Below are 140263 nucleotides of genomic sequence, written 5' to 3'. Positions count from 1 at the left end.
ACTCTCAAATAAAATTGGACAAAGAAAGAAATAGAGAAAGGAGGGAAGCAACAAGCTTTGGCAAAACACTTGGACTTTGATATATGAAAAAAGGTTTACAAACTATTGGAATAAGAAAGCTTACAAGTTTCTTCACAATTGGAAGTGGGATTTGGATGGGATGATTTACAATGCTTGAGAGCTTGGGTATTTATAGCAAACCAAATGATTAAACTAAGATTATTTATTACCACACAAAACACATTAATTGCACCTAATAATTTTTATTCAACCATACCTAATATTGCCTAACTTTCCATGCCTAACTTTGACATTGTTTTTCAACAATGGCTAGCACCAACTTGTTTTGAGTTGAATTTCCAACACACCTCCTCAAATCAAAACGCCTTCATTCCTAGCATTTCACGCAGTAGCCGGAATGTTTCAATTGGCAATGGCTTTGTGAAGATGTCTGCCACTTGTTCCTTGGTGTGACAGTAGACAAGTTCAATTGTCTTTTGCTTCACATGGTCCCTTAGAAAATGGAACCTGGTATCAATGTGCTTGCTCCTTCCATGTTGAACAGGATTCTTTGCAAGTTTGATTGCAGACACGTTATCTACGTGAATCACAGTCGATTCCACTTGTGGATGACACACTGACTTCAACAGATTTCTTAACCAAATTGCCTCACACACGGTTGAGGCTACAGCAACATACTCGGCTTCACATGATGACAAAGCAACAATTGATTGCTTCTTTGAAGTCCATGAGAAAGCTGTTGATCCTAGAAAAAACACATAGCCAGTTGTGCTTTTCCTTTCATCTTGGTCACATCCCCAATCACTATCTGAATAACCAAATAATTTTGCATCTTCACCAAAATTATAAAATAGACCATAGTTTAGAGTACCTCTTATGTACCTCAAAATTCTCTTGGCGGCCAGCCAATGAGACTCCCTTGGTGTTTCCATGTATCGACTCACGAGTCCAACACCATAAACTATATCAGGTCTTGTGATTGTAAGGTACCTTAGGCTTCCAACGAGGCTTTTGTACACTGTTGAGTTTACAAACTCACCCTTTCCTCCTTTGGACAGCTTCAATCCAGTTGCGACTGGGGTATTGCACTTGTCCATATTGAACTTCTTCAATATGTCTCTCATGTACCTTTGTTGAGAGATGTAGATACCATCACTTTCTTGCTTCACTTCTATGCCAAGAAAGTATGACATTAATCCATTGTCAGTCATCTCGAATTCACTGAACATGGATTGCTTGAACTCATGGAACATTGCCTCATTGTTTCCTGTAAACAATAAATCATCTACATAGAGACAAATAATTAAGAACTCCCCTTTTTCACCATTCTTCATGTAAACTGAATGCTCGTATGGACATTTCTGAAATCCATTTTGGTGAAGGTAGTTGTCGATCCTTGAGTTCCAAGCTCGTGGTGCTTGCTTGAGGCCGTACAAAGCCTTCTTCAAACGATACACCTTATCTTCTTCTCCTTGTACTTGGAAGCCTTCCGGTTGTTCCACGTACACTTCTTCCTCAAGTACTCCATTAAGGAAGGCTGACTTGACATCTAGTTGATAAATTTTCCATTTATGATGTGCGGCAAGAGAGATTAGCAATCTTACCGTGTCAAGTCTCGCAACTGGAGCATAGACTTCATCATAGTCCACTTCATACTTCTGTTTGTAGCCCTTTGCTACAAGCCTTGATTTGTATCGATCCACACTCCCATCTGCAGTGCGTTTGATCTTGTAAACCCACTTGACACCAATAGCCTTCTGATTTGGTGGGAGCTTTGTCAGCTCCCAAGTGTCATTCTTCTCGATGGCATGGATCTCTTCTTCCATGGCTTTCTTCCAACAATCTTCTTCCACAGCTTCATTGAATGAGAAAGGCTCGTGGTCTGCATACAAGCAGAAAAGGTTGGTTTCTTCTTCTTCTTCTTGTCCATAAATCTCTGTGAGACTCCTTAACCTCACTGGAGTTGAGGAGCTGCTTTCCTCACTAGATGTAGGACCACTCCTTGCAATTCTGTGCACTGGAGTTGTTGTGATTGTTTGAGCAGGCTGTTGCTCAATCGGTGGTACAACTTCTGGTTCTTCAAAATCAGTGGAGACGATCTTCTCTTTACTGACTTCTTTGTTGTTCCACGTCCATGTCTCTTCCTCACTGAAGATGACATCTCTACTAACCACTAGTTTGCCAGTTAGTGGGTTGTAGAGCTTGTATGCCTTGGACTCTTCACTATAGCCCACAAACACACACTTCTCACCTCTATCATCAAGTTTCCTCCTCTTGGCTTCTGGAACTTGAGCATATGCAACACACCCAAAAATTCTTAGGTGTGTAACATTCGGCTTGTATCCACTCCAAGCCTCTTGTGGTGTCATCCTCTTGACACTCTTTGTTGGACATCGATTCAACAAATAAATCGAACAAGCTACAGCTTCTGCCCATAACTCTTTTGGCAAATTCTTCTCCTTAAGCATGGACCTTGTCATGTCAAGGATGGTTCGATTCTTTCTTTCGGCTATCCCATTTTGCTGTGGGGTATAGGCAGCAGTAAGTTGATGCCTAATTCCTTGCTCCTTGCAGTATGCTTGGAAAGCATTGGAGGTGTACTCTCCACCTCTATCTGATCTCACAGCCACAAGCTTGTGGTTACTTTCTGCCTCTGTGAGTGCCTTGAACTCCTTGAAAATTTTTAGGGCAGTTGACTTCTCCTTGAGAAAATAGACCCAAGTCTTTCTACTGAAATCATCAATGAAGGTAATAAAATACCTATTACCTCCATAAGACATGGGATCCAATGGACCACATATATCTGTGTGCACCAACTGCAGTGGTGCCTTTGCTCTCCATGTATCACCAACAGGGAACGATAGTCGTGCTTGCTTGCCAAGCACACAACCTTCACATACTTGGCGTGTGGCTTCAATCTGGGGTAGACCACGAACCATTCCTCCACTTGACAGCAACTTTAGGCCATTGAAATTAAGATGGCCAAATCGAAGATGCCATTTCCATGACTCATCTTCCATTACACCGATGTTGCAGCTTCCAATCTTTGTGTTCAAATTCAACGGAAACATCCGGTTCTTTGACATTCGAACACGTGCAATAAGCTTTCTCCTTGCATTCCTGAGAGTGAGAAGCATGTTCTCCATATGTATAATGTACCTTTTCTGGAGCAGTTAACCAATGCTCAGAATGTTGCTCTTCATACCTGGTATGTAGTAGGTATCGGAGATGTATTCTTCTCTTCCATCCTTCTGGATGATCTTGATCTTCCCTTTGCCTTCAACTGGCAACTTTGAGGAGTCACCAAGACTTACAGATCCATAGGCCCCTTTTTTGAGTTCGGCAAAAAACTCCTTCTTTCCACACATGTGATTGCTTGCACCAGAGTCCAAATACCAAACATCTTGTTGGCTACTGGAATCATGGTGTGCTAGTAAGACTGTAAGATCTTCATCAGTATTTCCACTTGATTCTGCCATGTTGACATGCTCACCAATTTTATGTGAACATTCATTGGCATAATGTCCATATTGCTTACAGTTGTGACACTGGATATGCGCCTTTCCTCGAGTAGATCTCCACTCCTGAGACTGACCTTGATTTTGTGCATAGCCTCGACCTCTTCCTCGGGCTCGTCCTCGGCTACGGTTGGATGAGCTCCCACGACGTGAGTTCCACTGCCCACGACCTTTATTTGGTTTGTCAATATTCAACTTTGACTCCAAAGCTTGCTCTAGCGTTGTGGGGCTTGCATTCTTCTGAATGCGTTGCTCGTGAACTAGGAGGGATCCTAGTAGCTCTTCTGCGCTCATCACCTCCAAATCCTTGGATTCCTCAATGGCAGTCACCACATGCTCAAACTTAGATGTGAGTGACCGGAGTATCTTCTCCACAACTCGTACTTCATCGAGTCTCTCGCCATTTCTCCTCATCTGATTTACTATCACAATGAGCCTTGAGTGATAGTCGGAGATGCTTTCCCCTTCATTCATATGAGCAGTTTCAAAATCTGCTCGAAGTGATTGTAACCTCACTTTCTTGACTCGATCTACTCCTTTGTAGATTGTACTGAGTGTATCCCATACTTGCTTGCTCGTTGTTGCTTCTGCAACCTTCTCGAACGTTGAATCTTCCAAACCCTGGTATAGAAGATACAGCGCCTTTTGGTCATTCTTTCGTAAGTCCTTGAGAGTGTTCCTTTGATCCGCAGTATATACGGCTTCTTGCTCGGCAGTGGGTACAACATACCCACTACTGACAACTTCCCATAGCTCCTGTGATCCAAACAATGCTTTGAATTGGATGCACCATCTTTCATAATTTTCTTTCTTCAATGTGGGAACTTGGAGTTGCACTAAGTTGGACGCCATAACTGCTGCACCTGCCAGAATGGTATTCAGGCTCTGATACCAATTGTTGGTATTTGACAGTTTACTAACTCAATACCAAAATATGTGGGTGATAAGTTTACAAACTCTATCACACCTCTTGCACTTTGCACTCTCAAATAAAATTGGACAAAGAAAGAAATAGAGAAAGAAGGGAAGCAACAAGCTTTGGCAAAACACTTGGACTTTGATATATGAAAAAAGGTTTACAAACTATTGGAATAAGAAAGCTTACAAGTTTCTTCACAATTGGAAGTGGGATTTGGATGGGATGATTTACAATGCTTGAGAGCTTGGGTATTTATAGCAAACCAAATGATTAAACTAAGATTATTTATTACCACACAAAACACATTAATTGCACCTAATAATTTTTATTCAACCATACCTAATATTGCCTAACTTTCCATGCCTAACTTTGACATTGTTTTTCAACAATGGCTAGCACCAACTTGTTTTGAGTTGAATTTCCAACATTCAGAACTGTATCCTGTAACATGTTTCTCATTTGCCAAAAAATTCTGAACCAGGCTACTAATTGGCAAGGACGTAGATTTAATCGTTAAGAAAAACTATAGTCTTTGTCTTTTGGTTATGAAGTAGAAATTTGCAGCCTGATGAACGATTTTTCACAACAGGCACTGCCACTTCTAGAAAATGGTGAGTCTGGCAAACTGATGGATTGCAGATTGACGGAATCTGCTGGTGATGCTACGATGGTCCGGCATATGGCTCACGCTGCGCTGCGCTGCCTAAAAGTTGATTCAGATCACAAACTGTCTATAAGTGAGGTAATTAAGTGTTTTCTTAATTAAGTGAATCAAATGCTGTCCTAATTTTATTATCAAATGCAGTTCCATTTCTATACACTGCTGATGCAGAATTTGTGGGATTTTTCACAGGCCTTAGCCATTGTTCGAGGTGATGAACTTGCGATTTTCAACAACTGAAAAATGAAATAAGTGAGATTAAGAATTTGTCTTGTCCGAAGTTAGACAATGCGTCTATGATGTATGATAACATGGCTAATTAAACGCTTTCTACTAATTGCTTAGCTAGCAACTTGTAATGATCTTTTAAATAATGGCACTGTTCTTCAATATTTGTTTTTAACTGCTTCTTTTTTAGTTTTCGAAGGTTTTTATCTGTTAATTTAGAAAAAAGCTTGTCCTCGACATTGACCTGTGTTGGTACTTCCCTAGCAAAAAATTCGGTGTCGGATCATCTAGCTTCCAATCACAAACGCTTGTCGCAAACACTCACCAACACAAACCTTTAAACAACTTTTGTGTACTTCTCTCGAATGTTGGCTACTACAGTCACCCCAACAACAATTTCGCCAGTTACAAGGCAATGTGACTAGAGATTGGTTCTGATGGTTTAACTAGCAGGTCATGTTCAACCATAAATGTCTTACAGAAACGAAAATGCTTGCACCCTCAAACTACTATATGGCCTTGTTTCTACTACTGACAAAATAAAAGAGCATCAAATACAGCACAGGGCTTAGCCTCACAATGGGTTAGCAATAATTTGGTTCAAATTCGTCTTTGGCGATAATCGAACCCAAGACCTATCACTTATAAATAAAGAGAAATATTATTAGATGATAGTAGTGGCATGCTTAAACATTTAATTAATAGAAATGGCTAAATAAGTATTAAACTAGTAAAATCTTAGTGACTGAATTTGATTCATCGGCAGATAGTAGATTTCTTATTTTTAATCTAAGTGAAGTTGAAAGGCCTTCAAAAACGAGATCAGACCCCCTACATTTAAGAAACTGAAATACCCTAAAATAAAAGGAAACCCATCGAATTTTAAGAAAGATACAGAATTAACCCTAAAACTTTTTTTTTTTTTTTTTTTTGGGGAAAACAATGCCTGTGAGTCTGTTAGGTTTGGTGATTGGCGCAAGAGGGAGATTGCAGAGGCCGGCGGAGTGGGTTCTGGTCTCTTCTGGGTACATTTGAGGAACTAACATACAGATTACAGAGTGGTGAGCTGGTGGAGGAGAGAGCCGTGGAGAGAGTTGCAGATGGAGCGCTCTCTCTCTCTCTCTCAAGTTTTGGGCGGTAGAGAGATGATGACAATTACTATGGTAGATCGCCAAAAAAAATATACAGACACACACATTATTATTTGGTTTTAAGGTTATCATGTTTTAATTAATGTTTTACATGGAAACTTTCTAGACAACCTTTATCAGTATGGTGTCATGTTATCATTGGGACTGGGAGGTGAGTTTTAGGAAAAATTAATATTCGGTTTCTATTGTTTATTAGCTAAGACCTTAAGTTTTTAGATTTTGATTAAAGTCCCTATCACACTCTTATTAAACTCCTAATTAATTTTCAATTCAAACATTTTCAAAATATAAAAAAAAATTAAAATAAGTTTGTACCCATTAAATTATATATTCCCATTCTTAAAAATATATTAATTTGTTATATGAAAAATGTACCTTTTTTAATATAAAATGTACCCATTTTTTATATAAAATTCATTCAATCTTTTCTCTAATTCATTTTTTAAACTTATATGGGTACATTATATTTCATTGGTTTGAGAAAGTATTCATGTCCAGTTTAATAGAAGAAATTTAATAATGTTATTAAGCCTAATATCTTTTTTTTATTTTTTTTTTATTTTTTTGAAAAATGTACTCATGTTTTGGTAAAGAATAATTTTTTGGTTAGTTTTGATGAACGTACCCATGTGTATATATACAAAAATATTGGAAAGTATAATTCATAACTACAAATTTCATTTTTAATTTTAAAATATAATAAACCTACATAAAAATATAGTATTACATTTATGTTAGGGATTTCGATCAAGAACTAAAACCACAAATATTTTAGTCAAAGAACATTAGTAGTTAGTATTAAAGTATCTATTATTATTGGTGGTAGGGTTTGTCTAGTTGTCATTGTTTAGTTGGTGATGGATAACAACTCATTGTCATCTTACTTTCGGCTAGGGTTAGCTGCTTGTTTGTTTACTTTAGGCTTATTTAAGAGCAATATTCCCTCATCATGTAAAGCTAGGTATTAGTTTAAGTTAGAGATAGTGGAGGTCAGGTCTTCACTCATGCTTGCTGAGCTGCCATCCCTGTCCGCACCATTCCTCCACTTTCTTTCTTGTATTCCTCTCCTATTTATGGTTGATCTTGTAAACTATTTTATACATGATATATACATAAAATTGTCCACATGGTATCAGAGCAGTGATTCCTCTTGGACCTGCTTCTGTGTTCTTCCGAAAAACCCACCAAATCTAAACCAGTTGAGCCATTATGGCCATACCAGCAGAAAAAACTTCAAAAAACGAAACCATGGATACCAATCCAATTCAACGTTTGAGCTCTGTGCTTCTAAATGAATTCAACTACCTGTCCTGGTCACGAGCTATTTCTCTCGCTCTTGGAGGACGTGGAAAGCTCCCATTCATTCAAAAGGATGACATCATCCCCGAAACAACTGCACCGGATTATGCAGCATGGGTATCCCAAGATCAACTTATCATGTCTTGGCTGTTAAACTCTATGGAACCAAAGATGGCTGAGATTTTCAGCTACTCAGTATCATCTCACCAACTTTGGAATTCCGTACGAGACATGTATGGAGATCTAAACAATGATGCACGAGTCTTTCAGCTGAAGAAAGATCTTACGGAATTACAACAGGGAAATCTCTCTTTTGTTCAACATCTTGGCAACTTGAAGGCCAAATGGAATGAATTGGATCTCTACAGACCTCATACCATGAACACAACCATTCTTTTAAAGCGTGCTGAAGAAGACAAAGTGTTCCAGTTGCTTGTCAGCATTGGACCAGATTATGAAGACCTTATAAGCCATCTCTTAATGACACCTGAACTTCCCACTTTACAGATGGTCTGCAACGTTATTCAACGTGAAGAAGTAAGAAAGAAGGTCATGAACGCAGACATGGTCGTTGGAGAATCAAATTTTAGGCCATCAGAAGCAAGAGCCTTCACCTTCTCCAGACCATACAAGGGAAAACGACCAGACTTAAAGTGTTCTCACTGTGTGAAGATAGGTCGTACAGGTATTGGACACATAAAAGAGAAGTGCTGGATTCTTTATCCAGAACTTAAACCTAAGTTCAATGACGATGGAAGAGCACCAAGAAACCAAATGAAGCCTGCCTACACTCCTAGAGGAAATCTTGTTTGCGACAATGTCTCCAATAATGTGATAAACTCTTCCTCTAGTCCCATTGCTCTCATAAATGAATTCGCTAACTTCTTGCAACAGAAACAAGGAGCAACAAATCATGAAACTCCTTCAGCCATGCTCGACAAGTTTGCTGGCTTCCTCGAACAATCAAACTCAGTGTCACAAAATGACATGCCAGGTATTATTGCAACTATCTCCACTGCTTTGGATCTTAGTAGTAGTTGTGATTTTTGGATAGTTGACTCAAGAGCTTCAGATCACATGACTAACGATGCATCTTTACTAAATGATTTTCAAAACTTTTCCACTCCTTCTTTTGTCTCCGTAGCTAATGGCACCAAAGTTCGTATAGTAGGCAGAGGGAAACTCAAAATCTTCTCGAGTCAAAAAGAATCCCTTGTCATGCATGTCCCTTCTTTTCCTTTCAAACTATTGTCAGTAGGAAAAATAACACATTTGCTAAATTGTCTTGCAATTTTTTCAACTCACTATGTGATTTTCCAGGACCAAGTTTCGAAGGAAACGATTGGTAAAGGGTTCTTCCTCAATGGACTGTACTATGTCAAATTCTCTTCAAGTTTCCCAAAAAGTTTCTACGTAAACTCAAGCACTGTAAACAAGGAGCAGTTGTGGCACATGAGATTAGCTCACCCTTCTTCACATGTTATGTCTTTTCTTTTTCCTAGTTTCTGTAAAGTGATTCCAGATTGTGAAGTTTGTCAAAAATCTAAGTTCACCAGGTTACCCTTTCCCCACTCTCTCTCTAGAGCTACCAAAGCCTTTGAAATAGTCCATTCTGACATTTGGGGATCTGCCACCTTAGAGTCCTTTGATGGTTACATATTTTACATATCGTTCATTGATGATTTCTCTAGAACTACTTTTGTGTATTTACTTAAATTCAAGCATGAAGCTTTCCAGTGTTTCAAAAATTTTCATAAATTAATTCAAAATCATTTTAACTCTAAAATTGGCATCTTAAGGTCTGATAATGGGTCTGAGTACACTTCCAAAAATCATGACAACTTACTTAAGTGAGCATGGAATTTTGCAACAAACAAGTTGTGTAGGAACGCCACAACAAAATGGCATTTCAGAAAGAAAGAACCGAGATTTGCTTGAAAAAACACGATCACTAATGTTACAAGCAAAAGTTCCAAAGAAGTTCTGGTCTCAAGCTATACAAACCGCTGCATACATCATCAATCGCCTTCCTAGTAGAATCTTGAAGTTCAAATCTCCTTACCAAATTCTCAAGGGGAAAGAAATTGACATAAGTCATCTCCGTGTGTTTGGATGTGTATGCTATGTGCACATTCAAACTATTCACCGAGATAAACTTGATCCAAGGGCTATCAAATGTGCATTCGTAGGTTACTCAACTTCCCAAAAGGGATACAAATGCTACGACTCTAAGACCAGAAAGGTATGTGTATCCAGGGATGTGCGTTTTGATGAAACTCACTCCTTCTTTCAAATGCATGATGATGAACCTCAGGGGGAGCTCTCATATGAAGTGTTTCCTACCCCTCTCTTCCTTGATGATACAAGGCTGTCAACACCGCAAAATGAAGTTGTTGAGATAGAGCCAGCTCCTGAAAGTATGGAAGCAGATAATGAAGAAGTCATTCTCGAAAGGAGAGAGCCTCAACTTGAACAACCTCATCCTCCACAAAGGAATCCTTCTCGAAACAGACAACCTCCAGCCAGGCTTGATGATTTTGAAATCTACACGCCTAGACATCCTATTGGACAAATGGTTTTTCATAGCAAAAGCTCTCCATCTCATGCTGTCTTTGTGACCAAGTTATCCCAAAATTCTGAGCCTCGATCCTTCGAAGAGGCACACCAATCTCCTGTATGGAGGCAAGCCATGCTTGAAGAACTGAAGGCACTTGATGAAAATCAAACTTGGAGCATTGTTTCTCTGCCAAAAGGTCAACGTGTGGTTGGGGCAAGATGGATTTATAAGACCAAATTTCACTCAGATGGAAACATAGAGCGGCACAAGGCAAGGTTAGTTGCAAGGGGCTTCACACAAACCTTCGGAGTAGATTACAAAGAAACCTTTGCCCCTGTGGCAAAGATGAACACAGTTAGAGTGCTTCTTTCGGTGGCTATCAATTCAAACTGGTCTCTACATCAAATGGATGTAAAAAATGCCTTCCTACATGGAGAGTTAGAAGAAGAGGTATACATGCGACTACCACCTGGTCATGAACGAGAGAAGGAACAAGGAATAGCCTGCAAGCTTCACAAGGCTATTTACGGTCTCAAGCAATCTCCAAGGGCTTGGTACTCAAAACTTAGTTCTGTCCTTATGTCATCCGGCTTTAAACGAAGCAATGCAGATTCTTCAATGTTCACTAGGATTGGTACGCATGGAAGATTGGTGGTACTTGTTTATGTTGATGATCTTATTGTCACGGGAGATAATCCAGAAGAAATAACTGCTCTCAAAGCCACATTACATTCAACCTTCAAAATCAAAGATCTTGGCAGACTTCGATACTTTCTTGGAATCGAAATGGATCAATCTCCAACTGGTTTGTTTCTAAATCAACAAAAGTACGTTCTAGATCTTTTAGAAGAAGCAAATATGATGCATTGCAAGCCTGCCAAAACACCACTACCAACAAATTTCAAGGATGAAACCTCAGGCATCCAGCTTGAAAATGCATCGGAGTATCAAAGGTTGGTAGGAAAACTTATCTATTTGACTATAACCCGACCTGACATTGCTTATGCTGTTAGCTTTGTCAGCCAGTTCATGCATTCTCCCTCATCTCATCATTTGCAACTAGTTAAAAGGATCCTTCGATACTTGAAAAGCTCAATATCTACTGGGATTTTCATGCAAAACAACGGACACTTCACCATTGAAGGATACACAGACTCTGATTGGGCAGGCAATGTCCTTGATCGCAAATCCACAACTGGTTACTACACTCTTGTTGGTGGTAACCTCGTTACGTGGAAGAGCAAAAAGCAATCTGTTGTAGCTCGGTCAAGCGCAGAAGCTGAGTACCGTGCAATGGCATCGACTGCATGCGAACTAATTTGGCTAAAGAGGTTGCTACGTGATCTTGAAATCATCTCCTCCAAACCAATTCTTCTTCACTGTGACAATCAAGCAGCAATGCATATTGCTGCCAACCCCGTCTTCCATGAACGCACAAAGCACATCGAGGTTGACTGTCATTTCGTTCGCAACCAAGTTCAGTCCAAGCTATTACAAACTGTATTTGTTCGTTCCAGTGATCAACTTGCCGATGTGTTCACCAAGCTTCTGCCTTCTGCACAACTTGATCGTCTTCTCTTCAAGCTTGGATCCAGAAGAACTCTCGATCTAGCTTGAGGGGGAGTATTGAAGTATCTATTATTATTGGTGGTAGGGTTTGTCTAGTTGTCATTGTTTAGTTGGTGATGGATAACAACTCATTGTCATCTTACTTTCGGCTAGGGTTAGCTGCTTGTTTGTTTACTTTAGGCTTATTTAAGAGCAATATTCCCTCATCATGTAAAGCTAGGTATTAGTTTAAGTTAGAGATAGTGGAGGTCAGGTCTTCACTCATGCTTGCTGAGCTGCCATCCCTGTCCGCACCATTCCTCCACTTTCTTTCTTGTATTCCTCTCCTATTTATGGTTGATCTTGTAAACTATTTTATACATGATATATACATAAAATTGTCCACAGTTAGGGACCGCAACCAAAGTGTCCATTTCTTATATGTACTAAACAATGTATTTGTAATGAAAGTGAGGGGGTATCATACAAAGATTTTAGCAGAGCTAGCACTGAGATCAGTTCCAAACAAAACTCACGACAAGAAAAAACAAGGAGAGCCAGCCAGCCTTATTATAAGAAGAAAATAGCTAGGGCCAAGAAAAATATTCCTTTCTTTCGAAAATGAAAAAAAATTATAAGTTGATGCTGATAACCTCATTGCCAACGATCGATAATAACTAACGAATAACTGACGTCAACCAATTCCTTGGTCGGCTTGGTCTTCTTGTCAATGACGGAATCGTCCAAGTCCGGAACAAACAAATCCCATATATCAGACGACAAAACAGATTTAGAGCAACACCAAAAGCCCCTCTGCCGATCACAAGCAAAACCTCTCCCTAAACAGTGACTAAACACAATGAAAAAAGAGACGGAGATGACCGGTTTGCAGTTGCAGTCATCCCAAAGAGAGGCCGTGATAGTGGCTGTCGACGCAAATAGGACTAAAGGAAGCGTGGAAGCCGTCGAATGGGCTCTCAAGCATGTCGTTAAACCTGCTGACATCTTCCTTGTTTTAGGAGTTTTCACTACTGATCACCATGCCAAGAAGAACTCTTGCTTTCCGTTTAAGTTGCGAATGGGTTTCGGCGTCTCTGGAATATGTAAGTTTCTTTTTTTTTCGACCAACATTTTAATTAATCTAAGCACAATTACGGTGAAGGGGATTTGAAACTTGGCTACGACCAGGTGTGCTACATATATACATCTTATTTATGTTCGTTTATTTGTTTCTCACTACCATATATATGCCTAATATATACCAGCTTATGCTCCGCAGGGAAGAGATTAGAATCCATTGACCACGAGGAAGTGGATCCTGCCGAGCTTGAAGAAGAACTAAAGCGAAAAATAGGACAATACCAGAGTAGCCTCCAGCCTTTATATCGTCAGTGCTCAAAGAATGAGGTTGCTTTGTTTTCTTCTTATTTATCTTTTTATATGTCAGTTTTGGCAAGTGTTATGAATATGTTACCATGCTAATTAAAAACTATGGTGTAATATATATAAGCAGGTGAGGTTGGTGCTGAAATTTGCAGCCGGGTTTTGTCCGGCGAGACTGACAATTAATGAATCACATAACCTTAATACACGTTGGATCGTATTAGACAGGTATGCCATAGGATTCTATATAGTACCCCGGTATTCTTCTCTTCTCCCTCTATTTTTCTTCTAAATATTTTGTGTTCGGTTGTCAGTCACTTTAAGAAACGGAAAGTTTATCTACGTGGACATGTGACGTGCAACGTTGCAGTAGTAAAGGAAAAAGATTTTGCTAGCTTGATGCTATCGAATGATACACAGCCTGCTGAGATTTGTCAAAGCAAGCCAAATTATTATTCAGCAGCTTCTAAAGAGCATCTTGGGGAAGAACACAGTAAAGGTTTCAATGCTTACGAGTTGAGAAATAGATCTGCACCCACGCCATATCCTCAGAATCCTTGTTGCTATCCTCTATCTTGGAGAAGTGGTTTTCCTCGAGTGTTTTCTTACAACGAACTTGAAATGATAACGAATGGCTTTGCTGATTATAACATTTTAGCAGTAGTGGATGGCATAACAGTTCATCAGGGAATATTACAAGAAACACCTGTCTTAGTAAACTCTTTAAAGATAACAAACAAAGGCTTCTGGTCAGTCCTAGAGATCCTTTCCTGGGTGCGCCACCGCAACATCTTGAATCTTGTTGGGTACTGCAGCACAGGCGCTTCTGCATTCTTGCTTTTCGACTTACCTTGTTTGGGTACCGTTGGAATAAACTTGCAATGTAAGAACGACTACTTCTCTAACTGATGCATCCTAGTTACCCAAAGTCTTGGTTTACAAGAACTTTAGTAGCTAGTTTTGACATCAAGGAACTCAAAACACGCACGCACACGCGCACACATGTATTCCTTACCGATTATTCATCTTATCATAGTTGATTGGTAAATCGATATCCCTTCTATTATCATGAGCTGCATGATGTTCTTCTTCTTTGTTTTTCTTTTTTTTTTTTTTTTATTGACTTCCAAAACTGACTACATTGTTTTCAGTTTTGTTCTTGCACAGAATAGAATTCAAACTGAGCTCTATTAGTTTGTAGGGGATGAGTTGGCCGAGAAACTGGATTGGAGAGTGAGGTGGTCTATCGCTCTAGAAATAGGAGGAAGCTTGCGCTATCTCCATGAGGAGTGTGTTGATGGGCCTATTGTTCACAAAAATGTTCATGCTTCCAGCGTTGCTCTTTCTCATGGTTACTCCGCAATGGTAAGTACATCCTGATACTTCATATGCATAAGGGAACAGAAACATGGTCAAAAGTTATGAGCCAATACAACAAATTCAACTTTGTTGATCTCTTAAATATGGTTTTACAATAATTACAAAATTGGATGAGTTAGTATAGCACACAACTGAGTTTCTTACTACTCATCATGCTCTTCGACTTATTGCCTAGAACTGAATACTTGGTTTTGACTGATGTTCTTCAAGCTCTGCAACTTCGTATATGCTGAGTGGCTTAAGGGTGATATTCCCCCAACTAGAGATTTGATATCCAAGTAAGAGAACTTCGTAATTCTCTTATATATATCTTGCATAAGCATTTAATTTAATAGGAAAGAACTGTAAAGAATATGTTTTAAACCATATTCTTATATACTGCTGATTGATACTTTAAATTAGATACGACAAGCTCCATTTTGGCGACGTACATGATTATGGGAAATTCCTACTGGAGCTTATTACTGGAAAGTGTGTAAGTCCCGTTCACGACCAAGGGAAGGACCAGTCCATGATTGACGGGGTAAGATCTCTCGTATGTCACCAAAATCCGGTGATTCTAGCTCAAATGTGAGTGGAAAGCTTCAAGGACAATTGCTTCTTTTAACTGGAATTGGATCTTCAGAACTGTATTATGTAACATGTATCTCATTTGACAGTAAACTCTGAAGCAGGCTATTAATTGGCAAGGACGTAGATTTTTTATTTTTTATCTTTTTGAACAAACGATATTATCTACACTAAAAGGAAAGGAGTGGGCTTAACCTCACAATAGGCTAGCAATAATGTGGTTCAAACTCACCTTTAGCTAGAATTGAACCTAAGACCTCTCACTTACAAGTGAAGAGGAATACCACTAGACCGCAGTACTAAGTGGCCACAACGACGTAGATTTAATCGTTAAGAAAAATGATAATCTTTTTCTTCTGGTTATGAAGTGGAAATTTGCAAGCATGATGAATGATTTTTCACAACAGGCACTGCCACTTCTAGAAAACGGTGAGTTTGGCAAACTGAAGGACTGCAGACTGACGGAAACTGCTGGTGATGCTAGGATGGTCCGGAATATGGCTCACGCAGCGTTGCGCTGCCTAAAAGTTGATTCAGATCACAAACTTTCTATAAGTGAGGTAATTAAGTGTCTTCTTAATTAACTGAATCAAATGCTGTCCTAATTTTATTATCAAATGCTGTTCTATTTCTATACACCGCTAGTGCATAATTTGTGGAATTTTTCACAGGCCATAGCCATTGTTCGAGGTGATGAACATCCGATTTTCAACCACTGAAAATTGAAATAAGTCAACGAGATTAATAATTTATCTCGTACAAAGTTAAACAATAATGAGTCTATGATGTATGATAACATGGCTAGTTAAACGCATTCTATTAATTGCTTAGCTAGCAACTTGTAATGATTTTTTAAATAATAGCACTGTTCTTCAATATTGTTTTTAACTGTTTCTTTTTAGTTTTTGAAAAGTTTTTATCTGATATTTTAAAAATGCTTGTTCTCGACATTAACCTGTGTTGGTACTTACCTAGCAAAAAAATTCGTTGTAGGATCATCTAGCTTGCAATCACGAACGGTTCTTGCAAACACTCACTGATACAAACCTTAAGACAACTTTTGTGTACTTCTCTCGAACGTTAGCTAGTTAAGTCGCCCCTGCAACAAAGATTTCGCCAGTTACAAGGTCATGGGACTAGATATAGGTTCTGATGGTTTAACTAGAAGGTCATGTTCAACAATTAATAAATGTCTTGCGCAAAATAAGCTTGCACCCTCAAACTACTATGGCCTTTTCCTACTCCATTGACCAAAAAAAGAGCATCAATATATAGCCCCAGGCTCTACGCATGCTTAAACATTTAATAGAAATGGCTAAAAAAAAAGTACTAAACTAGCAAAATCTTAATATGGTAACTGAATTTGATACATCAGCAGATTGTAGAATTCTTATTTTTAATCTAGAAGAAGTTGAAAGGCCTTCAAACCAAATCAGAAGTCAGAACCCCTAAATTTATGAAAACTCGAAAACCCTAAAATAAAAGGAAACCTGTCGAGTGTTAAGGAAGATACAGAAACCCTAAAACAGATTAGTTATATCAAACCAAAAGGATGGAAAACAAGGTATACCTGTTGAGGAAAAACTTAGAGTACAAAACTCTAACACAAATGTTGAAGAGACAACACAAGTAAACAAATTACTTGTATTAACTCACAAAATATTACAACACAAATTCTTAAGGATACTCTTAAAAGCTATGACACTCACTCTTTCTAGAGACACACTCTAGACCACTCACACTCCTACTTAGCTCTCTCTTGATTCTTACTTCTCCTTGGTTACACTAATTTCACAACATCACACACCTATTTATAGGTGGTGTTTTGCCGACTCCAATTGCCCACCGACATGGGCATTACATAATAGTCACACATTTGTGATGGTTCTAGGCTTTTCTACAATCAGCCCACCGACATGGGCTTTGCAATATTCATACACTACCTTCTAGTATATTCTTTAGCTTAGATATTTAGGTGGATAACCAACTTAGATTGCTGGAATTTTCCAGCTACTTTTGCCGACAGAGATTGCTAGATTTTTCTTGCATTTGCATGCATTGGTTTTGGGTTGGATCTCTTGTCTTGGGCCAAGACAAGAATACCATTCAACACCAATTGGGCTGATGTTGATCTTCAACATTCCCCCTCAACACCAGCTCATTTTTTCCTCCATGCCGAGTTGACGAAGCTTTTTCTTGCACACCCATTTGCATGATATAGGTTTCACATCTCTTCGCTTTGGCACTGGATTTTGAGCTTGATTTCGCTGCAATGACCTCTTCTCCCAACTTTGAACCACTCAGGTTTAACTGCTTTTTCTTCTATGGCTGCGTTGACATATTTGGGATTTGGCTTTGATATTTTCGTTGACCTCCTTAGTTGTGATCGTGGAGTTGATACTTCCACTTCACTAGGTCTTTCTTCTTCTAGTTGTTGATACACACCAGTTTGCTAAGGACTCTTAGGCACTTCTTGCTCGACATTGTCTTTAGCAAGCAAATCTTCAGGCTCATATTGACTTGATTGGACTTGGGCATATTGGTCTTCTATTTTCTCCTGCAACGTATCTTCAATCCCTCTCGAGTCAGGCAACACTTCATTTTCTAAGCACCAGCAAGACGATGCTTCAACGTTCCATTCTTACTTCATAGCTAGATATGCTATGGTGTCCCAATCATCTTCATTTTTCTTCTTTGAATTGGCGACGTTACTTTCTGCGGGCTTTTTGAACCAGCAATCCTTCGCCATATGGCCTTTCTTTCCACAATTGTGGCACTTGCCCTCAAACCTTTTATTATTCTGGGACTAACCACGGTTGTCGTGATACTTTGGAGCTTCCCCTGGCCAAGAACTCCCTCCTCCTTGATGACTTTTTCCCTTGTCACCATTTCTTTTCGATCCACCACTAGCACACTGTTTAAAGCTGTGTTTACTTTTGGTGTAAAGCGCTTCATCTTCACCTTTTAGCGAGACCCCTCCCATTTGCTTTGCCAAAGCTTCTTGATCAGCAAGCAAATTCTCAAACTCAACAAGTGATGGTTGGGTTGGCCATCCTTGTACAATGGCAACGAAGCCTCGATATTCGGGTCTCAATCCATGGATAATTATTCTTTTTATCCTGGATTCTACAATAGCAGCACTAGGATCTAATTCATAAAGTTCACGGCAAATAGACTTTACCTTGTGGAAATACTGGGTAATCGTCATGTCCCTTTGGGTCATTGATAATAGCTCATTCTCGAGAAGCTACAGTCTTGTATCATTCCTCTTTAAAAAGAGTGTGGCGAAGGTGTCTCACACTTTTTTTGGTGTCTTGACCTTCCGTATGTGCTCCAACATGTCATCTTCAACTTTGGTTTTCAAGGCAAACATTGTCTTACCTGCCTTGATCTTCCACTTCTGCAAAGTGTCGCTAGTGTCTTCATCTAGCTGCGTAACTTCATTACCACCGACGACATCCCAAAGATCTTGCCCTTGTAGGTAAGATTCCATACACATCGCCCATGTGTTGTAATTTTTGTTGTCCAACTTCTTGATTCCTCCAACAACTTGAAGGTCTCCCATCATGTCGGCAAAGCTTCGATAAGTCAAACAAGATTAACCAATAATCTTGCGAAGTACTAAACTTCTCATGATTCTCAAAAGCTTCACTAGAGACGGTCCCTGATCGTACAACTCTGATACCAATTGTTGAGGAAAAACTTAGAGTACACAAATCTAACACAAGTGTTGGAGAGACAACACAAGTAAACAAATTACTTCTATTAACTCGCAAAATATTACAACATAAATTCTTAAGGACACTCTTAGAAGCTATGACACTCACTCTTTCTAGAGACATACTCTAGACCACTCACACTCCAACTTAGCTCTCTCTTGATTCTTACTTCTCCTTGGTTACACTAATTTCACAACATCACACACCTATTTATAAGTGGTGTTTTGCCGACTCCAATTGCCCACCGACATGGGCATTACATAATAGTCACACATTTGTGATGGTTATAGGTTTTTCTACAATCAGCCTACTGACATGGGCTTTGCAATATTCATACACTACCTTATAGTATATTTTTTAGCTTAGATATTTAGGTGGATAACCAACTTAGATTGCTGGAATTTTCCAACTAATTTTGCCGACAAAGATTGCTAGAATTGTCTAGCATTTGCATGCATTGGTTTTGGGTTGGATCACTTGTCTTGGGCCAAGACAAGATTACCATTCAACACCAATTGGGCTGGTGTTGATCTTCAACAATACCTTTGAGTCTGTTAGGTTGGGTGATTGGCACAAAAGGGAGGCTGCACTTTCAGAAGCCGGCAGAGGAGGTTCGGGGCCTTGGGTTTTGTCCCTTCTGGGTATATTTGAGGAACCAGCATATAGCGTGGTGAAGTTAGTCAATGGAGGATAACAGTGGAGAGCGTGGTGAAGTTAGTCAGTGGAGGATAGCAGTGGAGAGAGTGGTGGAGGGAGTTTTTTCCCGACGAAGAAACGGGCAAGATGGAGACTTTCTCAAGTTTTGTGCGGGAGAGAGAGAGTGACAATTACTATGGAAGATCACCCAAAAAAAAAAACACCTACACACACATTAATGAGGAATTAAACTATTAACTTATTACATAGGGTCCAGAAAGTAGACAGTCACATTGTAAATAATATTTACCATAATAATTTTATTATTGCCACTCAATACTACGGTTTGGTGGTATTTATCTTCACTTGGAAGTGACAGATATTAGGTTTGAATCTCGTGGATGGCGAATTCGATACCAAATTAGGCTGCTCATTGTGTGGCTTAGTCGAACTCTCCCTCCCCTTAGTGTAAAAATATCGATGTACTAAAAAAAAACCTTTATTATTCATGGATGTCAAACATAAAATCTATTACTTACAAATGAAAATCCCAAATACTGAGTAACACTAAAAAAAAAAAAAAAAAAAAAAAAAAACCAAATTAGAGAAACCAAAAAACCAACAGCTGGACCGGCCAATCTAATTTACTGAATTTTTTTTTATTATCAATCAATTTCAATTCGGCTAACTTGGCTATAAAAATGAAATTGAAACATTGAGACTTTGCCATACCTAAATAACAATGGGAAAATCACTAAATACAAGCGCAATAGACTCGCAGACTCCAATCACGAAGGATCAACAACCAACGCCCTCTTCAAGCATTGATTATTAGTGAGGAGTTCATCCAATAACAAAAGCCACAAGAATTGATCCAAACAGTTAAGATGGATACTAACTCTATGTTACTACTGGATGAAATACTGTTTTTCTTTTTACCAAAGCCTGAGGTATCCCATGTTGGGTTTTTAGGTATATTATTGGGATAAATATAATTCGAATAATTAAATACATAACGGTAAATATAATAGATAACATACAATTTATTATCCCAATTTTATATCTGGTTGCTTATAATCGATAAAGCAACAAAGAAACATGACGAAAAATATTACTTACAAGATTCTTTAGCCATGCGTGTGCCACTTTGTAAGATCATCATTGTGTTTGTGTTCTTTCTCTTCATAGTTGATCATATTAAGCTTCTCAAGTATTGAGCCTCTTAGAGTTTCTACATTAATACACCATTGACGAATGATGGAGTGAGAGATTCAATTGTACTAGCAGAATCACTCACTTGGAACAATTAGGTTAAGCGGTAGACCATAGGGACTTTTCGGCTGGGGTTCCTTTTCTCTTTTCTCTAAGGGAAAAATCTTGGGAGTTTTAACGAAACACTCATGATACTGTTCACTTTTAACGAAAATCCATATTTTTATCTTTACTGGTACTATTCACTACACCTTTATTTATCTTTTTTTCATTAAAACTAAGTTTTTTTTTTTAACTTTTTGTTAGTTTTCCTAAAAATCTTTGCATTAGGGCTTATGAGACAACACATGGGACTTGTCATTGCCGCACCCTATTAGGGTTTTGACGCGAAGGGCCGTTCCTTGCGTCACACACAATTTCATTTGGTCACTTGGGTTTATGACTTGGACCCTTAGCTTAAAGCCCTTTTAATTAAAACATTGTCCGATAGGCCCAAATAATTGATACAATATAATTAACAATTAATTATATCTTATGATCATCCATATAACGTCGTTAGTACTATCATGGGTGTGTGACCTCTTAGGTTCTAACCGAAGTTGGCATTGAAATAAATAAATAACAAGCCATGAATGGCACCTAACAACATGTCATAGGTAGCCAGATCAGCTAGAAGTATTCCTAATATAATCATGACACCATTCGAACCTTAATTGTAGTTACAATCCAATTCGGTTCTTCTATCATCCATATCCCTATCAAGATTTATATGAGGATTTACATTCAATCATATATGGATATCTATGATCATCACTATGATGCATCTCATGTTGAAACAATTTTTACAAATATAGCTTGATCAACAAGTACTTCGGTCGAAAATTTTTGATATGGATCTTCAAGTGGCTTCGAGGGATATCTCCTTCTATTGAACAACAACCAAAAGGAAATAGATTCCTTATTTCGCATTCATGCATCTCATAGTCATACATATGAATTCAAGTATCACACTATCGAGCCCTGCGAAGTAGTGACGACTTTAAGGTGAAATCAAAGTTCATAGCCATAAGCACAAGATACTAAGATACTTCAGGTCCGAGAACTATTTGCATTATATAGTATGAAGTTTTGTAACGTTTGACATGTGGTAAGCATCCATACGTTTATGCTTTTTGGGTAATTAGTATTCAGTGAACTTGTTCAGCAGACAAACACCTATATATCCACCACGTGTCCAACACGCGTAGCACAAGATCATGCTAACCTTAATGTGATGTACACCAACCTTTTAGGATAGTCAACGACCAGTTAACTCTCCAAACGGCTAGTAACTTTATTTAAGGACTAAGAGAGAATGGAATACAAGTCTTTTTGCCCTAACCGTCGTTTAGAACATTGCTTCCATATCTTAAACCCGATAGACTCATTCATAGTATATTGTCACCACAATATAAAACCTAAAATCATGAACGAATAAAACTTACCCTATTATTAATTAATTAATTAATATGAAGTTGTTACATAATATTTAATATTGCGAAATTGGATTTTAGGGCACACAACTCCAACACCTCACACCCTGAAGAGTAGGACTAATCCCCAGTGTGATTTGAAAAGGCTAAAGAATTTCAGCTCACTTTGGCCACAATAAAAAAATTATTTTCCTTGCTAATTGGTTTTCAAGTTTGACATAATAATTCTTGAGAAATTAAAATTATTATTCAATACAATAAGATAAAAGGAAAATTAACAAAAAGGGCTTGAAAACTTTAAGTTTTAATTATAAGGACAAAATAAGGTTAAAGTGAATAGTACCATTATTGACTTTTTAGTGTAAAAATATGGTTTTTCGTTAAAGTGAACAGTACCGAAAGCTTTTCGTTAAAGTTCCCTAAGATAAAACCAAGTTTTAAAATTAACCTTCTGATTTTATTGAACGGCTCTTAAGCAACCCCACATATTGAGAGAGGATCCTTGCCAGATCCTCTTTGTGAGGATCTCGGGAATCCTCCAATCACATCTGTTCATCGTACATCATGCAGTCAGTTTTTGTCATGTACTGTTTATATTTAATTTTAGGTAAAAAATTATTTTACCATATGATGTACGATGAACAAATGTGATTGAAGAATCCTAGCATCGTATGAGAATCCTCCTGACCACATATTATCCCAAAAAAAAATAATTTAAGCATCCTAATGCTCAGATTTTTGGTCCGTAGCCATACCAGATGCTGGCCGAAGAAAATAAGTTTTGGGCCAAAGAAAAGAGTAAATTTAGCGCGAGAGAAGCCCATTGCCTAAGTTTGTCGGTTTATTAAAAGCTGCCTTGCGGGGTTACTCCAATATATATACACAGCTCCTCGCAGCTCAGACGAATCTCCGATTGTTATATACACTTGACAGATTGATTTTCTAGGGTTTAAGCATCCCTCCCCCGATCGCATCGAAGTAATAAGAGGCATTCTTCTCCGCAATCAAACAATGGTATCGTATCTTCAATTTCTCTTTCTCTTTCGCTTCGATTGTGTATAAATTTGTGGATTCATCTACTCACATGGGTTTCCTTCAATTTTTCTGGTTTTCTTGTGTTTGGATTCATCTACTCAAACAATTTGTTGTATGTTAACTGGGTTTTTCTGTTGGTTCCTTCGTTTTAATTTAAATATTAATAAAGTTGTTGATCCTAATCGAGCCAACGAACCCCATATGCAGAAACCATGATTTGTTTGTGAAATCTGTAAGAAGGGTATAATCTGATGGTGATGATTGTGCATTCCCTGCCTGATGCTATTTTGTTCGGTTGATTCATTTTTTGTGTGGTTATGTCTTGTATTTTGACTGAAGAGATTATTCGGGATACGGATTCTTTGTTCTTGTTGTAGGTTCTTTTACAGCCGGATCCGTTTCTTAACGAACTTACTAGCATGTTCGAGAAAAGCACCGAGAAAGGTTCCGTTTGGGTTACCTTTAAACGATGTATGTGCACAAGTTTCCTTTTTCTTTTTAGTGGGATTTGTGGATATTTGGGTTGTTTTATTACAATGTGTTAAGTATTTTTCAATCTTGTGTGTATTCAGCATCCATGAAGTCTAAGGTGCAGAGGAATAAAATGAAAACTGCCGGTGAAGAAATTGATTACCGATGCCTTATTCGTGCAACACTTGGGAATAAGACAATTTCTACTTCGGTATGTATTTTTGCCCCTTGGTCATACGTTTTCCACGTATTTCATGAAACATGAACCACAATTTGATTTAAAACTGAGACAAATTGCCTTTAGATTCCCATTGCGTGTGTGTGCGTGTGTCTAAGCCCTTGGGGGGTTTTGGTTTTGTTTTATTACCATAGTAAAACATCCTATATTTACTTTTTCACAGCACTAAGCCTTAAACACACAAGTCCTCTAAAATCAGTGTGATAGGTTCTTCAGCATTGGCAGGGAAGTTACTTTTATTAGCTAATGGTGGAAACGACTGTGAGCTATATGTTCTGAGTTGTGAAGCATTTTGCGTGCGCTTGTTCTTTGCTGTTATAGCTTTTGATGTATCGTTGTTGTCTTGCTGATTTTGCTTATTTTCCACTAAAGCAATAGTTGAGTCCTGATGCTAAGAGTAAAACAAATGGTAAAAGCCATTCTAAACATGCAATACCATACCAATAGTGGTATACTTTTTTGTTAATTGCCTGAAGTGTCAGCTGTTAATTGCCTCCTTTAAGTGTTAATTACTCTTCCTACTACACATAAATCTCTATATCCTTAAAGCGGTGACCGTTAATTGCTGTATTTTTCTAATTATAAGCTGGGTTCTTCTTCATTTGGTGAGAAACATGATTTTGCTAAAATTAATAAAACATACAGTGGTACGAAACTAAACACACATGCTAACTAAAGCATAAATCCAGAAGACGATGGTTCTTGATTTTGGGTTTATATGTTAGTGTAATTGGCTAACGTTTTTTAATTGGAATTCAATTGAGAAGGTTGGCCCGAAGGAACACCAGCGCTTCCAATCGTCATATGCAACTGTCCTAAAGGCTCACATGACAGCTTTAAAGAAGCGGGAGAGGAAGGAAAAGAAGAAGGCTGCAGAATCAGATAAGAAAGGAGGTGTAAAGAAACCCAAGAGAGTTTGAAGGAGTCTTTTTCTGTACAGCCCCGTGCGAAACTGGAATTAATTTTTTGCTTATGTTTCGATTTCAACTTTTTTTTCGAGGATTTAGAATCGGAAAAAAAGGAAAAAGAAAATTTCCCAATTTTTTGTGCTTATAGGAATTGAGCGCAAACTGTAATCTGCTGAATATGGTTCTCATGATTTTGGATGAATCAGAAGGAAGATTTTTGCAGATATATAATCTTTTGTTTTAATCTTGTTGGATGGTAGAGCAGATTGTGGCATGAAATTTCTACAATTTAGCCGAAAAATGCACACATGATGGTTATAGCAGCTTATTTCGGTTTTTAGTTTTTAATTTTCATTTTGTACGACTTCTTTTAAACGTGTCTTCCTCATATCTCTTATCCATCCTGGTGTGTTTGGAAGTGTTTAAAAATATGAAAAGTGCTTTTGATGGAAGTGCTTTTGGTAGTAGCTGAAGCAGTGGACCACAATGTGGTGTTGCAGAGCTCGTCACTCAAGGACGAGAGAATCTGGAAGGCTTCCTCTTCCATTCTTTCGGACTCTGGTCGGTGACAAATGATTCAGAACAATGTTGTTACTTCAAACAAAATAGACAGCCAAATTTCATCTTCTTATTTCCTTACTGGCACCCAAACAGCAATGTGTTCAAATGGGAAGTCGTTAGTGTTCATGGAGGAAACAGCTTTTTTCGTGCCGGTGATTGAAAGATGCAAGTTTTTGCGTTGAAATTGAAACATCTTGTGGGTTATTGGCAATAACCTGTACCGCTGCAATAACTTGCGTAAATCAAACAGTCCGAGCTGATTTTCAAGCTTGATTGAATGACGACGGAGGAGAGTATGTTCAAAATCTTGCTGCATTGTATTAGGAATGCTTGGTAAATGCAGGTTTTGCAGTAAAAGCTACAACTTTATTATTTTAGGATCTCAACTGTCAAAAGCTATAAACAGGAACATGATACAATCCTCCGAAATAAACAGGAAATGAAACAACGTCGAAGGAAAGGGTTTATACAATGTGAATTGGATTATTCATCGTCATCATCATCTGAATCTGGCTCTAAATTAGATCTAAGAAGATTACGGTACTTTTCAGGCGTATCATATGCAGTTGGAGTAGTGAGAATGGCCTTCTCCAACCAGAACTTATCATATTCCTTCTTCTCAGTCAACGTGCGGAAGAAACTTCCCCACTTTTGCATTGCACGCGTCAAACGGATACTCTTGGACCCTGAAAACACAAACTTGATGTAGTCCTTTGCTAGCCGAGTAATCTCCTCACCACTGATGATGTAAACATACTGCAAGAAAACCGTTCGAGTTTGAAATGTAAACACATATTGGGCAAAAGAATTATCTCAGCTTTTGTTGCATATATTAGAATTAATAGGCTTTGCACAGAAGCACTCCAGTCGGAAGAATAAAATAGCCTGACAAGAATTATCTTTGAACGCTGAAGACACCGACACTCTAAATCTAACCCTATCCCACAAGTGATCCACCTCCTCACCCGCTAGCTCCCGCAAAAAATCATCACATTCGTTTCCATCCACAATGCCAAAAAATTTCCATCACAGCATCATCCCTGCACCATACCATTCTGTCTCCCTCCGAAGAACTTATACCACCCACACAGTAAGGCCTTGCATGAAACTGGAATATCCAAGCTCATTAGACTCCCTAAATGATCTCTACCACAAGGACAGAGTGATGACCAATAAAGCAGCAAACGATTACACATACACCTATGGAATCAAAGGCGCCAAGACAACCATCTCCTCTAAACCATATTACAAGTATTCATCCTCCAACGAACAATAATGGAACCTAAGACTAGTATTTTAAAAGGTACTAAAAACTTCGAAATGCATGAGAGGGAACCAGTAAAACATTTTCTAAACAAACCAACAACTTTATGAAAACAATCCAACAATTCTGTTAACAGTCAGAGGATTAGACGGACGGACTTAGACACAACGTTGCATCGAAAGCAGTATCAAAATCAGATAATTTGTACGAGTGAAAAAAAACGGTTACAGAAGCTGTTTCCCCCACCCAGCACTCTCCCTAAAGCTTCATTGTTTTCCCATCTCCCACCCTAAATGAACAAAAAGAGGTGAAAGTGTAAAGGCCTTGAGAAATGTCTTTCCATGGGCATCAACTTGAACCTCTTAAGTCTTAACTAAAGCACATTATTCAAACCATCGCGTTGAAGAAATTAAAACAGAAATCATAACTGTTATACTCGAATATTCAATGACATCATTGCTTCTTGAAAATCCTATATCATCCTTTGCTAAAAAAACAGTTAGAAGAAGATAATTTATTGATGAGGGTAAAATGGTAAAACACAAGACATAAACACAACGCCTGATCAAGAAACAGCAAAAGTGCGGGATTATTACCAGAAAAATAAAACCAACAGTTGCTAGAACCACTTGCAGTGTTTCATCCATAATTCCAGAAAAGCCTTCACCCTCTGATCCACCAGAGCCACCTAAACCATCACCACCACCGCCACCGCCACTTCCTTTGCCACCTCTGCCACCTCTGCCCCCACCTTTCTCTTCAAAGAATTCATTCTTTTCAATCTGAAGACGTAGCACATCCTCTATTGACCCTTCCTTTTTGAAATTACCCATTGCTTTCTCAAGAGCCTTCCAGGGGGAACCCTGTTTGCATTAAGAAGTGCAGTGAGAGAAAAGTATCACCGGGATGCATTTGCATACTTGCAGAAGTTAATGAGCATGGCTTCTCAACTCTTCTTCTTTTATAATTATGGCCCATATTTTCATATATATTCCACAAAATAAATAATAATTCATCCCCTCAATGCCCACGCACCAGTTACTCTATAAACTTGACTTTGACTAGGAAAAAAACGAAAAAATCATGATAAATTCAATAAAAATGCATATAAAGCATAATCTCAAACCCAAGGAAGAAACGTCACAACGACAACCAGGATACATGAGAGGAAAATGTAGGAATTTTCTTTTTACTCATAGCCATAAAAGAGCAAGTAGCAGACAAAAATTTGTGTCTCTGAAACTGCTTGCATTCAATAAGGCATCTGAAAGGCACAAAATTGACCCCAAGCAGAACAATACATCAATCTCTATGAAAAAGCACCGGAATCATAAAAAATTTAGGTGGGGCAGATCAGAAGGTTCCTAGGGGACATGTGAATCAATATCAATATGGAAAGGCAGAAACCTTAAGACAGTTAGTCAATCACATGAAATTTCCATAGCATAAATAACTCAAGTATTTTATAGCAACCTGCGGAAAGGTCTCCTACCTCATCACCACTTTCATTCTTTCCCTTGCCACCCAATAAGCAGACAGGTGCAGATCGGTGGTACTTAGATACGACCCCGCATTGCTGGTTCTTCAGCACGGCCATGCATTGTTGCTGAATTCGTGCATTAAGTTTTGGTTTCCATGAAGCTCCAACGAGACATTTAGCACGGTTTGGAAGAAAATACAGATTAGAAGAGAGACGGAGAGATTGAGATGGGTTCCTGAAATAGTTGCTAGGTTGGCAGGATGTTATCTGAACGGTGTTCATCCTCTGAAAATAACCTCCGGGTGCCTTGTAACTCTCACATGAAGCTTCAAACACCTAAACTAACATTCTTCAAGTTTCATCGAACAATTAGCTTATATGAATTTATCGAAAAATTCGAATACTAATTTAAGAACCGGATAGCATGACATGCCCAATTACATAATAACCAGAAACAATGCAACAAAACCAAGTAAAATTCAAAATAACCACTGCATTGTCCAATGCCCATTCTAGCAACACAACCATATATATGAGAAATAAATCCCAAATTATGACAGAAAACCGCAAAGGGTCCTAAAAATTCAGGGAAAGAAACGGGTTTTATGGGTTCTGAAAATCCAAGCAAAAAAATTTGGAAACACATGAATTCACCAAAAAATAAACGAATTTATTTGAAAATTTTGAAGACTTTCAACTTACATTCGAAAACAGGAAAAATCAGAGAGCAAAATTTATGACATTAATCGCCATGAACACAAAAAGCTGAGAGGAAGATATCGTACCTTGCGGCGTAGAGTTGTAAATTGTGATAGAGGAGGAACACAAAGGAGGAGAGGTCACTGCCTCCTTCCCTCTCAACCCTTCTTCTTCTCCTGATGAAGCTTTTCGGGTCGCAGTTTGGATAATACGCGCGTTTAAGGGTTTTAGGATCTACGGTCGGTTGCGATGTAATTTCCACAGTCCGGCCCATTTTAAAGAATTAAAATATTTGTCTACTATCTCATCAATTTTTTTTTTTTTTGGTATTTAATTATAGGACCTATCCCAAATTAATGACATTCTTTGACAAAAAAAAAAAAATAATAATAATAATCATGACATACTGATCTTTTTTTTTTTAAGCCGTTTTGGATCACATGAGGTGGTAACATATTTTTGAACCCGAATCAAATGGTACGTAAAAATTGAGTCAAAAGCCCCATGAAATGTGTATGTAAAAAGAGAATATTTTTGCTCCTATGCTCAAAGTCTTGATAACACTCACCGCTTAAAAATATGCTTAAATTGATGCTTTGTTCAATTCACTTAAGTACTATGCGATTTAGGACATGTCAATTTTAACTGTCTTTTAACGAAATGTATTGAATTAGCTAATAAATGTAAACATAGAGACCAATTTGATCAAATTGAAAATACGAGAACTAAATTAACCGAGTAAAACACAAAGACTATTTTAACATTTAACACGCCTACTAAGTAATAGTTTATGAGGCCCAAATAAAATTTGAAAGCCTAAAAGGAAAAGCCCAAATGCTTGCCACCCCACCCCAAAAATGTAAGCTCTGTGTATCTGTACGACTGTTTAACTGTGTGTTTGCTGGGGTTGCTGGGTTTAGATGTTTGGAATTGGTGGCTTCTCCTCTAGTCTCTTCCCAGCAGCAATAGCAGGTGAATTTCTGTTGTTCTATTTTCTTATTTTGTTTTCGTTAATGGAATATAAATACATATATAAATCGATGTATAAACCCTATATATATATATATATATCGATGTATAAACCCTAGATGTTGAAGATGAATTAGGCGCCGTTTGGTTGCAGAGAAATGATGTAATAGTAGCGCTTTCGGTTTCCTAGCGTTTGGTTGATTTCTTAAGAAGTTTTCGTTTTTGTTTTTGATAGACTGAGCTAAATTAGAGGACAAGAACAATGTAGAGAGTAGCATCACATTTAGAAAGGAGATTTAATTCGAGATTTGGAATTTATCCGTTTGGTTTTTATTCATTTGGAACAGATATATAATTTTCGCTATTACTAGTGATGTTACTACTTTAAGCTACGCTAAAGGGTTGTGGGGTTTTGGGGTGGGGTAGTGTTTGAATCCGCGACGCACTAGGTTGAAGAGGAAGACCCTAATCACCAAGGCAATCCATTGCTAGCAGAATTATATTATTTAAGCAGGATTCTTCCATTGGCCTAAAAAGCCAAGATTGTTCTGTATATATCTAACCCGTAAACCACTTGTTTGAAACTTTCATCAACAGGGTAATCTCTCTTTGACATATACATCTGTCAGCTTCATATGGCAACTGCAGAACCTGCCCCGCTTTTGGATATCTTAGGTACTGAAATCATATGTTTCGTTTAGTACTAGGTAGCTGGCTGTGTCCTGTATGTCTTATTTTCCTTTCACCTCTATCACAGTTCGAGGACCAGAAGGATTCTCACTCTGGAATGGGCCCCCGTTTAGCAATGGGCAACCCGGTGTCAAGCTTGAAAATGTTTCTTGCACAAGTACCAAATTCACTGAAGATGGATCGACGCTCATGGTGATAAAATCTGATTCAGTGATTAGCATATATGACTGTACCAGCTACAGGGAGATCAAATCTTTCCAAATCCCAAATGTTCTTGCAGCTGCCTTGTCCCCACGTGGAACTTATCTTCAAACGTTCCAAAAATTCTCAACCCCGCAGGACAAGAATGTCACCTTATGGAGGACGGACACTGGTGATTCCATTTATCATCAACACCAAAAGAACATGACAAAAGCTACATGGTGTGGTGCTCATTGTTTTACATTGTCTGATAATTCATGTTATAGAATTAGGTATATATGTCTTTTTGCTGTCATGTGAAATGTGTGTTAATTGTAAAAGTCTATGCTCTTCAGGCCCTCAATTAAATTCAGCTCTGATGAAGCAGTTGCTTGTCGACTGGCAACAAATGAGATACAATTTTTTGATGTTGGGGATTTCTCTAAAGCATTTATAAATCGGCTAAGAGTTCCTGGAGTGGCTGCTCTTGAGCTTTCCAAGGCACCCGGCTCCCATGTGGCAGCTTTTGTTCCAGAATCCAAGGTAGAAACTCGTGCCCTTTGGTCGATAACTTCATTGTAGAGACTACTTTCAATTCAGAGTATTTAACTTTTTGGCATATCAAACATGGAAGGGTGCAGTATCAAGAAACTGTGAAACTGTGCGGTGTCTTCGATTTGTGACATTTGTCATATCAATGGACGCAATATCATTCATTTAGCAGCAGATATAGTCTCAAGTCTCAACTTTTGTATACATAGCAATATGGCTGATATCTTACATTAATATCCTATACTTTTTCATTCTTCGTTTTTTGGTTCAGCTTTTAAGTTCAGCTTTCTTTATGTAGGGGAGTCCTGCCAGTATCCAGATATTTGCTTGTGGAAAAGATCCACAGAGTCAACCTGTTGCTCGACGGAGTTTCTTCCGATGTTCAACAGTACAACTGAACTGGAACAATGGCTCAACTGGGCTTTTAGTTTTGGTGCAGTCGGATGTTGATAAAACCAATCAGAGTTACTATGGGGAATCAAAGCTCAATTACTTAACAACAGATGGGAGCCATGAAGGACTTGTACCTCTTCGTATGTTCCAACTTCAATTGTAAATTAAAATTAGTATTTAACTGCCTGCAGCGTAATTATCCTTAAATATTTGGCAGGTAAAGAAGGGCCTGTTCATGATGTTCAGTGGTCACATTCTGGATCAGAATTTGCCGTAGTTTATGGCTGTATCCTTTTATTTCCCTTTTCGTTGTCTTGAAGAGACAACTTAACAGGAATATATTGAAGACTCAAAATGTTTAATACATATTGTTTGTGATGAAACTAAGCATCAGAATATTGAGGTGAATTTCACTCTAGGTTTTAAATTATTCTTGATGGATCAACATTATCTGGACATGTTAGCTGATATTTTGAGTAGGGGCTCTACTTGTGCATCCCGTTTTCTGAAAAACTTTTCATTCAACCTATACTGGTTATTTAGAATTATTGCAATAGCAAGAAGGTTTAGTGCCATATTTCCTTTTGTTCGGGTTTGAATGCTAATTTCTGTGTGCATTTTTATTGTAATTTTGTTTATTATTTTCAGCTTACCAGTACTGTAATCTTCTTTTAAATGCTCGGAGTTTGTTTGTTCCTTCAACGGTATTAGTCATGCCTGCAAAAGCTACCGTGTTTGACAAGAAGTGCAATCCTCTTCTTGAGCTTGGAACAGGCCCATACAATACTATCCGATGGAATCCAAGGGGAAAATGTATCCTCGACAATTGTGACTTACTTCTTGAGAACATTAGTAATATGCTAGTTGTGAGTAAGTTCAGTAACTTGTAGACACATGGAAAATAACTAGCGAATGAAAGAGTGGAAAAGGTGACCAAGAACCTGGGAGCATATCATAACTTAAGAGAATATAATAAGTAATGCAGTATAACGTAAGATAATTATATTTCTTTCTCAGAGGAGACAAAACTGAGAGTCTATATTTGTGGCCTTAATTATCTGGTTTGCAGTTCTGTGTTTGGCAGGCTTTGGTAACTTACCTGGTGATATGGTATGTTATTGATTTAGTACTGTTTGCTGTTTTGAACTTTTGAGATAGCAGTCCTCCTCACCATATTTACATTTTATGCAAGAAATTCATCGTATGTTATTTTTACTGGTTTTTCATCTTTTTATGGCCTGCCAAAGATGATAAAGACATCATATGTTGATTATGATTTCTCAAGTCGATTTGTCTTTTGTTTACCTCACAGGCATTTTGGGACTATATAGAGAAAAAACAGCTTGGGACAACTAGAGCTGAACTGTCTGTGACAAGCGAATGGTCTCCAGATGGACGTTATTTCATGACTGCAACAACAGCTCCCAGACTACAAGTTGACAATGGGTATGTTTACTGTTACGTGGATTTTTGGGGTTTGAAAGAGGGCCAAGTATACAGTACTGCACTTCATTGAACTGCACTAAAACAGTTCTACCATTTGCCTATCTAGAATTTCGCTCGTGTTTTAACGGATTATCAATTTCCAAGTTGTGATTATCTACCATACTCTTCTATGTATGGGCACAAAATTTGTTCATCATTATGTTATAGACTACCATCAGCTTCCCGACCGAAAAAAAGAAGTCTATTCTCACTTTTGTATCAATTTGAAATGTTTCATTTGAGAAAGCGGCGACGGCAGACTGAGCATATTTACTCATCTCTTGCATATTACGTTGGTGGTGTGCGCACATTCTTTCATGCCTGTTTGATTGCATACTTAGTCTGCTGTTTCTACTTCAAAGAATCTTATTTACCAGTTAACCACTTCATATTCTTTTTCTCTGCATTGAAGGATTAAGATTTTCCACTACAACGGATCATTATTCTTCAAGAAGATGTTTGACAAGTTGTACCAGGTGAGTTTTGCACCCCCATTGGGGATGAATTTTCCTACTTGGTCTATAAATTTGGTAGCCTCAAGGAGGATCTAGCCTCCATTGGGGGTGCTCTTATAATACAACTCTCTTATTTTGCTCACACCTGACTGACCTTTTCCTTTCTTTGGTGGCGCCAACTATTTGTTCAGGCTGATTGGAAACCAGAGTCACCAGACAGATTCGGTGACATTGGCGAACTTGTTAAGTCCATTGAGTCATTAAAAGTCGTAGAAACGAAACCTCAAGGTTGCTCTCGTGTAGAATTCTCAAACTTAGTTGATTGTGGATTTGAATTTTACCTGTATGTTTTGTAGTTCGCTGAAAAACTTGGATAAATTTTTTCAGGAGAAAGGTCAAAAAATTCTCAAACTTCTGTAAAAGCTAGCACTAGCAACCCTCCTGCACAAAAGCCAGCTGCATATCGGCCCCCACACGCTAAGGTTGCCGCTGCTGTTCAGGCTCAGGTATACATGACTTGTATTGGTTTCTATCTGTCTAAGTTGGTTTCAATTTGTATTGGTCTATTAATTTTTGTCGTAATGAACGATTTGCTTGATGTGATGCTGATGACTTCGATGATTCTTTACCGGCAGCTGTTTGGAGAGAGCCCTACGGAGTAAGTACCCACATAATTTTTCTTGTTTCCTCTTCCCTTAACGAATTGGATTTTCATATTCTTATGAAATGCTTGTTCGTGCTAATTTAATGAAGGACGTTGAGCAAGAATGCATTGCGAAACAAGAAGAAAAGGGAGAAGAAAAAGGCTGGTGAGGCTACCAGTGGCGCTTGATTGAACACAGGATATCTGATATAGCGATTCCTATTAAGCGTCCAACAGGATCAGTATACATAGAACTGGAGTTCTAGGCTTGCAGATCTGAGTGTGGATTCGTTCCTTAAGAGGGATTTTTCGTTTGTTGCCCAAAAAAATTCTGAGCTCGTGATAGAACATCTGCAAGTATGAGCATATGTGCTCATATCATGTATTTTTGCTCAAATTAGATGAAAGAAAGATGATTTTTATGACATGTTCTGTTTTACCAAGTTTGTAACATTATGTTTCGCCACCTCCCATGTAGAATAAAACTTAGCATTTCGGGTCCGCCTTCAATATACGTGGTAATCAGGTGCTACAACTATTTTAGTCGTTAGATTTTATTTTTATAATTGTTAAATTTTCTATTTTTAGTCTTATTAGCTGTTCATTTTTCCTATCGCTCAGTACCTAACATTGAAGAAAAATGTTACACCTTAATATGGTAAATAAGTTTGGTTTTATGAACTGATAGAAAAGGAAACTAGTTTTTATATGGTTTAGCTTAAAAAATAAAATATATATTAAAAAAAAAAAAAAAAAAAAAAAAAAAAAAAAAAAAAAAACTAGGTTTTATATGGTTTAGCTTTGAAAAAAGAAAAAGAAAGAGAAGGCTATTAGTTTCAAAAAACCAAAATTGGTCGTTGACGAACACAAGTTCCGCACCCATGAGGAGATTGTATAGTCAAATTCCACTCATCATTCTAGCTGTAAGGAGTGGCAGACACACAAACACACACTTGTACATTGCAGAATAGGCCTAGGCCTAGTGGTCCCACGTGGCTCCGTCCCTGTCTCTCTCTACTACCGTTTCTCTCTTCTCTCTCTACTACCATTACACTCTCTGTGTCTCCATTACTATTCCCAGACATCTACCATTGAACAAGACTTCGCTTCTGGGCACATATTTTAATTTTAATTTTTTTAATTAAAACTCGGATATATGTCTACGTGTGATAGACTATATGGATTCAAATAAATCTATTATATTTTGTGTAAATAAGTATCTGTTTATACTTAAAATCTATATAATTTCATCATAAATTACAAAATAGAATTACATAGAAGTATTAAAATATAATGAAAACATTAAGAACAAGGATATAATGTGTATTCATTTAAGTATGCAACAAGTCTCTTACAATTTATTGTACAAAATAAAATAAAAAATGAAAGTTATTTATTTTCTGTCTAAGAGAGTTGCGAACTAGGAGGGTCTGGGCAGGCTAGACGGGTGCCTAGGCGGTCTATGCAAACGCCTCAGTAGGTCTAAGAACCCCTTCTTAATTTTCAAATGCCTAGGCATTAATCGGGGCGTGGCTAGCCGCCTAAAATCTAGACGAGGCCTAAGAGGCCTAGGCGGGAATTTTTACCCCGTACACTCCATTCCATTGTGTCTCATTATCATCTACACTCTTGTTTTGTGTCCCACTTTACCTTATTCCGACAAATCTGTATACAAAATGGGTATGTACTAACGTGCCATGGACATTATAGTAAAAATAAATCACAATTAAAAGATCAAAACTAACCAAAGATAAAAACTTAAAAGAATACAACCCACACATCTTTAAATTTTAACTTCACAATAATGCCCATGTCACGTCAGCTATTTAACGATTTTGTTGACTGAAATGCCAGAATAGGGTAAACAATGACACGAAACAATGGCATTAGGGTAAAATCAAGACGCAATACATTGCAGAGCGTAAATTAAGGCAATACGATTTTAAACTTTCTGTGTGTTAAGTAGTCACTTTCATGTAAGCATCCAATTGAGAATATCATAATCTCATAGAGCATCTTCTGGGGTTTAAGAGCTCGTTTGGATGTGCTTTTAAAATGACTGAATACGTTTTTGGTGAAAATATTTTTAGAACTACTTCTTAGTAAAAATGCAAGTAAATTTGGAGCACTTAAAGTGCATGTGCTTCTTCTAGGAAGCACTTTAAGTACTTTGGAAACCAAAAAACATTTTCTCTAAAAGCACTGTCAGTAATTTTAAAAGCACATCTAAACAAGTCCTAAGTTATTTGACGAGAAACATAATACCCTATTCATAGTAAACAAACTGCTAAGGTAAACAATCGACTCGACCGCCAATTCGGAACTATAGCCCACAAACTAGAAGCTACATTACATCACAAATCAGTAACCTGAAAAGCTGTATTTTTGGCATGCTAAATTAAACTGCTCAAAAACACACCGGAACAAACTGCTTGCAGTGCAAATTGTTTATTGTGCCTCAAAACTTGACGTTTGTTGTCCACTTACCTTGCACGCTAGGATGTTTGGTTACATGTCTAGTCTTCAGTTTCACCACTTTTCTCCCCAGTTGGTTTCTTAGTCTCTTTGCATACTGAAGAACCTCTTCTGGATCCATATTCTTCACGCATACCACCTTTTCATTTTTGTTCTCTGTGCATTGACAAAGAAAACCCTCAAGAAAATTTAAGGTATTATGCAGTGACCATGAATGGAAGTGACTGTGCGTTCGGTTGCTAGAGAGAGGTAATGAGATAGAGAGAGATTTACTGTATAAGCCCTTCAAATGCGGATGCTGACCACGGACGAGTTCAGTAATCACCTCCAGCTGAGGATTCTCCTCCTTAAATGTTGGTAGATATGTCTCCATAAATGATCTACCATGTAAACAACTAAATTCATCAAAACTTGGAAAGGAAAGCCGTAAAGTTTAACATTCCAATATTATCCATCAATATAATAAAATGAAATGGATGTTGAAAACATTAGCAGTTGAAACCGTTGGCAGTTTAATGAATGCCCACATAAGTTTTTTCAATACCCACACAAAGTGATGTAGACTTTGAAAATAAAGGTAATCATATTTTCAAAGTCATGTGCTATAAATTTCAAAATGTAAGAAAATGTTCGTATGGAGTTACTTTATAAATAGAGCATTCGGACTGCTATCAAAAGATACAAAGTAAGAAATGAAAGATCAATAACATCAGTATCTATTCCTACCTCTTTTATTTGTCATCCTCTTGTACTATAATTACAGTGTAATATTTTACACATGCTTCACTCCTGTCACTAGTAAATGTTATCTCTCTAACTTTGACCTATTTATAACACGTTATCAGCACGACTCTCTAAATATAACCATTTCTCATTTCACTTCGCCAAAGAAATCATTCATTTTCGCTGAACAAAAAATGTTTCCTCTAAGGATTTTATTGTTTATCTTCTTCCTCTGCTTCAACTGCTGGGTATACCCTCGTGAAGAACTGTTTGCACCATACATGTTTTTAGTTCTTAACCTAACAATTACATGTATCTTTGATTTTTTGTTTGGTGTAGATCTTGATTACTAACCCAGTGTTTATTTATGTTAATTTTACTACAATTCAAAACGGTGCGGTACAATCGCCCATCTTCAACTACAAATTTAATCTTACTGCAATCCAAAATGGTGCGGTATCATTGCCTATCTTGGATCGTATATCTAATTTTACTGCAAATTTTAAGTGGTGCGGTATAATAGTCTAACCTGCTCTGCGTATTTCAATTTTCCTGCTACTAGACTAGTGCAGAATAATCACTCATTCTATGTTATGAGAATGGTGCAGTACAATCGTCCTCCTTATTTATCATGTAAATTTCGAGCCAGAAGTTTTCAGTGCTTATCATTTTGACCTGAAGATCAAAATGAAGAATTTGTAAAAACCAGAAGTTCTAACACTATATCTCTCATATTACATATTATTACAAGTTCTTACACATCTCAGTTTTCTTTCAGAAAAGAAAATGGCGAACTTGGCGAAACTTGATTTTGTTGCCCTGAACATTATTGGGAAAAACTACCTTACCTGGGTAGTGGATGTCAAGATCCATCTGGAGGCAGGGAATCTTGCAGAAACAGTGCATTTTCTCAAGATCGGACAAATGCCATGATCTTTATCCGTCGTCACCTTGATGAAGGATTAAAAAGCGAGTACGTAACAGTTGAAGATTCGTTAACTCTCTGGAATGCATTAAGAAACAAACACGATCATCAGAAAACAGTGATCATTCCAAGAGCTCATTATGAGTGGACTCACCTAAGGATCCAGGATTTCAAGTTAGTGGCTGAGTACAATTCTGTGATGTTCAGAATTAGCTCCCATATGAAACTCTGTGGGGAAACCATCACTAAGGAAGATATGCTAGAAAAGACTTTCAGCACCTTTCATACCTTCAACGTGCTCCTGCAGCAGCAGTATAGAGCGTGAGGTTTCACTGAATATAACAAACTGATATCTGTGCTCCTGGTTGCTGAACAAAATAATGAGGTCATGTTGAAAAATCATCATTCCCGACCTACTGAATCTGCATCATTCCCAAAAGTGAATGATGCTTCCCTCGAAGTGAACGCCACTTCCTCTGGTGGCAATAATAATAAATGAGGACGTGGCCATAGGCGAGGACGGTGGAATGAGAAATAAAAATATCATGTTGTCCGGTTTCACAACCAGATTGCAAGGCATAATTTAAGCCAAAACTTAAAAAATGTAAATCGCTACAAAGGCAGAGCTCATATGAACAATGCTCCCAGAAACTCTGAAGGAGCCTGCCATAAGTGTGGTGGCAATGGGTACCGCGTACTTGTCATACCCCAAAACATCTTGTGGATCTGTATCAAACCTCCCTCAAGGATAAGGGTGTCGAGATCAATTTTCTCGACCAAGCTAAATCAATGGATATACCTGATCCCGTATGTGACTTATCAGGGCAAATGAACACAACCCACCTAGATGTCTCGGACTTCATTGTGGACAGGGGAAATGAAGTTTACCGGTCTGACTAAATCGTTTATATTTGATGTACTGAACTTGTAGTTTAAAACTAGCATTTCAGATTTAATAAAAGTGACATTTCAATTTCCTGTTATAACTTGCTTTTAATTGTGATTCCCTTACTTAGAGAGTATGGATAAAAACTATAGTCTTTCTCAAAACATGAGAGAGTATGGATAAAAACTATAGTCTTTCTCAAAACATGAGAAATAGCGAAAATATTTATCTTGCAGACAACACAACCACGCATACAATACTTCGAGATCGAAAGTATTTATTAAGATTGATGCTTACAAAAATAAGGGTAACAACAATATCAGGGCAATCATATATAATTGAAGGCTCAGGGAAAGTCCAGATTATGTTACCAAATGGAATAATATTGTCCATACAGAATGCGTTATACGCTACTCGATCTACTCGAAATTTGTTAAGTTTTAAAGACATACATTTAAATGGATACCACATTGAAATGAAAAGTTCATAAAATGTGGAATATCTATACATTACCTCCAATAATACCCAAAAACGTATATTGGAGACGTTGCGTGATTTGTCGAATGGATTGTATTATGCATACATAAAGACAATTAAATCACATATTGTCATGAACCAGAAGTTCATTGATTCAACATTAGTTGCCCAGATAATCGTGCCAAAGCATGTAAACTTTTGAATCAATGAACTTCTGTTTCATGACAGTATGTGATTCAACTGTCTTTATGTATGTATAATACAATCCACTCAACAAACCACGCAACGTCTCCAATATACCCTTCTGGGTATCATTGAAGGTAATACATATATACTCCACATTTCTATACTTTTCGTTTCAATGTGGTATCCATTTAAACGTATATATTTAAAACTTAACAAATTCCAAGTAGATCGAATAACGTACAACGCATTCTGTATGGATAATATTATTTCATTTGGTAACATAATTTGGGCTTTCCCTGAGCCTTCAATCACATTTGATTGCCTTGATATTGTTTTTATCCTTACTTTTTTAAGCATCATCTTGAGAAATACTTTCGATCTCGAAATATTATATGTGTGGTTGCGCTGTCTGCAGGACAAATATCTCCCATATTTCTTATGTTTTGAGAATGACCATAGTTTTTATCCAAACTATCTAAGTAAAGGAATCACAGTTAAAAGCAAATTATAACAAGAAATTTAAATGTCACTTTTATTGAATCTGAAATGCTAGTTTTAAACTACAAGTTCAATACATCAAACATAAACGATTCAGTTGGACCGATAAACTTCATTTCCCCTTTCCACAATGAAGTCCGAGACATCTAGGTAGGTTGTGTTCAATTGCCCTAATAAGTCACATACTAGATCATGTGTATCCATTGGTTTAGCCTGATCGAGAAAATTGGTCTCGACATCCTAATCCTTAAGGGAGGCTTGATACAGATCCACCAGATGTTTTGGGGTACGACAAGTATGCGCCCAGTACCCATTACCACCACACCTATGACAGGCTCCTTTAGAATTTCTGGGAGCATTGTTCATATGAGCTCTGCCTTTGTGGCGATTTACATTTTTGAAGCTTGGGTCTAAATTATGCCTTGCAACTTGGTTGTGAAACTGGACACCATGACTCTTGCATTTTCCGTTCCACCGTTCTCACCTGAAGTCACGTCCTCGTTTATGATTATTGTCACTAGAGGATGTGGCGTTCACTTCGAGGGAATCAGAATTCACTTCTAGGAATGGTGCAGATTCAGTAGGTCGGGAATGATGATTTTTAAGCAGGAGCTCATTGGTTTGTTCAACAACCAGGAGCACAGAGATCAACTAATTATATTCAGTGAAACCTCGCGCTCTATACTGCTACTCCAAGAGCACGTTGGAGGCATGAAAGATGCTGAAAGTCTTTTCCAGCATATCTTCATCGATGATGGTTTACCCACAGAATTTCATCTGGGAACTAATTCTGAACATCGCATAATTGTACTCAGCCACTAACTTGAATTATGGAACCTTAGGTGAATCTACTCATAATGAGCTCTTAGAAGAATCACCGTTTTCTTGTGATTTTATCTATTTCTTAATGTCTTCTAGAGAGCTAACGAATCTTCAACCGTTATGTACTCGTTTTTCAGTCCTTCATCAAAGTGACGACAGATAAATATCATGACATTCACCCGATTTTAAGAAGATGCATTGTTTTTCTCCTTAATTGTTTCTGCAAGATTCCATGTCTCTAGATGGATCTTGACATCCACTACCCAGGTAAGGTAGTTTTTCCCAGTAATGTCCAGGGCAACAAAATCAAATTTTACCAAGTTCACCATTTCCTTTTCTGAGAGAAAACTGAGATGTTTAAGAACTTGCAATAATATGTAATATGAAGATGTAGTGTTAGAACTTTTGGCTTTTACAAATTCTTTATTTTGATCTTCAGGCCAAAATGATAAACACTCGAAATTTCTGGTTCTAGATTTACATGATAAACAAGGACGGCGATTGTACCACACCATTCTCATAACATAGGATTGACGATTATTCCGCACCACTCTAGTAGCAGGAAAATTAAAATACGCAGAGTAGGGTGAGCGATTATACCGCACCACTTAAAATTTGCAATAAAATTAGATCTGCAGTTCAAGATAGATGATGATAACGCACCATCTTAGATTACAGTACAATTAAATTTGCAGTTCAAGATGGGCGATTGTACCGCACCATCTTGGAATGCAGTAAAATTAACATAAATAAATACTGGGTTAGTATTCAAGATCTACATCAAACAAGAAATCAAATATATAGATAACTGTTAGGTTGAGAACTAAAAGCAGGCATGGTGCAAACAGTTCTTCGTGAGAGTATACCTAGCAGTTGAGGCAGAGGAAGAAGATAAACAGTAAAATCTTTAGAGGAAACATTTTTCGTTCGGAGAAAAGGAATGATTTCTTTTGGCGAAAAGAAATGAGAAATGGTTATATTTAGAAAGTCAGGCTGATAATGTGTTATAAATAGGTGAAAGTTAGAGAGAAGCTTTACTAGTTACAGGAGCGAACCATATGTAAAATATTACACTGTAAATATTGCACAAGAGGATGACAAATAAAAGAGGTATGAATAGATATTGATGTTATTGATCTTTCCTTTCTTATTATGTATTTTTTTATAGCAGTCAGAGTGCTCGTCAGAGTGCTCTATTTATGGAGCAACTCTATACGAACATATTCTGACATTTTGAAATTTACAGCACATGACTTTGAAAATATTATCACTTTTATTTCCAAAGTCTACATCACTTTGTGTGGGTATTGAAAAAATTTATTTGGGCATTCGTTAAACTGCCAACGGTTTCAACATTGACAATGTTTTCAACAACCTGGTTGTAAAACTGGATATCATGATTCTTACCTTTCCTGTTACACCATCATGTGGCCACATCCTCGTTTATGATTATTGCCCCCAGAAGATAGCATTCACTTCAAGGGAAACAACATTTACTTCTGGGAATGGTGCTAATTTTTTCAACAATCCCCTTTGGATGCTTTTTAATACCCACACAAAGTGATAAAGACTTTGGAAATAAACGTGATCATATTTTCAAAGTTATGTGCTATAAATTTCAAATATAAGAATATGTTCATATGTAGTTACTCTATAAATAGAGCACTCCGACTGCTATCAAAAGATACAAAGTAAGAAATAAAAGATCAATAACATCAATATATATTCCTACATCTTTTATTTGTCATTCTTTTGTACTATAATTACAGTGTAATATTTTACACCTGCTTTACTCATGTCACTAGTAAATGTTATCTCTTTAACTTTGACCTATTTATAATATAGGAGTCATTTTCCTTCTTGAGCACCAGGAAAGAATTACAGCCTCACTAAGTAGAATTTTTAAAAGGGGACACAATATTGAGAACCACCGATAAACCTGAGATTATGTTCTAAAGTCACATTATTTATATAGTCTGTCCTAAGCATAGTGATTAATTATAAAATGAAGTTGTGTTCCTGTAATTGAATCACTGATTCATGACGAACTTCACTTCAGTTCAACTCTTGGTTTATTAAGCTCCAAACCTAACATTGTAATGCAACCAAAGCAACTCCAAACACCCAACCCATTCCCCAGCCACGACCCAAAAATTATCATGTAAAAGTGTAGAGAATGACACAAAGTCAAGAAGCCTAAGCCTTAACGTCCAATTTCAAATTGCGTGTAGAGAGACATATTCCTTATCTATACTTGAAAACAATGAATAGGTAATTACATAATTATATTGTTCGAAAAACAAAAGGAAAAAAAATCTCCTTTCGAAATGATCTTGTAGTAAATTATAATTTGCAACTTTCAAACTGCATTTGCACCAAAAAAGTGCCACTCAATACTTTACTACGAGAGCTACGAGGTTTTAAGTAAATTTGAAAAAAAAAAAAAAAAAACACCATGAGGACTACAAGTTTTATAAAAACACACTTCAAGAACTCAACTGGAGGAAGAAAAACCACTTTTTAGAGCAAGTCCAGCATATCAAGATCTCCTTGGGCAACTTCCTATTGAATAGCCTCCAGTGAACAGTAACTGCCTTTAATGAACATTAATTGTCTTTTACATTTCCATCTCTAACTGAATAGTCATGGTAATAGCTAATAAAATATTAGTATTTTATACTAATATTTTATAAAATAATACAAAATAATTTTATTTGTAATTTCAGATAAGATTTTTAATCGTTCCCGTTGCGTCACGTGTCATTATCCGAAAAGATAATTTTTTGTGACAGATTTCCGATAAGATTTTTAGCCAATCACGTCGCACCATATATCACAATCTGTTTACAATCTTTGATGATAGATTTTGATCAGATTTTTAATGAATAACGGCATGTCACGTGACATTATCTACAACCTAATCTTTTCTTTTTTCTCTATGTAACCCAACATCGATCCTAAGAAATCACACACCAAAATCAAAATCTCTATCATTATTCATAGTTTATGCTTCTTTCTTACAATGTCTTCTTCAAGGATGTTGTGGGAAATTGATGAGTAAGAGAAAGAATTGTTTAAGCAAGGGGAAGAAATGTTCAATCTCTAGGTGGGCGAAAATGAAATGGAAGAGGAAAAGGATGTAGAACGTAGAAGGAGAGATGATGAAACAAGAAGCTAAATAGCCTCACATTCCTATCGAGTCATCTAAACTATGGCTCAGATCTCCAGGCCCACCAGTTCCACAAACATTGATAAAAGTAAGCAACGACAAGGTACGGATCTCTTGGACAATTATTTTGTTCGTAATAGTGTTTTCCCTGATACGTACTTTAAACGTCGTTTTAGAATGGAATTACATTTATTCAACAAAATCATGATTGTTATTTGTAACCATGATTCTTATTTTGTGCAAAATAATGATGTTTTTGGTGTTATGGGTCTCCTTCTTGAGCAAAAAATTACTGCTACCTTGCAGATGCTTGCATATGGAACATCTGCAGACCAAGTGTATAAGATAGCGAGGATGGGGAAATCAACCATTCTTGAGTCCCTGATGAGGTTTTGCTCCACAATCGAATCTATCTACACCACAAAGTACCTCTGGAGACCTACTGAGATGGACTTGCAAAGGTTTCTGAAGAAGGGCGGGATGCGAGGTTTTCCTGGGATGATTAGAAGCATCGACTGTATACACTAGATTTGAAAAAATTATCCAAATGCATGGCAATGAGCTTATAGGGATAGAAAATAAGTAAAAAGTATCATTTTGGAGGCAGTGACATCATTTGATACATGGATTTGACATGGTTTTTTAGGTGTTCTGGGAGCTCAAAATGATCTCAATGTCTAATCCCCAGTGTTCAAAGATATCCTGCAAGAAAAAGTATCAAAAGTCACGTATTAGGTCAACTGACATAAGTACGACGGGACATACTACTTAGCAGACGACATTTACCCAAAGTGGTCATCGTTTGTCAAAATAGTGTCATGTCCGCGAAGTGCAAAGGAAAAACACTTTTTAAGCTATCAAAAAGGGTGTAGGAAACATGTGGAGCGTTGTTTTCGTATCCTCCAAGCTCGTTGGACGATTGTCAAGAATGCTGCCAAAATGTTTGATTTAGAATTGATTCGATCCATCATGATGACTTGCATCATTCTTCACAACATTATTGTAGAATATGAGCATGATTATGATGTCATTGATGAATATGAGTCAGACACAATGAACACTTCCAGAACACAAATATATTGTGTTCATCACGCCACCGAAGAACCCATGCAACACGAGTCATTAAAAAGGAATGAACGTTACAATGAAAGACTTATTTAACAATATACTTCACTTCAAGACACATATATTCACAATGCCCGACAAATTGACTTAATAAATCACCAGTGAGAATTAAAATAAGCTCAAAAAACTTCAGTTCATTTAGTGTGTTTGTTTTTATTTGGTGTGTTTGTAATTTTATTTGGTATGTTTATGTAATTTATTTAGTATGTTTATATAATTTTATTTTATGTGTTTATGTCCCTTGAATAAAGATTATCTTATTTTAAATAAATTACCGAATTAAATAAATATACTCTTAGTTTAAATAAAGTACTAAATTCAATAAATTGGAAACAACATAAAATACTCTATTCAATAAATAAGAAATTACAACCCAATGTAATAGGAAAATTATGGACTCTGATTAAAAACAAATTCTCTAGTCTCTCGTGAATGGAAAATCATTACCTAACCAATTTGTGGTGCTAGGACCATCTTTTCTTGCTCTAGTTTCTCTTGCACGCCTCCTTCACACCATGTCCGCTTTTTCCGAATTTCAAAAATATTTAAAATTCGGAGATATCGTCTCTACAGGCTCCTTCATAATGTCACGATCTTGTTGAACCCTTCTTTCTTTTTTAAGTTTTTCCCTTTCTTGCCTAAGTAACTCTCTTTCTCTGTTATTAGCGTGAAATAATCTCTCAGCAGCTATAGCTTTTGCCTCTTCTCTAGGCTCATCAACGTCAAATTTAGTCATTTCCCATGCTAAAGTCAATTCACCTTAGTGAGCAAGTTCTTCAATATATTTTTCATAATCATTCTCAGAAGCACTTCATTTTCTCGTTGAAGCCTTCTTACCTTAATGTCAAAACCAAAAACAAAAACAAATCATTCACTCGGTGAAAATGTTGGAATATTGTCAAAGATTGTCCTAAATTCAGAGTTGTGCCTGTCGGTCCAAAAGTTGTCATGAACAGCACCCATCTATACTTCATGTTCGATCATTACTCGCATGTTCATGAAAGCAACACATAACAAGTGCGAAGCAACCCCTGAACAAAGGTCGGGGTTGACCCGTTATCCAATTAGACCTCAAGGTAAGAAGGTCTCAAAGAGAAAAATGAGTGTGCTTCCAAGAATGATTATGCAAAATATATAGAAGAACTTGATCGCCAAGGTGAATTAACTTTAGCACAGGAAATGGCTAAATTTGAGGCACCTAGAGAGGAGGCAAAAACTGCAATTGCTGAGAGATTATTTCAAGCTAATAACAGAGAAAAAGAGTTACTTAGGCAAGAAAGGAAAAAGCTTAAAGAAGAAAGAAGGGCTCAACAAGATCGTGACATTATGAAGGTGCCTGTAGAGGCGATGTCTCCAAATTCTAAATATTTTTGGAATTCAGAGAAAGCGGACGTGGTGCGAAGGAGGCGTGCAAGAAAAGCGAGAGCAAGAGGAGATGGTCCTAGCACCACAAATTGGTTAGGTGATGATTTTCCATTCACGAGGGACTAGAGAATTTGTTTTTAATCGAAACCCATAATTTTCCAATTATTTTGGGTTGTAATTTCTTATTTATTGAATAGACTATTTTATGTTGTTTCCAATTTATTAAATTTAGTACTTTATTTAAACTAAAAGTATATTTATTTAATTTGGTAATTTATTTAAACTAAGAGAATCTTTATTCAAATGACATAAACACACTAAATAAAATTACATAAACATACCAAATAAAATTACAAACACACAAAATAAAAAAACTAACTAACTAAATGAACTTAAAAAACACACCAAATAAAAAAAAAAAACACACACACACACTAAATGAACTTAAGTTTCTTGAGTTTGTTTCAATTATCACTGTGCTCTATTTGCACAGGTTCTTCAATGGTGTCATGAGCACAATATATTTGTGTTCTGGAATTATTTACTATGTCCGACTCATATTTATCAACGACATCATAATTATACTCATATTCCACAATCATGATGTGAAGAAGGATGCACGTCATCATAATAGATCGAAGCGACTCTAAATCAAACATTCTGGCAACACCCTTGACAATCACCCAACGAGCTTGGAGGATACCAAAATAATGCTCCACATCCTTCCTACACCCCTCTTAACAACTTGTAAAGTGTTTTTCCTTTGCAGTTCGCGGACGTGACATTGTTTTGATAAACGATGATCATCTTGGGTAAATAGAGTTTGATAGGTAGTATGGCTCGTAGTACTTATGTCTGTTAACCCAGTACGTGACTCTTGGTGCTTTTCCTTGCAGGACATCGTTGAACACTGGGGATTGGGCAAGGACATTAAGGCAATTTTGAGCTCCCGGAACATCAAAAAAAGTGTGCCAAATTCATGTATCAAATGATGTCACCACCTCTAAAATGATACTTTTTGCTCATTTTATGTCCCTATAAGCTCCTTGTCATGCACTTGGACAGTTTTTTCAGGTTTAGTGCATACAATCGATGCTTTCAATCATCCCAGAAAAACCTCACATCTCGTCATTCTTCAGAAACCTTTGCAAATCCATCTCAGTAGGTCTTCAGAGGTACTCTGTGGTGTAGATAGATTCGATTGCGAAGCAAAACCTCATTAGGGGCTCAAGATTAGTTGATTTCCCCATCCTTTCTATCTCATCAAGAAGGAGACTCATAACACCAAAAGTATCAGTCTTTTGTACAAAGTAAGAATCATGGTTGCAAACAACAATCATAATTTTGTTGAACAAATGTCGTTCTATTCTAAAATGACGTCTAAAGTACGTATCAGGGAATGCACTATTACGCACAAAATAATCGTCCAAGAGATCAATATCTCGTCATTATATGCTTCTATCAATGTTTGTGGAACGACTAGCCTGGAGATCTGAGTCACAGCTTGGATGACTCGACGGGAATGTGAAGCTCTTTGACTGCTTGCTTCGTCATCTTTTATTCTACGCTCCTTATCATCTTCCTTTTCCATCTCATTTTCGTCCACCTGGAGATTGAACATTTCTTCCCCTTGCTTAAACAATTATTTCTCTTGCTCACTGATTTCCCACAACATTGTTGAAGAAGACATTGTAAGACTTGGTTTGGTACTGAGGTGATTCTGAAAAAAGCTGGTATCAAAAAAAGCTGGGAGCTGTTTTTGTGTTTGGTAAACATTCAGCTTCAGCTTTTTTTCATAGTTTTGGGTGAAAAAAAAGCTAAAAACAAGAAGCTGCAAAACCCAGCTTTGAAAAACTGGCTTTTTTTCACATCTGTTCTACATAAAAGTTTACCAAACACTATAATACTGCCTTTTTTTTTTCAAAAGCACTTTTACAAAAAAGTTTACCAAACACTCTGCTGCTTTATTTCACAGCTGCTTATTCTCACAACACAACAAAAGCAGCTTTTTTTCGAAGCACAGCAATACCAAACCAGCCCTAAGAAAAAAATATAAACTATGAATAATGATAGAGATTTTGATTTTGGTGTGTGATTTCTTAGGATTGATGGTGGGTTATATAGAGGAAAAAGAAAAGATTATGTTGTAGATAATGTCACGTGGCATGCCGTTATTCGTTAAAAATCTGATCGAAATCTATCTTTAAAGATTGTAAACAGATTGTGACACGTAACACAACGTGATTGGTTAAAAAAATTTATCGGAAATCTATCCTCAACGATTCTGAAAAGGTAACGACATATGACACAATTGTATTGGATAAAAATCGTATTGAAATCTATTACCAAAAATTGTTTTTTCAGATAATGATACGTGGCGCAACAAGAACGATTAAAAATCTTATCTGAAATTACAAATAAAATTATTTTGTATTATTTTATAAAATAAAAAATACTAATATTTATTGCCTATTAACATGGCTATTCATATAAGGATGGAGATACAAAAAACAATTACTGTTCATTAAAGGCAATTACTACTCATTGAAGGCTATTCAATAGGAAGTTGCCCTGGAGGTCTTGATATGCTGGACTTGCTCTTATAAGAATGGTGCTTGACTAAAATATTGGGTTCGAACTTCTAAGTATTTTTCTATGAAGTGTAATTATATCTAGGGTTCTTATGTGAAAATCCCATAAATTTGGATCTTCACATTTTTTTTTGTTTTTTTGTTTTTTTGGTTTTTTTTTTTTTTTGAGAATGGAAGATAATAAGAAGTGTGGATGCAATACAAGAACTTCCCATAAGATCATCCATCCAGTGCTACTCTCGTCCAAACTCGCTTAATATCGAAGTCAGAGTTCTGATGAGATTCAATGAATATGATTTTCACATAGAAAATCAGATAAACTAACTTGATAAAAATACGAAGCGAATTGCAAGTAGTGGTTGCGTTTGAGGAACAAACCTGATGCCCCCTGCTGCTTCCTCCCCACTCAGAATGGCTCACAACCAGTTTTTGCAATTGCCACACTCCTCTCAGAGCCATCTGCCACGCGTTCATAAATCATTTCAATCAGAAATTTATACCAAAAATTGAAACAAATAATGAGTCGAAATTTTGTTAAATACATACAAAAATTTCTAATCACAACAACCCTAACATTATATCATTTCAGAAAAAAATTAATAAAAAAAAAAAATTAGTTGTCTACTAACCTTTTTCTCGAAGCTCTGTTACGATGAAGCTTGGAAACCGCGTCGATAATGAGAGAGGAAGTAGGTGGGGGTGAGATTGTGGAGGCGGATATGGCGTCGTGCTTTGGGGTGGTGGTGGACCGGTCGCGGCAGCGCAACGAACAGAGAGAGAAAATGGACCGAGAGCGAGAGAAAGAATCGGAGGAGGAAGACTTGTGTGCGGTGGGCTTCTTACTTTTTTATTTTTATTTTTTTTATTTTATAAGTAAAACGATATATTTTACACTAGACGGAATGAGAGAGTTTGACTAAACCACATAATGAGTAACTTAATTTGTTATTGAATTCGTCATCTATAAGATTCAAATCTAAAACTTCTCTTACATATGGAGAGGAATACCACCAAATTATAATACTGAGTGACGAACTTCTTACTTAATTGAAATAATGGGCTTTTTGGTTTCTGGTTTCTTAGTTTTGGGCCTTTAAGCCTGCAAAGATTGAGCCCACTTAAAATAAACCCCGCCCATTTTATCACTCTGAATTCCCCATCTTTGCCCCGAAGTGTGAATTCTTATGGAAAGTTATGAGCAATGTCATTTGCAATTTATTTATCAAAATGACTTGCAACTTTACCATGAAGATCCTCATCTGTTAAACTGCACACATTTGAAATAAACAATATACGTCGGGTTTTAGGTAAAGATAATTGAGTTTCAGAGAGTAAAATCATATTTCTATTAAAATTGTAACTAGTTTATTTGAGATAATTGTCGCATTTAACTGACATACAATAGGAAGCAGGACAAGAAAATAGCGGAGTACAAGCTCCAGCATCTTTTCCGAACACACATTTGTTCGAATGACGAAGCATACCAATCTGTCTTCCAGCAACCAGAAGAAGCTGGACTTGCAGAGGTTTCAAATTGTTAAGGGCTCTTGTACATGCGGCCACCAAAGTTTTAAGAACTAACACATCCAACTTGGGGCCATTTGTCCTACCATATTCCGAGCAGCTGCGATATGGTCCATATGGATGGTCAGTGATCCGCAAGAAACTATTGTTTTTACCAAGGCAGAAGAGAACTTATGCGCCGAATTTCAATAGGGCTCTTCAGCGTTTCTGTATAGATGCTGGTGGAAGGCCAGTGGTTGACGGCATAGTAGATAGTCAAAGCTTTACTACTAGGGAAAATTGGTTAGTTCTGACTCTCCATAGTTCATATTCAGCAGTCAAAGCCTTACTAATTGCCGCTAAGAAAAATAGATTGCGTAAATTTATACAGCCAAAGAATTATGATTGAATTACAGAATCCAATTACATGCATGAAAGGTTATATGGTAAACCTAATTCAATTCTCTCACTGTACAAGGGGTCAGCCAAACCAGTCAAAGAAGCCGGGGCTCACATATGTGAAGACAACTTATACTAGCAACCAAGCTTCGACCTCAACCAGACATCAACCAGCATATTGCACTTCACAAAGTGTTGAGCTAGGATGGAATATACCTGGTATTTCCACAGATTTCAAACTCTTTTCTCCTTCTCGCGAGATTTTGAAGCTTTTGAAATCATATGCTGCTTTGAGAGTATCTCCGCAATCTGTTGGCGACCAAACAAGTGAGAGCTTTTCAGTATCAGGTTTCTTGTAGCTGAATCAGCAACATAACCTTGTCCTGGCATCCACTGTAGCATTTGAAAAAGCATGTCCTTCTTCTCAGGAAGTGAAACATAGCGAGATATGGCCATCTGAAATAGTCCCTGTGCAATGAAGGAATGAAACTGAGCAGTGACTTCAAAAGGTAAAATCTGCAACAGAAGAGGTGTAAAGCTTCCGTTGAGGATTTTATATCCATTGCAGATTTCATTGCTTATGTACATTTTCCCCACAACTTGGTATATCCATTGTTACCCCGCCCATCTAGTGGGTGTTCACTGTTTCTCTCTTTAAGGAATATTGTCCTCACTTATTATATACTAAAAAAAAAAAAATTAGGTAGATCCAAAACAGTAGATGGAATAAAATCCACCATAAAATCACTCCCTTCCCGAAGGGAAAGATACAGGGCTTGATGGCTCCCACATACAACCATAAATTTCTCCATGACCGCCTAGTATCTGATAGTCTGAAGCAAGTTGCTTATATAAAAGTATAAAATTTCTGAAGAAACTTATTGACACCCATGAAAGTTTACCTGATCTATCTTGCAGCCAGAAGCATCAACTGCCTTCAAAACATCATTTATCAAGTTGATGTTTCCCAACTTCATAAAGGCAGTTGCAAACTTTTTAATAGCAGGCTTAGAAATTAACCCTGCATTGTCCTGACCAGAAAAGAAAAAAGTAATTACAAGAGTCGTAAGATACACATTGAAGAAACGTATCTTTCAAATTACATTGCTCACCTTGACTACTACATACGCATCTCTGAGAAGCTGTCCTGCTACTAGAATGTGCAGAATCTTCTCATGAAGGGCCTTGCACATTGTCCGCTTGCTATATCTCAGCATATTGTAAACAGAGTATGCTTCTGAATATGCTCTTATCTTACCAAGAAGAAACATTAAGGAGGAACACAACTCCTGAAATATAAGAAACCACCTATATTTCAAAACTCAAGGTTCTTGCATAATCTTTGCTCCACAGAGCATTCTGATGTTATACTTTCGAAGAAAACAAAAACAATGTTTCAGAATCTCCTTGTATGTATTTGTGCATGTATTTTGTGCATCATGTATGTGTGTAAATACAAAGAAAACACTTATGGACAAGGATCAGAATCGTGATAAACCCTCACTAGCCATTGGATCAGAATTGCGATAAACCCTCACTAGCCATTGGATCAGAATTGCGATAAACCCTCACTAGCCATTGGATCAAATCTAGAAGATCATATCCAATCTCCATAAAGTAGTAATTTGTTAGTTTTGGATCCAACAGTCTGTTAGCATGTAAGCCATATGCCAATATACCATATATGCTAGCTTAAAGGCTAAAATAGTGTTGCCTTATGATTGTAGGGGCATTGCACAATACAGTTAGTGATGTGTGGTGGTAATAATGATGAAAAATGATACAAAATTTTCTTAACAACTTCAATACTAGTAAATAATTATATATTCCTAAAAGGATTAATTTATTGCAACTTCAAATTTTTATGACTAATTTTAAATATAAAACAACAGTATCATATAGGGAGCAAGAAATAAGCTAAAAAGGTAATAAATATTTGAAACACCAATCCTCAAGCTCCTTGTTTAAGGAACTCTATTCGGTGCAAATTTACAAACTACAAATATGAGAAGCATAAAAAGAATATAATAGACTAGAAGTCTACTATAAGGAAAGAACCCTATTAAATTAAGCTTGAAACTCTTTAAGGCAAACATTTACCGGGTGTCTTTTAGGCAAACTCTTTTAGGCAAATATTAGTGTTCACACAAAATAACAAATACTAAGCCCCAAAGCCCTGCAGCCTATGCATAATGATAGTTCCAACACTAAGCCTTCCCTACTTGTTTTTAGTTATTTCGAGAGCATTTTTTTCTTCAATCTATGAGAGGCCCACCAGGCCTATTCAATAGACAATATAATAATTGCATAAGTGACAACATGTACCATATATTTCCATTGACTCATACATTTTAGAGGCAAGTAAATTGACAAAGGATAGTCTGCAAAGAATTCCTACAGTTGCGGAAACTAAATTCGCTTAGTTCAACAAGTATAATCAAGAAGATGCATCTTGGAAGAATACCTCATCTGGTTGGTGGCCCTTCTTGTGCATGTCCTCCATGGTCTGATAAGCAAGCAGGTATAACTTCTCCTTACAGAAGTATTTTATGAGGATATGGAAGGTATTATAATCAGGAGTGATTTTTAATTCATCCATTTTTCTCATCATTTCCATTACACTATCCATATCGCCTGCTCTGCAATAGGCACAGATCATTGTATTCAACATAACTAAATCATATCTATCATGGGTTCCTTCAAAATCCTTAGCCAGCTGCTTTGCATCTTCCAGAAGCCCACCTCGGCAGAAAGCTGAAATCATGATACTGTAAGAATAGCCATCTGCAAGTGGGAAGAAAAGAAAATCCAAAAAATTTCAGTTGTAAAGATAGAAACTTAAACTTCTGTTAGTAAGAAAAATCCTACAAGAAATACAGAGTTCAGTGCAAGTATCTACCAAAACTCCAAAAACATCCATACTTTTTTCAGACTGTCACTTATTTTTTTGGAAAAACGATTCATGCACAACTTTTATGTTACTTAAGGTAATTTAAGAGCTCCTATCTTGTTTTACATGACATTTGTGAAGACCCTTGCCACTAATAGCTTGGTTGAGAACATATACGTATGCTTTTGAAGACACAAAATGCATAATTACGCTTCCAGTAGGCTTTTAGTGCCTCATGTGTGCAATACAATACTATGCATATCTTGAGTACAGAAAAGTTTGAGAATTTGTCTCTCTAAAACTTACCTGATCGAACGGCCTTCTCCTTCATTTCATGAAAAACCAACTTAGCTTCATGTATACGCCCAGCCTTAGCAAGGGAATCCATCAATAAACAGTACGGCATCTATAAATAAGTCATAGCCGCAAATGTAAGAAGACAACAAAATAAATAAATCAAGTTCCTAGAATTAACACATAATAGCTGGAGTGTCAGATTGTGGTGGTCAGTGGTCCACAATGTGGCACGCAAACAACACATTAGTGTAAACAAAATAATCATTACAAGGTATTTTTACTAATTCAGCAAACACAAGATGTTAGGATTAAGACACAGAAAGATCATTCCAAGAGAATACCACAAAGCATTTTACTCAATGTGTTTCATGGCATACTTAAGGGAATGACTCAAGGGATAAAAATCAATCAGATAAAAGTTAATACCATCTGTGCAAGCAAGCAAACAAAGGTTTCAGATGATAACTACAAAATCAAACCCCTATAAATTGTATCTATGGTATCAAAACCTTACAAATGGTATCTACAAGGATTCATGGTATTTCATTGTCAAACCACATTGTTGCCCTGAATTTGTTTTTGTGACTTTCTTATTTAATTTATTAGATTGTCTGGTGCAAATTATATAATTTTGACAATCTATAAGCTACTCTATTTGGCTCTGAAGCACTTCTTCCATAGAGAAAACCATTGCAGGGCAAAGTCACAACATCATATCCTTTTAAACTAATGAAGTTAGATGAAAAGTCCTCGTGTACCTCATCTTCAGCATAACCCAAAGCTTCCAGTTCACCTAATAGCTCTCTTGATTTTTCGAACAGCCCCCCTCTGACATAAACCTTCAATAAAGTTGTCAAAATAACCTGCAAGCGTTTGCAGTAGGAGCAGAAGATATAATCACTAAATTCTCTGAAGTACACAAAAATTAGCAGAAAATAAGTTCTAAGCTTGCACCTTTGCATAAAATAAGTACTACTCTTATTTTATCTTTACCAACCAAGCATTTACAGATCTGCAAGCTAATACTAAATAACCAATATGTTGAGAAGCATGAAGACCAAATGAAGAGTACGTAGGTGAAGACAAAATTGTAGACTGATGAGTGATTAATCAAAATTTTCATGTATAATTTTTTTATAGGAGGAATTTTTACATAAAACTGTGAAGTTGCAATACAAAGTAACAGAGTGAATGAGTTACTATAATCTACTATGCACGCTCATTTCCAGCTAGAACCAAAAAGATTAAGACCTGTAACACTGTCAATCAGGGTACTGCTTTTTCAGGGTTTAAGTAATACTTTTAGTGATCAAGATTGGACCTGATTCTGTATTTGGTGCAACCAAAATGTAGCCATCTCCAACCATGCGTATGTGTTATATGACCTAGTCTTACATCCTTTAGTGTAGAACTCTTACAACTAGAGATATCAGTGACAGAAGTAACTACTAATGAACTTCAGAATGAGGTAATCATGTATAGCAGTTAAACATGAACAAACCTTATTTGGTACTAACCCTACAGATTTCATATCTTGAACCAAAGCATCAGCCTCCTTGTAGTTCCCTCTCATAGAGTACGCATTAAGCAAAGAGCTGTAGTGGTAGACATTTGGTGAATGACCCTCATCCTTCATCTTCTTAAAATAACCTTCTGCTTCCTCCAATTTATTATTAGATGCACAGACAGCTAAAAGTGTACCATAAATTACACTGTCCATCTGCAGCTCATTACACTGCAATTCTTGAACAAATTCTAATGCCTTATTATAACCATTTTTGAGTTTGCTGCAACCTGCAAGCAGCTAATATAATAGTAGATTAATAGTAATGCAGGTCAAATATATGAATAAGCAATTTAGTATTGAACAGGTTTTACTTATCAGAAAAACAAACGGATGATCAGAAAATTAACATGTATTGTTGCTAGCTGGCATTAGACGTTTCTTATTTTGTTTATGAAATTAATGTAGTCATATGTTAATCATGACAGCTCACAATCTTTCAAGTTTCTCTTAGAAAATTTATTAATAAGTGTACTTCATATAAAGTAAGAATTAGGAAATGTCACTGGGAAAGCTTTTATACTTTTGTCTTACACAATATACTAGTAAATCGTATAACAATTTCACTTGAAGAAACAAAGAGCTATTCCGAAAATTAACTTGTATTGTATAAGTTATTAAGCTGTTGATTTTTTATATTTCATTCATTTACGATAACTGCTAGTTTATATTTTGAGTTTTAATGATACTTTTTTTTGTCAGGAACAGACCTATTCATTAACGATAAAAGTAAAAAAAAGACAGTACAAAAGTGGCGAACAACAAATCCACTTCAGGGAAAAAATAAATAAGGAATCTACATCAACAATTCTACCCTAAAGAAGTTGCATCAAGACAACCACATCATTTCTAGAAAACTACCTAATAAATGTTGTCAAATCTGATACAATAAAGGATAGCTCTCTAAACCTTGAAGCTACATCTGCCCACAGAAAAAAACCCAAAAACACACCCTATCCCATAAATGCTCCATCTCTTTCCCAAGCACATTCTCAAAGAACCCCTGTATTGCTTCCAATTCATTAAACCCAGAAAATTTCCATCTCAACACATCTCTCCAGACCTCTCCACCAATAGAAATTCGTTGCGTAATGTACTGCAGTCTGCAGGACTCTGGAATAGCACAACATAAGCATTTCTCTTTAAGTAAGCAAGGCCACAAAGAACAAGCCACTGGGAAATTAGTTAAAATGAATCATAACCACAATCACCATGTGTTAATGTTATTCTTACTCAATGCAATTTTGGATGAGAACTCCTTATCCACAAATAGTTCTCTTGTTTTAATAATTTTCATTTTTACGTAGAGTCGTCAGCCAAGGACAATTATGATTTCCCAGTAAAACAGTATTTTAATTTTCAATTCTTATCATTGAATTCACTCCTTGATCAAAGATTCAGCCCATATCCTCTGTATGTTATCATTTTTTAAGAAAAAAACTTTTGTTTTGAAATGCCAAGGAAAGCAACATTGCATGATACATTGAAATGCATACCGTACTATATGTGACAGCATCTGGCGTTAAACCATTCTGCTTCATCTGGTCAAATAACTTAAAGCTGACATCAAACTTGCCACTCCTGATCAGACTACCAAGAACAGAATTGCATATGTGAACATTCTTTTTGGTTGATTCATCTTGAATGTTATTGTATATTTCTAATGCTTTCACAGGATTGAGGCTCTTTCCCATGAACTTTATATAGCTGCTATAGGATGATGCACTGACTTTTTCATTCTGTAGCATCCATTCAAAGAGCTGTAACAATTGCAAATTTATTCTAATATCAAAAACTGGAAAGAGAAACTCAATAATTTTAGGTACAACATTCAAAGACAAAAAGGACGACAACATATATGTTTTGTTAACAGTAGCATGTACACACGACTGGAGAGAGGGAGTAAGAGAGGAAAACCACCCACATGCTTTTTCTTAGCACACTACTTTCTTAGCACACTATTGGAGACATAAGGAATGAAAACTGAATATAAACTGCACGATCGAAAAGCTTAGCAACACACACAAGTACACTAAAACAGCATACATTACTTGCAAGAAATCATGAAACCAAAAAGAAGTCCGGAAGGCTTTTGCAATCTGATATTGGTGTTAAATAAATATTAAATGTTAAACAGAAATAAATAAATAAATAAAACAGATTGAACCAAATATAAAATATTCACTTACAAAATATAATAATTATACTAGTAACATTTAGATTCTCAAAGTCATAGCACCTGGGAAAGATCATGCCATCTTTTCTTCGTCCCCAAATGGCGTATAATGGCATTCAAGTCTTGAACCGTCAAACTCCCACCTAATCTGAGGGGGGAAATTAATGTCAGTAACACTGCATAACCAGAATAGATGATTCACGGTTCAAAAAGATTACTTCATGATCGAAGGAATCAAGTTACAGAATCACAAAAAAAGATATTTTGGTATTGTGAACGAATCTAAAATAAAAATAAATCAAAGAATTGCAGATAATCCCGGTAGCATTATTAAGAAACAAAATGAAACGGTAAAGATGAAAAATGAAAATTGGATGACATGAACATGAAAATTAACAGATCATTTGGGGAAAATTAACTATCTCCTAAAATAATGACTGCCTAATAATGACTGCCTATTATTTTCGGCAAAGTATACGGTCTCCATAACACCAGCTAAGTATAATCTGAATGATGTCAGATGAAAAATGAAAAAATAAATTATTTTCGAGAAAACAAAAAGATAAACACTTCATTCCATACAGCACAAGCATCAAAGACAACCAAAAGAAAGATAATGGAACAGCACAATGCAGGCCCTTTTTACAAAACCCATTTCGAGTTTCAATTGAAAAAACTTAGCTCATGAAACAAATACTGTAAACATATAAAAAAAAGACAAGGATGAAACAAAATACAGGATATTATAACACCCAACTCACTCCATTACTTGCAATTCAAACAAAACAATGTAACAGTCAAATTTCGCTACGGAATCAAAACCAATATACATGTAACAGTCATCATTCACTTGGAAAAACAAAAGAATTCAAGAAAAAAAATGTGCAGAAATGGGGCAAACAATGAACTTATCCAAAAGAAAATTGCAGAGAAGGACCTTGTGAGAGCGGAGCCCAAGTCGGAGGAGTCTTGGACTTGAACAATTGCAGACTGTCTGGCTAAGTAGTGCTTGGAGTGACGCTTCGGGGCCCTGTTACTGCCATTGTTGGGAACCTCCGCGACACGAGTTGTGGCACAACAGAGATGAGAATTCTTGGCTCTTGCGCTCCTCCATAGAGTCGGAGAGAGAATGGAAAGAGAAGAAATGGGCGATGAGGGGCCGCAGAGGACGTGCTGGACACCGCCGGCGACGCCCTGTACCGACGTCACCTCCATTTTTCACTTTTTGAGGAACTGATGGAAATGGAAATTGAATTGAAGGGACGAGTGTAGAGTTTGTCTGGGTTGGTATTTTTCCAAGGGAAGATAATATTTTTTGGAAAATCTTTAAGGAAAGGAATTCTATTTTTTTATAAAAATGGGAATTCCTTGTGGGCACTACATCGAATTTTAACGATTCGAACTATTTATTTTTTAAGTTGTACTTTATAGATCATTTTTATAAAATATTAGCTAAATTGGAAATGTTTAAGATAATTAGGTACAAAGAAATTAACAAATACTTCGTTATATAAGAAACAATGAGATTTTATTTGATAATTAAATATGCAAATGGTTTCGGATTGAATTGAATTTTTGCAAGGATCTATGAATCGAGACTTACAAAATAAAGGTTTGGATCATTGAAATTTAATGTAGAGTGAGTCCTACACCTAATCCCTATTTTTTGAAAAAAAAAAAAAAAAAAAGGAGGATCCCTCTGCAATGGCCTGAATATTTTTTAGTAATGGGACTAAATTTGTAAATAAATTTGTTTAATTAAATGACATGTAAATCTATGAATGAATTATTATTTTAAGTGTTAACGTATTTATTTTTTATTAATGTCATATTATTTAATTTACAAATATAATCTACCTAACATTACTTATATTTTTTACTTATTTTTTTCTATCCCTTGAAGCTCAATTGTTTTCCCATTTTATTGCTGAAATTCAAAAACTGTTATTTTGCCAATAGAACTCGATTCTCGTTCTACTTTGTCCTTTCATGCTATTTTATTTAAAATTTTTTGTTAATGTACGGATATTACATCAGTCTCAAAGTACGAATGAGACATACTTATTGAATTTCTAGAGTTTGAAGAAGGTACTATTGATTTCATTAATATCAAGCAGGACTTTCTTAATGGGCATTCGAGAAGAAGCTGAGGAATTCGATCTTCAGCTAATGGTGGTGATGCATGAGCATCTAGAAGGTTCCTAAAATGTTTAGGTGTGCTAGCTGGTTGGCATAAGGTCTGGGGTGTTTTGATTTAGGTCGAAAAAATTTGAGTTGTTATTAGATATAGCCCGGTGTGATATTTTTCTACTTTAATTAAATTTATTTAAATAAATTTCTTGATTTAGACATTTTTATTCACATTTTTAATTTAAATATTTAAATATAAAGATCTAACCACTTTTCTAAAAAATTGTTAAAAAAATTTATATGACATCATATATGATACCTACATCATAGATTGATTAAATACATATAACATGAAAGTAGAAGTACGAAAATAAATAAAACTTAAGCTACCTATCATCCATGAAAATTTGTTTGGAGAAATCTAATCATCATATATTTATAAACTCATACTAATCTAGAGCCAACAACATAAATCAATTAGCACACTTAACATGTGATGGAGGTAGAAGACAACTTGAGATTCGAATTGGGGTAGGAAAAGCAATATATAATTCTTATATTTAACCCTAAATTAAGTAAATTAATCCTATAAATAAGAGATAACATTTATCATAATTTAATAAACAGAAAATAAAAGTAAGATGATGTGGATAATCAATGAACATACATAATCCAACAAAGTGACTAAACTTAATATAGATTAAAGACTTACAAAATTGAACTTATATCAAGTTTACTCAAGTCATAATAAGAAATATTATTAGCACTTAAAAATTTTCATTCCGCACTCCTCACAAAACTTATTTTTGCTTCTAAATATAGAATGTTTGGAGTGCAAAATGAGAATGTTAGGGTACCAATAACAATTCCCAGTCATAGTTATAGTTGGAATGAGATTTCTTATGAGTGAATGGAGTTATACGCATTATATTGTCTTATTTCCACACTCACCTAATATTCTCACTCTCTACAAAAAAAAAAGTCAAAAAAATATATAAACTCTTCCTCCACCCGCCAGTTTTCCCAAAGTAAACCTAGTTTTTTTTTTCTTTAATTTTCCTTGCTTTAAAAAGGTTATTATAATTTTAAAAACAATTATCATCAAACAAAATTACCCTAGCAGCCCCCTCCCGAAAAAACCAAAATCAAATTACGATCGTAGCACCACCACGTCACCAAAACTACTCAGGTATACAATCTTTTTCGTTACTAATTTAAATTCAGACAACACAAGAGAGACGACGTCGCCGTCCTAGTAGCTAGGTCTTCCTCCTCAACCCTTTGTTTTTCGGGTTCAAGCCTTCGTCCTCCCATTTGAGTAGATTAATATAGAATATCCAATAAGATCTATACAATATTATCTATGTACAATTGTATTACTCTTTTTTTTAACAGATCTACACTATTAGGGTGGGAGAGTGGGTTAATCCTCACAATGGCTTAAAAATAATGTGGTTCAAATTCACCTTTGGGAATGACCAAATCTAAGACCTCCACTTATAAATGAAGAGGAATACCACCAGTTAGCACTATCATTTAGTGGTATTCCTCTTCACTGGGAAGTGAGAGGTCTTAGGTTCGATTCTCGCCAAAAGCAAATTTGAACTATATTATTGCTAGCCCATTATGAGGCTAAGACCACCCTCTCCCTTTAGTGTAGATAATATCAATTGTTCAAAAAAAAAAAATGAATAGGAATACCACTACAGTATAGTACTAAATGGCTACAATTATATTACTTGAAGGCAAGTATTGTTGGTTTTTGTGCGCACAATTGGAATTAATTTAACTTGTATAATTAAATACAAAACAAAAAAATAATAAATAAATGTACAATATGTTATTAATGTAGTCAATTCATGTCTCCACAATCACCCTGATGCATCTCATGTTGAGTTCTTACAAACATAGCTTGATCAATAAGTACTTCACCCCAAGATTTATGAGATAGATCTTCAAGTGGCTTTGAGAGATATCTTCTTTTATTAACAATTCTCAGAAGGTGATAAAATCATTATTGCTCATTCATATATCTCCACTATTTGGCAAGTATAACCCTATTGGGTACAGAGAAGCAGTGAGGGCTTTTGAGGTGAAATCAAAGTTCATATTTATAAGCACAAGGGATCGATGATGCCTTAGTTCAGAGAACATACAAACTACAATCTAAAGCTTTATAATTTTTTGACATGTGGTAAACATCTATACGTTTAACGTAGTCAATGTTCAATGAACTTGTTCAACAGATATGCACTTGTATATCCACCGTGCGTCTATCACACATAGCACAAGACCATGTTAACCTTAATGCAATATACAACGGCCTTTTCAGATAATCACTTTCAAACGGCTAGGAACTTTGTTTAAGGACTAAGTGACTATGAAATACAAGTCTTACTGCTCTAACCTTGTTTACAACATTGCTTCCATAACTTAAATTTCATGGACTCTTTTATTTGTATATTATCTCTATAATATACAGCCAAACTCATAAATGAATTAATCTTACCTTCTTTATTCATTATTTGTTACCCGTTTTGGCCGAGAAGTCTTTTAAAATATCTCATAAGCAACTGAACTACCCAACGAGTAGCCAAAACAAAAGAGGTTTTAGGGCGCAACTCTAACAATCTCCCGGTTGCACGAAAGCCAATAGTCGCCATGACGCACTCCAAAACTATTCAAGTGATGATCAAGCTACTTATGTGTTATCTCGTTAGTAATGGGTTCGTTACGTTCTTCTGCAATGTTAACTCTTTAAACTTGAACCTTCTTTTTCTTCTTCACAGATTCTCTAATCTTGTGACAATGCTTTTTGATTTTTGTTTGAACGATTCATAAAACTGTAGTTCCTTGACTTGAGCTAATACCCCGTTGTAATCACCTAATAACGACATTATTGATCTAATTATAGAAACATATACAAGTTTAATGATAAACTTCTTTATTCAAAATAGCCTATCAATTAGCATTTGAAGCAAAATCATATTATGTTACTCAGGTGGAGAGCATAATGCACTTCTCCATATCGTTTATCCAACTCACAACTCTTTCATTCAAAATGAAGACACGTATTTATGTGAATCTACACTTTGCAGATTCCATGTGGTCGAAATCAATATAGCTTTCCACAAGCAATTTCTGTTCAACGCTTCCTCCATATATAAACATCATATCCTTAGATCTTCCCAAATACGTAAGTATCATGTGTTTTATCGGTTAGATTTAATTTTCACAACTATTGTATCCTTTATTTTCAGTCTTAACTAAAGAAATATTACTTTGTACGTGTAATAAGGAAATGAAAAGGTGACGTCCGCGACAAAACGTGGTTCATGTAGTGGTGGAGGGTCCTTAAAACTTTAACGCGGCATGGCCTACAAGGGCGATTTTTCTTGGATACCAATTATTTTTGGCCGTCCGACGCGATCCAGCGGCTCAAATTCATCACCGGTTGACCGGTTAATTTAACCGGTTTAAGAGAGAGAGAGAGTAGCCGAGTAGAAGAAGAGAGCAAGTTTCACGTACACTTATTTATTTTAAATCTCTCTCAAAACGACCATGACAAGCTTGACCTCGACTTTTTCGAAGTCGTCGTGTTTGTGTTTTTAACTACTTTAGTTCAGTCAGTCTTCTATCTTTTTGTGTTTTATTTATTTTTGCGTACATCTCTCTCTCTAAAATTCTCTCTCTGTCTCTCTCTCTCTCTCCTCTGAGGAGTTTGAGTGATGGCGATGATGATGGAGGATGGCCATGGCCAAGATTTGAGGAGCTTGGCGAGGACTTTAGAACGCGACCAAATTCTGGAAGTTTTGTCAGGCGGGTTTTGCTGCAGCTGCCAACTCCTTTTGGAGAGTCGAATTCGCACCCTCCTCAACAGTAAGAAATATAGATTACAGACACCTTTTACTTCTGTTTTTTTTTTTTTTTCTTCCTTTTGAATTTTGGAAATTTATTGTGTTTGATATTGTCGAATCCTTGGTGTTTCATGAGTAGGGTTTAATTGATTGTGTATTATTATTATTATTATTTTTTTTTACTGACGATAGCGTTAATGGGTTAAATAATTAAATGTTATCGGAAATATGCATTATTACTTTTTGCCGCAGTAAAGCACCATCTACGTGTATTATCATACTTTATCTCTTAGAATTGCTTAAGCTCATGATCAGGTTTCTATTTTTAATTAATATGTTTTGCTTTAAGTTTATTATTCCTTGCCTTCACACTCTAACAAGCAGATGCCTTTTACTATCTTTTTGCTTTTTGTTTAATTCCTGAATAATTTTACCAAAAACTAATAAGTGCTATACAACAATAAAAGTATTTTGTCACCAGTTGGGGGCATGCTAATTAATCCATGTGGGATCGTATATGATTGCACAGATATGTTATTATTAACCAATTAACCCTTAAAGGAAAACCAATTAATCATTTCCTGTTTTTTTTTTTAAAATTTTACGTACGCAGAAAAAGTTGGTGAGGAGGTATCTTTTTCCAGTGATGATGATAATAGTTCTGCACAATTGAAGTCCATGGATGCACAAACCCCTTCACCATGCCAGTGTGTGGACGAACCAATTGTGCCGTCCTCAGAGAATGCTACGGAGTCATTCGATAAAATGCTTGACCAGCAAGAGTGCACTCCAATCCAAACACCTTATCATACAACTCCTGTCCACTCATCAATCCAAATAGAGTGCACGTCTAATTCATCTTCTCCGATGTTATTCGCTGGTGCAAAAAGTGGAGATTCCTCGGAGGATCCAAACGAGCATAACCGAGTATTACAAGTTCGGAGACAGAACTTCGTCCACATTGAGTATATACATGGCAAACGAATAAATGTCTTACAGGGCCTAGAGCTACATCCTCGGGTTTTTGATGCCGAGGAGCAGAAGCAAATTATCGAGTGTGTCTACAATTTACAACGTATGGGGAAAAGTGGACAACTTAAAGGTATAGGAGAATAAACTCTCTTTCTCATTCTTCTTTGCTTAAGCTACCCTCAGAAAAGATACCAAAGCATGTTGCTGAGATTGGTTAAGATACATGTGAAATAGAATGAGTAAGATGTTTGCAACTAATTATCGTTTTATATCTCACAGAGCGAACATATAGCGAACCTAGAAAGTGGATGCGTGGTAAAGGACGTGTGACAATACAATTTGGTTGTTGTTACAATTATGCAGTGGTACTTCTACTTTCCTTTTCCCTGACTTAATTGAAAAGGCAAGGTACGTCGATAACCTTACTCTGTGTAAAATTACAGGATAAGAAAGGGAACGCGCCAGGTATTGTTAGAGATGAAGATGTTGATCCTTTACCTCCTTTGTTCAAGCAAATGATAAACAGGATGGTTCGTTGGCATATATTACCTTCATCATGCATCCCGGACAGCTGCATTGTGAATATTTATGACGAAGGGGACTGCATTCCTCCTCATATTGACCACCATGATTTTGTTAGACCGTTTTGCACGGTTTCACTTTTGGCCGAATGCAACATACTTTTCGGTTCAAATCTAAAGGTTGTAGGACCAGGAGAATTTTCAGGACCTTATTCTATACGTTTGCCTGTCGGGTATGCTTTCTGTACCGCTTCTTTGTTCAGTTGATCACTTATGTTTTGATTGTTTAGTTTCGTTGTTACTCTCTCAAATGCCCCTTATTGTTGAAATTGATCCTCAGTTATCAGTCAAATAATATATTCATGTTAGAGCTAGAGAAAAATTGTATGGTGATAAACAGGTTTGGAGAAGTGTATAGTTGTCGCTCAATCTTCTTAGTATTTGATAAGATATAAGCTAAAAAAGAAGATACAAGACACATTAGTAATAAGAAATGGGAGCTTTTTGACCGCCCAACATTCCGTGCCATAAAGCATCGCTGGCCTTATTCCCGTCCTATAAAATGTAGGGAAGTTGAAGTAGTAAATTTATATTTATCTAAGTTAATAAACAGACAATGATGAAACGATAAAGAGATATAACACTTTGTTAATGAATAACACGATTTTAAGCAGAAGACATGATGTCGAGTGAAAATCAAAGCTATTTACTAAGAATGAAACACGAAGAAATGGGGTTTTGTGAAGACTTAAATTCACAATGCCGGCCAAAATCTGATTCTTTCACACAAAGACCTTCCCTATAAGTTATAACTGCAGAATATCCTTCGATCTCTCTTGCTCTGAACCAAATCAAAAGTGTCAGCCCTACTGCGAGCAATAATTATGCAAGGATACATATATGCATCAGAAGAGATGAACTTTAGCGGAATTTTGATTTATGTTTTTTGGTTCCAAAACGAAGTGTTGTTAAAGGTTTTTAAATTTTGATAGACTATCGCTTTGTATGAGTACTATCTGAGACTGTTTTACGTAGTTTGTTGTATTACTGATATAGAATGGCCTTGTAATGTTAAGCATTGCTGATGCCTTGTTTTCTAAGTAATTATTAAATTTAACGCGTAATGATCTGCAGATCGGTGCTTCTTCTAGATGGTAATGCAGCTAATGTTGCTAAGCATTGCATACCTGGTGTTCCAGCAAGAAGGTAACCTACCGCATTCCCCATTCGGTACAACCATTTTCTAACGTGTATGTCCCGATTGTTCACACTCTGTTATGTTGCAGGATTTCGATTACTTTCAGAAAAATGGATAGTAGCAAGCTACCGCACAATTTTTTCCATGATCCCGAGCTTCAGGGAAGTAAACCTTACGCTGTTTCTCCATTTGTCAAATCAAAAACCCAGCAAGATCAACGAGAGAAGCATTATTCCTATCTTCCTAGACGCAACCGTGGTGAATTCGAGAACGCTAAGAAGCGGAACCGCAACTCTTTTCTTCTTGAGAAAGATGAGTTTTCTCCACCTGGTAGATTCAGTTCTGGGAAGAGACGGATATTCAACAGACGGTGAGTTATAGTTTTGATTACTCGTTTCTTTTTTTAGATGCATGTAATTGTAGGGCTTGATTTATTGTATCGGTTAGAATAATTAAATCGTGTGTTTTCGAGTCATCGTTGTGTATCCTTCAATAAACTCTCTGTATTTTTCAGTAAACTCTTTGTATCCCTTATTCTAGCTTCATAAAAGTTTGACAATTGAGGTTTACACTGTTGTGAGAAGTAGTACGACAACAACAATAAAGTTTTATCTCACTAAGTTGGTCGGTTGTATCAATTTTAGAATGTCAGTGCATCTTGCGTTAAGTCTAGCTCTAAGTATTTATGTCCTTTCTTAGGTTTTCTTTTCAAATCTTCTGTTAGCTTCAAATACGTTATATATTTCTGCTGGAAAGAATTAGAGAGTATGTTATTGACTGCTTGTGGTGCATTGACTCGTCCGCCTTGCATTTGGGTCTCAGGCGACCCGAATTTGGGGCTCAATAACAAAAAATACTTACTGCCGCCTATACCACGTCGCTCTTCGACAAAGAGATTTAGATTTTGTAGATGGACGAGTGATCTTACATGGGCGGTATAATTTTGCAATTGAGAAACGCCACAAATTGAAGAAATTTTTACGTGTGTCGAGAACACGGTTCAGTACATCAAGTATCATAATATTGGTTGAATAAATTTTTTTTTAAAGTTTTCAACCAACTGTATTACTACACTTGATGTGTCAGACTATGTTTCGACGGAGTGAAAAATCTCTTCATAAATTGAAGAAATTTTTTATTGTGACCGGGACACAGATGATACATTACGTGTTTTTATATAAGTGGTGAAAAATTATATTTTTTAAGTTATTAACTTTTTAACGCACATCTCTTACCAATTGTATAATGACATATGATGTACCACTCCGTGTTCCGATCGCATTAAAAAATCTCTCCACAAATAAATGTACAACCAAGGGCGGATCGACATAGGGACCTAGGAGGTTCCAGGACTCGTCAGCGATCCTAAATCGCTACTATAAATTTTTCGGAGACCCCTCATACTCGAGCATGAGGTCTGTGCAGGTTGTAGATTGCAGTGGTTGTCTTCTTCTCGGAGAAGAAAGAAAATAGGGACCCTTCCTGCCTCTTTTCTCCTTGCTTCTGCCTTGATCTCATCCGTCGATGTCACCCACTTCTCCTCCAACCTTTCTCTATCGTCTGGCGGGGCAAGCCCAAATTCCCCCAAATTATTTCAACAATCTTAATCATTTTTCTTATGGGTGAAATTTCCTTCATAAGGTTAGTAAGATGGATATGATCTGTCATGGGTTGGTGAAATTTGGGGGTGGAGCTGCCATGGCTTTGGGAGAATGGAGAGAGAGGCGGTTGGTGGAGGTATGACAATTTTGTTCTTAGTGAGAGAGAATGTAAATGTTTGGAAACTAGTAAAAGAGAAATATGGTGTGTTTGGTTAGAAAGATAGTGGGAGGTTGGGGAGAGTTTTATTTGATCAGTGTTTTAAATTTAGTGGTTCATATTAGATAATCAATAACTTAGGTACTGCCAACTAACTTATGAAACCTCGTAATAAACACTTGAATTATGATTTTATAATTTGTAATATTGTTTTGAATATAATTTTTGAATGAAATGTATTATATTTAAATTTTCAATATTATTTTTATCTATAAATTTTTTTATCTTTATAATTGAGATCTCCAGAGTTTAAAATCTTGGATCTACCACTATGTACAACTGTGAGAGAATCTGGTCGGCTGCAAATTGCACAGTAGCAGCTATATACCACATGGCTTTTAGGCTTATTAGCGGAAGACTGAAGCGGACCAACCGACGGAATCCAATTCCCAAGTGAATAACGTGTCGTTTGCTGCGCCGAGACACCCGATAGGTCAGAAATTTTTCATTGTAACCCGAACACGAATTATTACGTATTTTTATATAAATGATAAAATTTTTTATTTTTTAACTTATTAATTTTTTGACACATATATTTTATTATTTATATAATGATCATGACGTACCACTGTCTATTTCAAACATACTGAAAATTCTCCCCTCAGAATACTATTTCGTGGCAATGGACTTGGTCCGAGTCAGCGAGACATACTGCTTTCCTGCTTTTAGAAATCGGGATCGGGTACCGCGCTGGCACACGGTTTCCCCCGACTCCCTCTGTCTGTCCGCCTGCCTGTTATCCCGTCAAAGTCCACGTGGGTCCCATCTCCCATGTGATGATGCCATGAAGTAGGAGAAGGAAGAACAAAGCTTGTGGGACCCAAGCCACGGTTGCAACACACGTGGCAAGATTCCTGAAATACGGAATCGAATCGGAGGCTCTTTGTATTTCGGATGGTTTTTCCCTTTCCCCTTAGCTTTTCCTTAATTCTGCATTTTATGCATTCTCCAGAAGGTGAAAAAAAAAATCAGCAGCTTCAAACCGAATGATCGCGAAAATTTCGGTTCTCGAAAGCCGAAATCCGGTTCGGTGAGCTGAGAGTTCGTCTCCGTTTTCGATTCGAGTTTTTCATGTGTAGTTCGGAACCCAGGTGAGCTGGTGCTGTTCTTCCTCGTTTAACTCACTAATTATTTACTTGTTTGTTTGTTTATGCTTTCATATGTGTTGACGTTTGTCACATCGAAAACGCCGTGAAGTTAAATATCTATTTTTACTATTAATTACTATTAATTACGCATGCGCGTTTTGTATAAAACTCTGCATCTGTTGGATTGTCACGGGTGGCGGTAAAGTTGAGATTAATATATCGATGTTGATTATTAGTGGGTCACTGGACCGTTCCTGGAACTTTGCCAATAAATAATTTGTTGGATCATTTTTTCTGAAAATTTTATAAAAATTTCATTAGTGTTTGAAAGGAAGAGAACTTTATTTTCCTGTTGTAAGATTACTGTGAAGGAGACGATGGTTAGCCGTATAATTCGTTGTGTGGGAAATTAGTAGTTTATATAATTAAAATTATTTGAAATTTACGTTTTATATATTAGTGTGGGATTTGTTGTCAAAGTTTCAGATTTGTTAATGGAAGACATGGCGCAAAACCGAGTGCAATGGTGTTCTAAGATTCATACAGCCGCCTGGGATAAGGCTAAGGCTTGGTTGTTGTCGGTGTATTTATTGTCAAAGTTTCGGAGATGGTGTAGTGGACTACTTGTGGTGTGTGGGGTTTTATACAAAAGACCTTGTTGCAATCAGTAGGGGAGCCATTCACTATAAGGGGAATTTAATTTCATTAGGTTTCCGATGTTGGACTTTACATGCTTCCGCAGTCTATACACTTAGTACGTGCTGCTACTAGTGTTCGTTAGTAAGAAGCTGCGCTCTGTTGGTAGCTTGTTGCAGTTCGTTTCAGTCCAAAAAATTGTAGTCATATAGTGATGTTGAGAAAGATATAAGATCTATGGTTTTTAGCTTGGAAGTAGATGATTAGGACAGTGAACCAGTGTTGTGCTTTTTACGTTAAATCCTCAGGGCTTGTTGCTTAAAATGGTTTGGAATTCGATGTATGGTAGCTTAATCGTGTTTTCTTTAGACTTGTTTGAGACTCCTTTCTGAAAGCTACGAGCTATCAAAGTTTCTATAAATCAGCATTTTACGCTTTTAAAATGTACCTCATAATTTAAGACAAAGAATGAATTTATCCGCAACCAGAAGTCAGAACAAATGTGAGGATCCTGCATCTTTTTCTTAGTGCACAAGTGATCAGAATCCTGAAACCATTAGCTTTTCCCTATTTGGCAACACGAAATGTGAATTATGATGTTTGTGCCTATTTATTTGATGTATATACTGAGTCCTGAAACCCGCTTGCTGCTTCTGTTGTAGATAGTGAAGCTGATTGAAGAGTATTTGTTATACTACTTGATGATCTGTCTGTCTATGGTTAGAAAGGCTGTACGAGATGAAGTTTGTGAATGATATCCTGGAGAGCTAAGTTGATTTTTATATGCTGTCATGGATTACTCTGTAAGGTAATAATTCTCAGGTTATATCTATGTCTTCTCTCCTTTCATTTATAACCAGGTTCTGTCAATAACATCTTTCATTGTTTATCTGTTGTGTAGCGAGAAAGCCTTCTCAAATAGAGATGTCTATGTTGGGAACTTTAAGGGAATTCTGCCGCATGGTGACGGTAAATACACTTGGTCTGATGGAACAGTATACGAGGGTGATTGGGAAGAAGGGAAAATGACAGGTAAAGGGAAGCTAATTTGGACATCAGGAGGACAATATGTCGGTGATTTCTCTGGCGGTTACCTTCATGGTTATGGCATTTTTAATGGACTTGATGGTTCTTTCTACCACGGTTCCTGGAGGATGAATATTCAGCACGGGATGGGAAAAAAACAGTATTGTAATTCAGATATCTATGAAGGATCTTGGAAGGAAGGAGTACAGGAAGGTAGTGGTAGGTATCTGTGGAGTAGTGGGAATACTTATATTGGGAGTTGGAAAGGCGGGAAAATGTGTGGAAGAGGGGTCATGAAATGGGAAAATGGTGATCTGTACAATGGCTCTTGGTTAAATGGGTTAAGAAATGGGTCTGGAGTTTACAGGTTTGCTGATGGAGGATATTATTTTGGAACATGGTGTCGGGGCCTAAAGGATGGAAAGGGAACATTTTATCCAGTAGGAACTAAACATCCATCCCTAAAGAAGTGGTGCAGCTCTGTAGGATATAGCAGTGATGGATCAAGCTCGTTGTCGGGACATTTGCTAAATTCAATGGAAGGCAAGGCTAGACCAACTGTCAAGCGCAGTTTTTCAGAGAAAATATCTATTGGTGGAATTTTAAGAAATTCGAGGCGTATATCACACAAGGCTATGTCATTAGATAAAAATTGGACCCATAATGATCCTTCCAGAGAGTTCATACGTTATGACTCCTTATGTTCATTGTCCCAAGCCTCTGAGGATATTCAACATGAGACACGAGATAATAACACTTCAGTTTATGAGAGAGAATACATGCAAGGGGTGCTGATTAAAGAGAGAGAGCGGAATCATACAGAGATATCCCGGAAAGTTAAACAACGAAATAAAATTTCAGTGAAGCCAAAGAGGTCATGCATTGACATGTTTGGAGCCCACAGAAGCTATTATCTAATGCTTAATTTGCAACTCGGTATCAGGTAAATCGGTTGACCACATCTTCGTAGTCTTAAATTCTAATACTACTATGTTCACAATAGTGACGGTTTGATATTCAACATCTGGTTTGTATGTGTGTTCAATGTTTTTTATTTCATGCATATTCATTGGCACTAAGCTGTCAATATTTTCTCTCAATACTTTACCTGACGTCTGCAAGTATCGAAATTAAAAATATTGACGTGGTAGAACATTGGATTGCATAAACCCTTGGCTTCCAGTAATATGTTATATGTCAACTGAAAATTACTCCACAGGTAGCTCAAATATGTCATACCTTTTCCTCTTTGGTTATAAATTGTTGCCGTCAGTAAGTTTTGGTCATTGTCATCATGGTGCAACATAACTCTAGTTGATCACCCTCAAAAAAGAAGAATAAAAAAGGTCCTTTAAGTTTTATGAAATTTAGTTTTTGCCTTTTGTTAGTGTCATTTTTATGCCTATATGAAATATACATTGTCACTTCGAGCTATTTTTTTGCAAAGCATTGGAGGGATAAGTTTTGATTTGACTTCTTTGGATGCATGTGGATATATATATATATGAAAATTCTATATGTCTGAACTCCTGAATCAAATCTCGGTTTAATTGGGTAGATCTATTTTCTGCCGAAGTCATTATTATTGTGATAGGAGTTTTCACACTTACTAGATTGTGTTTGAAGCTTACAGGTACACTGTTGGGAAGATCACACCAGTTCCTGTACGTGAAGTTCGATCTTCTGATTTTGGGGAACGAGCCAGAATAAGGATGTATTTTCCCAGAAGAGGTTCTCAGTTTACACCTCCGCATTATTCAGTTGATTTCTATTGGAAAGATTATTGCCCGATGGTCTTCAGGTAATAGTTGTCTTATCCACGTTCCCTAACCTCTGAAAGTGAGTGACATAATGAGCACCATGCATTTGGATTGTTTGGTTTCTAATGAGTGCATATTTTTCTGCATATGTCTCAATGAATGGAAAATCTTAAACTCTGATTCGTTATCTTTCATCCATCGCAGCAGATAGAGTAAGCTCTCAGTTTTTGTTTTGGTTTGATCCTCCCAACTTTGTGCTTTTGCCTTTTGGAAAAGAACCTAACATATGAACTTGAGATTTGAACATTTTGGCGATATAGATAAATAGTGTAAATTTGGTAAATTACGCATCTGTCGACTGCAACAGTTGTTCTCTTGGCATTTCTCTCTTTTTGAATGTCATATAACTACGTTCTGTGCTGCTCCTACTTTTTTTCTCGAGTGTCCGTCAGCCACAGTTGATCACTTTTAAATTTATTTGAGTAAATTACTTTGATTTCTGGGGCTTATGAAAAGAAAAAAGAAACTTCACACTATTTGTAAAATAACACTGGCCTTCTCCATCACAGTGGATTTTAGCAGAGCTTTTAATACTGGATTTATGCGCTTAAATAAGGTAAGTATGGGATGCTACCTCTACTTAATGATTCCCTGGCCTCTAAGGTACCAAGTAGCCCTTATATCCGATTCCGATCTTGCTTGCAGACTTCCAGAATATAATAATTGTTGGGTGTTGGCTCAAGCTCTAATGGGTTAAGCGTTTCGTAATGTGCTTGTTCTACCAGCATATTACATGGTGGGCCTCCATAATTGTGATAGTTCTGGAGAATCTGGAGATATGGAATTTCAAAAAATGACGCTGTTAAATGTATCAATTTGATTCATTTGTATGTTCAACTTAATATCTTGTTGAATTGGAGTCATATTCAAATATGTTCAAGTTTAATTGGAGTCATACATGTCTTAATCATATAGACATTGTATCCTTGCAAGTTTATGTTTCGGCTGTATCCTATGCAAATAAGCATATGGATCTCTTTCTGCCTAATCAAACTTTCGCATTTCAGGAATTTAAGGGAGATGTTTAAATTAGATGCTGCCGAGTACATGATGTCCATTTGTGGCGATGATGGTTTAAGAGAGCTTTCTTCTCCGGGGAAAAGTGGCAGTATCTTCTATCTTTCTCATGATGACAGATTTGTCATCAAGACTTTAAGAAAATCAGAACTGAAGGTTTGAACGCATGCAAACTTCTATGCTACACGCACAGACACACCATTTACTTATCTTATTAAATAAACTAAGTAGTTGGCTAATTCTCATTCACGCGCTCCATCTTTCTTTCGAAGGTAGTTTCTTAATTTCTTGGTTAATTTATGTTTACCAATTTTATAGGGCTTGTGTTGTAGAATCCTAGCTGAGTGATGGTTTTATCAGTGTTGCATTCATATGATATTTAATTACCCTTTATATTCCTTTTGCTTCTTACTTGAACAGAACGATCAATCAACTCCGAATGAGGACTTAGATTTTGCTTTTCCCTGTTTGTTTTATTTTTAGCTTCATGTTCAGCAACTAGCGCATTTAGTCCAAGTTTGAGAAGGATGTTAAAATGAATTATGAATCATTTTCTTTTTCCCAATTCACATGCAGGTTCTGCTCAAGATGCTGCCTAGCTATTATTGCCATGTAGGAGAACATGAAAACACTCTCATCACAAAATTTTTTGGGCTCCATCGGATAACATTAAAAGGTGGAAAAAAGGTATCGAGCTACTTATCACTCTTCCAGATTGCAGTTCTGCATTGGATTTCACCTTGGTTGGTGTGACTTATTTTAAATGCATTGTTTTTAGGTACGGTTTATGGTCATGGGGAATATGTTTTGCACTGAATTAAGAATTCATCGCCGTTATGATTTGAAGGGTTCATCTATTGGAAGATGCACAGACAAAAATAAAATTAAAGAGAATACCACATTGAAAGATCTCGATCTGTCATTTGAATTTCATATGGACAAACTGTTGCGAGAAGCCCTTTTCAAGTAAGTCCTGAGTTTTTATTGGTAGCGGGCTTTTGAATTTCAAAATAATGTTTTCAGAAAGGTATTTGTGATTACCTGTGAAATGTGCTTTTCATTGCTTAAGCATCCTTATGGAATAACTTATTTTTTTCGGTTACAACTTCTGGAATAACTTCATTGTTTGTAAGATTAATAAACATTTGCAATATAACATACTGGGTCCGAGGTGTAATCGTTAAAAACCACCTGCAAGAGTACCTATCAACCTTACACACTCTAATTCTCCAAAATCTCCTGAGATATCTGATCTTAAATCTAGCTAAAGTTTTGCTATGGATACTTAAGATATTCTGGGGGGCTGGTGAGGGTTCCTCTATGTGGTACACTAAGATATATGTCCTGCATTAGTTTCTCCTTCCAGTCCTCTGCATCTGGTCTTTGGATTCTGACCTGTAAAGCTTGCCTTGAGGAAGAGCCAAGCCGGTTGAAGAGATACTTCAACCTCACCCCTAAATTTGTATCATGCTTCTTTCCCTTGTTGATTTGTAAGATAACAATGCCTGAAATCTTCTGTGGTTGATTAGTTTATTTAATTTCGATGTTGTATAGTGGGAGGGGTTCTTGGTCACTAGTTTGACTGAAGACCGGAAATGTAAAAAATGTTCCGAATGCTTTTGGTCAATTTAATAAGGATCAAGTCGATTTTAGATTTCCAATCAAAATGGATTTGAGATAAGAATTCACTTTTTTTTTTTTGTGTTTCTGCAATATACGCTGTTGTTTTCCTTACCGATTATGCATGCGTCCCAAAAAGATAATATTAATAAGAACTGGTTGAGTAAGCTCTTCCACATTTTAACGTCTTTAGGAATCTTTCCTCCTCTTTGTTTTGCAGGCAAATATCACTAGACTGCATGTTTCTACAATCTCAGCAGATTATCGATTATAGCCTTCTGTTGGGTCTACATTTTAGAGCTCCCGAGAATCTGAAGGGATTTTCACAAGCTCCTGCTACAATGCACAATGATGAGAGTTTACCTACTAATGATGGTAGGCATCTCTTTCTGATTAAAAATACTTTTAAAGTGAACTTGTAACTGTTTTACGTATGTTCTGATATCTTTTCTATTTGGTGATGTGAATAGTTTTCCGATTAATGATTTCTTCCCCGTAAATAGTAATATCTAGTACAGTAAAATCCGTACGCAGAATAAATGCAAAAAAAAGGACTGTAGGAAAAGAAAATCTGACCAATTAATGACAACTCACCAAGTAGCCTAGTTCTTATTGCAATTTAAAATTCGGGCCAACAGACTAGTACCAGTAGTCATTTAGGGATTTGGAACATCCTCAAACCACTAAGGGGGTGGAATGTGTATCGTTACCATGTTATTGCCATCTGGCCGATTGTTGCCATTATTTTGTTGTTTTTAAGCCAGAAACCCGGTGTGAGATAGCTTTCGGTGGATGCAGTTACGGAACTTTCATAACTTCGAAATGACACACACTTGAACAACGAAGAAATGGAAAAGAAACATGATGAAAATGACATAGAATGGAGCAATATTGTCTTTCCTTCTTGCCATGATTCTAAGACCAACGATTTCCTATATCTCGCATTTTTAAGTATTGAATATTTCAACTTATATTCAAATTTGAATAGGTGTGACTTCCCAAGGGGAGCTTTTGATTCCTCCTAAAGGTCTTCTGCTGGTAACCCATGAGCCTGGCTCTGTCAGTACCGCACCAGGTCCTCACATCAGAGGAAGTACATTGAAAGCTTATTCTCTCGGTGACAAAGAAGTCGATCTTCTAGTCCCCGGTACAGGAAGGTACTTCATACTTTTGCACTCTGATATATTTTGAAGTTTGACGCCATAAGCATTTGTATCTTCTGTTACCTTCTAATCAACTTTCATCTGATTTGGATGGTTATGCTTATGTGAGTAACTTAGGGCTCAAGTGCTTTTAAAATGACTGAAGTACTTCAAGTGCTTTTCCAAGATTCACTTGCATTTTTGCTAAGGATTGGTACCAAGAACATTTTCACCAAAAGCGCTTTCAGCCATTTTAAAAGCACTTCCAAACGAGCCCTTAGTAGCACATCAGCCCTGCAACGCTAATTAGACTGCCAAAAACAGAGAAATTCATAGCTTGAAAACTGTTCTTGGATTCAGCATTTCATTTATTTTCTGCGAGTCTTGCCAATTTATTGTTGGAGCACCACATCGTTACTGTCATTTGATTTTTTTCTCAGGTTAAGAGTGCAATTAGGTGTAAACATGCCAGCCCAGGCCTATCATAAGCTTGCGCAGGACGAGGTCGATTCAACAGAAGTAGAACTTTTTGAATTTTACGACGTGGTTCTTTATATGGGGATAATCGATATACTGCAGGAATACAACGCGAAGAAGAAACTTGAGCATGCTTACAAATCATTGCGGTTTGATCCTCAATGCATTTCTGCTGTGGAGCCAAAGCTGTATGCTAAGCGTTTCATCAATTTCTTGGAGAAGGTTTTTCCGGACCTGCCATAACGTGTTCTTGCCTTCTTTCGTGTTCATGCTCATTTCTCCGAGCAACACGCGATTCTTGTGTGATCATTTGTAAAGTGTTGTGATCTAAGATTTCATTGTATGATATCTAGTTGTTTTAAGAATTAAAGTATACATCCGTTGTTGGCACAAGGTGGATAATGAGGCCAGTTGGGCATTTTCTTCTTATATGTGGTGTAAAGCTTTGTATTTCGGGTACGTTGAAATTTCTCCTCAACCCCTCCAGACCCCAATTACTGAATGCTGATTAGCATTTTCATCTGGTTCATTTTGTGGAGATATTTTTAATGTGCCCAGAACGCAAGATTCTACGCCATATATGGTGTATGTGCCCTGTTCCGAACGTCCTCTCTCCACTTGTATAATGAAATATGACGTATGTACTCGTATTCCGAACGCATTGAAAAATCGCTCCATTTTGTAAATGTTCCACCAAATTCAACTCTCAGATATTAATTTTTTTTTAATTGTGGTATTAATTGCTTAGCAATGGGGAGAAATGGGAGGAATATATCAACATCAGTGACAACAACTCACTAATCAAGTTGATAAATAACACACAAAGATCCCTCCATCAGGATTTAATTTATGGATAAAATATTTCGACTAATTTGGTTTCAAAATGCTGGATTCCTCAATACTTGGTCAATCTACCAGCTTTTTTGTTATTAAAAAGAAAGGATGGTAAACTTTATTGATATCACTGATCAATATAAATTAGAACTTTGGTCATGGAGTAGGACATCCCCTACGAAATAGGGGATTGGTAAGCTTACCCGCTAGTGCTACAATCAACATCTTTTGGAGACAAACTACATTATGACACGTGGTGCTCCGAGCAGTGATGTATCTCTCCCCACTTAGAATTGAGAGGGGAAGTGGTCAAATGTTTAAAAACCAGAGACACTAACATAGGGGAATGCATTTCGACGAAACCATGAAAGGGAGATTGAAACCGCTCGTGTTCGAAAACAAAAACTCCACAACAAACAACATTGCAACTGGTTGCAGCAACTTTGACAATTGGGGAATTGATCACATTATAACACCAAAAACTGTATTGACCAAAAATATTTTTAGATTACAAGTACAGGCGCAGCAATCAAGTCCATGGACGGCCATAGTCAAAAGGAACCAAGCGGAGTTCCATAAAAAATAAACTATTTGGACCCGAATGCAAATGACAATTTTGGCCGGGATTTGTTCTTACCCAACAGTTTCATTTGATTCAACCGTGCTTCCTCCTCCTCTTGTTTCTTCCTTCGCAATGCCTCTTCTTTTTGTCTCTGGAGCTCTTCCAGTTCCCTGTATCGCTCCTCCTCCCTCCGCTGCTGCTCCAAAGCCTCCCTTCTTTGAGCTTCTTCCACTCTCCTCCGGTTCTCTTCAAGCATCCCTTCCAGCTCTTCTTTCTCTTTTCGAGCTTGTTCCTGTAGGACACACAAACACACATAACTTATTTTGATTTGTTCCAATAATATAGAGGGAGGAAAAGCAGGTGCAGACTAAAATAACATCCCATCTGGAATTGTGATTGTTTAAAATAATTACAAAGCCGAGTAATGCAATGTCTAGGTCTTAGATGCTCCCCGCCCCTATGTCTAGGTCTTCCAGCACCAGCACCCATTGCAGATGAAAAATACATACTCACGGTAATGATTTTCCATTATCTTAAAAACACCTATCCTGTGTACTTATACCATATCTGCTATTTTACTCTTTTTTTGCGTAAGCTGTGAACCATGTCACTTCCCCGAAGAACAAAGTAATAACTCAAAAGACGAATGGTAACAATAACGAAAAATATTTTCAAGAACACAGAAGATGCGCATCCAACAACCCCAAATGGTGAAAACACACGATGACTGATACGTGTGCCTCTGAAACAAGAGAAAATGAGAATGCCGGAGGCAACATGTTAGACTAAATATTACCTCCTTATGCCTAGCCTCAACCAGAGCTGCTTCCTTTTCTTTCTCAAGTTGCGCTGCCACTTCAGTAAGAAGCTTCTTCCGTCCTTCCTCCAACTGCCTCTGTATTTCCACTTTAATCTCATCGGAGTTTAAGCTCTCCTCAACTTTCCTACGAATTGCTTCTTCCACCCTTCTTGAAGTCTCTTCTTCTAGCAGTTTCAATTCTGCTTCTTGTTGCCGCCTGAGAGTCCAAGCAAAAAAGTTAAGTAATAAAGTGGTCTCTCATATAAAGAGGGGAACTGCCGCCTGAGTACAAATAAAATTCCAATTCACATATACTGCTTCCCCTTTTTTACCCCTCCCCTTCTCTCTCGTCATTATCTGACTGAATAAATGGCAAACTAACCTTCATGAGGACAAAGGCACTATAGATACGCTTATGCTTTTAAGGCATACCTCTAATGTATCCTGATCCAAACAAATGAGTTTCAAAACTGGTGAACAGTAGATAAACGATGCACCCATTTTGATCATCAAATATAACAAGTTGAACTAAAGCAGTATCATCCTTCAGAAAAGCCTTTGGAGGAGAATGTCAAGTATACCTGCTGCATTTTTAAAACTAATTATCGTGTCACTTCAAATTTAAACTAAATGCATTCTTGACATGATACAACTACAGTTCTATATATATGGCCTAACCGCAGTGTGTCTTGAGTGTGATAAACACTAAGTGACGAGACATTGAAAAACATTCACATGTCAGAAACGGCAGTTCAACACTGATGGAGACATATGGTTGCCACATGGCAGAATGGAGTACAATCAGAAGCCAACAAAGTCCAAATCTTAAGGAACAAGTTTACTAAGGCCTCGTTTGATAGAGAGGATTAGCGTGGATAGGACCAGACACTATATTGAAGGCATTTTGAAGGGAGAAATGGATGACAACTTCCCTATTTTGTCCAAGTTGAAGATAACTCACGAAGAAAAATGTCCCTTATAATCCTACCATTTTTGGGGGGATTGGTAGGGATAGTAACCTTCAACTTGGACAATATATGAAAGTTCTCATCCATTTTTTCCTTCAAAATGCCTTCAATGTAGTGAACTGTCCTATCCACGCTAGTCCTCCCTAACGAGGCCTAAATGATTTGGTAAACAAAAGTTAACGAGAACTTTTCAGTCTACCCAACTGTTGCATGGCTCAGCTTCTTAGGTTAGGCACAACAGGTACTTCTAAAGAATCTCCAAACACTTAGGTCTATCATATGGTTGGTCTCGTACACCAAATGGACTCACTAGGTATCTCTGAATACTCCAAATATGAACTTATGCAGGAAGATGATAGTGTCCTGTAGAAGCATATGTCTGAACGAGTAACTGAAAGTAAATCAGCTGTGACCAATGATTTGTGGATGTGACGAGAGCCAGTGATTTATGAATGTGAAGAAAAGTATCATGTGTTGACAGGACACTGTGCTTTAAAATTTACAAAAGAGGAACTAAATCATATATATATTTAGAGTGCATTTATTCTTAATAAACCACTAAATTCTGTACATATCTTATTGATTAGTTTTCACATAACCAGACCCCCTCAGCCCCATTGTAACCCCCATCTGCCTACAATTGTGTAGGGGAGCATGTACTCAACCCACCCCCGATGATCCTTAAAAGGCCCTTGACTGAATTACTTACCGTCATAAGAAGATTAACAATACTTAGAATCAGAATAGATGCATCTGGGATCAGCTGCGTACAATCTGGAGTCTAACTAAATTTCGTATTAATGACTTCTGAAATAAACAAATAATTAGTGCATCTCAATTATGAATAAGTAAACAGCAGCCATCCTTAATTTAATTTTCAGAGAAAGTACCATATAAAACTGAAATGTTAACAAACACGTATGTGCCCCAAAGTTAGGCTAGGCTAATTCAAACATGAACAGGAGGTTCTTTCCCTAAAACTAATTACGCTACGGTTTTAATGAACAAAACACAACAGTAAGCATCCAAAAATACTATATTAACTTTCAGAGAGCTACTATACATGTAGAAATCAAAACTCTTAAATTTGAGGGTAGCAATGAAAACAATCCCACATTACATCTTAGCGCATAACTCAGGCAAAGAGTTAAAAACTGTCAGTCTACTCTAAAGATGAGCTTAGAAAAAGGTTATAAAGAAAAATTATATCATAAAAGAACTGATGTTCCATAATTGTTATACCTTTTCTTCTCTTCTTCTTCTTCCTTTCTCAATTTCTCAGTGGCGTTTTTCTGGTCCAACAATCCAAGACTTGAACTAGAAGATTTACGAATAGGAGACAAGGAGGAGCTCCTACTTCTTTGCCTCTTATAGCGCCTCAATACTGGAGAACGACTTTTACGGCGTCTTGGGGTTGGAGAACGACTTTTACGACGTCTTGGGGTAGGAGAACGACTTTTACGTCGTCTTGAAGTCGGAGAACGACTTCTTCGACGCTTAGGGGTAATTGAACGACTTTTCCGTCTGTATAGTAAAAACATACCAATTATCAACGACAATTGAAATTGCACATGACTACACATAATCAATAACTATCAAGTCAGTCCACCATGTAGCACAAAGTATATAGAAACATGTACGGTTACCTCATACATTGTTAAGTATAACCTTTGTGTGCTCCATCTTTTATCACATGAAGAAGCAAAGGTCACAATCGAGCAACAAAAGAACAGCCAACGACAACCATCACCTGCTCACTTCCCTTTTGACGGGAAGAATCTGAATTCTTTTAAATTCTTAGGAAGAGCATGCAACCTTATATCACTCTGGAAACTCTATATTTTAATCCATATATTCATACTAGACTCTTATCCAATTATTTAGAAAGATCAAAAATTTTCCCTTTTTTTTTTTCCCCAAAGGTCACATGTCCATCGATGTTATATCAAAACTAAGCCAATCATCAGATTTTATAACAACATCAGCAATTCTTTGGCATTGGCTTGACAGCAACAAAGCCTAAGGTTTACAAACCACAACTGTAGTTGAAGATCGGAAAAGAAAACTCAGAACATCAAATGTCAAAGCATACCAAATTTAGGCAATGGAACTACCAATTCCTGTCAACTTGAAGGTTTGAAGCAAAAAAGTCAAATATTAGCAATTAGCATACAAAATTTCAACTCAAAGCGATATTTCATGAGAATGCCCCATTTAGCTGTGACACCAACATCAACATAGTAGGTACCAGGTAAACTTCAAAGCACATATTCATTTTCCATAAGAAAAAGATTTACAAGACTTCACGATTGGAAAATGTACCACCAGATCTAAAATGAAGGATAAGAAGATGCGTACAGAAACTCGAACATTATGTAAATCCAAATCCCATGAGCGATATGTAATGCCTCAATCTTTCCAACAATTGATTGAGAATCAGTTAAATTAGCACAAGAAAGGGGGAATATTAACGGGATCACCTGCTATGAGAATACGAGGAATATGGAGACCGGCTTCTGTCTCTGCGGCTTCTCCTGCTAGACCGATGCCCCACTGGAGATGGCGAATGCTTTCGCCTATAAGAAGGTGATCGTGATTGTGACCGTGCCAAGTCACGAGGCATCCTTCCGCCTCAACTTTAAGCCTACTAGGAATATTTCTTAGAATGGAACTTGAACACTAACAACAATTTGTGCTACTGTGCCCTATAAAACCAAAATAAATCAATCATTAACGGTTCGTTTGCAGCTGGGAAACTGTCAAAGATCAATTAAGCAATACCAAAAACAACAACAATGATCCTTAACGGGTTTGTATTCAGCTGAGAAACTGTCACAAAAGACAATAAAATGAATATACAAAATTTGTCATGTAAACAATTACGCAGAATATTGAAAATACAACAAATTAAAATAATAAAACACAAAAAAAAAAAAATCCAAATGAATAAGCATAAAATAAAACAACGGTGTCTGATTTGAGGCCTAATTAGGAACTGATTAATCAGCGGAGAACAATCTATATACAAATTCATAAATAAAAATTGAAGAATTTACTGACAATTTAATCGCCGAGAAACTGCAAAGATAATCAAAATTTAGCATCAATCGCGCAATAAGCATCCCCAAAATAAAATAAAAAATAAAAAATTGAAAAATATACCTGTGAAGCACAGAGCAGAGCAGATGGGGTACCTACGGCAAGTGAACAATCAGGGAGATCGGAAACCGCCCAACGCCGCCTTGACCAAAACCCTAATTCCTAACAGAGAGTAATTTGGTGCGACAGACAGACAGAGATTATGATTAATTTGCGTATTTTGATAAGACATATGGGCTTCGGATGAAAATACGAAAGACGAAGAGGGCCTTTTTCGTATTTTCACAAATGAAAAATAAAATCAAATAAAATAATAAAACATGACAAACCCAAAACCCCTGCGCACCAACACCTCCTAAATACAACCCCGCCGCACCACTGACACCCCAAAAATTCCAACCCAGCCCCGCCGCAGCAACACCCAGGGTCCCACTCCGGTCGCCAACCATCGCACCACCACCACCACCCGAAACCGCCCCACTTCCACCACCCCTCTAACCTTCCCTCTACACGGTCTCTCTCTATATCCGAAAGCTCGAAAGTTTTCAGTGATGGGGAAGCCAGGTTCACGGTAAGACCTTACCTCCATGGCGCACAACACAAGCCTCTCTCTCTCTCTCTCTCTTCTGAGTTTTTAATATTTGCGTGCAGCTCAGAATCTTCGACGAAAGCAGACCGCAAGTTCGAAAAGAAGCTCGAATTTTATGCCAGTAAGTTTGGATTTTCGCTTCACTTTTACCTTAATTGTACTCTGTGTCTCTTGGAAAGGAATCATATGAGTAATCTCGATACTGGTTTTCATCTCCGATTAGTTTCTCCCCGAAAAATGACTGCTTTTCGATGTATAGCTTTTCCGAAAATTAATTTTCTGAATGAACAATGCAGAGGTTAGAGATGCAGTTTCTTCCTTGGGTGCTCAGAAGGCTATTGTTAAGGTGAGGATCTCTAATTCATCGACTTTCCTTCTGTTATTCAATACCAGTACTTTACCGGCATTCTGTGTAGCGGAATTTTTTGTGTTGCATAACCTTTCTTGGTAGTATAGGGTATGTCGTTTGACGAGGCGATATTGGAGGAGGTCTGTAATCTCTCTTGGTATATGATGTCTTGGAGTTTTTAGACTTCAGAACCATTAATTGAGGGTGACCGTGATATAACATTTTGTATTCATGGTTTTCCGGTTGGTTGTTTGGAGCTCATTTTTAGGTATTGATGGCTTGCCTGTCGTATTCTGAGTCGGACTTTGAGGCCATGTTTGATGTGGAGGATTAGACTAGACTCGCTAAATGACTGGATTTTATGTGCAATCAAGGAAGACTATGAATGTTGGAGGATTAAAATGAAGTAATCGTAAGAGGTTGATGTATTTCCTTGATTGCACATGAAAAATCTAGTCATTTGGCTACTCAAGTGTAGTCCCCCATATCAAACGTGGTCCTAGAAGTACATGTTTTGTTGTAGTTATTGTTATTGTTTGTGAGAGGAAGAGAAGATGTGAGCTATAAACACTTCAGGATTTTAGAGTGGAGCAGAAATTGTTATAAGCGGTTGACGACGACTCTGGGTGGGGGTGTGGGGTGATCAAGGTCATTGAATGAAACAGAATAAATAGCTACACCATGAAAATAGACATAGGATTGTTTATTAAGCAAATGCCTCATGGAAGATTGGCACAAATTTTCAGGAGTTACTTAAGTTCCTTACAGTTTTGGAGGGAGAGAGACGGTAATCACAGAGGCATCATATATCAAAACCTGGGTTCTGGGAAGTTTAAAACTGCCTAATCTGTTAGATTGAGCTACTGTTGGCCTCCCAACTCATGGAACCTATGCGATTTACATCCCTATTTGTAGTGGATGGAAAAAATATAGTTATAACATTTTTGAACAATCAAGGATTTACGAGAGGGGACTAGTGCCAGTGACCCTTCCGAGCTCTCTTTGGATGGAAAGGGTGACCACCCATTTGGTGACAATACATGGCAAGTTGTGAGAGAGCATCCTTACACCATCTATTGAAACCCTAACCTAGGTTGTTTCATAAGAACGGACAAGTCTTGTGCTTGGAGGAATAGAGATCGCTGATTACGAGAAAGGGGAGGCATTGTTGTTTGGGATGAAAAACAATTAGCGTTGGAGGTTGGGGATGAAATAGTAGATTCAACAATAAAGAAGAAACCAGAAGAAACATGAATTAGAGAAATGGGGTCTTCGATTTAGTTTCCTGGGATATTTAAAGTTAAGTACGGACTGCGAAATGTGGCTAGGCAAGGAATAATAGGATGTTAGTGTTGCCTTCTTTTAGCATACAAAGATGTTGAGCTCATTGGCTTCAAATTGGATCCGACATGGAAGGCCAATATCGAGTCCATTCTTAGGGCTTATTAAGAGATGAAACTTGTCCAAACCTTCAACTTGTGTAAACCAACGAGAGACTGCCCCACTTTCCACTTAAGATTATTTCTAACCTCTCAGCAGGGTTTCTAGTTTCTACCACTAGAAAAAGAGCCCTATACAAGGAATTAAATACATCTTCGAGAAAGATGTAGACATTTTATGCAGTTATTTGCTCTACATGAAATCGGGGTCGCATTAGGAAGGAAAAATGCAGGACCAGGAAAAATTTATCACTACAGTGAAGTTCTTGAAATTCTGGATTTTTTTTTCTTCAAATACTTCCCCAGCCCGGACAAAATGCTATATCAAGCCTTCCACTTGACATTCTGTCCACTGCGATACCATTAACTTTTGGATTTTATTATTCATCATGTTACTGATATTACTTGAACAAATCATTACGTTTTAGTGTTTTTTTACTGTCCGTTGTATGTTAATGAGTTAACTTTATCTTCTACCAGAAGAAGAAACTACGTAGCCGACAGAAGAAATTGAAAGCGTATGATCTCTCTTCTTTCTCAGAATTCCTTCCTGAGCTGAAAGAGAAGCGATCCACTGCTGCTTCGGAGTTCAAGATAAATTGTAAATCCAAGAAAAAGCTAGTGTAAGTCATCCAGTTCTGCGATTCTGAACACGGTTGCAATCTTTACCTTTCATTTTCACATTGTCCTATGGAATTTCAGTAAAGTAATAGTGGATTTCATTTTCATCAGATTGAAGGAAGGAAAGCAGTTGACTACAGTTCTTAATCATCCCACTTTCAAGTCGAATCCCCTGGCTGCCATTCATCAACACTTACAGAGTACTCAGCCAGTCGAAGATGTCAAACCAGAGAAAAGGAAAAACAAAAGTGGAAGCAAGAAGAGGAAAGAAAAGAAATCTAAGGCATCAGCCGGACCCCAAGCTATGGATATGTGAGTCGATATACAGACCCTCATCTATCTACCTTGCTGACTCGGTTTTGTTCATATATCATCGTGAATGTTCCAATGCTCAGACTTTAAATTTGCAATTTCGTTAGTCTCACTGGAACTTGTAACAGATTATATTTCAACAAAACAATCTGAATGCAGTATGTCAGGAAATTTTGAGCTCAAAAGAATGTTAATTGTGACCATGCATTTATCGGCGTATACTGTTTTACTCACGGACGAGTCAATAAAACTGTCTTTGGACGCGCCGGGAGAGATCGTCGTGTGACATAAGATATACTGTCAGGTTTCAAGTACCATCTTGAAATTGGTTTATGGAAATGGTGTGCTAAATTTTGCCTAGCTGTTTGTTTACCAGCCAATGAGATTATTGTATATCTTGTGTGTTTAGAAAAAAAACAAACAAACAAACAAAACAAAAAAAAGAAAGTGCTTCTTTTTCCCCAGCTGGCCAATTCAGGATTCAGGCTGATTATTTTAAACTGAGGGTGGTGCTATCCACATAATCGAGATCAGTTTTGGATTTCGCAATCTGGAGTCGACATACAAAGAAATCGGACCGCTCATTTAGATCCTACGGTCTCCATTAGCCTATTTACCGGTTCATCTTACACAAATCAAGTGTTCATATTTCTTTCTCTCTCTCTCTTGATCAGTCGGTATTTCTTGATTTGTCAACTTTGGACTACGAGATCTAAATTCGTACCCACATTTTACGTTTTACGCACTTCTTTCGATTTTCTTTAAAATTAATTGAATGCTGAAATGAAAGCAATTGGTGTGGGCAAAAAAGAAATAAAGTAATTTAGGCTAACGGTACAATTTTTCTTCAGCCCTACTCAATTATTGATGTCCAAAGTAGTCAACAATGAACAACAATCCACCATCAACCGGCTACCCACTTTTGTTTTCTTCTCCTTCTCCAAATAAGAAATAAAATAAGTGCCACAAATAAACGAGAACAATTTACACGAATGGTTTACCATAACTATGGCATTCCGATTCAATAATGTCATGTTATGGGTAAGTCTTTTTTCACATGACATAATACTATACAATTAAAACACCACATAAACAGTGAACTCGTTTCATGCAAATTGCTCTAGAACAAAAACTTCCGTGTTCGAAAGGTTAGTTCCTTTATGCCATGATCTTTTTCTCACCGTCTGCTCAAGTTAGAATCAGCCTCCCCGCAAAATAAATTACAGCAGTTTTAGATATCGTTTCGCAAAAAAATAAAAATAAATAATACAGGAATTTATATGTGGTGGATCTGATTCATGCATCCTGAACAAAAATAAAATTCCAGAAGGTAATTTATTCTCAAATGTATTTTGTTTTGTAGAAGATTAAGCAAATACAAGGGCAGTAATTATACTTAGAATCTAATTAATACATGATTAATCAAGAAGGGTGAACCTTCTTGGTAGAAATGCCCTTCCAAGCCGATTTCATGGAAGCAGTAGCGGAGTTGAGTGCAGCCTCAATGTACCTCTTGGAAGCAACAGTTGCTGCATTTTCCATCAACTTCCCCATCCTCCTAGCCCCCTCCGCCGTCGCAACCAGGCTGTCCATTTCCTCTTTCGACATGCGTTCCATCTCCTCCTCGAAGCGTCGGAACTCGTCCATGGCGCTCTCCATCACCGAGTCCATGTAGTCCTCGGCTTCCTGCATGGCAGTCTCGGCTTCTTCCACCTCCTGTTGCTGTTCGAGCTCGACCGCGGCCCACGATCTGTAGGCTTCGATCTCGAACAGCTTCATGAGGTCCTCGATCGTGGCGGGGTCGAAGGACTCGTCTTGCAAGGCTTGGTTGGAGAGGAAGCTGAATTGAACAATGAGATCTTCCATGTTGTTGGATAACTTGTTGTTGGTGATTTGGTGTTGTGGGGGAAAGAATAGATCTAGCTTTAAGATTATGCTAAACCTAAACTGTGGGTAAAAAGTAGATGGGGTACGAAGGAACCTTCAACTTTATGTAATGGATTCATGGACTCATGGTGGGGATAGAATTTTGCCAAATGGTCACGTGCATGATGACACAAGCATGGCCAAAATAGTCCGTTGAAGAAGGACGAGGATTGTCTGTTCTCCCATTTTTGATTCCCTCCCGTACTCTCTTGTTTTGTGTGGTCACGGTTAAGCCACGTCAACATTTTATATTGTTTTTTTTAGAGATAATAAGACAAAAATGAATAGTAATATAAAATGTTAACGTGGTTTAACCGTGACCACACAAACATGAGGGCATGGGAGGGCACCGGAAGTGGGAGGGCAGACAATCCTTGTCTGTTGAAGAAAAGGTGAAGGATGGGAGATCGAATCTTCAACACTCATTTTGTGTGTGGTTTCTGATATTGATTGATACGTATTAAGTTTATAACAATAAAGTTAAAAAAGATTAAATTTATTAACACGTGTTAATGAATGATAGAGATCACATAAATGCTACAAGCAAAATGAATGCAAAAGATTTGAACTCAAAAGATATAGGAGGGGATTATCACACACTCTGATTGTAATCAAACAAAAATAACGGTCAAGACTAAATAAGAGTGTGTATTTATTATTTTTGTAAAGAATACTAATGTGCCCTTTAGAGCGTATCTAATGTGTTGGGCAAGAGTTGGAGGCTAGGGGCCGCTCAAAAATGATGATATAGCCTATCGATATCGAGTGGTGAAGGGCTAGTGGCTAGGATTCTATATGTTAAGTGGGTTTGAGGGTGCTCAAGGCTTGGGCTGAGCCTAATTTGAGCTCGTAAGGTGCCTAGGCTTCAATTTGAATTGGCAAATTTTACTCAGCTAGAAGTTATTTTTCCAATTTGAGGCTAGGTTATCAATTTGCCTAGGCCATAAGGCTTCCATTAAATATGCTCTTACATGAAGTCATTCTTGTGCATGTTACAATTTGGCATAAATATAAATTAAATATATTAAATTATGATTTGTCTTCCTCATTGAAAATTCTCCATCCAAATTCGTCAAGTGATGAATTTCTTATCGGATAATAGTGATCTAAAATATCTTAATTTTATACATCTTATTTTTCATTTATGTGAGTTGAATCTAACACTTTCTTAGTTACAAATTTGCCTTCTCTCTTTATATATATAGATACTAGTGGTATTCCTCTTCACAAGAAAGTGAGAGGTCTTAGGTTTGATTCTCGTAAAAGGTGAATTTGAACCACATTATTGCTAACCTATTGTGAGGCTAAGCCCACCCCTCTCTTTTGTGTAGAAAATATCGATTGTTAAAAATAAAAAATAAAAATAAAAAGAGTAAATTGTAGTAATGGTCCCTTAACTTTAACTCAATTGGAGCAATGATCCCTCAACTAAAAATCTATTACCATTTGTCCCTCAACTTTAATCCAACTGGGTTTTTAGTATTAACAGAATTTATGGAATTATGCTACGTTCTATGGGATGCACAGGTACGTGTATTATTATTGATGCCTTAATTGGATTTACGGTCATGAATAGTATTGCATTGACTAGAATTATCGAATTATCGATTTACCATTATATGATTGTAATTACGTTATCTGCTCATCGTGTGCTACATTGGTGTTTGTACCCATCCGGGTTAGAGCCAAGCTTCACATGTATGTTCACATCACATCGTACCCTCACTTTGGATCCATTGTAGGTGCCAGTCATGTCCTAGACTGCTATGGGCAATTAGGACTCGTATGTAACGCGCATAACGCCAGTCTTCACGTGATTGTAGTACTAAAGCGTAAATCATTATTACACCCAGTCCTATTCATGTCAGAATACCTCTGCATGAACTCGTGTGTCAGCATATGTCCATGAGTACCCGATATTATATGTTTGTTCATTCAAGTTATATTGATTACCGATGGTCATGTGTTTTATATGATAAATATCGTGAATTGTTGCATTATGGTAATATTATTGTTTATGATAAACGTTTTCATAGTATATGTAGTATATATATTTGGAAACCATACTTATTTTACAACAAAGGTTTATTACATTTTCGAAAAGGTTTTACAAGCTTTATTTTTAGGCCCACTTACTCTTGTTTTTCGCCCCTCTAGGTTTTTAGTGGCTGAGCTTTCGTGTCGACGAGGATTCTTGACAAATCTTGGTTTAGGAGTTTACCTTCGATGGTAGAATTCTCATTCTACTTTACTATACTTTACTTATGCTCTGACGTCACGTGTGAAAATGGTTCATTCCCGCTCACATGCGCACTCTTGCATTTAGGCACTTTTAGGTTTAAATTTATTTATATTTTCCACATCACAACACTATATGGCTTCGTCACCTTTTTGGTGTCGGCCAGCACAGCTCGATTCAGAGTCCAAGTGGACATTTCGGGTTAGGGTTGTCACCCAAAACATTGTTAAAATTGGGTTCCACCCTCAAGAATATCAATGGAATGTCTAACCTTAGTTTTCAAAACTTCACAATGAGGCAAAAGTGAAAATGAATAGATTGGATGTACGAATTTGCAAAACGGACTAAAAACGTGAGTGTGAACTCACGTTTTCTGTCAAAAATACAAATTTTTTCTTTTCGCGAAACAGTTTCCATGAGCATAATGGAAAACTTCGTAAGGCATGTGGAAGTGGATTTATGAAGTATTGAGCAACAAATGTATATCTAGTAGAATATTTAAGCTCAAAACTAAAAAAATAAGTGAAAAATATAGTAGTGAGACCCAAAAATAGGGTTCTACCCTCAAGAATCTTAACGGAAAGTCTTACCTTAATTTTCAAAACTTCACGTGAGGCAAAGGTGAAAATAAATAGATTGAACGATGATTTAAATACGACTGGACGAGGATCGGTAGCGTGGTACCGATCTTTCCCAATTCCATTTTTTTTATTTATTTTCTGCCTTTTTGTTTATTCCTTTGAGTTTTTTCTTCGTACATTACTTTATCTAAGTAACCACCATTAAATTCAAATATCTTTAAATTTAGGTTTTCAATCGTTGATTACAAGTGTTTAAATATGTATGATAATAGATTTTGCATGAAAAAATATATTTTGAAGAATATGAGTTTGATAGTTTGTTGTTATGGTAAGAGAATTAAATCAAACATAAGCAAAAAACAATCGGTATCTAAGTACTGATCGTATCCTTTTCTATTTCATTTATTTATTTGGAAGCAAGTTTACGATTTATTAAGTAACAAATGTATATTTAGTAGACTATTTAAGTCAAAAACTAAAAAGATAAGTTAAAAATATAGTAGGGAGGCCCAAAACATTGTTAAAATGACGTTCTACCCTCAAGAATATAACAAAAAGTATTACTATAATCTTCAAACTTCATGGTGAGGTGAAGGTGAAAAATTAACAATGATTTATGTACGAAGTTGTAGAAACTGACTAAAAACCGTTTTGTCAAAATTGCAATATTTTTATTTTCACAAAATATTTTCAATGACCATTAAGGAAAATTTTATAAGGCATTTGGAAGCGGATTTACGATTTATTGAGTAACAAATGTATATTCAATAGAGTATCTATGTAGAAAACTAAAAAATAAGTGAAAATTATAGTAGTGAGGCCGAAAACATTGTTAAAATACGGTTCCACCCTTAAGAATATTAACGGAAAGTATTAATTTAATTTTCAAATTTCACGGTGAGGTGAAGGTGAAAATAAATAGTTCGAATGGCGATTTATATACGAATTTGTAAAAACCGACTAAAAACCGTCAGTGTTAACCCTCGTTTTTTTGTAACATCCCACATTATCCAGGGGAGTGAATCATGTAAACCTTATATGTATATTCTCATCTCTACCTAGCAGGAGACCTTTTGGGAGCTCACTGGCTTCGGGTTCCGTAGGAACTCCGAAGTTAAGTGAGTTCGCGCGAGAGCAATCCCAGGATAGATGACCCACTGGGAAGTTCTCATGTGAGTTCCCAGAAACAAAACCGTGAGGGCGTGGTCGGGGCCTAAAGCGGACAATATCATGCCACGGTGGAGTCAAGCCTAGGATGTGGTGGGGGCCCGGGGCTGGATGTGACATTTTTTGTCAAAAATGCAAATTTTTTATTTTTGCAAAATATTTTTTGCGAGCATTAAGCAAAATTTATAAGGCATTTGGAAGAGAATTTACGATTTATTAAGCAACAAATGTATATTTAGTACACTATTTAAATCGAAAACAAAAAAAATAAAGGAAAAATATAGTAGTGAGGCCCAAAACATTGTTAAAATTGCGTTCCACCCACAAGAATATAACGTAAAGTATTACTATAATTTTCGAACTTCACGGTGAGGTGAAGGTAAAAATAAATAGTTTGTACGACGATTTATGTACGAATTTGTAAAAACTGACTAAAACCAATCAATACACCCACATTTTTTGTTAAAAATGCAAATTTTTTATTTTTGTTAAATATTTTTTTGTGAGCATTAAGGAAAATTTGATAAGGCATTTGGAAGCGGATTTACGATTTATTGAGCAACAAATGTATATTTAGTAGAGTATTTAAGTCAAAACCCTAAAAAATAAGTGAAAAATATAATTGTGAGGCCCAAAACATTGTTAAAATAAGGTTCCACCCTCAAGAATGTTAACAGAACGAATTACTTTAATTTTCAAACTTAACGGTGAGGCGAAGGTGAAAATAAATAGTTTGAACAACGATTTATGTACGAATTTGTAAAAATTGACAAAAAACCGTGAGTGTAACACCCATGTTTTTTGTCAAAAAGGCAAATTTTTTTTTTCTTTCCATGAGCATTAGGGAAAATTTATAAGGCATTCGGAAGCAGATTTACGATTATTGATAAACAAATGTATATTTAGTAGATTACTTTTGTCAAAAACTAAAAAAATGAGTGAAAAATATAGTTGTGAGGCCCACAATGTCACATCCCAGGCAGAGGCGGATCACCTCCCGGGCCCACTCCACCACTGTAGCACAATATTGTCCGCTTTGGGCTTACCATTCCCTCACGGTTTTGTTTTTGGGAACTCATGAGCAACTTCCCAATGGGTCGCCCATCATGGGATTGCTCTAGCCCCCTTTTCACTTAACTTCGGAGTTTCCACGGAACCCGAAACCAGTGAGCTCCCAAAAGGCCTCGTGTTAGGTAGGAATGGGAATATACATTTAAGGATCACTCCCCTGGGCAATGTGGGATGTCACAATCCACCCTCCTTAGGGGCCCGACGTCCTCGTCGGCACACACGCGACCAGGGTTAGGCTCTGATACAAAATTGTCACATCCCGGTCAGGGGTGGATCAGTTCCCAATGCTAATGTGACATAACATGGTATTGGAACATCCCACATCACCCAGGGGAGTGGATCTTGTAAGCCTGATATGTATATTCCCATCTCTACCTAGTACGAGGCATTTTGGGAGCTCACTGGCTTCGAGTTCCATAGGAACTCCGAAGTTAAGTGAGAAGGGGGCCAGAGCACTCCTATGATGGGTGACCTACCGGGAAGTTCTCGTGTGAGTTCCCAAAAACAAAACCGTGAGGGTGTGCTGGGGGCCCAAAACGGACAATATCGTGCTACGGTGGAGTCGGGCCCGAAAAGTAGTCCCGCTCGGGTTGGGATGTGACAATTTGGTATCAGAGCCAATCCCTGGCCGGATTTGTGCCAACGAGGACGTCGGGCCCCTAAGGGGGTGGATTGTAATATCCCACATCACCCAGGGGAGTGGATCTTGTAAGCCTAATATGTATATTCTCATCTCTACCTAGTACGAGGCCTTTTGGGAGCTCACTGGCTTCGGGTTCCGTAGGAACTCCGAAGTTAAGCGAGAAGGGGGCTAGAGCACTCCCATGATGGGTGACCCACCGGGAAGTTCTCGTGTGAGTTCCCAAAAACAAAACCGTGAGGGTGTGCTGGGGGCCCAAAACGGACAATATCGTGGTACGGTGGAGTCGGGCCCGAAAAGTAGTCCCGCTCGGGTTGGGATGTGACAATTTGGTATCAGATCCAATCCCTAGCCGGATGTGTGCCGACGAGGACGTCGGGCCCCTAAGGGGGGTGGATTGTAATATCCCACATCACCCAGGGGAGTGGATCTTGTAAGCCTGATATGTATATTCTCATCTCTACCTAGTACGAGGCCTTTTGGGAGCTCACTGGCTTTGGGTTCCGTAGGAACTCCGAAGTTAAGCGAGAAGGGGGCTAGAGCACTCCCATGATGGGTGACCCACTAGGAAGTTCTCGTGTGAGTTCCCGAAAACAAAACCGTAAGGGTGTGCTGGGTGCCCAAAGCGGACAATATCGTGCTACGGTGGAGTCGGGCCCGAGAAGTAGTCCCGCTCGGGTTGGGATGTGACAATTGGACCACTTCCCGGGCCCGCTTCACCACCGTAGCACGATATTGTCCGCTTTGGGCCCCGATCACGCACTCACACGAGAACTTCCCGATGGGTCATCCGTCCTGGGAATGCTCTCGCGTGCTACTCGCTTAACTTCGGAGTTCCTACGGAACCCAAAGCCAGTGAGCTCCCAAAAGGCCTCGTGCTAAGTAGGGATGGAAATATACATTTAAGGATCACTCCCCTGGGCGATGTGGGATGTCACATCCCGACCCGGGGCGGATCACTTCCCAGGTCCGCTCCACCACCGTAGCACGATATTGTCTACTTTGGGCTTACCATTCCCTCATGGTTTTGTTTTTGGGAACTCACGAACAACTTCCGAGTGGGTCACCCATCATGGGATTGTTGTAGCCCTCTTCTCGCTTAACTTTGGAATTCCTACAGAACCCGAAGCCAGTGAGCTCCCAAAAGGCCTCGTACTAGGTAGGGATGGGAATATACATTTTAGGATCACACCCATGGGTGATGTAGGATGTCACAATCCACCCCCCTTAGGGGCCCGACGTCCTCGTCGGCACACCACGGCCAGGGTTAGGCTCTGATACCAAATGTCACCCATTATGGGATTGCTCTAGCCCTCTTCTCGCTTAACTTCGGAGTTCCTACGGAACCCAAAGCCAGTGAGCTCCCAAAAGGCCTCGTACTAGGTAGGGATGTGAATATACATTTTAGGATCACACCTATGGGTGATGTGGGATGTCACACACAACATTGTTAAAATTGGGTTCCACCCTCAAGAATACAACAAAAAGAATTACTATAATTTTTAAACATCACGGTGAGGTGAATGTAAAAATAAATAGTTTGAATGACGATTTATGTACGAATTTGTAAAAACTGACAAAAAACAATGAATGTTAACACATTTTTTTGTCAAAATTCAAATTTTTTATTTTCTTAAAAAAAATTCCGGGAGCATTAAGGAAAATTTTATAAGGCATTTGAAAGCGTATTTACAATTTATTGAGAAACAAATGGATATTTAGTAGACTATTTAAGTCGAAAACTAAAAAAATAAGTGAAAATATAGTAGCAAGTCCTAAAACATTGTTAAAATGGGGTTCCACCCTCAAGAATATAACAAGAAGTACTACTATAACTTTCAAACTTCACAATTAGGTGAAGGTGAAAATAAATAGTTTGAACGATGATTTATATACGAATTTGTAAAAAGCGACTAAAAACTGTGAGTGTTAACCCACGTTTTTTGTAAAAAAATGCAAATATTTTATTTTTGTGAAATATTTTCCGTGAGTATTAAGGAAAATTTTATAAGGTAGTTGGTAGTGGATTTACAATTTATTGAGCAACAAATGGATATTTAGTAGACTATTTAAGGCGAAAACTAAAAAAATAAGTGAAAAATATAGTAGTGAGGCCTAAAACATTGTAAAAATTAGATTCCTACCTCTAGAATATTAACAGAAAGTATTACTTTATTTTTCAAACTTCATAGTGGGGCGAACGTGAAAATAAATAGTTTGAACGACGACTTATGTACGAATTTGTAAAAATCGACTAAAAACTATGAGTGTTAATCCACGTTTTTTTGTCAAGAACACAAATTTTTTATTTTCACAAAATATTTTCTATGAGCATTAAGCAAAATTTGTAAGGCATTTGGAAGTGGTTTTACGACTTATTGAGTAATAACTGTATATTTAGTAGACTATTTAAATCGAAAACAAACAAAAAAAATGAGTGAAAAATATAGTAGTAAGGCCCAAAACATTGTTAAAATGGGGTTCCACCATCAAGAATATAACAAAAAGTATTACTATAATGTTCAAATTTCACGTACATTGCTTTGAGTGTTTTCTGCTTTTTTGTTTATTCCTTTGAGTGTTTTCTTCGTACATCACTTTATCTAAGTAACAACTATTAAATTCAAATATCTTCAAATTTAGGTTTTAATTCGTTAAGTACAAGTGTTTAAATATGTACGATAATAGATTTTGCATGAAAAAATATATTTTGAAGAATATGAGTTTGATAGTTTGTTGTTATGGTAAAAGAACAAAAACAAACATAAGCAAAAAACAAAAACTTAAAAACTAAAAAGAAAAAATGGAAAAGAGGGGTTCGGTATTAATCTAGCGATTCAAACGTAGAACCAGTTGCTAACAAGATAGCGACAATAACTTGATACAATCGGTAGGTAAGTACCGATCGTATCCTTTTCTATTTCATTCAAATTTACGATTTATTGAGCAAGAAATGTATATTTAGTAGACTATTTAAGTCGAAAACTAAAAAAATAAGTGAAAAATATAGTAGGGATGCCCAAAACAATGTTAAAATGGGGTTCCACCATCAAGAATATAACAAAAAGTATTACTATAATGTTCAAATTTCACGTACATTACTTTGAGTGTTTTCTGCTTTTTTGTTTATTCCTTTGAGTGTTTTCTTCGTACATCACTTTATCTAAGTAACCACTATTAAATTCAAATATCTTCAAATTTAGGTTTTAATTCGTTAAGTACAAGTGTTTAAATATGTACGATAATAGATTTTGCATGAAAAAATATATTTTGAAGAATATGAGTTTGATAGTTTGTTGTTATGGTAAAAGAACAAAAACAAACATAAGAAAAAACAAAAACTTAAAAACTAAAAAGAAAAAATGGAAAAGAGGGGTTCGGTATGAATCTAGCAATTCGAACGTAGGACATGTTGCTAACAAGCTAGCGACAGTAGCTTCATACAATCGGTACGTAAGTACCGATCGTATCCTTTTCTATTTCATTCAAGTTTACGATTTATTGAGCAAGAAATGTATATTTAGTAGACTATTTAAGTCGAAAACTAAAAAAATAAGTGAAAAATATAGTAGGGATGCCCAAAACAATGTTAAAATGGGATTCCACCATCAAGAATAGAACAAAAAGTATTACTATAATGTTCAAATTTCACGTACATTGCTTTGAGTGTTTTCTGCTTTTTTGTTTATTCCTTTGAGTGTTTTCTTCGTACATCACTTTATCTAAGTAACCACTATTAAATTCAAATATCTTCAAATTTAGGTTTTAATTCGTTAAGTACAAGTGTTTAAATATGTACGATAATAGATTTTGCATGAAAAAATATATTTTGAAGAATATGAGTTTGATAGTTTGTTGTTATGGTAAAAGAACAAAAACAAACATAAGCAAAAAACAAAAACTTAAAAACTAAAAAGAAAAAATGGAAAAGAGGGGTTCGGTATTAATCTAGCGATTCGAACGTAGAACCAGTTGCTAACAAGATAGCGACAATAACTTGATACAATCGGTAGGTAAGTACCGATCGTATCCTTTTCTATTTCATTCAAATTTACGATTTATTGAGCAAGAAATGTATATTTAGTAGACTATTTAAGTCGAAAACTAAAAAAATAAGTGAAAAATATAGTAGGGATGCCCAAAACAATGTTAAAATGGGGTTCCACCATCAAGAATATAACAAAAAGTATTACTATAATGTTCAAATTTCACGTACATTGCTTTGAGTGTTTTCTGCTTTTTTGTTTATTCCTTTGAATGTTTTCTTCGTACATCACTTTATCTAAGTAACAACTATTAAATTCAAATATCTTCAAATTTAGGTTTTAATTCGTTAAGTACAAGTGTTTAAATATGTACGATAATAGATTTTGCATGAAAAAATATATTTTGAAGAATATGAGTTTGATAGTTTGTTGTTATGGTAAAAGAACAAAAACAAACATAAGCAAAAAACAAAAACTTAAAAACTAAAAAGAAAAAATGGAAAAGAGGGGTTCGGTATGAATCTAGCGATTCGGATGTAGTATCAGTTGCTAACAAATTAGCAACAGTAGCTTTATACAATCGGTAGGTAAGTACCGATCGTATCCTTTTCTATTTCATTCAAATTTACGATTTATTGAGCAAGAAATGTATATTTAGTAGACTATTTAAGTCGAAAACTAAAAAAATAAGTGAAAAATATAGTAGGGATGCCCAAAACAATGTTAAAATGGGGTTCCACCATCAAGAATATAACAAAAAGTATTACTATAATGTTCAAATTTCACGTACATTACTTTGAGTGTTTTCTGCTTTTTTGTTTATTCCTTTGAGTGTTTTCTTCGTACATCACTTTATCTAAGTAACCACTATTAAATTCAAATATCTTCAAATTTAGGTTTTAATTCGTTAAGTACAAGTGTTTAAATATGTACGATAATAGATATTGCATGAAAAAATATATTTTGAAGAATATGAGTTTGATAGTTTGTTGTTATGGTAAAAGAACAAAAACAAACATAAGCAAAAAACAAAAACTTAAAAACTAAAAAGAAAAAATGGAAAAGAGGGGTTCGGTATGAATATAGCAATTCAAACGTAGAACAGTTGCTAACAAGATAGCGATAGTCGCTTTATCAAATCGGTACGTAAGTACCGATCGTATCCTTTTCTATTTCATTCAAGTTTACGATTTATTGAGCAAGAAATGTATATTTAGTAGACTATTTAAGTCGAAAACTAAAAAAATAAGTGAAAAATATAGTAGGGATGCCCAAAACAATGTTAAAATGGGGTTCCACCATCAAGAATAGAACAAAAAGTATTACTATAATGTTCAAATTTCACGTACATTGCTTTGAGTGTTTTCTGCTTTTTTGTTTATTCCTTTGAGTGTTTTCTTCGTACATCACTTTATCTAAGTAACCACTATTAAATTCAAATATCTTCAAATTTAGGTTTTAATTCGTTAAGTACAAGTGTTTAAATATGTACGATAATAGATTTTGCATGAAAAAATATATTTTGAAGAATATGAGTTTGATAGTTTGTTGTTATGGTAAAAGAACAAAAACAAACATAAGCAAAAAACAAAAACTTAAAAACTAAAAAGAAAAAATGGAAAAGAGGGGTTCGGTATGAATCTAGCGATTGGAACGTAAGACTGTTGCTAACAAGCTAGCGAAATTACCTGTAAACAATCGGTACGTAAGTACCGATCGTATCATTTTCTATTTCATTCAAGTTTACGATTTATTGAGCAAGAAATGTATATTTAGTAGACTATTTAAGTCGAAAACTAAAAAAATAAGTGAAAAATATAGTAGGGATGCCCAAAACAATGTTAAAATGGGGTTCCACCATCAAGAATATAACAAAAAGTATTACTATAATGTTCAAATTTCACGTACATTGCTTTGAGTGTTTTCTGCTTTTTTGTTTATTCCTTTGAGTGTTTTCTTCGTACATCACTTTATCTAAGTAACAACTATTAAATTCAAATATCTTCAAATTTAGGTTTTAATTCGTTAAGTACAAGTGTTTAAATATGTACGATAATAGATTTTGCATGAAAAAATATATTTTGAAGAATATGAGTTTGATAGTTTGTTGTTATGGTAAAAGAACAAAAACAAACATAAGCAAAAAACAAAAACTTAAAAACTAAAAAGAAAAAATGGAAAAGAGGGGTTCGGTATGAGTCTATCGATTCGAACGTAGGACTGTTGCTAACAAGCTAGCGATAGTACTTTATACAATCGGTACGTAAGTACTGATCGTATCCTTTTCTATTTCATTCAAGTTTACGATTTATTGAGCAAGAAATGTATATTTAGTAGACTATTTAAGTCGAAAACTAAAAAAATAAGTGAAAAATATAGTAGGGATACCCAAAACAATGTTAAAATGGTGTTCCACCCTCAAGAATATAACAAAAAGTATTGCTATAATCTTCAAACTTCATGGTGAGGTGAAGGTGAACAATTAACAACGATATATGTACGAAGCTGTAGAAACTGACTAAAAACCCTTTTTTGTCAAAATTGCAATATTTTTATTTTCGCGAAATATTTTCAATGACCATTAAGGAAAAATTTTATAAGGCATATGGAAGCGGATTTACGATTTATTGAGTAACAAATGTATATTTAGTAGAGTATTTATGTCGAAAACTAAAAAAATAAGTGAAAATTATAGTAGTGAGGCCGAAAACATTATTAAAATACGGTTCCACCCTCAAGAATATTAACAGAAAGTATTAATTTAATTTTCAAATTTCACGGTGAGATGAAGGTGAAAATAAATAGTTCGAACGGCGATTTATATACGAATTTGTAAAAACCGTCAGCGTTAACCCACGTTTTTTGTCAAAAATGCAAAATTTTTATTTTCCCGAAATATTTTTTGTAAGCATTATGCAAAATTTATAAGGCATTTAGAAGCAGATTTACGATTTATTGTGCAACAAATGTATATTTAGTACACTATTTAAATCGAAAATAAAAAAAATAAAGGAAAAATATAGCAGTGAGGCCCAAAACATTGTTAAAATTGCGTTCCACCCACAAGAGTATATCGTAAAGTATTACTAGAATTTTCAAACTTCACAGTGAGGTGAAGGTAAAAATAAATAGATTGTACGATGATTTATGTACGAATTTGTGAAAACTGACTACAACGCATCAATGTTTACCCATGTTTTTTGTTAAAAATGCAAATTTTTTATTTTCACTAAATATTTTCTGTGAGTATGAAGGAAAATTTTATAAGGCATTTGGAATTGGATTTACGATTTATTGAGCAACAAAATGTATATTTAGTTGAGTATTTAAGTCAAAAACTTAAAAAATAAGTGAAAAATATAGTTGTGAGGCCCAAAACATTGTTAAAATAAGGTTACAACCTCAAGAATGTTAACAGAAAGTATTAGTTTAATTTTCAAACTTAACGGTGAGGCGAAGGTGAAAATAAATAGTTTGAACAACGATTTATGTACGAATTTGTAAAAACTGACAAAAAACAGTGGGTGTAACACCCATGTTTTTTTGTCAAAAATGCAAATTAAACATTTTCCATGAGCATTAAGGAAAATTTATAAGGCATTTGGAAGCGGATTTACGATTTATTGAGCAACAAATGTATATTTAGTAGATTATTTGTGTTGAAAACAAAAAAAATAAGTGAAAAATATAGTTGTGAGGCCCACAACATTGTTAAAATTGGGTTCCACCCTCAAGAATACAACAAAAAGAATTACTATAATTTTTAAACATCACGGTGAGGTGAATGTAAAAATAAATAGTTTGAATGACGATTTATATACGAATTTGTAGAAACTGACAAAAAACAATGAATATTAACACACGTTTTTTGTCAAAAATGCAAATTTATTATTTTCTCGAAAAAATTTCCGGGAGCATTAAGTAAAATTTTATAAGGCATTTGAAAGCATATTTACAATTTATTGAGCAACAAATGGATATTTAATATACCAGTTAAGTCGAAAACTAAAAATATAAGTGAAAAATATAGTAGCGAGTACTAAAACATTGTTAAAATGGGGTTCCACCCTCAAGAATATAACAAGAAGTACTACTATAATTTTCAAACTTTAAGATTAGGTGAAGGTGAAAATTAATAGTTTGAATGACGATTTATGTACGAATTTGTAAAGATCGACTAAAAACTATGAGTGTTAATCAACATTTTTTGTAAAATATTGTAAATATTTTATTTTTGGGAAATATTTTGCATGAGTATTAAGGAAAATTTTATAAGGTAGTTGGCAGCGCATTTACAATTTATTGAGCAACAAATGGATATTTAGTAGACTATTTAAGGTGAAAACTAAAAAAATATGTGAAAAATATAGTAGTGAGGCCTAAAACATCGTTAAAATTAGGTTCCTCCCTCCAGAATATTAACGGAAAGTATTACTTTATTTTTCAAACTTCATAGTGGGGCGAAGGTGAAAATAAATAGTTTGAACGACGATTTATGTACGAATTTGTAAAAATCGACTAAAAATTATGGGGGTTAACCCACGTTTTTTTGTCAAAAATGCAAATTTTTTTATTTTCGCAAAATATTTTCTTTGAGCATTAAGCAAAATTTATAAGGCATTTGGAAGTGGTTTTATGTCACATCCCGGCCCGGGCCCCCACCACATCACGGGCTCGACTCCATCGTAGCACAATATTGTCCGTTTTGGCCTTGACCATGCCCTCACGGTTTTGTTTTTGGGAACTCACACGAGAACTTCCCAGTGGGTCACCCATCCTGGGAATGTTCTCGCCCGAACTCGCTTAACTTCGAAGTTCCAATGGAACCCGAAGCCAGTGAGTTCCCAAAAGGCCTCATGCTAGGTAGAGATGAGAATATACATATAAGGCTTACAAGATCGTCACCCCTGGGCAATGTGGGATCTTACAATCCACCCCCCTTAGGGGCCCGACGTCCTCGTCGGCACACTTAAGGCCGGGGATTAGCTATGATACCAAATTGTCACATCCTGGCCCAGGCCCCTACCACATCTCGGGCTCGATTCCACCGTAGCACGATATTGTCCGCTTTGGGCCCCGACCACGCCCTCACGGTTTTGTTTTTGGGAACTCACACGAGAACTTCCCAGTAGGTCACCTATCCTGGGAATGTTCTCGCTCGAACTCGCTTAACTTCGGAGTTCCGATGGAACTCGAAGCCAATGAGCTCCCAAAAGGCCTCGTGCTAGGTAGAGATAGGAATATACATATAAGGCTCGTCACCCCTGGGCGATGCGGGATCTTACATTTTACGACTTATTGAGCAACAACTGTATATTTAGTAGACTATTTAAATCGAAAACAAAAAAAATTAGTGAAAAATATAGTAGTAAGGCCCAAAACATTGTTAAAATGAGGTTCCACCATCAAGAATATAACAAAAAAGTATTACTATAATTTTCAAATTTCACGATAAGGCAAAGGTGAAAATAAATAGTTTTAAGGACAATTTATGTACGAATTTGTAGAAACTAACTAAAAACCATGAGTATTTAGCCCACGTTTTTTTGTCAAAAGTGCAAATTTTTTATTTTTGCGAAATATTTTCCGTGAACATTAAGGAAAATTTTATAAGGCATTTGGACGCGGATTTACGATTTTTTGAGCAACAAATGTATATTTAGTAGACTATTTACCTCGAAAACTAAAAAAATAAGTGAAAAATATAGTAGTGAGCCCAAAATATTGTTAAAATGGGGTTCCGCCCTCAACAATATTAACGGAAAGTATTACTTTAATTTTCAAACTTCACAATGAGGCGAAGGTGAAAATAAAGAGTTGGAACAATGATTTATGTACGAATTTGTAAAAACTAACAAAAAAGCGTGAGTGTTAACCCACTTTTTTGTCAAAAATGTAAATTTTTTATTTTCGCTAAATATTTTCCATGAGCATTAAGAAAACCCGACAAAAAACCGTGAGTGTTAACCCTTTTTTTATGCAAATATTATATTTTCGTGAAACATTTTCCGTGAGCATTAAGAAAAATTTATAAGGCAGCTGGAAGTGGACTTAAGATTTTTTGAGTAACAAATGTATATTTAGTAGACTATTTAAGTCGAAAGCCCAAATGTATATTTAGTGACAACCAAAACATTGTCAAATGGGTTCCACTATCAAGAATCTCAATGGAAAGTCTTACTTAATTTTCAAAATTTCATGGTGAGGTGAAGGTGAAAACATATAGATTGAACGATGATTTATGTGCGAATTTATAAAACCAACTAAAAATCGTGAGTGTTAACCCACGTTTTTTGGGTAAAAAATGCAAATTTTTATTTTTGCGAAATATTTTATGCGAGCATTAAGGAAAACTTTATAACTTGTTTGGAAGCGGCTTTATGATTTATTGTGCAACAAATGTATACTTAGTAGAATATTTAAGCCGAAAACTGAAAAAATAAGTGAAAAATACAATAGTAAGGACCAAAACATTGTCAAATGGGTTCCACCATCAAGAATCTCAACAGAAAGTCCTACCTTATTTTTCAAAATTTCATGGCGACACGAAGGTGAAAACGTATAGATTTTACGATGATTTATGTGCGAATTTATAAAACCGACTAAAACTCGTGAGTGTTAACCCACGTTTTTTTGGTCAAAAATGCAAATTTTATTTTTGCTTAATATTTTTTGCAAGCATTAAGGAAAACTTTGTAAGGTGTTTGGAAGCAGTTTGATGATTTATTGAGCAACAAATGTATACTTAGTAAAATATGTAAACCAAAAATTGAAAAATACAATAGTGAAGACCAAAACATTGTCACATGGGGTTCCACCATCAAGAATCTCAACGGAAAGTCTTACCTTAATTTTCAAAATTTCATGATGAGGCGAAGGTGAAAGCAAATAGCTTGAATGATGATTTATGTACGAATTTGTAAAACCGACTAAAAATCGTGAGTGTTAAGCCACGTTTTTTGGTCAAAAATGAAAATTTTTATTTTTGTAAATATTTTCTGCAAGCATTAAGGAGAACTTTTTAATGTGTTTGGAAGTTGTTTTATGATTTATTGAGCAACAAATGTATTCTTAGTAGAATATTTAAGTTGAAAACTGAAAAAATAAGTTAAAAATACAATAGTGAGGACCAAAACATTGTCCAATGGAGTTCTACCCTCAAGAATCTCAATGAAAGGTCTCACCTTAATTTTCAAAACTTCACATTGAGGCGAATGTGAAAATAAATAGATTGAACAGTGATTTATGTACGAATTTGCAAAACCGACTAAAAGTCGTGAGTGTTAACCCACGTTTTTTTGGTCAAAAATGAAAAAATTTACTTTTGCGAAATATTTTTTGAGAGCATTAAGGAAAACTTTATAAGGTGTTTGGAAGTGGTTTTATGATTTATTGAGCAACAAATGTATACTTAGTAGAATATTTAAGCCAAAAACTAAAAAAATAAGTGAAAAATAGAATTGTGGGGACCACAAAATTGTCAAACGGGGTTCCACCCTCAAGAATCTCAACGGAAAGTCTTACCTGAATTTTCAAAATTTCACGGTGAGACGAAGGTGAAAACAACATTTTTTTTATTTATTTTCTGCTTTTTTGTTTATTCATTTGTGTTTTTTCTTCGTACATTACTTTATCTGAGTAACCCCTATTAAATTCAAATATCTTTAAATTTAGGTTTTAATGTAGTATCCCACATCGCCCGTGAGGGCGTGGTCTTTGGGCCTTATATATCCATTGCCAACCTTAAGTTTCAACTAGGCCTTTTGTGGACTCCCTGAGGGGAGAGCAGGCGCTGGCTACGGCTGAGTACCGGTCCACAGAAACAAAACCGTGCGGTAGCTCTGTCTTCGGGCAGGGAATGCCAAAGCGGACAATATAGTTGGAGCTGAGGGTTGGGATGTGACAATTTGGTATCAGAGCCAGACTCACGGTCGTGGTGTGCCGACGAGGACGTCGGGCTCCCTAAGGGGGGTGGATTGTAGTATCCCACATCGCCCGTGAGGGCGTGGTCTTTGGGCCTTATATATCCATTGCCAACCTTAAGTTTCAACTAGGCCTTTTGTGGACTCCCTGAGGGGAGAGCAGGCGCTGGCTACGGCTGAGTACCGGTCCACAGAAACAAAACCGTGCGGTAGCTCTGTCTTCGGGCAGGGAATGCCAAAGCGGACAATATAGTTGGAGCTGAGGGTTGGGATGTGACATTTAAATCGTTGAATACAAGTGTGTAAATATGTATGATAATAGATTTTTCATGAAAAAATATATTTTGAAAGAATATGAGTTTGATAGTTTGTTGTTATGTTAAGAGAACTAAAACAAACATAAGCAAAAACAAACACTAAAAGGAAAAAATTGAAAAGAGGAGTTCGGTATGAATTTAGCGATTCTTTCTCAGAACTGTTGCTAACATGTTACCGACAGATCCTATAACAATCGGTAGCTAAGTACTGATCGTATCCTTTATATTCATTTATTTATTTGAAAGCAAGTTTACGATTGGCTAAATAGCCTAAAAGATCCCTGAAATTTGCATAACACATCACTTTGGTCCCTAAGATTTCAAATCAATAGAAGTGGTCTCTGAGATTGTCCACCATCCATCATTTTGGTCATTCCGTTAAAAACTCCGTTTAGTGTCCCAGAGCTCTTGGCCGGAAGTTTGGGTAATTTTCAAAGCTTCGTAACTCAATCGTTTCTTAACCAAATTCGACCTATAATATATCAAAATGAATATAGGAAAGTGTAGAATAAGATTATACCTATTTGGAAGCCCAATAGTTGCCGGATATGACTGGAAAGTAGCCTCAAAGTTGACTGGTCCGAGGGAAAACTGGAAAACTCGCCGGAAACTGGGTAAACTTTAAACGTTCATAATCTCTTCAATACTCAACAAAATTAAGTGATTCACAAACTAAAATCATACTTCTCAATGAGATGAAGAGAATGGTACCTTTTTTTACGGCGAACTCACCGTGGTTTGGTAGGAAAACTGCTCGAATGTGGCTAACTCGAGACCAAGACAGCCACTTTCGAGTCGTTTTCCGGCCAAACCATGGTGACTTAGCCGTCAAAAAAGGTACCATTCTCTTCATCTCGCCAAGAAGTATGATTTTCATTTTTGAATCACTTGATTTCGTTGAGTATTGAAGAAGTTATGAACGTTTCATGTTTACCTAGTTTCCGGCGAGTTTTCCAATTTTCCCTCGGAACAGTCAACTTTTACGCTATTTTCTGGCCATCTTCGACAACCATTGGGCTTCCAAATAGGTATAATCTTATTCTACAATTTCCTATCTTCATTTTGATATATTATGGGTCAAATTGGTTAAGAAATGATTGAGTTACGAAGCTTTGAAAATTACCCAAACTTCCGACCAAGAGCTCCGGGACACTTAACGAAGTTTTTAACGGAATGACCAAAATGATGGATGGTGGACAATCTCAAAGACCACTTCTATTGATTTGAAACCTCAGGGACCATTTTGGTGATTTAGCCTTTACGATATTGAGCAACAAATGTATATTTAGTAGACTATTTAAGTTGAAAACTAAAAAAATAAGTGAAAAATAAAATAGGGAGGCCCAAAACATTGTTAAAATGGCGTTCTACCCTCAAGAATATAACAAAAAGTATTACTATAATCTTCAAACTTCATGGTGAGGTGAAGGTGAAAAATTAACAACGATTTATGTACGAAGTTGTCGAAACTGACTAAAAACTGTTTTTTGTCAAAATTGCAATATTTTTATTAAGTGAAAATTATAGTAGTGAGGCCGAAAACATTGTTAAAATATGGTTCCACCCTCAAGAATACTAACGGAAAGTATTAATTTAATTTTCAAATTTCACAGTGAGGTGAAGGTGAAAATAAATAGTTCGAACGGCGATTTATATACGAATTTGTAAAAACCGTCAGTGTTAACCCACGTTTTTTGTCAAAAATGCAAATTTTTTATTTTTGCGAAATTTTTTTTGCGAGCATTAAGAAAAAATTATAAGGCATTTGGAAGCGAATTTACGATTTATTGAGCAAAAAATGTATATTTAGTAGACTATTTAAATCGAAAACAAAAAAAAATAAAGGAAAAATATAGTAGTGAGGTCCAAAATATTGTTAAAATTGCGTTCCATGTGACATCCCACATCGCCCAAGGGAGTGATCCTTATATGTATATTCCCATCCCTACCTAGCACGAGGCATTTTGGGAGCTCACTGGCTTTGGGTTCCGTAGGAACTCCGAAGTTAAGCGAGTAGCGCGCGAGAGCATTCCCATGATGGGTGACCCATCGGGAAGTTCTCGTGTGAGTTCCCAGAAACAAAACCGTGAGGGCATGGTCAGGGCCCAAAGCAGACAATATCGTGCTACGGTAGTGGAACGGGCTCGGGAAGTGATCCGCCCCGGGCCGGGATGTGACAATTTGGTATCAGAGCCTAACCCTGGTGGTGGTGTGCCGACGAGGATGTCGGGCCCCTAAGGGGGGTGGATCGTGACATCCCACATCGCCCAGGAGAGTGATCCTTATATGTATATTCCCATCCCTACCTAGTACGAGGCCTTTTGGGAGCTCACTGGCTTCGAGTTCCGTAGGAACTCCAAAGTTAAGCGAGTAGCGCGCGAGAGCATTCCCATGATAGGTAACCCATCGGGAAGTTCTCGTGTGAGTTCCCAGAAACAAAACTGTGAGGGCGTGGTCGGGGCCCAAAGCGGACAATATCGTGCTACGGTAGTGGAGCGGGCCCGGGAAGTGATCCGTCCCGGGCCGGGATGTGACAATTTGTCACCCATCATGGGAATGCTCGCGCGCTACTCGCTTAACTTCGGAGTTCCTACGGAACCCGAAGCCAGTGAGCTCCCAAAAGGCATCGTGCTAGGTAGGGATGAGAATATACATATAAGGATCACTCCCCTGGGCGATGTGGGATGTCACATTCCACCCACAAGAATATAACGTAAAGTATTACTATAATTTTCAAACTTCACGGTGAGGTGAAGGTAAAAATAAATAGTTTGTACGACGATTTATGCAAAAATTTGTAAAAACTGACTAAAACCAATCAGTGTTTACCCACATTTTTTGTTAAAAATGCAAATTTTTTATTTTCGCTAAATATTTTCTATGAGCATTAAGGAAAATTTTATAAGGCATTTGGAAGCAGATTTAATATTTATTGAGTAACAAATGTATATTTAGTAGAGTATTTAAGTCAAAAACTTAAAAAATAAGTGAAAAATATAGTTGTGAGACCCAAAACATTGTTAAAATAAGGTTCCACCCTCAAGAATGTTAACAGAAAGTATTACTTTAATTTTCAAACTTAACGGTGAGGCGAATGTGAAAATAAATAGTTTGAACAACGATTTATGTACGAATTTGTAAAAACTGACAAAAAACTGTGAGTGTAACACCCATGTTTTTTGTCAAAAAGGCAAATTTTTTATTTTCCCAAAACATTTTCCATGAGCATGAAGGAAAATTTATAAGGCATTTGGAAGCGGTTCCTCAACTTTGACCAAATTATAGCAGTTATTCTTCCAACATAACTCATCTTGACAAAATTCTGACGAATTTGATGAAAAAAACCATAGCTACATATTTTGATGAGTTGAGGGACCCCAATTGTAGCAATGGTTCTTCCAACATAACTCATGTTGACAAAATTCTAATAAAGTTGACGAAAATGATCATAGCTACACATTTTGATGAGTTAAGAGACGAATGGTAATGAATTTTTAGTTGAGAGACCATTGCTCCAATTTGATCAAAATTGAGAAATCACTGCTACAATTTCCTAAAAAAATATCACTAGAAGGTAATTGGCCGGCTCATATCAATCCATCTTTAAGTTTCCAGTTCCAAAAAGGCTCAGTCTACCTCGCTTAATAAAAAATAGGGTTAATTACAAAAAACTACCTCAACTATTTGCGTAATGACACTTTCATACCTCATCTTTTAAAATTGACAATGTCATACCTCATCTTTATAATTTGGTCCAATGTTATACCTCTGTTAGCTTGTCCGTGAATTGGTCTGTTAAATGCTGACATGGCATGATCCGGGGCCCAGTTCCTTGCCTAGATGGATTCCACGTGGCACCACACCCAATGTTTTCCCGCCAAATGTCATCCACGTCAGAAAATATATTTGGTTTTTTTTTTTTTTTGGTATTTTGAATTTTGAATTTTCCCGCCAAAAAAAAAACTACGATATATACCATTTTAAGCACAGATTATCATCCTTAAGCACATATTATATCATCCTTGACCTCAAATTAAAAAAATATCTCCCAAAAATAATGGATATAACCACAAGAACAGCAAAACAAGTGTATGCAAGCACAAATTACTCATCATTTGCAAGAAAAATATGAAATAGACCAAATTAAGCATAAAACCTGCTTAATTATCCATAAATAGTTAAACCTGTTCAAAAAACTAACAGAATTCATCTAGCATCTCCAACCAACATTACAAAACCTACTGAATTCATAAAACCTGCTACATCATCCATTCAATTCACAAAAGACCTATTGGATGCATAAAACCTGTTCAAACTTTACAATTCCTTTACAAAAAAAACCATCTGTGCAAAAAACAACCATCTGTGCAAAAAACGTAGTTGTGGCTGGGTTGGTTGGTATTTCTGTGCTTGGTGCCTTTGGATGATTCAGTTAGTGGATTGCTTGGTCTTTCTCTGCTTGGTGCTTCTAGGTGATTCAGCTACCGATTGTAATGCCTAAATCCAAAGTTCATTTAGAGACCAAGCAAGCTTTTTAACTAAATCCAAATGTTTTACAACTAAAGAAATGGTTAAGTTTTTACCTTTGTTTTCCTTGTCCTCTTTTTAGGTGCAGTTTGTCCTTGAGCAGATGTGGATGCCTACAAAGTAGAAAATGATGTTAAAGGATTAAGAGTGTAATATGATGTTAAGTGATTTAAAAAAAATCATATAAAGTAGAAAATGTTACCTGTTTGTCCCTTGGAGGAAGATGTCTATGATGGGTTCTTGCATTATGACCTTCCTTTTTGCATACGGTACATTTCAAAGTGCCTTGGCCTTTCCTTCCTAGCTTAAGTGGTTGAGGATGACCTTGAGGATTATTGGTTGGGTTTGTGGGAGTTTGTTCACCCTCATTGTCCCTCTCAGCAGCTTCCTTGTTCCTCTTCTTCCTCGGCCTTCCAGGTTGCCTTGTATATGTAGGAGGCAATATTGGTGGTTTATCAGTTTCCTCCCACATAGACATCTCATTCATCGGCATTACTAAATGAGAATACAGCTCCAAGTACCGCGCCATCGAATAATAAGCATTGACATAGTCCTCCAGTTTTTCCCTCTTGAAATTTATGGCCGATATTGCATGGTTGCATGGGATTCCTGTCAAGGCATACTTTCTGCAAGAACAGGTATTCTCAACCAAGTCAACCAATATTGCTCCCCCCATCTAGCATCAACTTGAAATTTAGAGCCCCCTGACCACTGTGTAATGCACCTGCCACTCTGAATTTTGGCTTGCTCCAACTTTTTCTTGATTTTAGGACAGAGATCTCCAACTTTGTTCGCCATTATATCCCTTCTCATCTGAATTCTCTTCATCAAGAGTGTATGAATAAGGAGCAACATGGTGACAATAGGTTTTTGCCTCGGTACAAGTATGACAACATTGAAACTTTCACAGAGATTGTTCAGCAACATGTCACACTTCGGATGTGTTTCAAAATGGGACTTGCTCCAATAATGTGCAGGCAACTTCACCAACCAATCGTAGGCCTTTTCATCGAGTTTCTTCAGATCCTCCATTGCTTTTTTGAAGTAGGGAACTGTTGTTGTTCTGGCTACTGACCACAAAGCATCCTTCAATGTTTTCCCTTTGAACAGATTTCTGAAGTTGGTATACAGATGTCTCATACAAAATCTGTGGTGGGAATTAGGGAGGACTTTTTTAAGAGCCGGAATTAACCCTTTTTGCTGATCACTGATAAATGTCCATCCCCCTTGATTGACAATCCCAACATCAACGGCTAATAACTCTAAGAACCAAATCCAACTGGACTTATTCTCCATTTCTACAACTGCATACGCTATAACCCATGTTTCATCATTTGGGTCAATGCCAACAGCACAAAGTAGCTGACCTCCATATAGACTCTTTAAATGACACCCATCTAATCCTATCAATGGTCTACACCCTGACTTAAACCCCTTTTTACAAGCCCCTAAGCACACATATATCCTTTGGAACCTCCCCCTATCCAACTTCACCTTCACTGTGCTTCCAGGGTTAGTCTTCTTCACTTCCTCAGCAAAGTCCCACAACTTTGTGTACTGCTCTGCATGTTTTCCCTCAATGATCTTTAAAGCCCTATCTAAAGCCCTGTAAGCCTTCCTCTTTGTACAACCGTGATTCCACTCTGATTCGACAGTTGCCAAAAAGGAATCCACAGGCCATGTGGGATTCAGTTTTATCATGTCCATGTACAAATCAGTCAGCAAATGGGACTTCATGTTCTTGTTTGCCCAAGTTCTCCCACATGTGTGTTCATCAAGTATGGTCTTGATCTGTATGATGTTCGAACCATACATTTTTCCAGCACAACACTTCCAAGGGCACCCTTTTGCACACTTTGCTACGACTTTCAATTTCTCATTCCTAGGAAAATGGATTTCTCTATATCCATTCACTAAGGAGTACATGATGACAGCTCGCTTGAATTGGTCATGATCCCTAAAAACAAGCCTGAGTGTAAGAGTGGGATTCCTCATATCAGTTTTCTCATTGAACTCTGGAAATCGCTCATGTTTTTTGCCTCCTTCATCATCCGAAGAGTGTACACTCTCAAGAGCATCAAAGTTATAATCTGGATCATCAACCACATTTTGTTCCACATTTGCAGTATCAATTTCTTCTTCCCTTTGCTCTTCTTCTCTTTCCCGGCTTTGCTCAGATTGCCTTGCACTTCTTTGCTCAGAATCCCTTTCTTTAAACTTGGAAAACACTGGGTTATCAGCATCACTCCCATATTCACTCTCTTCAAAGTGACAATCATCTTCTTCAGTAGCTTCTTCATTCTCTTCTTCAACATTCCCCTCCAAACTAATAGGTACATCAAAGAATACTTCAGTATCTCCCTCGCCTACATCCCCCTCTCCTACATCCCCCTCTCTTACATCCCCCTCGCCTACCTCAGCCACAGATTTCCCCTTACTCTTCTCTGGCCCTTCACAATTTTTCTCTTTCTGACCATTCCTTTCTTTAGCATTTATCTCTCCTACCTCAGTCACACATGTTTGCACTACTTGAGATGTGCAACAATCATCCACTTCTGGCCTTTCAATAGCTAGCAAGCCCTTGTATCTTATTGGTTTAAGTGCTGTTGGCCCAACATCCTCTTCTGAACTGCTTATCTCTTCAATAACCACTTTACTTGGACCTGCCACTTCCATGAACTTCAGAAACTGTTGCTCTTGGGTTACGGCTTCTTCTGTCGTCAATTCTTCGATATACATCTCAATCACTTTATCTTTTGGAACAAAATTGCACATGGACTAAACATCAGAATCACTTGAATTTGCTTCAAACCATTGAAAAGATCCATGTTGGGAATCTTGAAATAATAGTTCATGAACCGCTCAATGTATCCAACTGCCTCCACCATATCATCTATCACCGGCAGTGACATGAGGTCTTTATCACAGTTATCTATATATGTCACTTTTCCCCCAACGTACATGTCATAACTTATCTCCCCACCATGATGCAATTCAATAGTGAATAGTTCTGGCAAAACTGAAATTCACAACAACAAACCCTAATTAAAAGCCTACAACAAACATAAGCAATTGCATTTTAACCTAACAAATCATTCTATATGCAACTAATGCACAACATTCTACATGCAACTAATTGCATTTTAAAAGCCAACAACAGAAATCAATGCACAACATTTTATATGCAACTATATGCAATTGCAACAAACCACAACTATATGCAAACAGGCAACGCACATTAAACATTTCTCAACAACAACAAACCAAGCAACAAACCACCTTATCTTCACAAGAATAAACAAAGCAACAAACCCACTATCCAACCACCTTATCTTCACAACAATAAACAAAGCAACAAACCCACTATCCAACCACCTTAACTTCACAACAATAAACAAAGCAATAAAACAACCAACCCATTATCCAACAACTCAGTAACCATTTCGAATTAAGAAAGCATAAACCACCTTTTCAAACAAGAATAAACAATGCTAAAAGAATAAACAAAACCCACATTCAACCCATTCCAACACACCGTAGGAACCATTTCGAATTAACAAAGCATAAATCCACCTTTTCAAACAAGAATAAACAATGCTAGAAGAATAAACAATACCCACATTCAACCCATTCCAACACCTTAGGTACCATTTCGAATTCACAAAGCATGAACCCACATTTTCAAACAAGAATAAACAAAAAATAAGTCCACTATACATTTGGAATCATCAAAAGCACAAAAAACTTACAATAGGTAGGAGTCGTTTCGTCGGGATCTTCGCGCTCGTACCACCCCATGGCGAATCCTTTGATTTTCCTTCGAAGCCAATGGAACCCAGATGAAAGCCCCTTCGAACACCAACGAAGTCAGGGAAGCGAGTCAACAAGATGATTTGGGTTTTTCGTTGAATTTCTGATCGAGATTTGGAGCCGCGAGAACTAGGGTTGGGGTTCTTGATATTCTGGAAATGGGAATGGGGAATTAGATCGACAGATTTGGGTATCGGGGGAGGGAAACCAATTCAATAGGCACACTTTACAACGTTCCCTTACTTTTTTTAAATTTTTAAAATTTTAATTTTAATTTTAATGGAATATCCACGTGTCGTTCTGTGAGAAAACCACGTGTATTAGGAATCTAGCTGGTTGACATTTGGCGGGAAAACATTGGGTGTGGTGCCACGTGGAATCCATCTAGGCAAGGAACTGGGCCCCAGATCATGCCATGTCAGCATTTAACAGACCAATTCACGGACAAGCTAACGGAGGTATAACATTGGACCAAATTATAAAGGTGAGGTATGACATTGTCATTTTTAAAAGATGAGGTATGAAAGTGTCATTACGCCAATAGTTGAGGTAGTTTTTTGTACTTAACCATAAAAAATAAAAAAAACCTTGGGCCCAAAACCAAGACAGGTTACATAACTCAGGCCCAATCGTCACCATCAGGTCCGAGAATCCACAAAATACTTCCTCCCTTCCTCTGAAAAAGTCGACACAGAGAAAACCATCTTCGTTTGCTGGGCATCGGTATCTCCGCTTCGAAAACCAAGCAAGCACAAAACGTCGTCGTTTGGAGGGGAAACAGAGAGGGAGGGAGAGAGAAAGCGGAGGAGTTACGATGACGACGACGAGGAGTTGGCGTGGCAGTGCGGTTGCTGCCGCCATCGTGTTGGTCCTGTGCTTGGTACGGACTGGTCAAGCCATCTGGATCACCTTACCTTCCTCCGGCACGAAGTGCGTCTCGGAGGAAATCCAGAACAACGTCGTCGTTTTGGCCGATTACGTCGTCATCCCCGATGATCACTCCCACTCCCCCACCATCTCCGCTAAGGTCTGCTCTAATTCCCCTCTTTAACGTCGTCGTTTTGTCGTTTTGGATTCCTCATTTTATTGCAATAGGCAGATACATAGATTAGCAGACAAACCCAGTATTTAGTTTATCGGATTTTCTGCCCTTTGGGTAAAATTTAAGTAGAAAAGAGGATCTAAAACGTAAAGTTTGGATCTTTGTATGTTTTCTTGCTAAAATTAGTTGATTTGTAGATTTTCACGTATGCCCTCCTATTAATTAAGAGCATAATAAATGAAACTCCTGCTGTAGATTGCGAAACGGGAAAGAACCCGAAAATTGGAAATTAAGTTTTTATTGTCGAAAAAAAGTAATTATGTCGACGGGCCAGATTGAATGAGTTAATGAGATAATCCTTTTATGCCTCACACGGCAGATAACTCAGTTAGATAAAGGTAGTTTACTTGCTTAGTGCAAAACCCTGCCTGTCCCATGATAGAACAAATTGGGCAACCTTAGCAGCTTCTTCTTGTTTAGCGAGGAAAGCCTGTTACGAGTAAGTGGAGGGGCGCTGAAATTCTGTCATTTGACTTGCATATCATGGAATCGTTTGGTGATTAAGATTCGGATTGCTCGTAAAATTCAAGGTATGTTGAAGGTAGGGTTTTCGTTTTGCTGGGTATACAAGGGATTAGACATGTTGAAAACTTATCCCTTCGAGTCCTACCATTTTGTGGGGATTCAAAAGTATGTGTAATTCATCTTCTACCTTCAAGCTACACAATTTCTTCATTCCTTCCCTTAGTATACCTTGAGTATGGGTATAGTGATTAGCGAGTTACCCAATCCAATCATGGGCACCAAACAGACAATGTGTTTTCGTCTTAGGTTTTTTATTCTTGTTTTTTCTTTGGGCGACATCACCTCATGGGAGCTTTCTTTGTCGCAGGGAGAATGCAGCTTTAAGCCTGCCAACCATTACCCAATGTTTAGTTCATCGGCTTTTGTCTTTGTGTAAAAGTTAATGAAAAGGGAAATTTAATATTTAGTAATGATAATTTGTGTTGGAATGTGTTCTACTCTTATGTTTTGTTGCTTGTCAAACCTTTTTTAATGTGGTCAGCCCTCTACCAAGGAGTTTCTACGCTCTAGAAATGGGGTTTCTTTCACTGTCAAGGCCATTGCTTTGATCTGCATGTTGGGCTGCAGAGTCACGTTAACACCTTTAGCTGGGGTAGACCAGTAATTACATTTGTTAACAATAAGACCATTGGCCATCTAAGTCGTTTCTAGTAAATGCAAAGGTGGTCCATCCACTGTATTTGGATTTTTTCTATATTAACATTTATTTATTTTTCTTCTCTAAAGTTGTAATAGTAGCACTTGGTAAATGCATACTAGTTTACAACCTCAAATATTTGCTCATGATTCAAACTTGTAAGTTGATGTTGGAGTGGGTGGTTGAGTATTATAAGTGACTTTGAGAGCGAAGTGCCTTTTGTAGTCAAGTTAATTGAGCATTTTTTCTCAATATGATAACTCCGTTGGATCTTTAAAGGAAACAGTACTGGAACATTACAAATTAAGTTCAAAAGCATTGACAAGTGCTCTACTATCTTTTCATCTTAGATTTTGTTCTGTTTTCTTAGCACATTTCATAGTACTTCTTGTTTCTTCTTTAGGTGACATCACCGTATGGGAACAATCTTCATCAAAGGGAGAATGCAACACACGGTCAGTTTGCATTCACGACTCATGAGGCTGGAAACTACTTGGCATGTTTTTGGGTTGATGGTAACAATCCTGGAGGTGGAGGGGTGAGTGTCAACCTTGACTGGAAAACTGGAATAGCAGCTAAGGATTGGGAATCAGTAGCAAGAAAAGAGAAAATTGAGGTAAGCACTGCCATAATTTATAGAGTTTACTTAGATATGTATGTGTATAGAAAATTCATCGTTCATTGTTTTTTATTGTTTCTATTATTGGTAACACTTTATAATCCCTGGGACATAGACATGAACTGAGTATTATGTTGAAAGGTTTTTAAAACTTGGTGTCTGAAATAATATTAGAAATGAATTTGTGAGTTAAAAGTTGTTGATACATATGACTACCTATCTGTAATCTGAAGATTCTGAACTGCTTTACATGAGTATTTAAGTTTCAAAAATGCCTGCTGAGCACAATCATGTCCGCAGAATTCAGAACATTTCATTAATATCAAAAGTTTTGTGTTGTGATAATATAGAATATATCAATTGTAATATAGGGAGGAACTTGAAGTGTTGAACTTTGGTAGAAAGGAGTAAAGCTTCATTTTATACTCACGAACTTTCACATGCAACCTGAAGCACATACATGTATTTTGGGATAATGGATGCAGTAACTACTAATTGGTTGAAAAAGCCATATCCTCTTTAGAAGCCCAAGACTAAGCTCACTGGCCCAAATTAGAAAATCAGGGGATTTCTGGTCTAAGGAGAATTGCGTGTGTAAGTAAGAATCAGAAAATGAAATATGATAATTAATAAATATTTCAAGTTTAGAGTATTTAGTGGATCGATTGTTATCTATAAGTCTATTTATTTGGGCCTAAGAAAACACAGCCCTTAAAGTTTCAAAGGTTTCCTATGATTTATGAGTCCTTGGGATGAAACGGAATGGAATATGTGAAAGTTGTGTACTGTTCAACGGTTGGTGCCTTGTTACCTCCTGCACCTCTCCTCTCCCTTGTTAAAATCTTCTCCATCTTCTCTGCATTCTCTGAAAGAATTATATTTCTTCAAAATTTTCTTCTGAAGCCCGCCATAACCATGCTCAACAGCCACCCTTGCGCTATGCTGTATCTGTAATGGTGTATGTATACTGAGTACCTAGAAGGTCGGTCCCTTGGGTGCAAGGTATGCTACCTAGAGACCATTGGCTGGGCTTGTTGATGCAGTCATACGGTTATTGTTACTAAAGTTTTTATAGATCCTTGTTAAATTTTATTTTGCATCCTTACCCTTGCTTCGGCTTCTTTAAATTTATCCACCCACATTTGCTTGAAAATTCCGCATTTGTAGTATATTGCTATCAATAAGTCTATAAGCAGCCTAGCTAGGGTGAATAGGTTTTTTTAGCAGAATTCTTACTCTGAAACACAATATTAACTAATCTAATTGCCATCAAATCAACCAAACAAATATATATAACTGAGCAATGGGCATCCAACTTAACATGCAATGGAGTTCATCCAAGACTATATGCACGTTAGAAACATGTAGACAAAAGCTTAATTTGCTCGACTCACACGGTCAATCCCTGAGAAGTAATGTGCACAAGCAAGTTCTACACAGACAACCTAAAGGGGTCTTGAGCTTCTCCACAGTTCTTCGAATTCAACTTCACTCTGGCCAAAACATAAATGACACTATGAGAATAACAACCATACATAACTCAACATATGTACTTTCCCACATATAAATAACAACCATACGTAACTCCACACTTTCCCACATATAGGGTCTTGAGCTTGAGCTGCGGAAACTCGAAGGAGCAGTTGAGGCCATCCACGAGAATCTACTTTATCTCAAGGGCAGGTAAGGTTTGCATAATAATAAGGATGCATTCAACATTTTATGTGCTGCATTTGTGCAGTAATTTATTCCTTGATTCTGTTTTGGATTTATACGCAGAGAATCGGAGATGAGGGACGTGAGTGAAAGAACAAATGCCCGGGTGGCGTGGTTTAGCATGATGTCGTTGGCTGTCTGCATTATTGTTTCGACCCTTCAGTTATGGCACTTGAAGAATTTTTTCCAAAAGAAGAAGCTTATTTAAGTGATGTTACTCCAGGTTTTTTTTTTTTTTTGTAGATGAAAAATGATATTGAGAAAGCAAAATTTGAATGTCATCTAATGTAAACTACGACTTCACGAACTCTCAGTTTTCGTGTTTTCCTTTCCGAAAGAGAACTGTGAAACGCAAAACAGTAGAAGATTTTAGTTTAACTTGGAAATTGATATCCTTTAAGTAGTATCTGATTATTTTGCTAATTACATGTATGTGTCTCAGCGTGAGTTGTAATGTTATAGGCACTCTCTAAAAGGGATCGCACCCAAAACAACCATCCAACACAGTCAAAGTCCATGAATACCGCATTAGCAATGAGTTTTGTGTTGTTAGTAACATAATATTTCTATGCCTAATCTAAGAATGCCAGCTAAAGTGAAATTAGGGCTCGTTTGGAGTTGTATTTAAAATGGTTAAAAGTGTTTTTAGAGAAAAATGTGTTTGGGTTTCAAAGGAAGCACTTCAAGTGCGTTTTAGGATTCACTTGCGTTACTGAGGATTGGTTTCATAACCAATTTTACCAAAAACGTTTTCAGTCATTTTAAAAGCACTTTCAAACGAGCCTTTAGACTTTTGAGTCTTTAGTTGACAATTTTTCTTCCGTGACATGTACTACTTAGTGGTTTTGAGAAATTAACAATTAGATGTTGCATATAGGTTTTTAGTGGATCTTTATGATTGTTTGAGTGCACATATAGAGATCTAATAAAATTTTGCAACGGTTAAATCTTTCATACAACTTATGTCACTGAATGAGGCATCACATTGCAGCCGGATCCTTTGGTTGAGAGAGAAAGTCTTAGATTGGATGTTAACAAGAGGAGTCATCTACCTAAAGTAGGATTCTCACCCCTTCAAATTTCTTTCCCTCCCTTCCCCTCTTCTCACTTTCTTCTTTTTCTCTCTTTAAAAAAATTAATACTAGATGTTGACGTGACTTAATATTGAATGTTGAAATAGTAAAAGACTGAAGAGGAGAGAAGAGTTTGCAGCGACTAAATTTGTAGACAAAATTTTGTAAACTAAGTAATATGGAATTTGATGATTAGATTTCTTTCCCTCACTTTCTTCTTTTTCTCTTTATGAAAAAATCAATAATAGATGTTGACGTGACTTAATCTTAATTGTTCAAATAGTAAAAGACTTAAGGAGAGAGAAACTTGGAGGGGAGAGAAGAGTTTGTTAGAGCAACTAAATTTGTAGACAAAATTTTGTAAACTAAATGATATGGAAGTTGATGGTTGGATTATTATTTACATGTTAAGAAACGTACTTAATTTTATTGGTAATAAATCATTTAATTTGTAATTTTGCTTATAAATTTAGTCTCATAGCATTATCAGGAGGAAATACACTTCGATCCTCTATACTCTGGTCATACCTACGCAATTTTCTCCTCTGGTCACTTTGATCTTAGGCCCACCAATAAATATTGAACAAGTGTTCAAAATTTAGCACGTGTCAAATACATGGGAAAGAGATCCCTTTTACTTAATGCTCTTCATCAAACAATTAAGGTCTTTAAAATTTGATCATACGACTAAAGTTATTATAACTTTTAAAATGGGCTCGTGTTTTTAGTTACTAAATCAAATTTCAAAGATCCAGATTGTTTGACGAAAACGATTACGTAGAAGAGATTCCAAAATGATGCCTTTCCAAATAGATGCATGCGACGTGTTTTTTTTTTGTCATTCGGTGGGCCCAAACGTAGTCCTTTCCGAACTAAAGCGGGAGAGCAAGCAGTACAAGTAGTTCCTCCGTTTTGAAAAACAAGCAAACCCAAAATTTAATACACATTGATTTCTTGGGGATCAAATCAAAGGTGTTACGACGGCGATGCCGACGAGAACAAGTGCGACGGCGTTGGCCGCGGCTCTCTTGTTGACCGCGTGCTTGGTGGTGCCGACTGGTGAAGCCATTTGGATGAAATTACCCTCCTCCGACACCAAGTGCGTCTCTGAAGAAATCCAGAACAACGTCGTCGTTTTGGGCGATTACGGCGTTATCTCCCATGATCACAACCACTCGTCCACCATCTCCGTTAAGGTCTACTCCAACTCCAATTTTCCCCTTTTACTTTTAAAATATTCTTACTGAAAAATTTATACGACTGAGATATTTTTTTTTTTATGTTTATGGTTTAGGGTTTAGGGAGAAATTCAAATTTTTAGGGTTTGGGGAGAAATTTAAAATTTTATGCAATGTGATGATGAGTTAGCTCGTGTCACATTTATCGATTCGATTCGCTTTTTTGCGAAAAAAATTGGAAGCAACTGGTGCATCATAGTGTGGATGTATATATATTTTTTCTGCAGTAGTTGTGATTTTTGGTTCGACGGTATCTTTCACTTTCAGCATTGTCTGCTGAAACGTAAACAGATTCCGGTACATCAAGCCGCCAACGCTTACTACACCGGTATTTTAACGCGAGGAACTATGAGTTTTTGTGTCAAGATAATCGCTTCTCTGCAGGGTTCGTTGGACATTGACCTTGCACAATGACTAGTAGCTACTAGCTAGGCTAAACTGTAAATAAAATTTTCGAAGTTAGTGAACATGAAAAAGATGCACCATTTTTTTCGGAACATTAGATGATTCAGATTGTTATACTGAAGAAATCAAACATGTTACCACGTAATGTTTGGTAAGAGAGACGTAGCCGGAAAATTATTTTGTTGTTGTCAAGTGAATCGAGCTATAGATTTTTCACTTGTTTATAAGTGCTCTAAAATGAAAGGGGGAAATTGGTGAACTAGAAGTGAAGCTTTTGTCAGGAAAGCGATTGCATTGATGAGTTCTCTGTCATTTGGGTTCCATGGTTATATTTTTCTTCTTTAGGTGACATCACCATATGGGAACAATCTTCATCACAGGGAGAATGCAACAGATGGTCAGTTTGCCTTCACAACTCAAGAGTCTGGCACCTACCAGGCTTGTTTTTCAGTTGATGGTAACAAACATGAAGATAGTTCAGTAAGTCTCAACCTTGACTGGAAAATTGGAGTTGCAGCTCAGGATTGGGATTCAGTAGCTAGCAAGAAAAGAGAAGATTGAGGTGAGCGCTCGGAGAACACTTTTTCTTATAATAATTTACATACATAGATATCACAGTACATGTTTTATGCACATATTATTTTCATTTATACTTAATTGTTTTCTGTGATTGGTAAGATTTTAGCAACCAGTGATGGACATTACGAGTGAACTCGAACTGTTTTGAAAAGTTTATCAAAACCTAAGGTTTCTGATGGCCAATGAAATGGATTTCTGAATTGAACCTGTAAATAGGGATGAGAGTTTCCGTTTGAAACGTGAACGATGTTAGAAATTAGAAACGACCGAATTTTACATTGTATGCAGAATTTCATTTGGAACCTGATGCATACACTTTTTTGGGGTAATATTGTATATGAACTCAATACATACTTGGTGTTTAGGAGAGTTGTTACGCTTGTCCATGCCGTCGTTACTTAAATTTCCGCAAACCCTACCTCTTAATGTCTTCTATTTTCCTTGCATCGTGATCTTTTACTGTGCTTATTCCGAGTATCCGCTCACATACAGGGTGTCGAGCTTGAACTACGGAAACTTGAACAACTAGTGATGGCCGTGATCCTGTATCAACGCTTTCTCAAGGCGAGGTAAACATTATCTTCCTAATAAGAATGCATTGAAATTCCAGTCGATTTCTGTGGTGATTTATTCCTTGTTTTATTTTGGATATATATGCACAGAGAAGTGGAAAGGAGGAATTTGAGCGAACGAACTAACTCGAGGGTGACACGGTATAGCATGATGTCGTTGGGCCTCTGCATTGGAGTTTCATGTCTGCAGTTATGGCACTTGAAGAGATTTTTCCGAAAGAAAAGATTATTCGAATTACTCAACTCCGATCATCTTTGTAGACAGAAGAAAGGTAAATAGTAAATGCAAATTTTATTACAAACGTAATGTAAACTATGATCAGATAGACGGCCAGTTTTCGTCGAAAGAAAGTATTGAGAAGGGAAAAGCAATATTATTGATAGTTTGAGTTTCCTGTATTGTTTAAAATATTCACGAAATTGTTGATATTTTCATCGAAGTATCCAAAAAATAAAGGATAGATATGGAAAGGGGGTGAAATGCAACTTCACCCTATATTGACTAGATATAGGAAAATAAATGAATATCGACGATATTTACCAATTCATTACAAAAATTGGAAACCAATGCATATTTCAAATTTTGAGATTTTTTTTTCTTTCAAATTTCTACTAAATTTGAGTTGATATACACACTTCATTGCACTTTTCAAAGTTTCCATTGGATACTGATATATCCATCGATATTTTCATAACTTTGCATATTGATATTTTTACCTATATCGATATTTTAAATACTAGTTTCTTGTGTTTACTTGGTAATTGAGAATTTGATAGGCATTATAGGCATTCGCTGCATGGTTTTGTTAAAGGTTCATAAGTGTGTCGTGTTGGCCAAGAAATCAAGCATGCTTTGTCAAAGAATAACTACTTAATGAACCTTAATTGCGATAGAACGGTACACCGTCCTATATAACGGTATAAACCTAAGATTTCTCTACGACAAGATTTGGCGGCTGTGTGATTGTTTGCCACACATCTGTTTTCAGTTTCGAGTTTTGATGTCATTACGAGAGAATGAAAATTCAAATTTGGAACCTCTTTCATCGGAAAATAAAGTAGGATTAAATTAAAAACTAGTTCGGACACGTTATGACCTGGGCCAAATGAAATTATTGAAAACTCTTAAACGGAAGTCTTTCATAGGGAAGATTTATAATTTGCCTTCAGTTTTAGTCGCGACAAGATAAAATGAAACGACATGGTATAAAAACGCTCAAGATATTGTGCAAGCCAATCAACTTGCTCTTGTTCTAGTGATACTACTCTTCTTTTCCAACGGGAGAAGAGGCGGATAAACAAGACATCACCCAGTGGTGGCTACTAAAAGACTGCTAGGGAGGGGCTAATTCAAACCCCTCGGGTAAAATAAGAACAACCCCGACATTCAAAGCTCATTTTTTACCATTAGCAAGAACTTGTTTCTATTGCAGATCATAAGGAATTCGAACAACTGCTTCAAATACAGTATCAGGAAGTACCGCTTGTGGAACCTCAATATCCACGGGTTTATTAGCTAAATGGCAATTGGCACATACAATATGGCCAGTCGCTTCTCGTGGATTCAACTTCCCAACAGAGAACTATTACGTCCATAACTTGCACGAAAAATATAGCAAACACATACATATAAAATTACAGCAAAATCATACGCAAAGTTGATTAATGAGTTTAATCTGAATTTTGAAATTTGAATCCATTTCAATCAATGACGATCACGGTTCAACCAAATTAGCAGTCATGCTGTAATCAATAGGAGAATTAAAGCAATGGTATGAATTAAGAAGGAAAATTGAGTAAGTTCCCAAAGGAAGCTGTTATTCTATTCTAACGATCTTTCGGTTCATGTGTCTAAACCTGCAAATCTCGTCGAAGAAATCATCTGCACTGCTATGACTGCTCTTCATCTGAAGAATCTTTATCACCATTGTCTTCAGATTCTTCCCGTACTTTAACAAGGACTCAAGAGTGCTCATTTTCTGTTCAGCATTCAGCGGTGATCTCACTGTGATCATCACTTCTTCCAGGCAAGGAATTGAAAATCCTGAATCAACCTGAAAAGAAAAAGTACATAAAAACTCAATTGTAATTTGAAGATCGACCTAAATTAAAATACTAAAATTACAAAATAGTATCAACTTACATTTTTCAGGCTGTTTTTCTGACAAAGGGCTGCAAACATGGCTCCATGGATATCAAACTTTTGCAGCTTGGGATGGTTATTGAAGAAATCAACAAAGTCAACCTCTGGAAAGGGTTGAAGGATCTCAGAATCCCCTGTGAATTCCACCTTCATGAAAAGGTGTTTCACTTCACTTGCACATTGAAGCATATTTCTTATTGCATCCCAACACCACTGGACTCCCCTAATTGATAAGAACTCTAGAGCGACAAGTTTCTCGAAATCAACCATGTAGACTTTCCCTAAACAACACCAGAAAACACAAAGATAATTAGTGATTGTTATGATTCACACAAGTAGGGAACAAGAAACTAAATGCACCCGATATATACTGCATTTTTCAAGTCATCAAAGGTGAGCTTGTAACAAATCATTACCTGCATTATTGGCAATAGAAAGATTTTTCAAATGCTTTGTATCACGAACCCGAATCCAGCTACAGCCTTGCACCTCAAGGAATTTAATTTTTGGGCACCCCATGGAAAATGAGCAGTTGTCCAAGCCATAAAAGTCCAGCTTACACTGCTCCAAATATGGCAACTCAATTGAAACCGATCTCAATCCTTCACAACCAAGTAACACCAAATTGGTGAGATTCGGACAGGCCTGAAGCACAGTTGACAATGCAGGATCCTCCAGTTTCGCTCCAACAATTTCAAGGTTCTTGAGTTTCTGGAAGACACCCCACTTTGGGGAATGGGCCACTAAAACTCCCCAAAGTTTTAAAGACTCCAAATTTTCTGCAGCACTTAAGTAGTCCAGTTTTGAAGGGCTTTCAAGAGAGGTCTGATATTCAGCAATATTGTCCATTCGAAGCTCCAGATACTTAAGAGAGGGACCTATGATCAATAACCAAGAAGCAAGGCCAGCACCCGAGAAGGGACTATAAACAACAAGATTTTCTAATTGTTCAATCATTGAAACCATCTTCAATACAATGTCATCAGGACTGTCTCCACCCGTATGGCTATCAAAGGAGCTTCTGGGGAAATAAAGGCTCCTTATATAAGGCATTGAGTCCTTCCATCGCTTGGATACACAATTACAAATTGCAACGTCTTTGGCGTTTTCCATGTACGACAATATGTATTGAACAACAGCATCAGGCAGAGGGTCCATTCTGTGAGGACAGCAATCAAACAGTTAGCGGTCACTACGAAAACATAATAAAATCAAGGAAAATAATTCGACAAAAGCTTACAGTTTTACACAATTAGTAAAATTTGAGAAAGAAACTAGATTGGTTAAGTATAGCTAGTTATTATGACGGGCAAGGCGATTCACATGACATCGAAGCTATCTAAGGCTAGCCTTTGAGGTCAGTTATTTGTGCTCAACAATCAAACAATGCTCCCTGTCTTGGGAATTCATTTGAGATAAACATCAACAAAAAAAAAAAAAAGGGTAATCCAACAAGGGTTTATCCGAAAATCGGAAAAAGAATATGACTTGGTAATTGAAACAAGAATCTGAAAAGCAAAAAGAAATTATTGAAACTACACATTGTGAGACTTGTAAGAAACCAAGGAAGCTAAGAACACAATTAGGAAATTAACCATATTTCAAATGATAAATTACATCAATTAGGCAGATTGGATTAAGCTCAGATTAGACCTTCTAAAACCCTGATAAAAGGCTATGATTTCGAAAACTTTGGCAAGAACCCAAATTAGGGTTCCACCTTAAGTGATTAACAAAATCAAAACCCATTCAAAAATTAGCTCACAAAACAACTATCCAATCTGATTAGCAATGTTAGAAGCAGTAGCAGTAAATCTGTGAAACAAATAAACCATACAAGAATCTTGATCTTAATTAAACAGATAAGAGGGACGAGGAGGGAGGGAGCTTACAGATGGAAATTTGAATTGAAATTTGCAACGGATCTGAGAGCGTTTGCCAATTTCCGCTTGCTCTCTCAACGTCTCTGGTGCTTCACAACAAACCATTTATATACATATCACGGAGAGCGGTACAGGCTTTTTGTGGGGAGGCGCGCTTACACTGTCGATGTTTGGGGGTCATTTCAAAATTCAAAAAGTTTCTGTTTAAACGTTTTTGCGGCTTTGCCTTTTGTTTTGTAGTTTTATGTTTAAAATTGAAATTGAAAAATGTGTTTTTCAACCGAACTACTGAAGAGAATTGCCGAGTTGAATAGAGTTGATATGATCGGTTGGTTATAGCCGTGTGTTTGCGGCTTCATATTTTTAGGTTTAAATCTTCGCACTTAAAATAACGGTCATTTAAACTAAAATTTCGTATTATCAAAAACAAATTAAATTTCTCTACATTAAAAACCATAACAAGGTTATTATCAAATGATATTTTACCAAATAAGACCATATCTGTTTCCCTTAATGTTGTTGCTTTTGACATTGTTGTTGCTATATATAATATTTAATGTTGTTCCATTTGCAATTGTGGAGACATAAGTTAACCACTTTGAATAAGAGGACGCCACATAAACTTTTAGCTCAATATGATGAATTAATTCTTGACATCATGAGTAGACCCACCAAACCTTAAAGGGCTAGGCATTTCCCTGCCCTATAGGTCCTACCATCGTGCCTTTCCTGGCTCAATGAGGTATGGGTCGTCTTTTTGGAGTCTTCCTTGGGTGTTTCGCGCACTGGCACCTCTATTTACTAGAGGCCTCCCACCAACAATTTTGAGTAGTTGCATGCGAAGACTTGCTTGCACCACGCTAGCTACACATGGCAGTTTGCCTAACATGACTTGCAACCTCCCCACCTAGCTGCATGTGAGGAGTCACTTAAGTAAATCAATAAAATCGCCACTTACTACTCATAATTCTCTCTGTTATAGTTTTTCTCCTATTATTTTTGATTTAGGCATTGGAAGCCCTTCGGCGGGCACCCACCCTCTTTTCTCGAGTGTTTGTCAATTAGGCTAATAGTGTTTCTTATTTTGTAAGTGTGATTTTGTCAATCCAAACTTAGGAGATTTGCATCCACAACAATGCTTTGAAGTGAAATGGGTTGTTAATTTTTTTGTGGATGTCTTGTTATATATATATATGTATATGTATGTGTGTGTGTGTGTGTGTGTGTGTGTGTGTGTGTGTGTGTGTGTGTGTGTTTGTGTAATTGTAAATGTGAAGTAAGTCTTTCTATCCTATTGGTGAAACTAACTATTTGAAATTCTATCTCAGCAAAGAACTGTATAATCTTTCCTCTATTGTATTGAATCAATAAAGAAAGAGGTAAGTGCTATGACCCCTTATTGTTTGATTCAATATTGACGGGGGACAGGGACGAGCCCTGGCCCCAACTTCTATAGGTCCTTGGTTTGACCTCCTTACTTTTAATAAACTGAAGCGGAGAAATTTTCTCACACTTGCTTGACCCCCTAAACGAAATACCTCACCTCACTTACAAAGAAATAGTTGGAACTGAGCTCCGAACTAAAATAGTTTGATGTTGCTTCACATTTTGAAGAGCGGTCTAAACAAATTCGTTAATAAATATTAGAGACAAAAGGTAAGCTTTTTACATATGTATTTTTATCAACAGTAGCAAAGAAATAAACTTCATAACAGTCAAAATATGAAAAAATGGACAGTCAGATTGATTCAAATCAATTGATATGAATTTGACATGAAAATTAAGCGCCCGAGCTCTTCTTAGAGATTGAATTGGGAAACTAAGCTAAAGGCCCTTTGAAGTACACAAAAAATTCACGGAATTGGCATCAAGGACCACTGCTCCATATTTGTCTAAATTCGAATAAAGTTACGATTCGTTTATAATTCAGAGATCAATGCTCAAACTTACTCTTAATTTCCTTTCAATACTTAATTTCTCTTAACTGCTTGACAACTCTCACTAAATAATACTTCTCTTTATATGTGGTTCTCGCAATTCATTTTTAAATAGAGCCTAACCCAGAAGTTTAAAGGATCATTTCATTGAGGTAGGGGTGGACATTGGGTGGGTTGGTTGGGTAAGACTTTAGTCCATTGGCCAACCCAATAGGCTCGGATTGGAATTGTTCAAATCCTTTGTCACCCAAGAGAATTGGTAACTCAACCCACCCAAACCATTCTTAGGCGGGTTGGATTAAATGGGTTCCATGAGTTAGACTTGATTGCTTTTTTTTATATTTCTAATGTGAGTATGAGAGACAAATGATCAATACTTACATCTACATGGACTTAATCATGTGAATTTGATGTTGTTATATCACTACACGTTACTAATACATAAATTTTTACTATTCAAATCAAGCATTAATAAACAAGTGCATTTAAGAATTATTGTCACTCAAGTAAGCTGATTTCAATCAGACTAATAACAACCCAACCCATATATTAAACAAGTTTTGACCCAAAAATGAAAGTTTAAAGTTTAGAACCCAACCAAACTTATACCAGGTGAGTCGGTCTGGTTGGTCGGTAAACCCACTAAAATGCCCACCCCTACATTGATACTTTCTCTACTGCACATCGAAAGCTCACATTTAAGTTACACATATGGAAAAAAAAATGTTAGATCATTTAAGTTACACATAAAAAAAAATCATTAAATCATTAAACATAACAAGATTTAACGATTTTTATTTAGATGTATGACTTAAATGTTCACTATAAAAAAGAGAGGTTATTTCATTTCCTTTTGAAAATTTAGTGATATTCCCAGCCCAAAGCCCACAAACTCAATGCGGAAAGAATAAAGAAGGGATATTGGGCCAAAAACTAAATATGGAAAGAATGAAAAGCCCCCACAACTTTCTGTAAAGACTAAATGACCACGAGCGAGACATCGAATCCCAGCCGTCCATCTCACCACAAAACCCTATTAAACCACACATCACTTACAGCCAGCCGTCGATCCTCAAATCCATTTGGCAGGTTCACTATATAAGAGCTACTTTCTGAAACCCAAAAACCCTAGCCGGTTCTCTCCCACTTGGTGTCGTTGCTCTGGGCTGCTAATCTTCCGCAATGGTGAGCTCCCTCACTTGGTCTCTGTTACTTCCATGGAGATTCTCTGTCTGCGTTTGCGAGAGAAAAGCATGATTATTTTCTGTTTGGTTGCTCGGAAAATTGATTGCTTACCTCTACTTTTCAATTTATGTTAAATTTCCCAATTAATTGATCTAACACTTGAACTTTTATGATTTCCATGATTATTTTCTGAAACACTTACATTTTTAGTGGGATGGATTTGTGTTTCTGCTGCACGAACTGTTGTTCTTTATATGTTATTTTTGTGAAGGATTTTGTTAGACAATTTGTTGAATTATTCGTTGTAGGCTTTCGCCAAAGCTCAGAAATCAAGGGCTTACTTCAAGAGATTTCAAGTGAAGTACAGGAGAAGGCGAGGTATTCATTTCGTCTTTCAAGTCGAGGGCTTTTGTTAATTGTTTGTTAATGTTCTGCATATGATGATAATTTTAATGTCGAATGTTTTCGGCAGAGGGAAAGACCGACTACCGTGCCAGGATTAGGCTCATCAACCAAGACAAGAACAAGTACAACACACCCAAGTACCGGTTTGTCGTGAGATTTGTATCCTTTTGTCGCCCACCATTTTGGCCGTTCCCATTCGAGTTTTCGCTTTATGTTCCATCTTTTGTTAAGAATGGTTTTTCGGATGGTATAATGTTTCGGCATTGTATTCTGTGTACGTTGTTAGAATTTGAAATGACTTGTTCACTTGTGCTTTCCGTGATGTGCACCTTAACATAATTGTTAGACCAACAAGGATATTGTTGCTCAGATTATATCTGCCAGTATTGCTGGTGATTTGGTTCTTGCTGCAGCCTACTCCCATGAGCTCCCACACTATGGGCTTGAAGTTGGTCTCACAAACTATGCAGCAGGTATTATTTCCACACTTTGGTTATTTTGCTTCACTAGTCTGTCTTGGTGCATGAGTTTAACTTGGTGGGTAGTAACTGTATATTTATGATCAGCCTACTGCACTGGCCTACTCTTGGCTCGTCGTGTGTTGAAGAAGCTTGAAATGGATGATGAGTACGAGGGAAATGTTGAGGTAGTGTTTTATTTCTAGTTTTTTCAATTTGATTCCCTTCACATAACATCTAATTTTTTGTGAAAATTTTGTCTGATATTTTAGGCTACTGGTGAAGACTACTCTGTAGAGCCAGCTGAGAGCAGGAGGCCATTCCGTGCTCTTCTTGATGTTGGCCTGATCAGGACCACCACAGGAAACCGTGTATTCGGTGCCTTGAAGGTGGGTACCACATTATGGTGCTATTTATATTTGATGTGTTCAAGTTTTTGTTTTTAACTTTTGCTGATGCTTATGTGTAAATTACTTTGTTGTGTACTTTCCTTTCACTTTAAGGTAAACGTTCCTATATGGACGACATTTTCGGACTAACAGTTTTGTTATTTTTCAGTCATTATTATCAATAGCAGTCTTTTTTGTTTTATCCTACGAACCTCGATTTAAACATTTCTTTGGATGCCTGTTGATGAATTGTATATTGATCCCTGGTGGTACCTTATTTTTCATATTGCTTCGATCCTATACATAACATGGTCTTTTCTTGAATGTAATTCAATTTTTAATCCACTTGGGAATGTGCCTACCGAGTAAAGAATTTTTCAATTGATTGCAGGGTGCTTTGGATGGGGGTTTGGATATTCCTCACAGTGAAAAGAGGTTTGCCGGTTTCTCCAAGGATAGCAAGCAACTTGACGCTGAGATTCATCGCAAGTACATTTATGGTGGCCATGTTGCTGCATACATGAGGGTAAGTTTGAGACTTGAGTATTCATGTCATGGATTGGCATTAACTCTGGTCTAGAACATTTACGTCTGCTGGTCAAAATCCTAATTATTTGTTTCTGAACTTTTATGGTTGTGAACCAAAGAAAAGAGTTCAGAATTCTTGTCAGGTAGAATAATTAAATACTGTTTTCTTAAACTTTTATTTTATTATTATTTTAGACTTTGGCGGAGGACGAGCCAGAGAAATACCAGAGTCACTTCAGTGAATATATTAAGAAAGGCATTGAAGCGGATGACATCGAGGAGGTGTACAAGAAAGTTCACGCTGCCATCCGTGCTGATCCTACAATTAAGAAGACTGAAAAGCCGGCTCCTCAAGAGCACAAGAGGTAAAGTCTGATTGATTCTGTACCAAGTTGTTGATGTTTTACATCAAGTCCTGGTTTCATTGTTTGCAAGTAATCAGTGGGAAGTTGCTATCAGATGATTCTAATTTTCACTTACGTAACAGGTACAACTTGAAGAAGCTTACCTTTGATGAGAGGAAGAAGAAGTTGGTTGAGAGGTTGAAGGCCTTCAATGATGCTGGTAACGACGACGACAGCGATGATGATGATGAGTACTAAGCATTTGATGGGATTTGTGCTCTAGTTTGTTTCCCCCAGGTAGGACGTCTGTTAAATTATCCTCTATAAGGTGTGGTATCTGAGTTAGAAGCGCTACTAAAGTTTTGACAATGTTGTTATGCAAGTTATATTTTGTTTTGGCCATCGCCACGTACCTCGACTATCCGCCCTTTGTCCCGTTTTCTACTATCCAACTTTTCTAATTACCAAATCTTTTCTTGTAGTTGTCGTAGTCGGGATAAAGCTGTGTATTTTCTGTTAAAACCATGAATTTTATGCTTATGTGGTTTTTATCCTTTCTTGCTTTCATTTCTTAAATTAGTGAACATGTTCCGTAATATATTTTTTTTACAAAAGATAGTACACTAAACGAAGTGGTGAGGGATTTGAACACGGGACTTCAGGTGCAAAGATATTCTCCTAGATTCCTTGATTCCTTTCCGATTGAATAAGGATTACTTTCCATGCTAGGTTTCTTAAGATCTCTATATAAACCCTAGCTTTTTATTTTCGACAAGAATCTTGTACGATCATCAATCATTCTCTATCATAGGGCTCGTTTGGATGTGTTTTTAAAATGACGGAAAGCGTTTTTTTTGGTGAAAATGGTTTTTATACCAATTCTTAGTGAAAATCTAAGTGGATCTTGGAAAGCACTTTTAAGTGCTTTCTGCAAGCAAATATCTAGTGTTTTTGGAATTCAAAATCAATTTAACCAAAAGCGTTTTCAAATATTTTAAAAGCACATCCAAACGAGTTTATAATCAGTAACTATTCTATACATGCCGTCGTTTGCGTTTAGACATGATGATGATTCATCTCTTCTCTATGCCTTATGATAGTTACTCGTCAAGGATGTGCTCCGATGTAGTACACATCAGATCATTCTTTCTAGAACTATACCAGTGATTTGATTTTCTTCTCGGAGATAAGTAAGCAATCCAACACGGATTTAATCACACTCGCAATCAACCGCATTCACCCTATAGTTGGTGTTTATGGGTGATTCTAACAAACATTGCCACCATTTGCGGTTGTGCGCTAAATTGGTTCCAAAAATGAGGATGTTAGATGACATGATCCCAACGAAAGAAATTCCTATTTCACAAGATATCTGAAAGTTTGGAGAAAAGGATGACTTATACTTCTTGTTGTACATCTAATGACCACAATAAGAAAACTACAAAGAGGATAGAGTGTCAACAAAAGATAGCAGCAGCTGTCTAACGTACCGATCAAGCAGAAATATAGTACTCTTCTTCTTTATTAAAAAATAATTTAATCTCCATGTTTAATACATAAATAGTATTTAGGTAAGGGTACTGTTCTCCATTAATTTTTTTTTATTTTTCACACGTTAATTTTTGTTCATTGATCTTCTATTGTATATTTGATATTGTCCGCTTAGGGCTCCTACAACACCCTCACGGTTTTGTTTTTAGGAACTCACACGAGAACTTCCTAATGAGTCACCCATCCTGGGAATGCTCTTGCCCGAACTCGCTTAACTTCGGAGTTCCGATGGAACCCGAAGCCAGTGAGTTCCCAAAAGGTCTCGCGATAGGTAAGGATGAGAATATACATATAAGGCTTATAAGATCCACTTCTCTGGATAATGTGGGATCTCGCAGTGTGGATAACATCACTCTAAAGTTTTTGGAAGCGTTTATGGTGTCATTGTAGCTTCAGTAGTCTTTAGTGTTATAATAATTTTCAATTTGTTTGACAAAATTCTCAAAACATAAAGTTAAAAAAAAAATCCTAAGAAGCTTTTTGATTTTTTCCGACAGAACAATATTCTATACCAGACGGGATTTGGATTGAAGAACTGCACAATGAACTGTCAGTGATCATTAGATTTCAAAATTATCATATTAGTCGAATCTTCATTCATGTGAATCAAATCGTCACCGATGCGAGTCGATATACATTATACATTGTAATGCTAATGGCGATAAATCTAACAAGGTAATTGAAAACACAAGTAAAGAGAAAATGGATGTGGAGAAGGCTTGGGTGGTAAGATTGTAGAAAAGTAAGAAGCCGTTGCCCAATCACATTAGAGATCACCATCCAATAGCTGTATAGTTTTTTCACACTTTTTATATGCTTATGATGAGCTCCCTTCATCAAACGCATCGTGCATCAATCACTAGTCGACGTGAGTGGGTGAACTTCCTTTCGTCCTCATCACTTAATTGAGTGAAACTCAAACAAGCAAAATAAGTTAACTACTACAGAGTGATGCAGCGGTTAAGGCGAATTTTATGTTCATATTCTATATGGTTTGTTTCGGGTTCAATCTTTGAGACGGATGAATTACACGATGATGGTCAGAAAGATACTGAAATGCTTATGTGGGTTTTTCTTATCCTCATAAAAATGAACTAATGTAGCTTCGCAACCAATTGATTTCTTTTAAAAATTAACAAAAACAAAATTTAATTAAATGGTAATAATACGTGGCATATGAGAAGCCCAAAAGTTAAAATAATAATAATAGTAATAAATTGGTGTTACTGTTGAAGGCCACCATCAATATGGTCCATGGAACATTTCAAATTCAAGTCATGGTGGATGGAGCATTTTTCTCTTCCTTTAACTTTTATAAAATATTATCCATCAATAGCTTCTTCATCTCTTTAATCTTTATGCTCTCCCACTTTCTCTTTCACCTTTGCTTCTTCTCAACGTTCGGTAGCCTAATTACTAAAAATAGTATCATTTACGAAAAGCAGCGGTGAATTGCGTTGGTGATCATAACTTTATTCTTTAATAATTAGAGTTTTAAGTTTAAACTCTCTCCCGAATCTAGTGTAACGTCTATCTTTTTAAATACAACATTATTTTGACTTTAACGGGTTGATAAATTTGAGCTAAATCACATAATGAATCCGTCATAATATTTAGTTCGAATTTGTCATCGACGAAAATAAATCGAACCCAAAACTTTTTTTTTAACAAATAATATTATCTACATTAAAGGTGTGGGGGAGTGAGCTAAGCCTCACAATGAGCTGATAATAATGTGGTTCAAATTCGTCTTTAGCGAGAATTGAATCTAAAACCTCTCACTTACAAATAAAGAGAAATATTACTAAATCGTATTTGAATAATATTAGACCGCTGTATTGGTGGTTAGTGTAAACATTAATATATAATATAATACTGTTTGTAGTAATATAAGAAGCAATAAGAATACTCGTGCGTGTGAGTGAGTGTGACTTCTGAGTGACAGAGTGTGTGGTTTAATTTAAACTTGAGAGAGAGAGAGAGAGAGTAAAAAACGAAAAGAAACGAGACGGAAAGAGGGTTGAAACGGGGCGATACCCACCATGAACACTTGTCCCTCACAACTTCCACCTTCTTCTTCTTCTGGGTCGATTGTGTTCTGCTCTTTAGACTGAAGAAAGAAAGAGAGGGAAAATCCCAGATGCTCTTCGAATGGGGAAGGGTGAAGCAAATCTGCACCAGCAGCAGCAGAGTGACGGGGTTCAGAATGCTTCGGGACTCGTCTGTCCTGGGTGTTCGACGGTTTTCGACCGAATCGCCAAAGGCTTGAGCTTTAGATGCGTCTTCGTTTTAATTCTCAGTTTATCAGTATTTCTCTCTGGGATCTTCTGGATCCTTCCTCGCCATGCTACCAACTCTGGGTTTGATGCTACACAGGCAATTAAGCTTAGTGGTATGTCCTCTATTCCTTCTATCTCTCTCTCTCTCTCTCTCTCTCTCTGTCTGTCTACTGTAAATATATTTGGTTCACTTTGGTTATTCTGCTTTTCTGAATTATTTGCTTCATAATTTGAATTTTCTGATGTTTTGAGCAATTGGTTATGTGATTTTTCTAATTTTTTTAGGAAATAGGTAGTATTTATCTTTGCTATACAATTGGGAGTCTCTGGATGTTTTGAGCAAATGGGTTTCTGGTAGTTTACCTTGTTGCGTAGATGTTTGGTAGTTTCAGGTCTTCATCGTGTTAATGTGTGATACGGGTGTGGTGGTGGTTCACCAAGTGATTAGGGATTTTTTTTGGGGCTTTTCACATAAATGGGGGTTCTTGATTATTTTAAGGATGAGGCAACTGGTATTTGACTGTACTGTATAATTCAAGTCTTCGGTTTAAGAGTTTCTGATGTCCTGGGGAGACGGTAAATCACCTTAAAGTTAGGACGTGGATGGAAAGGGATTGGTTCCTTCATGATTTCTGGTAATCATGGAAAGACAAATATCATGTTGAGATTTTCTACGGAGTTTTCATTTTGATTTACTTGAATTTAGGAGTGTTTATGATGCTTAACTTTAACGCATCTAGTTAGACATTAAGACCTAAATACATTTCATATTTCCAGAAACGCTCTCTTTTTAGTGGCAGTTGATTGTACCACTACATAATTGGAATAAGAATTAGTCAGATTTGGAAGTGCCCATAACTCCTGCGTTTAAGAATACAAAAAACCAAAGTTTTAGCTGTAATGTAACTTGTGTGAAAACATGTTGTGCAACACCGCAACCTAATCAACTTTGTGAACTTTGAGCAGTCTAAGAGTATTCTTGGAGAATATTAAAAAAGGAACCATGTATTTTGAGCATCTTCAATGCAAGGCAAAGGTTAAATTTTTAAACAAAGTTTGTATAATTTGGTGTCATATACTTTTGAAGGGGCAGGCGTCATCTTTATATAAAAATATCATGGTAATTCTTTGAGTGTTCAGACCCTATTTTTGGTTCCTTTTGCTTTGTCTTGTTGCTTTGTTGGCCTTTGGAGTTTTTCTATATGTTTGTTTTAAAGGTAATTTTGACTTGAGTATAAAGCGATACTATAAACTTTATAAGAATGGGGGACTGGTGGCTGGTGTTTCTTGAGCTTTTCAGGCTTTTCTATCATGTGTTTTGCTTATGTTTTGATCAAATAACTGGCTGATAGAGTTTACTGTTCTATGTTCGGTGCACTGCTTGTTCAGTGTTGCGGATGTTGTATTATTTATCACTTTATTTAATATTATGTATTATATATTTGGGGACACGCTTTTGACACACATTTTGACACTCATTTTGTAGGGCCCACTAAATTTAATCCAATGGTCATATGATTTCAGATTTGGGTATTTTTGGTAGACATGATTTTTGAGGGAAGTCTTAAAAGATAGATGATTCGGATCATTGAAATACGTTACCGAGTGGGTCCCACAAAAAACGTGTGTCAAATTGTGTCAAAAGCATGTGTCCCCGGATCGTAGCCCATACACACACACACACACTTATATATATATATATATATATATATATATACATACATATATATATTTATAATTCAAGCTCATAATATTAGCATGCCATGAACATTTTAGACATCTTGCAATCCCCAAAAATAAAACATGTCCAATCATATCTAAAACACAATACTCTAGGATCAAGACAAGGTTATGCCTCATAGATACGATTCAATTATCTGTGTTGAGACAGTAATCATCATATATATTAAGGGAGAAGGCAGAATTGGTGAACCATTCATAATAGCAAAATTTCCCTTATATGTCTCTTTATCTTTTTTTCAGCCACGGTTCAGGCATACTTCAGACTGGAAAAGCCAGTTACGGACCTTGTTCCACACATTGGAAGATTAGAATATGATATCAATGGGGAAATAGGTGTCCCAGGTACAAAGGTACAGTTTCAATCTTTTGCCATAATAGACTATTATCATATTGCTTTCATACAAAGTGAAGTCAAACTGAAGTCTGCTTCTTGTCAACAGGTGGCTATCTTGTCTATGCACCAATTTCATGCATATAATTGGACTGAAGTGGTGTTTGGTTTTCTTTCCGATCCAATAAATGTTCCAATAGCTCCTGTGTCCTTAAGTGTGCTGAGGTCATCCTTAGTTGAGCTTTTCCTTAAGCAATCCAATCTTACACTGACAACATCAATTTTCGGGCAGCCATCTACATTGGAGATTCTGAAGTATCCGGGGGGAATTACTGTGATTCCTGGTCAACCTGCTTCAATCTGGCAGTTACCCCTGATGTTATTTAATTTTACTCTCAATAACTGTATAGATGATATAGTGGAAAATTTTGGCGAGTTAAAGGAGCAGTTGAAGTTTGGATTGCACCTAAGGCCTTATGAGGTATAACACCTACTTGAGTAACTTTTTGCTCACTTCTATTTAGGCATAAAATTTTGGGGTTCTGATGTATTAAGGTTGTTGGTTCACCACTATTTCCTGAATTTAAGTAGTTACAACGAGTTTCGACATTTGTTTTATATTCTAACATGGCAGGACCATCATTAACAATTCAAACTTTATTAGAGATCCAAGTTTCCTACCATATATGAAATTTGTGCAAGAATTGTCTTTGTTATACAATGGAATGCATAATATTTAACAATAGCGGTAACAAAGACAACAAAAGTTAGCCGCATAGAGTGCTGAATTTTCTTCCAGAAGTTTTGAAAGGATAATGTATGTACATCTGAATATACTAGTACTGTTTGATGCTCTCAGACTTGTGTCTTATTTCAATGATAAGTAACTCTGCATTTTTTTCTGTTCATGCAGAATGTATTTTTGCAAATAACAAACACAATGGGTTCAACAACAACAGCCCCAGTTGTTGTTCAAGCTTCTCTACTGTCTGAGTTTGGAGGCTTTGTGCCCCAGAGATTAAGGCAGTTGGCTCAAACAATCACTGGCTCTCCTGCAAAAAATCTTGGCCTGGATAACTCAGTCTTTGGTAAAGTTAAAAGCATCAGTTTATCTTCTTGTCTGAAAGATACACTCTCCGCAAACCCTCCAACTGCTTCTCCAGCTCCATCTCC

General features: G+C 36.8%; 15 protein-coding genes and 1 long non-coding RNA gene across 21 annotated transcripts in view; 10 read left to right on the top strand and 6 right to left on the bottom strand.

Annotated features, from left to right (window-relative positions):
- The first annotated feature begins 12779 nt into the window (after positions 1-12779).
- On the top strand, positions 12780-15954 carry LOC137728108 (serine/threonine-protein kinase CDG1-like). Its single transcript, XM_068466993.1, has 9 exons — positions 12780-13005; positions 13182-13309; positions 13416-13513; positions 13600-14168; positions 14487-14650; positions 14876-14943; positions 15068-15188; positions 15604-15795; positions 15907-15954. The coding sequence occupies exons 1-9, from the start codon at positions 12780-12782 to the stop codon at positions 15952-15954; spliced, it is 1614 nt and encodes a 537-aa protein (XP_068323094.1).
- Positions 15955-23160: 7206 nt separating this feature from the next.
- On the top strand, positions 23161-25170 carry LOC137708094 (signal recognition particle 14 kDa protein-like). The gene is made up of 4 exons (XM_068447089.1): positions 23161-23288; positions 23687-23780; positions 23882-23991; positions 24786-25170. Exons 1-4 carry the CDS (start codon positions 23286-23288, stop codon positions 24936-24938), a joined length of 360 nt encoding a protein of 119 aa, XP_068303190.1. The 5' UTR covers positions 23161-23285; the 3' UTR covers positions 24939-25170.
- A 611-nt stretch (positions 25171-25781) lies between these two features.
- On the bottom strand, positions 25782-29158 carry LOC137719470 (uncharacterized). Of its 2 annotated transcripts, none has more exons than XM_068458510.1 (4): positions 29017-29158; positions 28244-28580; positions 27348-27614; positions 25782-26243 (listed from the first exon to the last, which is right to left on the bottom strand). In XM_068458510.1, the coding sequence occupies exons 2-4, from the start codon at positions 28511-28513 to the stop codon at positions 25971-25973; spliced, it is 810 nt and encodes a 269-aa protein (XP_068314611.1). In that variant the 5' UTR covers positions 28514-28580; positions 29017-29158; the 3' UTR covers positions 25782-25970. The 2 variants fall into 2 exon arrangements, with proteins under 2 accessions (XP_068314611.1, XP_068314619.1); XM_068458518.1 differs by having other exon boundaries at positions 28244-28572; positions 29017-29143.
- Positions 29159-29782: 624 nt separating this feature from the next.
- Positions 29783-34847, top strand: LOC137735242 (uncharacterized). The gene is made up of 14 exons (XM_068474655.1): positions 29783-29902; positions 30497-30574; positions 30657-31011; positions 31126-31312; positions 31620-31854; positions 31932-32000; positions 32426-32527; positions 32784-32824; positions 33027-33160; positions 33612-33675; positions 33846-33942; positions 34042-34160; positions 34290-34312; positions 34408-34847. The coding sequence occupies exons 2-14, from the start codon at positions 30535-30537 to the stop codon at positions 34484-34486; spliced, it is 1545 nt and encodes a 514-aa protein (XP_068330756.1). The 5' UTR covers positions 29783-29902; positions 30497-30534; the 3' UTR covers positions 34487-34847.
- A 10259-nt stretch (positions 34848-45106) lies between these two features.
- LOC137719463 (uncharacterized) lies at positions 45107-50354 on the bottom strand. Its single transcript, XR_011066396.1, has 3 exons — positions 50169-50354; positions 49918-49998; positions 45107-45160 (listed from the first exon to the last, which is right to left on the bottom strand). It is a non-coding gene; the product is annotated as an uncharacterized lncRNA (long non-coding RNA).
- Positions 50355-50879: 525 nt separating this feature from the next.
- Positions 50880-59642, bottom strand: LOC137709013 (pentatricopeptide repeat-containing protein At1g10910, chloroplastic). 3 transcript variants are annotated; one of them, XM_068448169.1, is made up of 11 exons: positions 59306-59642; positions 58432-58516; positions 57689-57952; positions 56130-56432; positions 55387-55491; positions 54638-54737; positions 53906-54225; positions 52554-52730; positions 52344-52472; positions 51658-51909; positions 50880-51329 (listed from the first exon to the last, which is right to left on the bottom strand). In XM_068448169.1, the coding sequence occupies exons 1-10, from the start codon at positions 59581-59583 to the stop codon at positions 51676-51678; spliced, it is 1995 nt and encodes a 664-aa protein (XP_068304270.1). In that variant the 5' UTR covers positions 59584-59642; the 3' UTR covers positions 50880-51329; positions 51658-51675. The 3 variants fall into 3 exon arrangements, with proteins under 3 accessions (XP_068304270.1, XP_068304265.1, XP_068304263.1); XM_068448164.1 differs by having other exon boundaries at positions 50880-51324; XM_068448162.1 differs by lacking the exon at positions 50880-51329 and having other exon boundaries at positions 51361-51909.
- A 4442-nt stretch (positions 59643-64084) lies between these two features.
- On the top strand, positions 64085-67735 carry LOC137708763 (RNA demethylase ALKBH9B-like). The gene is made up of 6 exons (XM_068447918.1): positions 64085-64377; positions 64969-65457; positions 65607-65692; positions 65771-66081; positions 66983-67054; positions 67135-67735. The coding sequence occupies exons 1-6, from the start codon at positions 64227-64229 to the stop codon at positions 67418-67420; spliced, it is 1395 nt and encodes a 464-aa protein (XP_068304019.1). The 5' UTR covers positions 64085-64226; the 3' UTR covers positions 67421-67735.
- Positions 67736-69622: 1887 nt separating this feature from the next.
- On the top strand, positions 69623-78212 carry LOC137711993 (phosphatidylinositol 4-phosphate 5-kinase 8-like). Its single transcript, XM_068451144.1, has 10 exons — positions 69623-69955; positions 71251-71396; positions 71490-72557; positions 73248-73415; positions 74442-74607; positions 75028-75138; positions 75230-75417; positions 76292-76446; positions 77060-77228; positions 77654-78212. Exons 2-10 carry the CDS (start codon positions 71380-71382, stop codon positions 77931-77933), a joined length of 2322 nt encoding a protein of 773 aa, XP_068307245.1. The 5' UTR covers positions 69623-69955; positions 71251-71379; the 3' UTR covers positions 77934-78212.
- Positions 78213-78966: 754 nt separating this feature from the next.
- On the bottom strand, positions 78967-84174 carry LOC137711954 (uncharacterized protein At1g10890). 3 transcript variants are annotated; one of them, XM_068451115.1, is made up of 6 exons: positions 84016-84155; positions 83635-83682; positions 83334-83558; positions 82096-82377; positions 79883-80102; positions 78967-79378 (listed from the first exon to the last, which is right to left on the bottom strand). In XM_068451115.1, the coding sequence occupies exons 3-6, from the start codon at positions 83474-83476 to the stop codon at positions 79112-79114; spliced, it is 912 nt and encodes a 303-aa protein (XP_068307216.1). In that variant the 5' UTR covers positions 83477-83558; positions 83635-83682; positions 84016-84155; the 3' UTR covers positions 78967-79111. The 3 variants fall into 3 exon arrangements, with proteins under 3 accessions (XP_068307216.1, XP_068307208.1, XP_068307222.1); XM_068451107.1 differs by lacking the exon at positions 83635-83682 and having other exon boundaries at positions 84016-84174; XM_068451121.1 differs by lacking the exons at positions 83334-83558; positions 83635-83682; positions 84016-84155 and adding an exon at positions 82500-83327.
- A 128-nt stretch (positions 84175-84302) lies between these two features.
- Positions 84303-87598, top strand: LOC137711978 (uncharacterized). The gene is made up of 5 exons (XM_068451129.1): positions 84303-84523; positions 84604-84662; positions 84838-84887; positions 86810-86952; positions 87062-87598. Exons 1-5 carry the CDS (start codon positions 84504-84506, stop codon positions 87264-87266), a joined length of 477 nt encoding a protein of 158 aa, XP_068307230.1. The 5' UTR covers positions 84303-84503; the 3' UTR covers positions 87267-87598.
- A 970-nt stretch (positions 87599-88568) lies between these two features.
- On the bottom strand, positions 88569-89269 carry LOC137743814 (uncharacterized). The gene has a single exon (XM_068483753.1). The coding sequence runs from the start codon at positions 89126-89128 to the stop codon at positions 88685-88687; it is 444 nt and encodes a 147-aa protein (XP_068339854.1). The 5' UTR covers positions 89129-89269; the 3' UTR covers positions 88569-88684.
- Positions 89270-116120: 26851 nt separating this feature from the next.
- On the top strand, positions 116121-120397 carry LOC137738799 (transmembrane emp24 domain-containing protein p24delta3-like). The gene is made up of 4 exons (XM_068478275.1): positions 116121-116475; positions 118116-118328; positions 119938-120014; positions 120111-120397. Exons 1-4 carry the CDS (start codon positions 116263-116265, stop codon positions 120253-120255), a joined length of 648 nt encoding a protein of 215 aa, XP_068334376.1. The 5' UTR covers positions 116121-116262; the 3' UTR covers positions 120256-120397.
- A 1669-nt stretch (positions 120398-122066) lies between these two features.
- Positions 122067-124273, top strand: LOC137726378 (transmembrane emp24 domain-containing protein p24delta4-like). The gene is made up of 4 exons (XM_068465303.1): positions 122067-122316; positions 123109-123319; positions 123833-123911; positions 124005-124273. Exons 1-4 carry the CDS (start codon positions 122107-122109, stop codon positions 124192-124194), a joined length of 690 nt encoding a protein of 229 aa, XP_068321404.1. The 5' UTR covers positions 122067-122106; the 3' UTR covers positions 124195-124273.
- A 1359-nt stretch (positions 124274-125632) lies between these two features.
- LOC137722631 (F-box protein At1g10780-like) lies at positions 125633-128131 on the bottom strand. Its single transcript, XM_068463222.1, has 4 exons — positions 127950-128131; positions 126474-127216; positions 126058-126338; positions 125633-125968 (listed from the first exon to the last, which is right to left on the bottom strand). Exons 2-4 carry the CDS (start codon positions 127213-127215, stop codon positions 125732-125734), a joined length of 1260 nt encoding a protein of 419 aa, XP_068319323.1. The 5' UTR covers position 127216; positions 127950-128131; the 3' UTR covers positions 125633-125731.
- A 2842-nt stretch (positions 128132-130973) lies between these two features.
- On the top strand, positions 130974-133742 carry LOC137711933 (large ribosomal subunit protein uL18). The gene is made up of 9 exons (XM_068451090.1): positions 130974-131062; positions 131371-131440; positions 131535-131626; positions 131814-131940; positions 132034-132113; positions 132198-132314; positions 132706-132840; positions 133038-133207; positions 133330-133742. Exons 1-9 carry the CDS (start codon positions 131060-131062, stop codon positions 133442-133444), a joined length of 909 nt encoding a protein of 302 aa, XP_068307191.1. The 5' UTR covers positions 130974-131059; the 3' UTR covers positions 133445-133742.
- Positions 133743-136737: 2995 nt separating this feature from the next.
- The window catches only part of LOC137711917 (uncharacterized), a 5255-nt gene continuing 1729 nt past the window's right edge, over positions 136738-140263 (top strand). Inside the window, exons 1-4 of the mRNA XM_068451072.1 lie at positions 136738-137129; positions 139000-139109; positions 139200-139571; positions 140004-140263. The exon at positions 140004-140263 is cut by the window's right edge and continues 341 nt beyond it. Coding sequence (XP_068307173.1) covers positions 136889-137129; positions 139000-139109; positions 139200-139571; positions 140004-140263 — 983 coding nt within the window. The 5' untranslated portion in view covers positions 136738-136888. The remainder of the gene's footprint in view (positions 137130-138999; positions 139110-139199; positions 139572-140003) is intronic.

The sequence above is a fragment of the Pyrus communis genome, chromosome 1 (genome assembly GCF_963583255.1).
Source record: "Pyrus communis chromosome 1, drPyrComm1.1, whole genome shotgun sequence".
NCBI classification, from domain to species: Eukaryota; Viridiplantae; Streptophyta; class Magnoliopsida; order Rosales; family Rosaceae; genus Pyrus; species Pyrus communis.
The sequence above is the reverse complement of the archived record's forward strand: the minus strand, read 5'-3'. Positions and strand labels throughout refer to the sequence as shown.

Bases quoted from the DNA above. Each gene is read 5' to 3' on its own strand.
- LOC137728108 (XM_068466993.1), top strand. From the start codon at position 12,780: ATGACCGGTTTGCAGTTGCAGTCATCCCAAAGAGAGGCCGTGATAGTG. The intron at 14,169-14,486 runs GTAAGAACGACT...ATTAGTTTGTAG, and splicing joins CGTTGGAATAAACTTGCAAT to GGGATGAGTTGGCCGAGAAA. The intron at 14,944-15,067 runs GTAAGAGAACTT...ACTTTAAATTAG, and splicing joins ACTAGAGATTTGATATCCAA to ATACGACAAGCTCCATTTTG.
- LOC137708094 (XM_068447089.1), top strand. The intron at 23,781-23,881 runs GTATGTGCACAA...GTGTGTATTCAG, and splicing joins TTGGGTTACCTTTAAACGAT to CATCCATGAAGTCTAAGGTG. The intron at 23,992-24,785 runs GTATGTATTTTT...TCAATTGAGAAG, and splicing joins ATAAGACAATTTCTACTTCG to GTTGGCCCGAAGGAACACCA.
- LOC137719470 (XM_068458510.1), bottom strand. From the start codon at position 28,513: ATGAACACCGTTCAGATAACATCCTGCCAACCTAGCAACTATTTCAGG. The intron at 27,615-28,243 runs GTAGGAGACCTT...TAATGCAAACAG, and splicing joins AGAATGAAAGTGGTGATGAG to GGTTCCCCCTGGAAGGCTCT. The intron at 26,244-27,347 runs GTAATAATCCCG...GTTTTCTTGCAG, and splicing joins CTGTTGGTTTTATTTTTCTG to TATGTTTACATCATCAGTGG.
- LOC137735242 (XM_068474655.1), top strand. From the start codon at position 30,535: ATGGCAACTGCAGAACCTGCCCCGCTTTTGGATATCTTAG. The intron at 32,528-32,783 runs GTATCCTCGACA...TCTGGTTTGCAG, and splicing joins ATGGAATCCAAGGGGAAAAT to TTCTGTGTTTGGCAGGCTTT. The intron at 33,676-33,845 runs GTGAGTTTTGCA...CTATTTGTTCAG, and splicing joins TGTTTGACAAGTTGTACCAG to GCTGATTGGAAACCAGAGTC.
- LOC137709013 (XM_068448169.1), bottom strand. From the start codon at position 59,583: ATGGAGGTGACGTCGGTACAGGGCGTCGCCGGCGGTGTCCAGCACGTC. The intron at 54,226-54,637 runs GTAAGTTTTAGA...TCCCACTTGCAG, and splicing joins GGAGAAGGCCGTTCGATCAG to ATGGCTATTCTTACAGTATC. The intron at 52,731-53,905 runs GTATTCTTCCAA...CTTATATTTCAG, and splicing joins AGGGCCACCAACCAGATGAG to GAGTTGTGTTCCTCCTTAAT.
- LOC137708763 (XM_068447918.1), top strand. From the start codon at position 64,227: ATGGCGATGATGATGGAGGATGGCCATGGCCAAGATTTGAGGAGCTTG. The intron at 64,378-64,968 runs GTAAGAAATATA...TTACGTACGCAG, and splicing joins AATTCGCACCCTCCTCAACA to AAAAAGTTGGTGAGGAGGTA. The intron at 66,082-66,982 runs GTATGCTTTCTG...AATGATCTGCAG, and splicing joins TCTATACGTTTGCCTGTCGG to ATCGGTGCTTCTTCTAGATG.
- LOC137711993 (XM_068451144.1), top strand. The intron at 75,139-75,229 runs GTATCGAGCTAC...CATTGTTTTTAG, and splicing joins CATTAAAAGGTGGAAAAAAG to GTACGGTTTATGGTCATGGG. The intron at 75,418-76,291 runs GTAAGTCCTGAG...TTTGTTTTGCAG, and splicing joins TTGCGAGAAGCCCTTTTCAA to GCAAATATCACTAGACTGCA.
- LOC137711954 (XM_068451107.1), bottom strand. From the start codon at position 83,476: ATGCCTCGTGACTTGGCACGGTCACAATCACGATCACCTTCTTATAGG. The intron at 82,378-83,333 runs GTGATCCCGTTA...TTTACTATACAG, and splicing joins TCCTCGTATTCTCATAGCAG to ACGGAAAAGTCGTTCAATTA. The intron at 79,379-79,882 runs GTAATATTTAGT...TGTGTCCTACAG, and splicing joins TTGAGGCTAGGCATAAGGAG to GAACAAGCTCGAAAAGAGAA.
- LOC137711978 (XM_068451129.1), top strand. From the start codon at position 84,504: ATGGGGAAGCCAGGTTCACG. The intron at 84,524-84,603 runs GTAAGACCTTAC...ATTTGCGTGCAG, and splicing joins ATGGGGAAGCCAGGTTCACG to CTCAGAATCTTCGACGAAAG. The intron at 84,888-86,809 runs GTGAGGATCTCT...ATCTTCTACCAG, and splicing joins CTCAGAAGGCTATTGTTAAG to AAGAAGAAACTACGTAGCCG.
- LOC137743814 (XM_068483753.1), bottom strand. From the start codon at position 89,128: ATGGAAGATCTCATTGTTCAATTCAGCTTCCTCTCCAACCAAGCCTTG.
- LOC137738799 (XM_068478275.1), top strand. From the start codon at position 116,263: ATGACGACGACGAGGAGTTGGCGTGGCAGTGCGGTTGCTGCCGCCATC. The intron at 118,329-119,937 runs GTAAGCACTGCC...TCCCACATATAG, and splicing joins CAAGAAAAGAGAAAATTGAG to GGTCTTGAGCTTGAGCTGCG. The intron at 120,015-120,110 runs GTAAGGTTTGCA...ATTTATACGCAG, and splicing joins CTACTTTATCTCAAGGGCAG to AGAATCGGAGATGAGGGACG.
- LOC137726378 (XM_068465303.1), top strand. From the start codon at position 122,107: ATGCCGACGAGAACAAGTGCGACGGCGTTGGCCGCGGCTCTCTTGTTG. The intron at 122,317-123,108 runs GTCTACTCCAAC...TTTCTTCTTTAG, and splicing joins CGTCCACCATCTCCGTTAAG to GTGACATCACCATATGGGAA. The intron at 123,320-123,832 runs ATTGAGGTGAGC...CCGCTCACATAC, and splicing joins AGCTAGCAAGAAAAGAGAAG to AGGGTGTCGAGCTTGAACTA.
- LOC137722631 (XM_068463222.1), bottom strand. From the start codon at position 127,215: ATGGACCCTCTGCCTGATGCTGTTGTTCAATACATATTGTCGTACATG. The intron at 126,339-126,473 runs GTAATGATTTGT...GGTGTTGTTTAG, and splicing joins TTCTATTGCCAATAATGCAG to GGAAAGTCTACATGGTTGAT. The intron at 125,969-126,057 runs GTAAGTTGATAC...TTTTCTTTTCAG, and splicing joins AGAAAAACAGCCTGAAAAAT to GTTGATTCAGGATTTTCAAT.
- LOC137711933 (XM_068451090.1), top strand. The intron at 131,441-131,534 runs GTATTCATTTCG...TGTTTTCGGCAG, and splicing joins GAAGTACAGGAGAAGGCGAG to AGGGAAAGACCGACTACCGT. The intron at 132,114-132,197 runs GTAGTGTTTTAT...CTGATATTTTAG, and splicing joins AGTACGAGGGAAATGTTGAG to GCTACTGGTGAAGACTACTC.